Source organism: Oncorhynchus gorbuscha, linkage group LG14 (assembly GCF_021184085.1).
Source record: "Oncorhynchus gorbuscha isolate QuinsamMale2020 ecotype Even-year linkage group LG14, OgorEven_v1.0, whole genome shotgun sequence".
Lineage (NCBI taxonomy): Eukaryota > Metazoa > Chordata > Actinopteri > Salmoniformes > Salmonidae > Oncorhynchus > Oncorhynchus gorbuscha.
This window is the reverse complement of record NC_060186.1, coordinates 42,358,773-42,488,212: the sequence shown is the minus strand read 5'-3', so window position 1 is coordinate 42,488,212 and position 129,440 is coordinate 42,358,773. Positions and strand designations below refer to the sequence as shown.

General features: G+C 43.7%; 1 non-coding gene and 1 pseudogene across 1 annotated transcript; one reads left to right on the top strand and one right to left on the bottom strand.

Annotated features, from left to right (window-relative positions):
• Positions 1–61,875: 61,875 nt before the first annotated feature.
• On the bottom strand, positions 61,876–104,993 carry LOC123995524 (annotated as a pseudogene).
• trnaa-ugc lies at positions 88,316–88,391 on the top strand. Its single transcript has one exon. It is a non-coding gene; the product is annotated as a tRNA-Ala (tRNA).
• Positions 104,994–129,440: the final 24,447 nt, after the last annotated feature.

The following is a 129,440-nucleotide window of genomic DNA, read 5'->3' as shown; positions in this document are numbered from 1 at the left end:
AGTCACTCAGTCAAAACCGGAAAATGGAAAGGTGATGCCTAATAAGTTACAGACCAAAAAAGTGCTTAAGGCTGATGCTGCTAAATGTGTGAAATTAACAAATGACAGATCATCTTCTGTGGTGCAGTCGGGGTAGGAAGAAAACCACAGAGAAAGACACATTCATGCACAATGACACAGATCATGTAGCCTACTACTACTAGTTCAAATCAAATGTATTTGTCACATACACATGGTTAGAAGATGTTAATGCGAGTGTTGCGAAATGCTTGTGCTTCTAGTTACGACAATGCAGTAATAACCAACGAGTAATCTAATCTAACGATTCCAAAACTACTACCTTATACACAAAAATGTAAAGGGATAAAGAATATGTACATAAAGATATATGAATGAGTGATGGTACAGAACGGCATAGGGAAGATGCAGTAGATGGTATCGAGTACAGTATATACAGTGGGGCAAAAAAAGTTTCTGGTGTCCTTTGACAGCTCTTTGGGCTTGGCCATAGTGGAGTTTGCAGTGTGACTGTTTGAGGTTCTGGACAGGTGTCTTTTATACTAATAACAAGTTCAAACAGGTGCCATTAATACAGGTAACATTTACATTACATTTACATTTAAGTCATTTAGCAAACGCTCTTATCCAGAGCGACTTACAAATTGGTGCATTCACCTTATGACATCCAGTGGAACAGCCACTTTACAATAGTGCATCTAAATATTTTAAGGGGGGAGGGGGTGAGAAGGATTACTTTATCCTATCCTAAGTATTCCTTAAAGAGGTGGGGTTTCAGGTGTCTCCGGAAGGTGGTGATTGACTCCGCTGTCCTGGCGTCGTGAGGGAGTTTGTTCCACCATTGGGGAGCCAGAGCAGCGAACAGTTTTGACTGGGCTGAGCGGGAACTGTACTTCCTCAGTGGTAGGGAGACGAGCAGGCCAGAGGTGGATGAACGCAGTGCCCTTATTTGGGTGTAGGGCCTGATCAGAGCCTGGAGGTACTGAGGTGCCGTTCCCCTCACAGCTCCGTAGGCAAGCACCATGGTCTTGTAGCGGATGCGAGCTTCAACTGGAAGCCAGTGGAGAGAGCGGAGGAGCGGGGTGACGTGAGAGAACTTGGGAAGGTTGAACACTAGACGGGCTGCGGCGTTCTGGATGAGTTGTAGGGGTTTAATGGCACAGGCAGGGAGCCCAGCCAACAGCGAGTTGCAGTAATCCAGACGGGAGATGACAAGTGCCTGGATTAGGACCTGCGCCGCTTCCTGTGTGAGGCAGGGTCGTACTCTGCGGATGTTGTAGAGCATGAACCTACAGGAACGTGCCACCGTCTTGATGTTAGTTGAGAACGACAGGGTGTTGTCCAGGATCACACCAAGGTTCTTAGCGCTCTGGGAGGAGGACACAATGGAGTTGTCAACCGTGATGGCGAGATCATGGAATGGGCAGTCCTTCCCCGGGAGGAAGAGCAGCTCCGTCTTGCCGAAGTTCAGCTTGAGGTGGTGATCCGTCATCCACACTGATATGTCTGCCAGACATGCAGAGATGCGATTCGCCACCTGGTCATCAGAAGGGGGAAAGGAGAAGATTAATTGTGTGTCGTCTGCATAGCAATGATAGGAGAGACCATGTGAGGTTATGACAGAGCCAAGTGACTTGGTGTATAGCGAGAATAGGAGAGGGCCTAGAACAGAGCCCTGGGGGACACCAGTGGTGAGAGCGCGTGGTGAGGAGACAGATTCTCGCCACGCCACCTGGTAGGAGCGACCTGTCAGGTAGGACGCAATCCAAGCGTGGGCCGCGCCAGAGATGCCCAACTCGGAGAGGGTGGAGAGGAGGATCTGATGGTTCACAGTATCGAAGGCAGCCGATAGGTCTAGAAGGATGAGAGCAGAGGAGAGAGAGTTAGCTTTAGCGGTGCGGAGCGCCTCCGTGATACAGAGAAGAGCAGTCTCAGTTGAATGACTAGTCTTGAAACCTGACTGATTTGGATCAAGCAGGTCATTCTGAGAGAGATAGCGGGAGAGCTGACCAAGGACGGCACGTTCAAGAGTTTTGGAGAGAAAAGAAAGAAGGGATACTGGTCTGTAGTTGTTAACATCGGAGGGATCGAGTGTAGGTTTTTTCAGAAGGGGTGCAACTCTCGCTCTCTTGAAGACGGAAGGGACGTAGCCAGCGGTCAGGGATAAGTTGATGAGCGAGGTGAGGTAAGGGAGAAGGTCTCCGGAAATGGTCTGGAGAAGAGAGGAGGGGATAGGGTCGAGCGGGCAGGTTGTTGGGCGGCCGGCCGTCACAAGACGCGAGATTTCATCTGGAGAGAGAGGGGAGAAAGAGGTCAGAGCACAGGGTAGGGCAGTGTGAGCAGAACCAGCAGTGTCGTTTGACTTAGCAAACGAGGATCGGATGTCGTCGACCTTCTTTTCAAAATGGTTGACGAAGTCATCTGCAGAGAGGGAGGAGGAGGGGGAGGGGGAGGAGGATTCAGGAGGGAGGAGAAGGTGGCAAAGAGCTTCCTAGGGTTAGAGGCAGATGCTTGAAATTTAGAGTGGTAGAAAGTGGTTTTAGCAGCAGAGACAGAGGAGGAAAATGTAGAGAGGAGGGAGCGAAAGGATGCCAGGTCCGCAGGGAGGCGAGTTTTCCTCCATTTCCGCTCGGCTGCCCGGAGCCCTGTTCTGTGAGCTCGCAATGAGTCGTCAAGCCATGGAGCGGGAGGGGAGGACCGAGCCGGCCTGGAAGATAGGGGACATAGAGAGTCAAAGGATGCAGAAAGGGAGGAGAGGAGCGTTGAGGAGGCAGAATCAGGAGATAGGTTGGAGAAGGTTTGAGCAGAGGGAAGAGATGATAGGATGGAAGAGGAGAGAGTAGCGGGGGAGAGAGAGCGAAGGTTGGGACGGCGCGATACCATCCGAGTAGGGGCAGTGTGGGAAGTGTTGGATGAGAGCGAGAGGGAAAAGGATACAAGGTAGTGGTCGGAGACTTGGAGGGGAGTTGCAATGAGGTTAGTGGAAGAACAGCATCTAGTAAAGATGAGGTCGAGCGTATTGCCTGCCTTGTGAGTAGGGGGGGAAGGTGAGAGGGTGAGGTCAAAAGAGGAGAGGAGTGGAAAGAAGGAGGCAGAGAGGAATGAGTCAAAGGTAGACGTGGGGAGGTTAAAGTCGCCCAGAACTGTGAGAGGTGAGCCGTCCTCAGGAAAGGAGCTTATCAATGCATCAAGCTCATTGATGAACTCTCCGAGGGGAATGAAAATGAACGAGTGGAGGACAGAGGAGCCTCTTAAAAAAGAAGTTATAGGTCTGTGTGAGCCAGAAATCTTGCTTGTTTGTAGGTGACCAAATACTTATTTTCCACCATAATTTGCAAATAAATTCATTAAAAATCCTACAATGTGATTTTCTGGATTTTTTTCCTCATTTTGTCTGTCATAGTTGAAGTGTACCTATGATGAAATTACAGGCCTCTCTCATCTTTTGAAGTGGGAGAACTTGCAGAATTGGTGGCTGACTAAATACTTTTTTGCCCCACTGTACATATGAGATGAGTAATGTAGGGTATGTAAACAAAGTGGCATAGTTTAAAGTGGCTAGTGATACATGTATTACATAAACATGCAGTAGATGATATAGAGTACAGTATATACATATGAGATGAGTAATGTAGGGTAGTAAGTAGCATTGTTTAAAGTGGCTAGTGATATATTTTACATCCATTTTCATCAATTCCCATTATTAAAGTGGCTGGAGTTGAGTCAGTGTGTTGGCAGCAGCCAACTGGTGGCTGTTTAACAGTCTGATGGCCTTGAGATAGAAGCTGTTTTTCAGCCTCTCGGTCCCTGCTTTGATGCACCTGTACTGACCTCGCCTTCTGGATGATAGTGGGGTGAACAGGCAGTGGCTCGGGTGGTGGTTGTTCTTGATGATCTTTATGGCTTCCTGTGACATCGGGTGGTGTAGGTGTCCTGGAGGGCAGGTAGTTTGCCCCCGGTGATGCGTTGTGCAGACCTCATTACCCTCTGGAGAGCCTTACGGTTGTGGGCGGAGCAGTTGCCGTACCAGACGGTGAGACAGCCCAACAGGATGCTCTCGATTGTGCATCTGTAGAAGTTTGTGAGTGCTTTTGGTGACAAGCTGAATTTCTTCAGCCTCCTGAGGTTGAAGAGGCGCTGCTGAGCCTTCTTCACGACGCTGTCTGTGTGGGTGGACCAATTCAGTTTGTCCGTGATGTGTACGCTGAGGAACTTAAAACTTACTACCCTCTCCACTACTGTCCCATCGATGTCCCATCCATGTGGTTAGGGGGGTGCTCCCTCTGCTGTTTCCTGAAGCCCAATATTTTGGCTGTATATTGTATGAAATATACACAGTGTAAAAAACATTAAGAACACCTGCTCTTCCATGACATAGACTGACCAGTTGAATACAGGTGAAAGCTATGATCCCTTATTGCTGTCACTTGTTAAATCCACTTCAATTAGTGTAGATGAAAGGGAAGAGCAGTGTCGTTTTAGTTTATAAATCTTGGTGAGGCAAAAAAAGCCACAACACTAAACAATACATTAATTTCACTATAACGGTGACAAACGGTGCCCACAAAATGTTAGGGCCTACATAAAGCTGTCCCAACAGCAGAGTCCCACAGCCGTCCCAACACCTTACCACTTCTACACAGTTCATTCAGCCACATTTACTGTCTTTTAGAAAAACATGACTTGCTTAAACAAATGTGATTTCTACTGACAATTGAGGTGTACAAATTATGGCATAAGGGAACGACAAGCGGATAAGAGGCAATCCATCATTTAGATTAAGACGTTAATGAGCGAGAGATGACGGACGTAGTCAATATAACTATTTGTTCAGCAGTTTTGAAATGTACAGCGACAGAATTCAGAACATGGGCCGTTCTTACATATAAACAGACAATGAAAGCTCTTACAATATTCAATGATTGCATTTCTCTAAAACTAGTTATTTGCAAACACACACTGGCCAGGAACAATGTGTTTACCATACCACGTTGGTGAAAATAGACCCAAATTATTAGGGTGAGGCACATGGGCTACTAACTGCTTACTACACAACATACACTTAGTATTACTTTAGCTACAGTATACATACAGTGGGAAGAAAAACTATGTGAACCCTTTGGAATTACCTGGATTTATGTAGAAATTGGTCATAACATTTGATCTGATCTTCATCTAAGTCACAACAATAGACAAACTACAGTCTGCTTTAACTAATAACACACGCAAAATGATATGTTGTCATGTCTTTGTTGAACACACCATGTAAACATTCACAGTGGAGGGTGGGAAAAGTATGTGAACCCTTGGATTTAATAACTGGTTGACCTTTCTTTGGCAGCAATAACCTCAACCAAATGTTTTCTGTAGTTGCGGATCAGACCTGCACAACAGCCAAGATGAATTTTGGACCATTCCTCTTTACAAAACTGTTTCAGTTAAGAAATATTCTTGGGATGTCTGGTGTGAACCGCTCTCTTGAGGTCATGCCACAGCATCTCAATCGGATTGAGGTCAGGACTGACTGGGCCACTCCAGAAGGCATATTTTCTTATGTTGATGCCATTCTGTTGTTGATTTACTTTCGTGTTTTGGGTCGTTGTCCTGTTGAATCACCCAACTTCTGTTGAGCTTCAATTGGCGGACAGATAGCCTTACATTCTCCTACGAAATGTCTTCATAAACTTGGGAATTCATTTTTGGTGTGATGTGCCTTTTTTCTCCACACTTAGTTCCATCTGTCCACAGAATATTTAGCCTGTAGCGCTGTGGAACATCAAGGTGCACTTTTGCAAACTTTTTTGGACAGCAGTGGCTTCTTCTGTGGTGTCCTCCCATGAACACCATTCTTGTTTAGTGTTTTACATATCGTAGACTTGTCAACAGAGATGTTAGCATGTTCCAGAGAGTTCTGTAAGTCTTTAGCTGACACTCTAGGATTATTCTTAACCTCATTGAGCATTCTGCGCCGTGCTCTTGCAGTCATCTTTGCAGGACAGACACTCCAAGGTAGAGTAGCAACATTGCCGAACTTTCTCCATTTATAGACAATTTGTCTTACCGTGGACTGATGAACATCAAGGCTTTTAGAAATACTTTTGCAACCCTTTCCAGCTTTATATAAGTCAACAATTCCTAATCTTAGGTCTTCTGAGATGTATTTTGTTCAAGGCATGGTGGTTCACATCAGGCAATGCTTCTAGTGAATAGAAAACTTCAATTTTGTGATTGTTTTTTATAGGGCAAGTCAGCTCTAACCAACATCTCCAATCTCATCTCATTGATTGGGCTCCAGGTCAGCTGACTCCTAACTCCAATTAGCTTTTGGAGAAGTCATTAGCCTAGGGGTTCACATCATTTTTCCAACCTACACTGTGAATGTTTAAATTATGTTTTCAATATAGACAAGAAAAACACAATACTTTGTGTGCTATTAGTTGAAGCACACTATGTTTGGCAATGATTGTGACTTAGATGAAGATGAGATAAAATTTGATGACCAATTTATGCAGAAATCCAGGTAATTTCAATTCTTGCCACTGTATGTTGCAATTGTGGTGGCAAACATGCACCCGAAATCCCGGATTGCCCTGTTGGTGAAGGATACAGAGGTGCCAAGAGTAATGGCTGGCCATCAAGTCTCCTATCCGAAGGCGGTGGGAAGCGTCAAAGGACTGAGCTGTGTTGAAGATGCAAGGGTAGTAGAGCCTGCACCAGTGAATGTTTCTCGGCAACCAATGGATCCTGATATAATGCATGTTAAAAAGGTGGACTATGTATCGTTTATTGCAATTGTGGGAGTTCAGTTATCAGCCGGAGGATGACGACACAACAGCACCCTCCTCGAGGGAAAGGTACTCAGTGTAAAACCAATTAGTACACAGCTGGGACCACTAATTGCTTTGTCTCTTCCTCTATACAGGTGTGTCAGGAGAGGAGCTGGGGGAGGATTGGGAGTAGAGACGGGACCTGTGAGGACGTCGGTTTTTTCCTACCTCTGAGAAAGCGTCTGTGACTGGGCACCTTGTATCTCTGTTAACCTAGGCAGGCTTTAGGCAGAGATAAGTGTTCCTCCTGTTACTCTTATGGGTAGATGACTGTCTAAGACAGGAGTAGCCTTTGTTGTTTTGCTTTCCATTTCTGGCCATGGCCTTTAGGTCAATGACTTAGTTTAGGTTTATTAGTTTTGTTACGCTGGTGTTTCAGCATTGGCTGTTCCCTGTACTGGAGTTATTTGTCGGGTGAAAGAAGACCCATTTAGTAAACAATACAAAAGAAAAGGAACCACAACCAACATCTGCAATCTCGTCTTATTGATTGGACTTCACGTTAGCGGATTCCTGACTCCAATTGGCTTTTGGAGAAGTCATTAGCCTAGGGGTTCACATACATTTTCCAACCTACACTGTGAATGTTTAAATGATATATTCAATATATAGTTTAAGCACACTGTGTGTCTGTCTATTGTTATGACTTCGATGAAGATCAGATCAAATTTTATGACCAATTTATGCAGAAATCCCAATAATTCCAAAGGGTTCACATACTTTTTTCTTGCCACTGTATCTCTCTGGCATCCTATATAATTTATGAAGCAGCATAAAACATTTTTGGACTCACGGTCCATTTTTGAACAGTCCTTTGTGGGCAAATTTTGTCATCAAAGAGAATTTACAATTCCGAGTTGAATGACCGTTCAAAAACAAAATTTCCCAGTCGTAGCTCGTTTTATCCCCTGAGTTCCCAGTTGTCTTGAACTCACAGTTAGCCACTGATTCCTTCCCAAATCATTCATTGTTGAATTTGAGATTTACAACTTGTTGTGTAATTTTTATGTCCAATGGCCGATGAGCACCGAGACGTTTTATCTATAATTTTCTCTTCATATGACAAGGATTGAAAAGTATTTGATTCTCGACTTGATTCATGGTGATGACTGCTAGCTTGCTAGCTAAGATTTTGAAAGTCAAATCAAAGCTGCTGTCGATATATAGCGAGATTTGATGTCATTCTATCTGTGGCCAATGACCTTGAGCCTTCTTGGATGGGGACTTCTAATATAAGTCAATGGAGGAACCCAAGGTGGCTAAACTTTTCGAGCTCTTACCTCAGAATTGGGGATGATGTACTGTTCCATGAGTGACAGAAAACTGAGCCAATCATGCTCAATGCTCTGTATTTTCTGCTCGATAGCCCCACCCCCACAGAAAGCACAGAGCTAAGATGAAACACTTGCATTTTGGAGCTGCCTTACTCAAGAAAGCAAAAAAGAGACCATGTTTGTATGGGTCTTTAACTCAATTACATTGTTTGCAAACTGATGTGACACATATTAATGCCAAAATAACAAGCAAGCCCCCACCCCCCCCCTTGTAGAGTCCATACCCTGACGAATTGAGGCTCTTCTGAGGGAAACCAGAAACCCAATATTAGGAAGGTGTTCTTAATGTTTTTATTTCATAACTACAATAGTAGGCCAATTACGGAAGGGGGATTTTGGGAAACATTTAGACACTAGTCTACTTGCAATATAGCCCAACACGTTGTTAAATTAGCTTATATAACACATAGGTCCTTGTTCCTGTCTGTGTTAGTTTTCACTAGTATAGGCTGTTTCGGTTTTCGTTACGTTCTTTGTTTTGTAGTTTTGTATTTTAGATTTGTGTTACGTTTTTGTTCATTAAACATGGATCGCAACCTACACGCTGCAGTTTGGTCCGACTCTCCTTCACCACACCTAGAAAACCGTTACAGAATCACCCACCCTAAAACGGACCAAGCAGCGTGTCAACAGGCCAAAGAGGAGATGCGCAATAAGGATTTCTGGACATGGGAGGAAATCCTCGACGGGAGAGGACCCTGGGCTAAACCAGGGGAGTGTAGCCGCCCAAAGGTGCAGCAGGAGAAGAGGCAACAGGAGCAGCCCAAAGAGGAGGAAGAACTGGACGGTAAAGGACCCTGGGCTCTGCCTGGAGAATATCGCCGCCCCAAGGAAGAACTGGAGGTGGCGAGAGCGGAGAAGCGCCAGTATGAGGAGGCAGCACGGCGACGCGGATGGAAGCCTGAGAGTCAGCCCCAAAATTGTCTTGGGGGGAGGCTCAGGGAGAGTGTGGCAGAGTCAGGAGTCAGACCTGAGCCAACTCTCCCTGTTTATCGTGAGGAGCCAAGGAGGAGACCAGAACCGGTGTTGGAGGTGAGCGAAGCAGAGACTGTGAAGGAGTTAATGGGGAAATTGGAGGAGAGAGAAATCAGGGAGTTGCTGTGTTGGTGCTTTTTGCATGGAATTCGCCCGACGGAACGTGTCAGGGATTTGATGGCACCTGGGTCAGCGCTCCATACTCGTCCTGAGGTGCGTGTTAGTCGGCTGGTGAAGTTGGTGCCAGCCTCACGCACCAGGCCTCTTGTGCACATCCCTAGCCTTGCACGTCCTGTGCCAACACTCCTCTCAAGATCTCCAGTACGCCTTCACGGTCTAATCCATCCTGTGCCACCTCCACACACCAGCCCTCCGGTAGCAGTTCCCCGCACCAGGCTTCCTGTGCGTGTCCTCGGTCCAGTACCACCAGTACCAGCACCACGCATCAGGCCTACAGTGCGCCTCGCCTCTCCAGCGCTGTCAGAGCCTTCCTCCTCTACAGCGCTGCTGGAGTCTCCCACCTGTTCAGCACAGCCAGAGCCTTTCTCCTCTCCTGCTCTACCGGAGTCTCCCACCTGTTCAGCGCAGCTAGAGCCTTCTTACTCTACAGCGCTGCTGGAATCTCCTGCCTGTTTAGCGCGGCCAGAGCTGCCAGCCTGCATGGAGCAGCCAGAGCTGCCAGTCTGCATGGAGCAGCCAGATCTGCCAGTCTGCATGGAGCAGCCAGAGATGTCAGTCTGCATGGAGCAGCCAGAGATGTCAGTCTGCATGAAGCAGCCGGAACTGTCAGTCTGCATGAAGCAGCCAGAGCTGTCAGTCTGCAAGGAGCTGTCAGTTTGCAAGGAGCTGCCAGTCTGCAAGGAGCTGCCAGTCTGCAAGGAGCTGTCAGTCTGTAAGGAGCTGTCAGTCTGCAAGGAGCTGCCAGTCTGTAAGAGGCCGCCAGAGCTGTCAGCCCACATGGAGCAGCCAGAGCCGCCAGTCACCGTGGAGCAGCCAGAGCGGCCAGTCAGCGTGGAGCAGCCAGAGCCGACAGCCAGCATGGAGCAGCCAGATCTTTCAGTCTGCCCAGCGCCACCAGTGCCGCCAGTCTGCCCAGCGCCACCAGTGCCGCCAGTCTGCCCAGTGCCGTCCAGTCTGCCCAGCGCCGCCAGTCTGCCCAGCGCCGCCAGTCTGCCCAGCGTCGCCAGTCTGCCCAGCGCCGCCAGTGCCCCCAGTCTGCCCAGCGCCGCCAGAACTGCCAGTCGGCCAGGATCTGCCAGTCGGCCAGGATCTGCCAGTCGGCCAGGATCCGCCAGTCGGCCAGGATCTGCCAGTCGGCCAGGATTCGCCAGTCAGCCAGGATCCGCCAGTCAGCCAGGATCCGCCAGTCAGCCAGGATCTGCCAGTCAGCCAGGATCTACCAGTCAGCCAGGATCCGCCAGTCAGCCAGGATCTGCCAGATCCGCCAGTCAGCCAGGATCTGCCAGTCAGCCAGGATCTGCCGGAACTACCAGCCAGCCAGTATCTGGTAGATCCATCAACCTGCCTGAGCTTCCTCTCACTCCTGAGCTTTCTCTCACTCCCGAGCTTTCTCTCACTCCCAAGCTTTCTCTCACTCCCGAGCTGCCTCAGTCCCGAGCTGCCCTTCAGTCCCGATCTGCTCCTCAGTCCAGTGGGGTTCTGGGTGAGGACTACTAGGCCATGGTCGGCGGCGAGGGTGGACCATCCAGGGACACGAGGAGAGGGGACTAAGACATTAACTGAGTGGGGTCCAAGTCCCGCGCCGGAGCCGCCACCATGGACAGACACCCACCCGGACCCTCCCTGTTGTTTTTAGGTGCGTTCGGGAGTCCGCACCTTAGGGGGGGGGGTTACTGTCACGCCCTGGTCGAAGTATGTTGTGTTTATCTTCATGTTTGGTTCAGGCCAGGGTGTGGCATGGGGTTTTTGTATTGTGGTGTGTTTTGTCTTGGGGTTTTGGTATGTATTGGGATTGTAGCTAGTGGGGTGATCTAGCAAAGTCTATGGCTGTCTGGAGTGGTTCTCAATCAGAGGCAGGTGTTTATCGTTGTCTCTGATTGGGAACCATATTTAGGCAGCCATATTCTTTGGTTGTTTTGTGGGTGATTGTCCTTAATGTCCTTGTTCCTGTCTGTGTTAGTTTTCACTAGTATAGGCTGTTTCGGTTTTCGTTACGTTCTTTGTTTTGTAGTTTTGTATTTTAGATTCGTGTTACGTTTTTGTTCATTAAACATGGATCGCAATCTTCACGCTGCAGTTTGGTCCGACTCTCCTTCACCACACCTAGAAAACCGTTACAATAGGCATGTACCCTACCTGGCTTAAGCTCTCTCCTGGCCCCTTACACTAAGTCTGAATGTGTCCTGCTAGGTGTCCTAAACTGGGACGTGCTTAAGCACCAACTGTCAGAGCAGAGCAGATTACTGCACCTGTACATAGCCCACCTATAATTTAGCCCAAACAACTACCTCTTTCCCTACTGTATTTATTTATTTATTTAGCTCCTTTGCACCCCATTATTTTTTATTTCTATTTTGCACATTCTTCCACTGCAAATCTACTATTCCTGTGTTTTACTTGCTATATTGTATTTACTTTGCCACCCTGGCCTTTTTTTGCCTTTACTTCCCTTAACTCACCTCATTTGCTCACATCGTATATAGACTTGTTTATACTGTATTATTGACTGTATGTTTGTTTTACTCCATGTGTAACTCTGTGTCGTTGTATGCGTCGAACTGCTTTGCTTTATCTTGGCCAGGTCGCAGTTGTCAATGAGAACTTGTTCTCAACTTGCCTACCTGGTTAAATAAAGGTGAAATAAAAAATAGTCCTAATGCAATGAGACTCCCTAAATCCTTCTCAGATTATTACCAAACCCACAAGGCTTGACTCCAAAAACGCAGAAAAGGCTACTCTCCTTGATGTTATCCTCACAAATGATCATGATAGTTATAACTCTGGTGTTTTCTGTATGACCTTAGTGATCACTCTTTTACAGACTGTGTTCGTAATGGCTGCTCAGTGAAACGACCTGTCCTGATTTGTCACAGACGCTTGCTAAAAAACTTTAATGAGCAAGCCTTCCTTCATGACCTGGTCTCTGTAAATTGGTATAGAATCAGCCTGATCCCCTCCGTCGAAGATGCTTGGACCTTCTTTTATTATATTTTCAGTGGTATTGTTAACAAACACGCCCCCATAAAGAAAATTAGAATTAAAAACAGGTTCAGCCCCTGGTTTAACTGTGATCTTGCAGAGTTACTCAATCTCAAGAAATGAATATGGCAAAAGACTCATGGACACCCATACTCAGGCTGACTGGCTCTCATTCAGACAAATGAGAAATACGTGCACTCAGGCTATCCAGAAGGCCAGAATTAGTTATTTAAGGAGCATTTCTCTCTCTGTGGGTCTAACCCCAAGAAGTTCTGGGAAATGGTTAAAGACCTGGAGAATAAACCTTCCTCCTCACAGCTGCTGTTGATGATGTGGTTGTTACTGTAAGGTAGCACATGGCTGAGCTCTTTAATCACCACTTAATTAAGTCAGGATTTATATTTGACTCAGCCATGCCTCCTTGCCCATCCAACATTTCCTCATCTCCCACCCCTTCTAATGCGACTAGCCCCTATGCTCCTCCCTCCCTGCAGGCGGTCACTGAGTCCGAGTTGCTAAATGAGCCCCTTAAACTTGACTCCAAAAACAATCTGGGTTTAGACCCTTTCGTCTGTAAGGTTGCTGCCCCTAGCATCGCCAAGCCTATCTTTGAACTTTTTAACATGTGTCTCCACCTTGGGGAGGTTCCCATTGCTTGGAAGGCAGCCACAATGCGTCCTTTTTTTAAAGGGGGAGATCAAGCTGAATCTAACAGTTATAGGTCAATTTCTATTTCACTATGTTTATCAAAAGTGTTGGAAAAACTTGTCAATAATCAACTGACTGGCTTTCTTGATGTTTATAGTATTCTCTCTGGTATGCAATCTGGTTTCCGCTCAGGTTATGGATGTTTCACTGCAACCTTAAAGGTCCTCAATGATGTCACCATTGACCTCGAGTCTAAACAATGTTGAGCTGCTATTTTTATTGGCTTCGCCAAAGCTTTTGATATGGTGGACCATTCCATTCTTGTGGACAGGCTAAGGAGTATTGCTGTCTTTGAGGGGGTCTTTGGCCTGGTTTCCTAAGTACCTCTCTCAAAGAGTGCAGTGTATAAAGTCAGAATATCTTCTGTCTCAGTCACTGCCTGTCAACAAGGGAGTACCCCAAGGCTCGATCCTAGGTCCCTTGCTCTTCTCAATTTACATCAACATCATAGCTCAGGCAGTAGGAAGCTCTCATCCATTTATATGTAAATTATACAGTCTTATACTCAACTGGCCCCTCCCCGGATTTTGTATTAAACACTCGACGTGGAACGCCGAGCACCGCCCGAACAAGGAGAGGCAACGACTTCGGCAGAAGTCGTGACAGTACCCCCCCCTGACGCGCGGCTCCAGCTGCGCGTCGACACCGGCCTCGGGGACGACCCGGAGGGCGAGGTGCAGGGCGATCCGGATGGAGACGGTGGAATTCAGATAACATGGAAGGATCTAACCCGTCCTCCACCGGAACCCAGCATCTCTCCTCCGGCCCGTACCCCTCTCAGTCCACGAGGTACTGAAGGCCCCTCGCCCGAGGTCTCAAATCCAAAATGGATCGAACAGAGTACGTCGGAACCCCCTCGATGTCTAGAGGAGGCGGAGGAACATTACGCACTTCAGCCTCCTGGAGTGGGCCAGCCACCATCGGCCTGAGGAGAGACACATGGAACGAGGAGTTAATACGGTAATGAGTGGGTAGTTGTAACCTATAACATATCTCGTTCACTCTCCTCAGGACTTTAAACGGCCCCACAAACCGCGGACCCAGCTTCCGGCAGAGCAGGCGAAGGGGCAGGTTTCGGGTCGAGAGCCAGACCCTGTCCCCTGGTGCGAACACTGGGGCCTCACTGCGGCGACGGTCTGCTCCAATTTTCTGGCGCCTTATGGCACACTGAAGATGGACGTGGGATGCCTCCCAGGTCTCCTCAGCGTGCCGAAACCAATTGTCCACCGCAGGGGCCTCGGTCTGGCTCTGATGCCAAGGAGCCAGAACCGGCTGATACCCTAATACACATTGAAAGGGAGTAAGGTTAGTGGAGGAGTGACGTAGCGAGTTCTGAGCCATCTCTGCCCAGGGCACGAACTTCGCCCACTCCCCCGGCCGATCCTGGTAATAAGACCGCAGAAACCTACCCACATCCTGGTTAACTCTCTCCACCTGCCCATTACTCTCGGGGTGAAAACCTGAGGTAAGACTAACCGAGATCCCCAGACGCTCCATGAACGCCTTCCAGACCCTTGATGTGAACTGGGGACCCCGATCAGACACTATATCCTCAAGCACCCCATAGTGCCGGAAAACGTGTGTAAACAGGGCCTCTGCAGTTTGTAAGGCCGTAGGGAGACCGGGCAAAGGGAGGAGACGACAGGACTTAGAAAACCAGGATCGTGGTGTAACCCTGTGAAGGTGGAAGATCAGTCAAAAAATCCACTGACAGGTGCAACCACGGCCGTTGAGGAATGGGTAGAGGTTGTAGCATACCTCTGGGCAGGTGTCTAGGAGCCTTGCACTGGGCGCACACCGAGCAGGAAGAAACATAAATCCTCATGTCCTTAGCTAAAGTGGGCCACCAGTATCTCCCGTCAAGACAGCGCATCGTCCGACCTATCCCAGGATGACCAGAGGAGGGTGACGTGTGAGCCCAATAGATCAATCGGTCGCGGACAGCAGATGGAACGTACAGACGACCAGCTGGACACTCAGGGGGAGAAGGCTCTGCACGTGACGCCCGCTCAATGTCCGCGTCCAGCTCCCACACTACAGGCGCCACCAGACACGAAGCTGGGAGTATGGGAGTGGGATCCATGGACCGCTCCTCTGTGTCATACAGCCGAGACAATGCGTCTGCCTTAACGTTCTGGGAGCCTGGTCTGTAAGAAAGAGTAAACACAAAGCGAGTGAAAAACATGGCCCACCTTGCCTGGCGAGGATTCAATCTCTTCGCCTGCCGGATATACTCCAGATTGCGGTGGTCAGTCCAGATGAGAAAAGGGTGTTTAGCCCCCTCAAGCCAATGCCTCCACACCTTCAAAGCTTCTACGACGGCTAACAGCTCTCAGTTCCCCACATCATAGTTTTGCTCCGCCGGGCTGAGCTTCTTTGAAAAGAAAGCACAGGGGCGAAGCTTCAGTGGCGTACCCGAACGCTGAGAGAGCACTGCTCCTATCCCAGCTTCGGATGCGTCCACCTCCACTATGAATGGCAAAGAGGGATCCGGATGAGCCAGCACAGGCACCGAGGTAAACAGAGTCTTCAGGTGCTCAAATGCCCTGTTCGCCTCAGCCGACCACTGCAGGCTCACCGGGCCCCCCTTTAGCATTGAGGTAATGGGAGCTGCCACCTGACCAAAACCCCGGATAAACCTCTTGTAGTAATTGGAAAACCCAAAAAAACGCTGCAACTCCTTTACCGTGGTTGGATTCTGCCAATTACGCACGGCTGTAATGCGGTCGCTCTCCATCTCCACTCCTGAAGTGGAAATCCGATGCCCTAGGAAGGAGATGGATTGTTGGAAAAACAAGCATTTCTCAGACTTGAAATAAAGATCATGCTCCAACAGGCGACCAAGCACCCTGCGCACCAGGGACACATGCTCGGCGCGTGTAGCAGAGTATATCAGAATATCATCGATATACACCACTACACCCTGCCCATGCAGGTCCCTGAAGATCTCATCTACAAATGATTGGAAAACTGATGGAGCATTCATCAACCCATATGGCATGACCAGGTACTCATAATGACCTGAGGTGGTGCTAAATGCCGTCTTCCACTCATCACCCTTCTTAATACGCACCAGATTGTACGCACTCCTGAGATCCAATTTTGTGAAAAACGTGCCCCGTGCATTAACTCAATAATCGTATTGATCAGAGGTAGCGGGTAACTATATTTCACTGTGATTTTATTAAGACCTCGATAATCAACGCACGGGCGTAAACCGCCATCCTTTTTTTTTCACAAAAAAGAAACTTGAAGAGACGGGTGAAATGGATGGCTGAATGAACCCCTGATGCAGGGATTCAGAGACATATGTCTCCATAGCCTCAGTCTCCGATTGCGACAGGGGATACACGTGACTCTTGGGATATGCAGCGTCTACCAGGAGATCTATCGCACAATCCCCCCGTCGATGGGGTGGTAATTGAGTCGCCTTCTTTTTACAGAAGGCGAGAGCCAAATCGGCATATTCGGGGGGAATGCGCACGGTGGAGGCCTGGTCTGGACTTTCCACCGTAGTAGCACCAACGGAAACCCCTAAACACCTACCTGAGCATTCTCGTGACCACCCCGTGAGAGCCCTCTGTGGCCAAGAAACAGTGGGGTTATGACAAACTAACCAGGGTAGGCCTAGCACCACAGAATACGCAGGAGAATCAATAAGGAAAAGACTAATCTTCTCCTTGTGACCCTCCTGCGTTATCATACACAACGGTGTGGTTACCTCCCTGATAAACCCTGACCCTAATGGTCGACTATCTAAGGCATGAATAGGGAAAGGCATATCCACAGGAACAATAGGGATCCCTAAACTATGAGCTAGACTTTTATTAATGAAATTCCCAGCCGCACCTGAATCTACTAGTGCCTTATACTGGGAATGCAGTGAAAAATCAGGAAAAGAGACAGAGACAAACATTAGTGCAGCAGAGGGCTCTGGATGAGAATGGTGCCTACTCACCTGAGGTGATGCCAGAATGCCCTGCCTGCCCTCTCTATTCCCAGAGGAACCAACCCGGCACCGACCAGCAGTGTGCTCTCTGCGACCTTGAATGGTGCTCAAGCGGGAACCCCCTCCGGTCTCCCTGCGCACCATCCCTCCCAATTCCATAGGTTCGGGAGAGAGGGTGCGAGAGGATGGAACAACCAGACCCCGATCTAGACGTCCACGAGTAGCCAGCATGTTATCCAGCTTGATGGACATGTCTACCAGCTGGTCGAAGGTGAGGGTGGTGTCTCTACAGGCCAGCTCCCGACGGACGTCCTCGCGTAGACTACAACGGTAATGGTCGATCAGGGCCCTGTCGCTCCATCCAGCGCCGGCAGCCAAGGTCGTAAACTCCAAAGCAAAATCCTGTGCACTCCTCGTCTCCTGCCTCAGATGATAGAGAAGCTCACCCGCTGCTTTACCTTCAGGTGGGTGATCGAATACTATCCGGAATTGGAGGGTGAACTCCTCAAAATGGTCCAGCGCCGCATCCTCCCTACTACACACAGCGCTGGCCCATTCCAGTGCTCTCCCGGTGAGGCATGAGACGAGGGCGTAACTCTTCTCACGGTCAGATGGTACTGGGGAGGCCGTGGCTAGATATAAGTTCAGTTTAAGGAGGAAACCCTGGCAGCCGGCAGTACCTCCGCTGTATCCCGTAGGTAGGGATAAATGGATCCTCGATTCCGGAGAGGAAAAAACGTTCACGGGAGATTCTGGTTGTGGTGGTGGTGGCGCTGGAGAAACTCCCCGTCTCTCCCAGCGATCCATTTTCATTATAATTTGATCCATGACGGAGCTGATAACGTCAAGCACCCTCGCTTGTTCCTGAACGCGTTCCTCCAGCTCCATGGGCATAGTGTCCTCTCCTGCTGACTTCATATATTTGGTCAGAGATTCTGTCATGCATAGGTGTAATAGTTGGCAGGGAAGTCAGGCGCAGGAGAGTCAAATGGAGTGTAAAATGGAGTCTTTTAATAAAGTCCACGGAGTATGCTCCACAACACTAAACGTACATAAACAAACAAACATGGGTACGAGGACCCGATGCTCACCTAATACAACAAACACACTACACTGACAATAAAACAATCTCTGACAAAGACATGAGGGGAAACAGAGGGTTAAATAAACAACATGTAATGAATGGGATAGAAAACAGGTGTGTGGGAAGACAAGACAAAACCAATGGAAAATGAAAAAAGGATCAATGATGGCTAGAAGACCGGTGACGTCGAACGCCGAGCACCGCCCGAACAAGGAGAGGCAACGACTTCGGCAGAAGTCGTGACACTATGCTAGATTATGGAGACATCATTTATAGATCATCAGGTAAGGGTTGTAACACTTGTCGTCTGGGGAAGGAGATGAGGACCAAGGTGCAGCGTGGTAAGTGTTCATATTTTAAATATCTTAATCAACACTGAAAACAAAACAATAAAAAACCAACAAACAGTCCTGTAAGGTACAACACTAAACAGATAATAAACACCCACGAAACACAGGTGGAAAAAGGCTACCGAAGTATGATTCTCAATGAGAGATAACTAACGACACCTGCCTCTGATTGAGAACCATACTAGGCCGAACACAGAAACCAACGTAGAAAAACAAACAGACTGCCCACCCCAACCATACTAAAACAAAGACAAAACAAAGGAACTAAGGTCAGAACGTGACAAGGGTGCTTTCGAGCGGCTAGATGTTCTTTACCATTTGGCCATCAGATTTGCCACCAATGCACCTTATAGGACACATCACTGCACTCTATACTCCTCTGTAAACTGGTCATCTCTGTATACACGTCGCAAGACCCACTGGTTGCTTTTTTATAAAGCCCTCTTAGGCCAGCCCTCATCCTCCACATACAACACCCGTTCTGCCAGTCACATTCTGTTAAAGGTCCCCAAAGCACACACATCCCAAAAAGCACACACATCAACAAAAACTAAAACTGGACAGTTGTATCTCCATCTCTTCATTCAAAGACTCAATCATGGACACTCTTACTGACAGTTGTGACTGCTTCGCGTGATGTATTGTTGTCTCTACCTTCTTGACCTTAATGCTGATAATCTTGCCAAATAATGTTTGTACCATGTTTTGTGCTGCTACCATGTTGTGCTGCTACCATGTTGTTGTCATGGTGTGTTTGTTTTCATGCTGTGTTGTCATGTGTGGCTGCCATGCTATATTGCTGTCTTAGGTCTCTCTTTATGTCATGTTGTAGAGTCTCTCTTGTCGTGATGTGTGTTTGCCCTATATTTGTATTTTATTTTTAATCCCAGCCCCCGTCCCCTCAGGAGGCCTTTTGACTTTTCGTAGACCGTCATTGTAACTAAGAATTTGTTCTTAATTAACTGACTTGCCTAGTTAAATAAAGGTGAAATAAAAAATAAAAATAAATGTGTATTGTAGGGTTGAGGGAGGAAGATTCAGTAGGAAATGGATTGAGGAGATGTTATATTTGGGAAAGCGGAGTAGGGTCAGTTTCAGGAGTTGAGTGAACAGGAGCTATCTTAATTCAGTGATGGAATAAGAGGAGCACAAGGCAGGTGATTCCTGTGGGTACAGGGGGGAGAAAGAGTAACACAGTCCCCTGGTGGAGTGAATAGTGTAGAGAAGCCGTGAAGAGTAGCAACAGGGCTTACAGAATGTTGAAAAGGTCCCATAAATACCAACACCTGATTTAGTATAAACAAGCACAAACAGTAGTAGTAAGGAGGATCATAAGGACAACTAAGAGGAAGTATTGGCGCTGGTTCTATGGAAACATAGGCAGAACCACTCCTTTGGGAGAGGTACGGGGGATGATGAGTGTGGACAGAAGAGACTGGGATCTCCTTGTGCTGAATATTGGGGAGATTGTTGCGTTGAGAGAGATGGAGAAGGCAGAGATGTTAGCCCATGCATTTGTGAAGGTGCACAGCTCAAATAATCTGACAGAAGAGGGGCAGCGTGGGAAGGAGAGGGTCAGAGGAGAACATCCGGGGGTCCTGGATCAGAGAGAGATGGTGGGGGATACATTGAATATGCCCTTTTATGTGTGCTGAGATGAAGAGAGCTTTAGCTAAAGCTGGGGTAACATCTCCTGGGAAGGATGAGATGTGTTACATCATGATGGCTCATCTCAGTGACACTGCAATGGGGAAAGTATTGGGCCTTTAGAATAAGGTGTGGCAGGAAGGGAAACTGCCTGGAGGGTGGAAGCAGGCGGTAGTGGTGCCGCTATGGAAACCAGGGAAAGACTCTACTAGTCCTTCAAGCTGTAAGCCAATAGCGTTGACATCACACGTATGTACATTTATGGAAAGGATGATAGTGGAAAGACTGACATAAATCCTGGAGAGTAGAGGACTAACGTCACCAGATCAAAGTGGGTTCAGGAAAGGCAGGGGAATGATGGATCCTGTACTGTGCCTTGAGTCAGTCATACGGAAGGAACAGGCAAATAAGGGGGTTGTGGTAGACATTTTATTTGATGTAGAGATGGCTTATGATATGATGTGGAATGAAGGCCTGCTTATCAAGATGGATAACATGGGGGTTGGAGGAAGCGTTTTTAACTGGATAAGGGATTTTCTTTTTTGCGTGATCAATACAAGTGAGGGTGGGAAGCTCTACGTCAGAAAGCATTGAGATATATAATTATACCCCCCCAGGGAAGTGTCATTAGTCTTTTTTTTCCCTCCATTATGATTGTCACGTTCTTTCAAAATCGAACCCAGAAGCAGACCAGGACAAGGAGAGTAGGAAGAAGGTGAGTATTTATTTACAAGTGAATGTGAATGGGTAGATATATCCAGGTGGCGTAGCGGGCAGCGGTGGTGAGTTGATGGGAGTAAATAGGTGGATCCAATGGGGTAGCGGAATCCTCCTCCGACCAGGCGGGAATGGGGTAAATGATCCGGGTGAGTAACCGAAGACAGAACAAACGGAGGTAAGTTTAAGGCAAGCAATATGTAAAAAAACAATAAAACAAATTCTATCCAACTTGAGGCTGATACTATGGCACAACATACTGTTCATGGCTAACGATCCGGCAGGGAATGGATGTCAGGTCAGAGCTTTTGAAGGGGAGAGGTGATGATCAGGACAGGTGTGCAGATTACTGATGGGATACAGGTGTGGGTGAACATCGATCTCCCAACAAGCTAATTCGCCCGGCAACCAGACTGGGTGCGTTCCAGGACACCGGAAACACACTCCAGGACAGAAACACAGGCAAACACAGACTCAGGAAGCGGGATTCGTGACAGTACCCCCCCTCCGACGAACGCCACCGGGCGGACTACCTGGAGCGCCAGGGTGGAGGCGGTAGAAGTCACGAAGCAGGTCGTCATCAAGGATCTGACGCCGAGGAATCCAACTCCTCTCCTCTGGACCATATCCTTCCCAATCCACGAGATATTGGAAACCTCGACCCCGCCGTCTGGAATCCATTATGCAGCGCACCGTGGAGGCAGGACCACCTCCAATCATCCGAGGAGGAGGAGGACGAGGAGGAGGGGGCAACAGAGGACTGAGGAGAACCGGCTTGAGGCAGGAGACATGAAAGGTGGGGTATACTCGAAGCGTTGCCGGCAATTTCAGTCGGACCACAACAGGGTTAATGATTCTCTCCACCACAAATGGACCAATGAACTTTGGTGACAGTTTCCTCGACTCAGTCCGTAGAGGAAGATGCCATGTAGCCAACCAAACCTTATCTCCGATGGTATAAGCGGGAGCAGGAATACGGCGACGATTCGCCTGGATCTGATACCGGTCAGAAACTCTAAGGAGGACCTTCCTGGCCCGATGCCAGGTCTGGTGGCAACGACGAATGTGGGCCTGGACAGAAGGAACCGAAAGATCCCTCTCCTGAGAAGGAAACATGGGAGGTTGGTATCCGTACAGGCATTGGAAGGGGGACATCCCAGTGGCAGATGAAGGAAGGGTATTATGGGCATACTCGACCCAGGGTAATTGAGATGACCAAGAGGTGGGATCAGAGGAGACAAGACAATGCAGCGTGGACTCCATCTTCTGGTTGGCTCTCTCCACCTGACCATTAGATTGTGGGTGAAATCCAGAAGTGAGACTGACTGTAGCTCCAATGGCCAAACAGAAGGATCTACAGACAGCAGAGGTAAACTGAGGACCACGGTCAGAAACAATGTCACTGGGCAATCCGTGGACCCTGAAAACCTCCCTAACCAGGATCTCTGACGTCTCCATGGCAGATGGAAGCTTGGAGAGAGGGACAAAATGAGCAAACTTGCTGAATCTGTCCACAATGGTCAGAATGACCGTGTTCCCAACAGAAGGGGGCAATCCCGTGACAGAATCCAGGGCCAGATGCGACCAAGGTCGCCGAGGAATAGGTAGGGGGTGAAGAAGCCCAGAGCTGGGCCGATTGGTACTTTTGTTCTGAACATGCGGCAACAAACCTCCGGGTATCTTCTCCCATGGCAGGCCACCAAAATCGTCTGCGCAGTAGCGCCATAGTCCGAGCAACGCCAGGGTGACAAGCTATCTTGCTGGCGTGGGACCACTGAAGAACAGCAGAACGGACCGACTCAGGCACGAACAATCGACCGGGTGGACCGTTACCGGGGCCGGGCTGCGTCCGAAGGTCCGCCATCACATCCTCCTCAATCCTCCATGTAACGGCACCCACGACAAGGTTCTGGGGAAGAATCGTCTCAGTCTTGGCCCCACTCTCATCCGTCTTGGAGAACATCCAGGACAAGGCGTCCACTTTGCCGTTCTTCGACCCAGGTCGGAACGTCAGGGAAAAATTGAAGCGTTGAATATCATTCAACCCCCGATAATCAATACACGGTCAAAGAGAGCCATCCTTCTTACTCACAAAAAAAATCCAGCTCCCAGGGGTGATGACGAGGGACGAATGAGACCTGCAGCAAGAGACTCCTTTATGTAGGTCTCCAGGGCTTCCTGCTCAGGTCGAGAAATACTGTATAACCGTCTCTTGGGAAAGGCAGCTCCAGGGAACAGCTTAATTGTACAATCATAAGGTCGGTGGGGAGGAAGTGACTGAGCTTTCTGCTTACTGAACACCTCACCCAACTCGTGATATGTTTCAGGAACCAGGGACAAATCAGGAGGAGCAGACTCACTGATCCGACTGGGGACAGCATGAGAACAGGCAGTCCTAGCATGGCACTCAATGCTCCAACTAGTTACCTTACCAGTCACCCAATCGAACGAAGGATTGTGTTCTCTTAGCCAGGGGTATCCAAGAACCAGAGGAACATGGGGGGAAGGCAAAATGAAAAAAGAAATAACCTCTGAATGATTCCCCGACAACAACATCTTAACCGGTTCAGTCCTCATAGTGATCCGTGCCAGACTACTGCCGTTCAGAGTGGTTGCTTCAATGGCTTCCGGTAATTGCTCCTTGGAAAGCCCCAGCTGTTCCACTAAGTCGGCATCAATGAAGCTGTCATCGGCACCTGAATCGATGAAAGCGTTAATCGCTAAACTCTGATTCTTATTTATGAGGGTAGCAGGAAAACGAGGTCTGGCAGGGCTCTTGAGAGGTTGAAACTGTCTCGCTAACAAACCTCCCAAACTTAACGAGCCGAGCAGTTTAACGGGCGCTCAGGACAAACTGAGATGTAATGTAATGTAATGTAATGTCCCGAGCTACCACAGTAGAGGCAGCTGTTGGTCTCACGTCTACGTTGGCGCTCGTCCTTAGTTAACCCGTGCCGCCCCACTTGCATAGGTTCAGGATCTGGCGGCTCCTCCACTAATCGCGTGTGAGGGAAAATTATCAACCCGTTCTGGTCCACTTCCTGACCAGAATGGTAACAGAGTCTCAGATTGATTAGATGGACCCCACTGCTTCTCCCTCCTTCTCTCTCGGACTCTATTATCTACCCGAATAGCTAAGGTGACCAAACTATCTAGGTCACTAGGCTCTGGATAAGAGATCAGCTCGTCCTTGAGTTGCTCCGACAACCCCTGGTAAAAAAACGCTTGTAGCGATTCCTCATTCCAACCACTCTCCACAGCCAATGTCCCAAATTCTATCACAAAGTTTTCCACACTGCGAGCTCCTTGGCGAAGAGAGAACAAATGTTTAGCTGCGTCCTTACCTCGGACTGGATGGTCAAAAAGCTCTCATATCTGCCGTGAAACCCTGGTATGACGTCATGCATGTGTCCCGTCGTTCCCAAACAGCTGAAGCCCATACCAGAGCTCTACCACGCAGCAGCTCAATAACAAAAGCTATCCTAGCCTTATCTGTGGCGTAAGAGTAGGGCTGCAGATCAAAAACTAACCCACACTGTAAAAGAAATGAACGACATCCTTCCAGATCTCCCTCATACTTCTCCGGTGTCTGAACCTTGGGCTCACGGAAGGAACCCGCTCCCGAATCGGCAGGTGATATGGGTGAAACAGGTGGTGGATGATCCGCAGGCAACATGAGCTGATCCTGGATACTCGTTAATCTATCCGATAAGTTCCGGAGTGAACCCCCTATCTTGTGTAGCGCCGTGTTGTGTTGTCCCAACATCTCCTGCTGGGTAATTGTATGGCAAACGGAGTCCAGGTCCGCTGGGTTCATCACTGGCTGGATCGTTCTGTCACGTTCTTTCAAAATCGAACCCAGAAGCAGACCAGGACAAGGAGAGTAGGAAGTAGGTGAGTATTTATTTATTTAAGTGAATGTGAATGGGTAGATATATCCAGGTGGCGTAGCGGGCAGCGGTGGTGAGTTGATGGGAGTAAATAGGTGGATCCAATGGGGTAGCGGAATCCTCCTCCGACCAGGCGGGAATGGGGTAAATGATCCGGGTGAGTAACTGAAGACAGAACAAACGGAGGTAAGTTTAAGGCAAGCAATACGTAAAAAACAACAAAACAAATTCTATCCAACTTGAGGCTGATACTATGGCACAACATACTGTTCAGGGCTAACGATCCGGCAGGGAATGGATGTCAGGTCAGAGCTTTTGAAGGGGAGAGGTGATGATCAGGACAGGTGTGCAGATTACTGATGGGATACAGGTGCGGGTGAACATCGATCTCCCAACAAGCTAATTCACCCGGCAACCAGACAGGGTGCGTTCCAGGACACTGGAAACACACTCCAGGACAGAAACACAGGCAAACACAGACTCAGGAAGCGGGATTCGTGACAATGATTGACAATGTATTCTCTCAGGTGAGACCTGATATTGGGAGGTCAATGTTTGCGGATGATGGAGCGATGTGGAAGAGAGGGAGAAATATTACCCATACATCCAGAAGAGTTCAAGAAGCGATTAGTGAAGTAGAGCAGTGGTCCCTTAGATTTTTTTCTAGAAGGAAGGTTGGGGAGGAATTATACTTGAAGTTGTTATGGAAGGAATCTGGAGAAGGTGGGAGGGTTTGACACTCGAATGACATGGGCGGAGTATATTAACAGAGTATTTATCAAAGGAAAGAAAATATTGAATGTGATGCTTTGCTTGTCCGGAATGGAGTGGGGGGGGGGCAGATATAATGGTGTTGAAAATGATATATATAGCACTGTTAAGGGAATCAAAGGATTATGGAAGTATAGCATATGGATCAGCAGGTCAGACATCTTTAAAAAAGCTAGATGTTATCCAGGCCCAAGCCCTAAGAATATGTTGTGGAGCACTCAGGACCTCCCGGTGGCAGCGATGCAGGTAGAGCTGGGGGAGATGCCATTAAAGTTAAGAAGACAACAGCTAGCCATGACATATTGGGTAAATCTACAAGAACATAACCTACCAGATTTAATCCTACCTTTGAACCACCCGATCCTCCTGGGGTGGTTGTAAAGGTGGTTGTACTTGGCTGGCAAAACTCAAAAAGTGGTCTCTTGTGTTTTCAAGGTTCGACATGACTTAATCGTTTGCTGGTGATGATGAATGAGAAGTTGTTCATATAGTAATTGGTCAACATTTGCATATAGTTTACATATTGTTATTTGACACGTCAAATAGTGTTAATTGACGTGTATGTTTTTGACACGCAAAGACCCAAACGGCGTTCCATAGAATACAAGCTTTGGGTGGATAGGCAATTGCATGGCGAGAGAGATGGGGTTGTTTGGGAGGGAGTTTAAGCCCCTCTGTGGTTTTCCTGCTATCCCACCTAGGTTTCTGCCTCAGCCAGTGATAAATCTAAGGTTGCTTAAGAGGGTAAGATATGTTGAGGAAGGAGTAGATTCAGTAAGAGAACAGTTAAGAACACAATACAATTTCTTGAATATATTCACAGATGGATCCAAGGACCCTAAAACAGAGTGGACAGGAACAGCTTTTAAGGTCTAAATCTTACCCAATAATCTTGTCTCCCTAAGGAAACAAAATACATATTTAAATTCTACATCCCCTGAAGATTTCCCCAGTCGTTCACTTAATCCTCGCTCTTCAACCCCATTATTAATCTAATAACAATCACTCCCTTTCTCTCACATATTTCTGGCACTGAAATAGAACATCCACTGTCTCCATCTCCTCCTGACAATGATCACACCTCCCAGTCGGATGTGTCCCCATCAATTTCAATGTACTATTTAGCCTTGTGTGTCCCAGTCTCAACCTTGTGTGTCCCAGTCTCAACCTTGTGACTACTCCTTCCTCCCTTCTCTCTCGGCCTGAGGAGCTCCCTGCCCCCAGCTTTTCCTGGATCTTATACAGGGGTCTTCCCTTTCTCTCCCTATTCCACAAATATTGCAACTTATTTTTAACCACTGTTATTATTCATTCCTTGGCGTCTGCTTTACTGATTGACAATTCTATCTCAACATTAAGATATGAAAGAGCCTGCTTGGTAATAATATCCACTTCCTCATACCCCTCTACTCCCACATGAGCTGGTACCCAGAGGAACATAACAAATACTGCATCAGTTTCACCCTATACAAGCACTGCAAAACCTCACACAATACATCCTGTCTGCTCTTAGACACACGTGAATTTAAGCTCATCGGTGCTTCACAGGAGTCAGAGCAGATGACTACCCTGTCTGGCCTCACCTCCTCCACCCACTCGGCAGCCATTAGTATGGCCAACAACTCTTTTCGTCACTGCCACCTTAAATTCTGAGACCTTCTCTGGTCCAGTCCAGTTGGTGGCGGTAATGCATCTTAAAAGGTTGCTTGCCAACTGCCATATAAAATCCACAGAAGAGGAATTGGTTGATGGTGTTGTTTACTTCGAACAATCAACACACAGTAATCTTAGAACTTCTCTAGGCACACATATTTTTCAAACATGTATTTTTCACTAACGTTTATCATCATGCATGTGTGGTGCTCTGTGTCAGGCTGTGCTAATTACAACCAATCGCAAAAACGTGCTCTCTTTCACCGTTCTACCAACCAGAGATTTGCCCCAAGGCTTGCTAGTGACTTGCGGCTATCAAGAATGATGTTTACTGTGACCAAAGATCAGAGGGATTTTCAGGCTGAATGGATGGGGAATCCATTTCGACGACAGCTGAGAAGTTATGTTATACCATCGTTTTTTTTATTTCTCAACAAAACGGAAGATTCTCGATTAGAGGTAACGTAATGTTAGCTAGCTTGCTATCCTAGCTGAACTAGGTAAATTAGCTAACTAACATTACAGTCCTGTATTGAACTCTAAAATACATCAGCTAAATCATACATCTAGTTAGCCATCTTTTGGCTACAAACTGACAATCAATTTCACCTATGCCATGGTAGCCACTGCTAGCTAACGTTACCAAATAGGAGTAACTCAATATGGTAGCCAACTATTCAAACTTTGACTAGAAAACACAGGTTACTAAAAATAGAATTTTCAATATAATATAGCTACCTCATTCTCTGTGATTTGGGAACAATGATGAATGTGTATAAATCGTCTATTTGTTTAATTGATTCTCAGCTGGCTAGCAGTCTTAACCGTACGATAAAACATAGCAATAGAGCAATTTCACATCGGTTTGGTATAGATGGAAAAAAATAAAAGATGCTAGCTTGTAACATATCACTTTTGCGGCACTATTTCATCTCTGCTATCAAAACTCTCCCATATTCCAAATCATGAATGAATTACAAACTATCTACCTATATATTTTGAATCAAGCTGCAATAAAACAGCTGAGTTGTGCTAAATTGTGCCTTTCAACACATATTAAAGGCATGTTTTAAATAAATGTTATTGTTTCCGAATTTTTACAGATACTATAAGTTGACTGCAGTTATACAAGGTACATGGTATGGCTCCAAGGAAGAAGAGGTGTGGTCGTTGTCTTGCCAGCAAATGGATACTCTCCTCTGAGGACATTTAGCGAATCGTCCACTATGTCAACAAATTCGCCGATGTCCACGCGATGCTGCTTCCTGGACAGATCCCTGGATTTAGGAGGGCTGGCATCTGGGTGCTACCGATATTTGAGACCAAGTCCTCATGGTGTTTTCCTAAATCTTGATACTTACATTTGTATCCAATGTTGGTCAGCTCAAGTCAGTGGACTAGTGGCAAAGATTCTAACCAAAGCCCACACTTATTAGATCCAAAGAGACTGTTAGTCCTTACTGGTGAAGTTTGTGTGTGGGGTCATATTTTCTTGAATGTTTCCCATTGCTTAGAGATACTTTTTAGCTCTCACCCCCTCCATCCCCTTTCCTGTTTTCACTCTTTTCAGATGTCGTTTACTCTGTGTCTAGTGTCCTTTCAGACAGAAAAGATGTTTGAGTATAGCCTTTGTACATTCTCTGTGTATTTATAAGAGATGTTATTTAAAATAAATCTTCTTAAGGCTAGGCATCCCACTAGTGGGACAACTTCCGGTGAAACTGGAGGGCGGGCAATTCAAATGAATAATCACACAATTTTTGGATATTAAACATTTATGTACATACAAGTGTCTTATATTGGTTAAAAGCTTAGATTCTTGTTAATGTTACTGCACTGTCGGATTTACAGTAGGCTTTACAGCAAAAGCATGCCATGTGATTGTTTGAGGATGGTGCCCAACATCAAAATATTTTTCCACTGGCACAGGTTTCATAAATTCACAAATAGTGATTAGATATTCACTTACTTTTTGAAAATCTTCCTCTGATTTGCAATCCAAAGAGTCGCAGCGACAACATGTAGTTCCATTTTGTTAGATAAAATCCTTCTTTATATCCCAGAAGGTCAGTGTAGTTGGCTCCATCAATTTGAGTAATCCACTCGTTTAACCTGCAGAGAAAGGAATCCAAAAAGCTACAGCTAAACTTTGTTAAAACAAGTCAAAATACATTTCTATCAAATCCTCAGATACCCTAAAATGTAATTAAACTATAATATTTCATAAGGAAAGAAATATGTTCAATTGGAGAATGATATTAGAAAGTGTGTGTCCTCTTTGACGCGCCTACATACATGAATTTCCAAGTCTGTGTCCCTGTACTAAAACTCATTATTATTCCTCGTTTTGGAAGAAACAAGCCTGAAACCTTGAACAAAGACTATTGACACCCAGTGGAAGCCATTGGAATTGCATACTGGGAGCTAGATTTCATTTTTTTACCGATACGTTCCATTGGAAGAGCACAGGTTCTCAAAGAAACAAAACATTACGGTTGGTTTGTCTTTGGATTTTCTCCTACCATATCTATTGTGTTAGGGTATCCTATATTATTTTAACATTTCTACAAACATCAGAGTGTATTCATTCCAATGATACCAATTATATGCATATCCTGGCTTCAGGGTCTGAGCAACAGGCAGTTTACTTTGGGCATGTCAGTCAGGCAGAAATTGAGAGATTTTCAGGCCAATATACAGTGCCTTGCGAAAGTATTCGGCCCCCTTGAACTTTGCGACCTTTTGCCACATTTCAGGCTTCAAACATAAAGATATAAAACTGTATTTTTTTGTGAAGAATCAACAACAAGTGGGACACAATCATGAAGTGGAACAACATTTATTGGATATTTCAAACTTTTTTAACAAATCAAAAACTGAAAAATTGGGCGTGCAAAATTATTCAGCCCCTTTACTTTCAGTGCAGCAAACTCTCTCCAGAAGTTCAGTGAGGATCTCTGAATGATCCAGTGTTGACCTAAATGACTAATGGTGATAGATACAATCCACCTGTGTGTAATCAAGTCTCCGTATAAATGCACCTGCACTGTGTTAAAAGCGCAGAGAGCATCATGAAGAACAAGGAACACACCAGGCAGGTCCGAGATACTGTTGTGAAGAAGTTTAAAGCCGGATTTGGATACAAAAAGATTTCCCAAGCTTTAAACATCCCAAGGAGCACTGTGCAAGTGATAATATTGAAATGGAAGGAGTATCAGACCACTGCAAATCTACTAAGACCTGGCCGTCCCTCTAAACTTTCAGCTTATACAAGGAAAAGACTGATCAGAGATGCAGCCAAGAGGCCCATGATCACTCTGGATGAACTGCAGAGATCTACAGCTGAGGTGGGACACTCTGTCCATAGGACAACAATCAGTCATATATTGCACAAATCTGGCCTTTATGGAAGAGTGGCAAGAAGAAAGCCATTTCTTAAAGATATCCATAAAAAGTGTTGTTTAAAGTTTGCCACAAGCCACCTGGGAGACACACCAAACATGTGTAAGAAGGTGCTCTGGTCAGATGAAACCAAAATTGAACTTTTTGGCAACAATGCAAAACGTTATGTTTGGCGTAAAAGGAATACAGCTCATCACCCTGAACACACCATCCCCACTGTCAAACATGGTGGTGGCAGCATCATGGTTTGGGCCTGCTTTCCTTCAGCAGGGACAGGGAAGATGGTTCAAATTGATGGGAAGATGGATGGAGCCAAATACAGGACCATTCTGGAAGAAAACCTGATGGAGTCTGCAAAAGACCTGAGACTGGGACGGAGATTTGTCTTCCAACAAGACAATGATCCAAAACATAAAGCAAAATCTACAATGGAATGGTTCAAAAATAAACATATCCAGGTGTTAGAATGGCCAAGTCAAAGTCCAGACCTGAATCCAATCGAGATTCTGTGGAAAGAACTGAAAACTGCTGTTCACAAATGCTCTCCATCCAACCTCACTGAGCTCGAGCTGTTTTGCAAGAAGGAATGGGAAAAAATGTCAGTCTCTCGATGTGCAAAACTGATAGAGACATACCCCAAGCGACTTACAGCTGTAATCGCAGCAAAAGGTGGCGCTACAAAGTATTAATTTAAGGGGCAATGTATGTGCGAGGACTACATGTTGTGTGCATGTGCTTGTGGCGCATGTGTACGTGCACAGAAAGCCTGTGCCCATCCAATGTAGTCCTCTCACATATCATGGTTGTCAGATTACATTCGGAAATAAGGTTTGGGAGAATACATTACCACACTTTTATATAGAGCATTCGGAATGTATTCTGACCCCTTGACTTTTTCCACATTTTGTCACATTACAGCCTTATTCTAAAATGGATTAAATAAAACAAATCCTCATCAATCTACACACAGTACCCCATAATGACAAAGCAAAAACAGGGTTTAAGAAATGTTTGCAAATTTATAAAAAATAAAATAAAAAACACAAATGCATTATTTACATAAGTATTCAGAACCTTTGCTTATGGGACTCAATCAAATTGTTTTGGTCACATATGTAACCGGTGTGAAATGGCTATCTAGTTAGCGGGGTGTGCGCTAATAGCATTTTAATCGGTGACGTCACTCGCTTTGAGACCTTGAAGTAGTTGTGGAGCGACGGGTAACAATTCTTCAAGGGTGCCTGTTGTCTATGTGTGCAGAGGGTCCCTGGTTCAAGCCCAGGTAGGGGCGAGGAGAGGGACAAAAGCAAAACTGTTACACATACACGTGTTTAGCAGGTGCTTGTGTTTCTAGATCTGACAGTGTCTAACAAGTAATATCTAACAATTTCACAATATATACCCAAAACACACAAATCTAAGTAAAATAATTAAGAATATATAAATATATGGACGAGCAATGTCAGAGCGGCATAGACTAAGATACAATATATACAAATGAGATGAGTCATGTAAACATTATTCATGTGATTAGTGTTACATTTATTAAAGTGGCCAGTGATTTCAAGTCTATGTATATAGGCCTCTAATGTGCTAGTGATGGCTATTTAACAGTCTGATGGCCTTGAGATAGAAGCTGTTTTTCAGTCTCTTGGTCACAGCTTTGATGCACCTGTCTTGACCTCGCCTTCTGGATGACAGAGGGGTGAACAGGCAGTGGCTCGGGTGGTTGTTGTCCTTGATTAACTTTTTGGCCTTCCTGTGACATTGGGTGCTGTAGGTGTCCTGGAGGGCAGATAGTTTGCCCTGGGTTTGTGGGCGATGCAGAGCCCTGCATTTGCGGGCGGTGCAGTTGCCATACCAGGTATTCTCTCAATTGTGCATTTGTAAAGGTTTGGGAGGGTTTTAGGTGCCAATACATATTTCTTTAGCCTCCTGAGGTTGAAGAGGCGCTGTTGCACCTTCTTCACCACACTGTCTGTGTGGGCGAACCATTTCAATCTGTCAGTGATGTGTATGCCGAGGAACCTGAAGCTTTCCACGTTCTCCACTGCTGTCCTGTCGATGTGGATATGGGGGTGCTCCAACTGCCACGACCATCTCCTTTGTTTTGTTGATGTTGAGTGAGAGGTTAATTTCCTGACACCGCACTCCCAGAGCCCTCACTCCTCCTTGTTGGTAATCAAGCCTACTACTGTTGTGTAATAGTTCTGTAAACTTGATGATGGAGTTGGAGGCGAGCGTGAACACGCAGACATGGGTGAACAGGGAGTACAGGAGGGGGCTGAGCATGCAACCTTGTGGGGCCCCAGTGTTGAGGATCAGCGAAGTGGAGGTGTTGTTTCCTACCTTCACCACCTGGGGCGGCCAGTCAAGTCCAGGACCCAGTTGCACAGGGCAGGGTTCAGACCCAGGGCCCCGAGCTTGATGATGAGCTTGGAGGGTACTATGGTGTTGAATGCTGAACTATAGTCAAAGAACAGCATTCTTACATAGGTATTCCTGTTGTCCAGATGGGAAAGGGCAGTGTGCAGTGCGATGGTCTGTGGATCTATTGGAGCGGTAAGCAGATTGAAATGGCTCGTGGGTGACCGGTAATGTAGAGGTGATATGATCCTTGACTTGTCTATCAATGCACTTCATGATGACAGAAGTGAGTGTTACGTGATGATAGTCATTTAGTTCAATTACCTTTGCTTTCTTAGATACAGGAACAATGGTGGCTATCTTGAAGCATGTGGGTAAAGTAGACTGGGATAGGGAGAGATTGAATATGCCCGTAAACACACCAGCCAGCTGGTCTGGCATGATCTGAGGACTCGGCTAGGGATGCCGTCTGGGCCGGCAGCCTTGCGAGGGTTAACACACTTAACCCTCGCAAGGCTGCCGGCCCAGACGGCATCCCTAGCCGAGTCCTTAGATCATGCCAGACCACACTTAAAAAGCTTACTCACGTCGGCCACGGAGAAGGAGAGCCCACAGTCCTTGGTAGCGGGCCACGCCGGTGGCACTGTGTTATCCTCAAAGCATGCAAAGGTGTTTAGCTTGTCCGGAAGCAAGACTTCGGTGTCTGCGACGTGGCTGGTTTTCCTTTTGTAGTCTGTGATTGTCTGTAGACCCTGCCACATACGCCACGTGTTTGAGCCGTTGAATTGCGACTCCACTCTGTCTCAATACTGATGCGCTTTGCCTGTTTGATTGCCATGTGGAGGGAATAACTACACTCTTTGTATTCTGCCATATTCCCAGTCACCTTGCATTGGTTAAATGCGGTGATTAGCGATTTTAGTTTTGTGCAAATACCGACATCTATCCTCGGTTTCTGGTTAGGGTAGGTTTTAATAGTCACAGTGGGTACAACATCTCCTGTACACTTCCTGATACACTTAGTCACCGTATCAGTATATTTGTTATTATCAGAACATATGTGTTTTAGCAGTACTACAATGTGTTGATAGAACTTCGGCAGCCTTTTTCTCAAAATTGGCTTGTTAAAAACCCCAGCTACAATAAATGCAGTTTACAGTTTGCATAAAGTCCAGTGATGTTCTTTGGGGGCCGTCGTGGTATCGGCTTGAGGGGGGATATACACGGCTGTGACTATACATGTGTAATGGGATTCTTCTTTTGAAGGAGAGGCGGACCAAACGCAGCGTGGTTATTGTGATACATCTTTAATAAAGATTAAAATAGAACAATATACAAAAAACAAGAAACTGTGAAAAAAACGAAAACAGCCCTATCTGGTGTAACAAACACAAAGACAGGAACAATCACCCACAAAACAGGCTACCTAAATATGGCTCCCAATCAGAGACAATGACTAACACCTGCCTCTGATTGAGAACCATATCAGGCCCAAACACAGAAACAGACAAACAAGACATCCAACATAGAATGCCCACTCAGATCACACCCTGACCAAACAAAACAAACAGAACATACAAAGCAAACTATGGTCAGGGTATGACAACATGGCTGTGACTATAACTGAAGAGAATTCTCTTGGGAGATATTAAGGTTGGCATTTGATTGTAGGTTGTATTTTGATTGTGAGGTATTCTAGTTTGGGTGAACAAAAGGATTTGAGTTCCTGTATGTTATCACATCATGAGTCGATAATCGGAGAGATATTTATTCCTGTCTGCGCAATGAACTGAGAACCCAACTGGCTGGACGGACTCAGACAGTTTATCCCGAGAGAGCCATGTTTCCATGAAACAGAGTATGTTACAATCCCTGATGTCTCTCTGGAAAGAAATCCTCGCCCTGAGTTCGTCAACTGTATTATTCAGAGACTGTACATTAGCAAGTAATATACTCAGAAGCTGTGGGTGGTGTGCGTGCCTCCTAAGTCGGACTAGAAGACCACTCAGAGTACCTCTACTCTGCCAGCTGTGTTTTGGGTCGGCCTCTGAAATCAGTTCAATTGCCTTTGGGGGTGTGAGAGGAAAGTCGTATTCCTGGTCATAATGCTGGTAGTGCTTGTGAGTTACCGCCGCTCTGATATCCAATAATTCTTCCCATATGTAAAAGCACAAAACAATTCTGCACTACTAATGTAAGAAATAATACATTAAAAAACAAAATACCGCAAAGTTTCCTAAGAGCTAGAAGCACAGCAGCCCTCCCTGTCGGCGCCATTTTACTACTGTGACTCAAAATTGAGCTGAGGTGCATCCTGTTTCCATTGATCATCCTTGAGATGAATGGAAAATAGCTGTGCAGCGACGCTTCCCATGCAACCTGACAGAGCTTGAGAGGATCTGCAGAGAAGCATACGAGAAACTCCGCCAAATACAGGTGTGCCAAGCTTGTAGCGTCATACCCAAGAAGACTCGATGCTGTAATCGCTGCCAAAAGTGATTCAACAAAGTACTGAGTACAGGGTCTGAATACTTATGTAAATGTGATATTTCCGTTTTTTATTTGTAATACATTTGCACATTTAAAAAACATCTGTTTTTGTTTTGTTATTATTGTGTGTGGAGTATTTATTAATAAAAATACAATTTAATCCATTTTAGAATATGGCTCCAACGTAACAATCTGGAAAAAGTTAAGAGGTCTGAATACTTCACCATAGGAATGGTGCAGAACAGAGAGGCAAATGTAACTGAGTTAACAATGTACCGTATCGGCAGTTGCGCAAAGCTCAACGGCCTGGGTAGCTCGCTATGTAGCATGTGCACACATGTGGTCTGGTGTGGATAAAATGCCAGGGCCAAATTATTGTCGGAGTCTGCCCCTGTCAGCAGCATACCACCCTGCATCCCACTGCTGGCTTGCTTCTGAAGCTAAGCAGTGTTGGTTCTGGTTGGTCCCTGAATGGGAGACCAGATGCTGCTGGAACTGGTGTTGGAGGGCCAGTAGGAGGCACTCTTTCCTCTGGTCTGAAACATATCCCAATGCCCCAGTGATTGGGGTTTGCTGTCTTTTGGATGGGACGCTAAACGGGTGTCCTGACTCTATGTGGTCACTAAAGATCCCATGGCACTTATCATAAGAGTAGGGGTGTTAACCCCGGTGTCCTGGCTAAATTCCCAATCTGGCCCTCATACCATCATGGACACCTAAACATCCCCAGCCTACAATTGGCTTATTCATCCCCCCTTCTGTCCTCTGTAACTATTCCCCAGGTCATTGCTGTAAATGAGAATGTGTTCTCAGTCAATTTACCTGGTGAAATAATTTTTTACATTGTTTTTTTTGCTGAGAACAGGAAAATGGTCATTGTATGGACACAATTCATGACTGACATAATGACAACTCAACAACCTACCTACAGCATGTGTTTAATTTGTCTTACAGGACTGATGACTCCGGGGCTAAGTGATGCTGACCAAGACAAAGACTGAGCAAGCAGCAATATTGTAATATTGACATAAAGTGAGGATATGGATAAAATTGTAAAACAATTATAATCACAGAATAGGTTCTGTTGATCTGTTTATCAGCTTTGTTCTGTTTATCATTCCATGCCTGTTCTAAAAAGGTTTACTTAACCAACTACAATTACAAGCTGAGCAATCAATGGAATGGTAAATACATTATTACAATGTACAGAAAGCCCACATTTTCATTATAGTCTACTCCTGCGCTCAGGGTCCTATCACACATGTCCTACTGAGGGTTCCCGGGGTTACAATATGTTTGACTAGGGCCACATTTACATTTCAATTGTTATGGAGGTCCTCATGAGCACCACTGAATTAAGAACCATGCCTGTGCTCTAGCAAGCCTTCACTTCTTCCACTCTTGGCTATATCCTATATTACAGTATACACATTCTGGTACAGGAACACTGGTGTTGTTGTTCGGAGAACAAAGCTAACTAGTAATGTATCTCATACAAATCAAAGGTGTGATAGCTGGATGAAGTTTGATAATATTAAGTTAATAATAAGGAACATAAAGTAAAATGACATGATATGTATACATTGTAAAATGTTTATTGATAGAAAATGCATTTGGTACAAATTATGATTCACGATTTGACCAAGTAAGAGCCTTATTCTAACCGGCTTATCAAAACAATGTGCAAGAGGTTGGGCCATTGTATTCGTCCAAATGTACTGGTCTGCATTCTAGCTCGTGTCTCGCTACAGATTGTACGCCAGATTTTTGATGTCCATTACTGGGCATAACAGGAAAGCCCCAATGAAACCTCCACCATAGATTTTTCAACTAACCTGTTCTTGGCGATACTTTCTTAGTTTTTGATTCGGTGAAAAAATAACTTAGAAATGTCATTCCAGTTGCAGGGGGTTCTACAAAAAACATGGATTTAATATCTTTAAGAATCATCTATGTTTTGTCTTTCACTGATACAGGCAAGAGTTGATTTCATTGGCTTGTTACAAAAAGCCTTGGGGTCAACTGTTATATTGGTCATCTAGTGAGGATACTTGTAAAATTTATAGCTAGGTCATTCCATCTGTTGTTTAGTGAGCTTACCAGGTAGCTAGAAAGCTAGCTAGCTACATTTCGAGTACAGTAGCTAGCTACCTAGCAACTAATTACCTAACCTTTACTCTTCAAATAATGAGGTTTTCAAAGAAACAGCTGAATGGTAGCTAGCATAGTTACAAGTACTTTTATGCTTAAAAGAACTTTGGAACCAATTATCCACAGTTGCTAATAGTTACCGGTAGCTTCCTGGCTAGATATCTAGCTAGCTTTATTGGTCCAAGGAGTAGGTTAGCTAGCCTCTAGCTTCACCGGTAAAACTCCAGTATTTACCACTAAATTCATCCTTGATCATTCAATTCTATTGCAGAAGAGGGAGGAGAGTGGATGGTCCTCCACCTTGTCATAGCGTTTGAAGGAGCCATACATTGGTGTTTGGAGGGTGGAACTAAACTAGCATTTCCGCACTGGACAGGAATTACGTTGAAATAGTGGTGGCAACGTCCTCTGGAGGAACATTTAAGTGAAAATACACTGTGGCTTGTAGGCCTCTCCAGGTCTCACACCCACTGTGAAATTTGGCGGAGGATCGGTGATGATCTGGGGGTGCTTCAGCAAATCTGGAATCGGGCAGATTTGTCTTTGTGAAGGACGCATGAATCGAGCCATGTACAAAGGTTGTCCTGGAAGAAAACTTGCTTCGTTCTGCTCTGACAATGTTCCCCAACTCTGAGGATTGTTTTTTCCAGCGGGACAATGCTCCATGCCACACAGCCAGGTCAATCAAGGTGTGGATGGAGGACCACCAGATCAAGACCTTGTCATGGGCAGCCCAATCTTCAGACCTGAACAAGACACAGGTTCAGATAGGTCAAGCCATGTCATTTTCACTTTGTTCCCCATCTCCTCCATTGCCACCTGATAGGCACGTCACCTGATAGGCAAGTGTGTATCCCTATTCAACACTACATCCTCTTGAGGTAACTCAGCACTGTATAGACTTTCACATCAATGCCTCCCCAATGTTGTTTTGCATACCATTACCCCAACATCGATCCTTTCATATGATGCATTAACCAACTATGATGTTTACCATTATGCAGCTGGACCTCACTTCAGGTGAGAACTATGCACCCACTGCAGGTGCTGTAAGGAGTAATGTGTGTGGACCAGACCAATGCTGTCCCCACACCCCCCGCCCGGTGTATCTTGATGTACACTCAATCTCCAGAATTCAGCCCATGCCCTCGTTTATCTTCTGCTCCTCATGTGCCGCTTCCACTATGACTATAGCCTCAGAATAACTACTGCATGTAATCTGTCAAATGTTCACCGGTTGTTAGAAATTGGGACAGAGATTAAGGAAGTTGGAACAATATCCACCTAACAAAACTCAGAGTCACAGGTTTCTTGAATGTTGACAATAGTGTCTTAATTGCCAACACTATCTCTGCTACTTTCACCATGATCTGGGTATGTGTAATAGTCCCTATATTGTGCACAGTTATCTGTCCTTGCACTCTGGGAATGATACCCCTCTATCACCACAACCTTATTTTAAGAGCCCCCACAGATCTCCACCGCAGTCACATTCCATGCCACTTAACAGCCCTACAGTATGTAAACATTCTGTCTCAAACACAGGCCTCATGTGTACCTCGCCTCTTGCTACAGAAAAATGTGCATATATATCATTCCATCTAACCCGTAACACAAGTCACTACTCCTAATGCACTTCTACAGTTATCAACATACTAAACATTTTCAAATCAATTAGTCAATATACATCAGTCCCTCATCTGGAACAATGATCACTCTTATGTTCCACGACACCTAAAAACATATTGACTTAAAAAGGAAGGAGAATAAGTATGTTTAATAATTTCACACCACTCTTGATGTGACTAAGACTGGGGACAGAACCGTCCATCCGTTACGTTCTATGCCCATGTGATACTGGTCTCCATGCCGTCTCCTTCATTTTCATCCTTGAGTGTTATCGTAAGACACAGACTATGAGCCTTGTATGCAACTAATTGTACTGTATCATCCAGCCATCTCTATGTATTGATGCAATTTAACATTAACATTCTGATGATATCTGTTTTTTCAAACAGAAATTTGCATCCTGTAGCACAAACTCCAAAAAGTTCTGGGACAATGTAAAGTCCATGGAGAATAAGAGCACCTCCTCCCAGCTACCCACTGCACCGAGGCAAGGAAACACTGTCACCACCGATCGGCAGACTCAATAGCCTTGGTTTCTCAAATGACTGCCTCGCCTGGTTCACCAACTACTTCTCAGACAGAGTTCAGTGTGTCAAATCAGAGGGCCTGTTGTCCAGACCTCTGGCAGCCTCTGTGGGGGTGCCATAGGGTTCAATTCTCGGGCCGAGTCTTTTCTCTTTATACATCAATGATGTCGCTCTTGCTGCTGGTGATTCTCTGATCCACCTCTACGCAGACGACACCATTTTGTATACCTCTGGCCCTTCTTTGGACACTGTGCTAACTGACCTCTAGATGAGCTTCAATGCCATATGACATTCCTTCCGTGGCCTCCAACTGCTCTTAAATGCAAGTAAAACTAAATGCATGCTCTTCAACCGATCACTGCCCGCACCTGCCCGGCCGTCTATCATCACTACTCTGAAAGGTTCTGACTAAGAATGTGTGGACATCTACAAACACCTAGGTGTCTGGTTAGACTGTAAACTCTCCTTCCAGACTCACATTAAGTATCTCCAATCCTAAATTAAATCTAGAATCGGCTTCCTATTTCGCAACAAAGCATCCTTCACTCGTGCTGCCAAACATACCCTCGTAAAACTGACTATCACACCGATCTTTGACCTTGGCGATGTCCTTTACAAAATAGCCTCAACACTCTACTCAGCAAATTGGAAGCAGTCTATCACAGTGACATCCGTTTTCTCACCCAAGCCCCATATACTACCCACCACTGCGACCTGTATGCTCTCGTTGGTTGGCCCTCACTTCATATTCGTCGCCGTACCCACTGGCTCCAGGTCATCCATAAGTCTTTGCTAGGTAAAGCCCCGCCTTATCTCAGCTCACTGGTCACCATAGCAGCACCCACCCGTGGCACGCACTCCAGCAGGTATATTTCACTAGTCATCCCCAAAGCCAATTCCTACTTTGGCCGCCTTTCCTTCCAGTTCTCTGCTGCCAATGACTGGAACGAATTGAAAAAAATCACTGAAGCTGGAGACTTATATCTCCCTCACTAACTTTAAGCATCAGCTGTCAGAGCAGCTCACAGATCATTGCAACTGTACATAGCCCATCTGTAAATACCCCATCCAACTACCTCATCCCCGTATTGTATATATTTTTTTGCTCCTTTGCACTCCAGTATCTCTACTTGCACATTCATCTTCTGCACATCTATCACTCCAGTGTTTAATTGCTATATTGTAATTACGTCACCACCATGGCCTATTTATTGCCTTACCTCCCTTTTCCTACCTCATTTGCACACACTGTATATACTGTCACTCCAGTGTTTAATTGCTAAAATTGTATTATTTCGCCGCTATGGTCTATTTATTGCCTTACCTCCCAAATCTTACTACATTTGCACACACTGTATATAGAATTTTCTATTGTGTTATTAACTCTACGTTTGTTTATTCCATGTGTAACTCTGTGTTGTTGTTTGTGTCGCACTGGTTTGCTCTATCTTGGCCAGGTTGCAGTTGTAAATGATACTTGTTCTCAACTGGCCTACCTGGTTAAATAAAGGTGAAATAAAATAAATATTCATCCCATGCATTAATAAGACACATTCTGATGTCACCTTCCATGGTAACCTTAAAAGAGGACAGATCAGAAGAACAGTTTCGTTCAATACATTTCTGTTTCAGGAAATCCAGACAAGCATTGACTATATGCCAAATTATTTAATTCCCCATTTTCTTAATAACATTATCTCTACAAAAAATGTCAAAGAGCATAACAACATTCTGTTACTGTTGAAACAATTTTCAAAATGAGTTCATAATCTCTTATTTTACTGGCGACCTTTCGGAAGAGTTACCAGATCAGGGAGTTAACCCATTGGAGAATCACACCAGCAGTCTGAATCCGGTGAAATTTGTATCAAAACAAAAAATTGAATAAGAAATTCACATATCACACTCCATTTGGAGTAACTGTCATTCCTGTGTCAAATTTTAGCCAATTTATCATAATTAGGAATCTGCAATATTTGATCACAGGCATCTATTAAAAAGTTGTCTCTGAACCACTATTGATCGAACGGAGGCCATACACTGCTGTGTAAAATGTTCCTGTCCTGCTGTCATGATGTTGCCCTGTTGGTGAGGTTTATGACCCCCATAAATACCTTTCCCCCTTTTCTCTCTCTACTCTACAGATTGGACTCTTAGAAAGCCCTTTGTTATTAACATAGAGAGAGTCTGGTAACATCAAAAGGTTGGGAAAGGGAACCATATTTCGGTAATCCAACCAGTTGAAATTATCTGTTGGAACTTAAAGAATATGAAGTCACGTCAGTTGTCGTCTGAGACATTATTACTGATGATAGGATGACAAACTGTATCTTGGAAAGTCTACACATCCTAGTTATCAGATTCACATGGAATTGTTGTGCAATTTAAATGTTTAAATATTAAACTATTTGTGAAAAGATTAAATGTAATTTTAGCTTCTAAATTAGAGAATTGTTTTCATAAGTGAACTATGCTCACTCAGTGGTCCCGCCAAAGTGAACAGACATTGGTTGTGAACTATGAAACACGCCCTTCTCTCCACCACTACAAAAGCCCATTGATGAAAGTCAACCTTGTGTTCCCGATGACATGAGGACTGCTGTTCATACGTTTAGAAGGGATAATATCAACTACAGAACTAAGCCAACCTCAGCGTGAGCTCTGGTTGCGAATGGTTGAATGACTACAACCTAACGAAATTAACATTGTGTTCCCGGTGACGTGAGGACTGATGTCCATTCATTTAGAAGGGCGAATTTCAACGTGGAGGTGACGATCGACACACTGGAAGGATGAATTTCGACTATACCAGCCAGAGCATAGCATGAGTTTAATGTATGGCAACCTGGTATGAACTTTGAACTCTTATTCACTAAAGAAGTGATACATCCTAGACGTCGAGTTAGCAGCAGGAGCTGTAAACGTGGGCTAGGAAAGGACGGACAATCTCTTCAGAAAGACAGGGTACTACAACGTATTCGTTCTACCACACGACGACGGTACTACAATGTACCTGTTCTACCACAAGACATATTATTCTAAGGACAAGGGAGATCTCTGCTGGGCAACCCAGCCTTCCATCTACGACAAATCTATCGAAATGCAGCTCAGAGTAAATATTTTTAGCATTTTCCATTTCCAAATGGGTGGTTATTTAGAATGCATAAGATTCTGTATTTACGATAGCATGGCTTCATAAGGTCCGATAGAGACCCAATCCTTTTGTTCCTCAGTCTTCCCGCGCTTTCATTAAAACCCAACCCCCTTTCTTTGTGTAACCAGACATCATATTGGTTCTTGTATGACATACTGTAATTAGTAGTCAATGTATGATGGCAGGCAGGGATATCCTTGTCTCATCGTGCACTAGTGACTCATGTGGTGGGCTGGGCACAGTGCACGCTGACCAGGTCGCCAGGTGTATGGTGTTTCCTCCGACACATTGGTGCAGATGGCTTCCGGGCTGGATGTGCAGTGCGGCTTGGTTGGGTTGTGTTTCGGAGGACGCATGGATCTTGACCTTTGCCTCTCCTGAGTCCGTGTGGGAGTTGCAGTGATGAGACAAGACTGTAACTACTACCAATTGGATACCATGAAATTGGGGAGAAAAAAGGGGTAAAAAAAGTAATAAAGTAATAAAAGTAATAAATAAAGTAAAACATTTGCCAACATCCTTTTCATTATGTCTGAAACACAGGCTTCACCATGTTTTATCGAAATGTACAGCAGTGTGTTGTCCGCATAGCAGTGAAAGTTGACATTATGTTTCCGAAAGACATCACCAAGAGGTAGAATATATAGTGAAAACAATAGTGGTTCTAAAACAGAACCTTGAGGAACACCGAAACTTACAATTGATTTGTCAGTGGACAAACCATCCACAGAGACAAACTGATAACTTTCAGACAGATAACATATAAACCAAGCAAGAACTTGTACGTGTAGACCAATTAGGGTTTCGAATCTCTCCAAAAGAATATGGGGATTGATGGTGTCAAAAGCAGTGCTAAGGTCTATGAGCAGGAGGACAGATGCAGAGCCTTCGTCTGACGCTATTCAAATATAATTTACCACCTTCACAGGTGCAGTCTCAGTGCAATGATGTGCTATAGTATTTTGTATACATTATTTGTCTTCAGGAAGGCAGTGAGTTGCTGTGCAGCAGATTCTTCTAAAATGTTTGAGAGGAATGGGAGATGCGATATAGGCAAATATTATTATTTTATTTTTCCTGGGTCAAGGTTGGACCTTTTTCAAGAGAGGCTTTATTACTGTCACTTTTAGTGAGTTTAGTACACATCCTGAGGATAGGGAGATATTTAATATGTTGAACATAGGAGGGCCAAGCACAGGAATGAGCTATTTCAGTAGTTTAGTTGGACTAGGGTCCAGTATGCAGCTTGAAGTTTTAGAGACCAGACTATTTTCATGAATGTGTCGAGAGACACGGTTAAAAAACTTGAGTGTGATCCTAGGTCCTGGCAGTTCTGTGCAGACTCAGGATAACTGAGCTTTGGAGAAATAAGCAGATACAAAGAGGAGTCCATAATTTGCTTTCTAATGATCAATCTTTTCGTCAAAGAAGAAGTTCATGAATTCTTCACTGCTGAAGTGAAAGCCATCCTCTCTTGGGGAATGCTGCTTTTTGATTATCTTTGTGACAGTATAATTTTTTTGGGGGGGATTTTTCTTATTCTCCTCAATTAGGTTGAAAAATAGGATGATTGAGCAGCAGTGTGGGCTCTTCAATACTGTACGGTACTACCTTTCCACTGCTTTTAAATCCACAGGGGGGAGTGAACAGGTGTACACTTCAGGATTAAGGGTAGGGAATCTGACTACATGTCTGGCACTAGAACAGTGTGCCTCTTCCATTGGTTCTTCGGTATTGTAGGGTCTGAATACTTAAAGCGGAGATTCACATAAGGTGAAACAGCGACACTGGTCGCCCCAGGTACATTTGTTATTGTTTTTGAAACGGGGCAGAGGAGCATCCTGTATTGTGGTAATAAAAAAATAATAATAGAACAGCATAGTATGTACCATCACGTATGCAATGATGTCAGAGGGGAAAAAAAGTGTTTGCTGCTTTAAGTTATGCTTTGTAATATATCGCAAACAGAAGTGGGAGTTTCACTGCTACGGATTTCATCTTTAAAGGGATAGTTCACCCTTTCGTAATTTATTACAGTAATGGAGGTATGACTAGCTGTCACGTTCTGACCCTAGTATTTGTGTTATTTGTTTGTTTGTATTGGTCAGGATGTGAGTTTGGTGAGCATTCTATGTTTTGTGTTTCTAGGTTGGTTTTCTGTGTTCGGCCTAGTATGGTTCTCAATCAGAGGCAGGTGTCGTTTGTTGTCTCTGATTGAGAATCATACTTAGGTAGCCTTGGGTTTCACTGTTGTTTTGGGGGTGATTGTTTCCGTGTCTGTGTTTTACACCACACGGTACTGTTTCTGGTTTCGGTTATTCACGTTACGTTTATTGTTTTTGTATGGAGTGTTCAGTTTATGTGTTTAAATAACCAACCATAGACACTTACCACACCGCATATTGGTCCTCCGATCCTTCTCGCCTCTCCTCTTCAGACGAAGAGCAGGAAAACCATTACACTAGCTAGGTTTCCATCCAATTGGTGACAGATTTTCATGCAAATATTCTAGAATCCGCATAAAGAAAATATGCACATTTTCCCAACAACAAATTGCAGATGCAAATCAGTGCATGAAGACATAGTGCACATAAAATTGACTTTTTTGTTTACATGTACCGAATGTAAATCTAAATTTCAATATGTTTCCATCGAATTTTCAACTCTACTGATAATTTTGTCACAAAGACTGTTGTGCTAAATAGTAAATGTGCCTACTCTGGTCTTGGTACGTGCTCTCTAGCCACCAGCTGGCAGATACAGTGGGGTTAGGCTGTGCTGTTTAGGCTAGTCTACATGAGGAGATTGGCAGTTATGGAAACGTGATGACTGACTGTTTGGAAGGTTCGTTTTCACACTCAAATCATGTTTCAGAGAAGATGTTCAATACAATCATGACGACAGACCTAAGGTCAGTATCTACTGCCTGCTTTGTAGAAACGTGATCTTAGTTCATAAAGATGTGCTAGACTATTAATTATACCTTTGTTCAAGCATGCTTTGGACCAAGTGCATCCTCTAACCAACTCTATGTCTTTGTCTGATCTATGCAATAGACATGGAAGATAAGTTTCAGCGGTTATAAACATTAGGAAATGAGCTCATACTGTGATCAGTTTGTAACGCTTGGTTCTTTAATTCGCTCAGTTCTTACTCGGTTTGCTGTCTTGTCATCGCTCAATGGATTTGCGCTGGCCATGATATTCCACTACAGAAGAGGTGTCAAAAAGTTGGAATGAACTTTGGAGAGGAGAGTCCGTCACCTGGGTCATGTTCTTTAGGCACCAAATGACAGAAAACGGACTGAAACTTAGGACTAACTGTACTTGTCCAATAAGAAACGCTCATCTTAATTTGGAAAATGTTTAAAAAATGTTTTTTGTTTTTTGTTGCCTGCCCTGATGAGTCCCTGACTTGTGAAACCACGAACAGAGTCTTATCCACTGGTCTTTTGTCTTAATAACACATTTTGGTCCCAGAACATGATACAGTTCTGTCTGAGAGTCACCATAGTTTACAGAAGGCTGTGAACTGTGGAGCGAGAGCTCCGGGGTGAAGTTTCTGTTAGTGACAGATCTAGGATCAGCTTTCCCTCCCTCCCATAATCCTTTATTGGGGGAAATGCATCTAGGGACAACTTTACTCTATATGATTGGGACGACTGCGAAATAATATTCCCATATTGTACATCATGGTTTACCTTATTTTGTCATTAAGACAAACACTTTAGCCTGGACCCAGATGTTTGTGCGGTCTTGCTCCTATTGTCGTTGTTGTTGGCAAGACAGCACAAACAGACCTGGGATCAGGCTACAACACACATACTGATTTGAATGAAGCAATGCACCCATCTGAATATCAATTGTGGACTGACCCCAGATTTCAATCTCGCCCATTTTTTTCTTCATACATAGCCCATCTTGTAACATTACAGGGAAATACAATTGTCACATATCTTTGTGGCAATACACTCTCACAAACATACTTAATACAACACCATCTACAATAATATAGTTTCTGAGGATCACCCAGGCATGTAAAGACCATAGAATTAGAATGAATAGAACGGATTCCCCAATTCAGGTCTATTAAGCAATAATGTTTGGCGGCCATTCATTCTTTTTCTATGTTAAAGACGGGTAGATATACACTGAATGTACAAAACATAAGGACCACCTCTTTCCATGACATAGACTGACCAGGTGAAATCTATGATCCCTTATTGATGTCACCTGTTAAATCCACTTCAATCAGTGTAGATGAAAGGTAAGAGACAGGTTAAAGAAGGATTTCTGAGAATTGAGACAATTGAGACATGTGCTATTCAGAAGGTGAATGAGAAAGACAAAAGATTTCAGTGCCTTTGGCTTTGGACAGGGTATGGTAGTAGGTGCTAGGTGCATCGGTTTGAGTGTGTCAAGAACTGAAAGAGGACAAAATAGGCATACACGAATTCAGCTTACTGCAGTGGCCTGCCCAGTCACCAGATCTCAATCCAACTGAGCATCTGTGGAATGAGATGAAACAAGCTATTCAGAGTAGAGATCCACTACCAGCCAACTTGACACAACTGTGGGAAGCATTGGAGTGAACATGGACAGCATCCCTGTGGAACGCTTGACACTTTGTAGAGAGCATGCCTCATCGAATTGAAGCTGTTCTGATGGCAAAAGGGGGCGCAACTCAATATTCGGAAGGTGTCTTTAATGTTTTGTACACTCAGTGTATGTCTATGTATTTCATCATGGCAGGAATCATTTATAAAATAAGGCAGTTGTAGAGCGACCTGCAAAGTATTTGATTCCATGAAGTCATGAAATAGACATTTGCTGTGACATGAATACTGTATAAAGCCTGGTCACAGATCTGTTTGTGCCATTGGTATAACAATGACACAGCAATGGACAGCACAAAGAGATCTGGGGCCAGAACACTGTATAAGGCAAAATGTGAAACCATTTGCTTTACTGAGACAGATGTGAGGCAGACTGCAGTGCTTACATACAGTGCTTTCGGAAAGTATTCAGACCCCTTGACTTTTTCCACATTTAGTTACGATACAACCTTATTCTAAAATGGACTAAATCGTTTTTTTCCCTCATCAACACACAATACCCCATAATGACAAAGCAAAAACAGGTATAGAAATGTTTGCTAATTTGTAAAAAAAAAAAAATCACATTTACATAAGAATTCAGACCCTTTTGTCAGTACTTTGTTGAAGCACCTTTCGCAGGGATTACAGAATTGAGTCATCTTGTGTATGACGCTACAAGCTTGGCACACCTGTATTTGGGGAGTTTCTCCCATTCTTCTCTGCAGATCCTCTCAAACTCTGTCAGGTATTTTCAAGTCTCTCCAGAGATGTTCTATCGTGTTCAAATCCAGGCTCTGGCTGGGCCACTCAAGGATATTCATAAACTTGCCTCTCCTGCGTTGTCTTGGCTGTGTGCTTAGGGTCATTGTCCTGTTGGAAGGTGAACCTTCGCCACAGTCTGAGGTCCTAAGCAATCTGGAACAGGTTTTCATCAAGGATCTCTGTACTTTGATCTGTTAATCTTTTCCACGATCCTGACTAGTCTCTAATTCCCTGTCGCTGAAAAACATCCCCACAGCATGATGCTGCCACCACCATGCTTCATCGTAGGGATCGTACCAGGTCGTACCAGACATACCAGACAGACATGACGCTTGGCATTCAGGCCAAAAAGTTCAATCTTGGTTTCATCAGACAAGAACATTTTGTTTCTCATGGTCTGAGAGTTCTTATGTGTTTTTTGGCAAACTCCTAGCAGGCTATCATGAGCTTTTTACTGAGGAGTGGCTTCCATCTGGCCACTCTACCATGAAGGACTAATTGGTGGAGTGCTGCAGAGATGGTTGTCCTTCTGGAAGTTTCTCCCATCTCCACAGAGGAACTCTGGAGCTCTGTCAGAGTGACCATCGGTTTCTTGGTCCAAGAAGATTAAGTCCATTGGTTTCACCTACCTGACCAAGGCCCTTCTCCCCCGATTGTTCAGTTTGGCTGGGCTGCTAGGTCTACGAAGAGTCTTGCTGGTTCCAAACTTCTTCCATTTAAGAAAGGAGGCCACTGTGTTCTTGGGGACCTTCAATGCTGCAGAAATGTTTTCGTACCCTTCCCCAGATCTATGCCTTGACTCAATCCTGTCTCAGAGAATCTACAGACAATTCCTTTGACCTCACGGCTTGAATTTTACTCGGACATGCACTGTCAACTGTGGGGCCTTATATAGACAGGTGTGTGCCTTACCAAATCATGTCCAATCAATTGAATTTACCACAGGTGGATTCCAATCAAGTTGTAGAAACATCAAGGATGATTCATGGAAACAGGATGCACCTGAGCTCAATTTCAAATCTCATTGCAAAGGGTCTAAATATTTATGTAATTAAGGTTCCTTTTCTTTTTATCTTTTGCAGAAATGTATAAAAACCTGTTTTTGCTTCATCATTCTGGGTATTGTGTGTAAATTGCTGAGGATATTTTATTTATTTAATCCATTTTAGAATAAGGCTGTAACGTAAATGTGGAAAAAGTCAAGGGTCTGAGTACTTTCCGAAGGCACTGTAAATGCAACATTAACCTTTACCCTCTTCCCATAAAAGATTTGTAAATGCTTGGCGTTTTGCAGTCTTTGGGTGTGTCTCAAATGGCACCCTATTCCCTATAGAGTTCACACCTTTTGACCAGAGCCATAGGGTGCCATTTGTGAACAAGGCAAGTAGATGTGTGTTCCACTGTGTGTCCAGGCTCCAGTCAAAGTCCACATGATGTGAGAGTATACACCAAACCATTGTATTATAGAGGTAAGCTGTGAAGAGAGAGGAGAAAAATAAGTACAAATGAATAATGGCATTTTGCTAGATTAAGTCAATTTATTCAGATAATTGTGCGCGCGCACAAACACACACAAGAACAGCCCGGATGTGGGATGGAAATTACTAAGTTTGTGCTTTTCTAATAACCAATTTGTGTTCATGCAAGTGACTGATTGAACGAATCCTCACAATCAGTATCTGCAATTTAGCAGTATGCCCAGAACCTTATTTTGAGAAAGATATCTCAGTTTTAAGGTCTCAGCTTAGAGAGAAGAAGCCTCGTGAGGTATTGGTCGGTCACATGAATGAAGCAAAACATCAATGATCAATAAGCTAAATCATGCAATGTATATAAGAGAACTAACGGGACTGCCCTGGGCGGAGCTCCTGATCGACATGTGTACTTGGTGCATTGAGTTGGTTGGAACCTCTCCAGCGTGCTGATAATAAACAATGATTTATTTAAGATTGACTTTGAGTGACCCTGTGTAGAATTTCCACGACAAGGGACTGCCATCAGAAAGGTCAAAGCTCTAAACAACAAAACCACTAATTGGAATCAATTATGTACGCCCCTATTGAAATCACACAAAACATGCATCATATTATGAGTAGACACTTTTTCTCCAAAGTGTCTTACAATACAGTGAATGCATACATTTTGTGTCTAAGTTTTTATACATTTTTTGTATTTAACTAGGCAAGTCAGTCAAGAACAAATTCTTATTTACAATGATGGCTTACCGGGGAACAGTGGATTAACTGCCTTGTTCAGGGGCAGAACGACAGACTTTTACCATGTCAGCTTGGGGATTCGATCCCAGCAACATTTCGGTTACCGGCCCAACCACTTCCTCCGAAGCCAAATATATCATCATCATCGACACCCTCCAATAACCAACTTCAGTCCTTAAAAGTCAACAATCAATCTGAAACAGTAGGGGGAGTCGCCCAGTTGTCAACCTACAGCCCAGAAGGAACTTGAAATAGTGTTACAAGGTCTGTGCAGTCCATGCAGTGTCCAACAGGGAGCATCACTGAGGCATCCAGTTTTAGTCAAACTACAGTAACGGAAAAATGGACTCAAGAAATCCTTTATCCACTTCACACTTAGTCCTAAATGAGACGGATGAACTGACATGTAAATGTGCATGTTTTATGTCTGATTTTAGCATTTTAAACGCATGCAAGAGCGCAAAAGACAATTTTCCATTCTGTGTAAATGGACAATACATTTTACAAAGGTGCCTGTGTCCCAATTCTCTACCTTTCTGTACACCTTCATCGATTGAAAAAATAAAAGACTGGTGTAAGAAATATGGTGAATTCCCTAGTCATATTGTCTACAGCCTCATGTCCAAACTGATGCTGACATGAGGGAGGCAACAGAAAATGTAGCCAAACTTTAATGGCACTTTTCATTACATAACTATAGGCTAAACACCAGTTATGTTTCACAGATATAATGACGGATAATTACCATTAATGTCTAAAGGCTTGATTCTGTCAACATACCTTCTCAAGGCACAATTTGTTCAGATCAAATGGTCACAAGATCTGAGAGAGTGAAGGACAATGCCTGTTGCGCACCGCACCTACCTTGAATCTGAGAGGGCGCAGTCAGCATTTTGAAACTATTTAACCATGAATTTAATTGTTTAAAACCTGGACATTGTCATTTTATGAAGACTGTCTTACCTTGTTTCAAAGTAGCCTAACCTAGCCAAAATATGATGACAGAAATGCTGAGGGAATTATTTTATAAACACTTAATATGCAATTGAAATCAGAATTTCTCGCATGTCCTATTGGTTTTCAGTTATTTTATTGTCCAGCAGCCAAAGGCATAGTCCGAGTCATGACAGTACCCATGCTAGTTCATGCATATTTAGATCTCCCATCTTTCTTAAAAGCTCTACAGGATCAGTGTGTGTCCCCCGCGGGACGGTTGAGCTAATGTGCGCTAATGTGATTTGCATGAGGTTGTAAGTAACAAGGACATTTCCTAGAACATAGACACATCTGATGTTGGCAGAAAGCTTAAATTCTTCATAATCTAACTGCCAATTTACAGCAGCTATTACAGTGAAAGTGTGCCTGTGCCATTAAACCCCTACAACTCATCCAGAACGCCGCAGCCAGTCTGGTGTTCAACCTTCCCAAGTTCTCTCATGTCACCCCGCTCCTCCGCTCTCTCCACTGGCTTCCAGTTGAAGCTCGCATCCGCTACAAGACCATGGTGCTTGCCTACGGAGCTGTGAGGGGAACGGCACCTCAGTACCTCCAGGCTCTGATCAGGCCCTACACCCAAACAAGGGCACTGCGTTCATCCACCTCTGGCCTGCTTGCCTCCCTACCACTGAGGAAGTACAGTTCCCGCTCAGCCCAGTCAAAACTGTTCGCTGCTCTGACCCCCCCAATGGTGGAACAAACTCCCTCACGACGCCAGGACAGCGGAGTCAATCACCACCTTCCGGAGACGCCTGAAACCCCACCTCTTTAAGGAATACCTAGGATAGGATAAAGTAATCCTTCTCACCCTCCCCTCCTTAAAAGATTTAGATGCACTATTGTAAAGTGGCTGTTCCACTGGATGTCATAAGGTGAATGCACCAATTTGTAAGTCGCTCTGGATAAGAGCGTCTGCTAAATGACTTAAATGTAATGTAATGTAAATGAAAGAATACCATGCTATTATTTGAGGAGAGTTCAGTTATGAACTTGAAAATGTAACAATAAACCAATTAAGTACATTTGGGCAGACTTGAACAGAAATGCAATGGTTCATTGGACCAGTCTAAACCTTCACACATACACTGCTGCCATCTAGGGGCCAACATCTAAATTGCGCCTAAACTGGAATAATACATTAGGCATTACAATCTTGCATTACAAATATGAAGGGGAAAAAATGTTTTTTATATTTTTTATTATCTTTTACAGATTAATGTGTCATTCTCCTACATTAATTTCACATTTCCACAAACTTCAGTGTTTCCTTTCAAATGGTATCAAAAATATGCATATCCTTGCTACAGGCAGTTAGATTGGGTATGTCATTTTAGGCGAAAATTGAAAAAAGGGTCAGATCCTTAAGAGGTTTCTAAAGGATATTTTCATCTGTCTCATGAAACTTCTCCTGCAAACCGTGTGCTTTTGAAAATGGTGTTTTCCGCAAATTGTATTTTGGAACATTCATGCGTAGCCTACAGCCATGTACACTTTGTTGAGCTTATAATATAAATACAACTTTATCAACAATTTATGCCAATCGGTCTAATTTGTTCCATTTAAAAAAAATTATAATGATTTTTGTATGTGCAGTGATTGTATGAATTGTGGATATGTCAACCCAGAACTGTCCCAGAGTCTGTTTTGAACAGTAAACCTATTTTTCTATCATCCCTTTGGATGACGGGATGCCCTTTATGTCGAGCCCTGGAGGGAATTATTTTATTAAAGACATGAAAAGTATTTTGTTGTAATTCTAATATTGCCATGTTTTACAGGCTACTAAGAGTGGCCAACCTTCCTCCAGGAGAGCCTTAAAGGGGCAGTGGCTAAAAAAGTTAATGTCAAGCCCTGAATAGTGTTGAGCTGAAAGCAGAACTGAGAAAATATCTGTCAACTAAGTAAACTCAATGGAGAATCTCCAATGAAAGTATGTTTAAATCCATGACTAGGCTTAACCTGTTTCCGGGAAACCACCCCATAGGGTTATGTGACCTAGTTTGGGATAATTATTGTCCATATTAAACTTAAGTAGCACCAAGAACATTATGCCAAGATTGCAGATTAGTTCCTAAAATAAGTTAGCTAAGTTACTTATTAACTCGTGAACTGATATGGAGCTGAGCGAGATAGCTCTGGTCTGAAAGAAAAGTATAATCATCATGTGATTACTGCGGAGAGTTCCCAGCATGACTATGCTGACAATTGCACTCCTACACTACACATAAAAAATAAACAAGATAAAGATGAGATAGATGAACAATGAACATGGGTGAGATTAGGGATGGGTACCAAAACTCGATATTAAACGGTTCTGCTTTCGGTACTGGAGAAATTAAGAAAATACATTTCCTATTTATTTTTGCTACATAAACGTTATCTTGCACATTTGATCTCACCAACCGTTTCCAATTTGCAATACAATGAAGACATTTGTCTATGATGCATTTCGGCTATTCCCAATCCAGAAGAGATGTCTCTGGCGCTACAGCACCCTGCTCTTAATTAGTGACCATGGCTGACAGAACTAAACGTTCAACAGTGTGGTTACACTTCACCAGAGTCAATGTTGACGGTGCTCGTTGCCGCAAGTGCAACAAGACTTTTGCTTGTAAGGGCGGAAACACGAGCAATCTGTCCAAACAGATATCGAAAGTGCATCATATACAGGCAGAGAAATGCAGTTTTCGACTGCCTAGCTCGTAGTTAATCTCTCATTGTCCGATCTACGTTAGTTTTTTAAAAGTTTTTTTTTTACCTTTATTTAACCAGGCAAGTCAGTTAAGAACATATTCTTATTTTCAATGACGGCCTGGGAACAGTGGGTTAACTGCCTGTTCAGGGGCAGAACGACAGATTTGTACCTTGTCAGCTCGGGGGTTTGAACTCGCAACCTTCCGGTTACTAGTCCAACACTCTAACCACTAGGCTACGCTGCCGCCCCGTATGTTTGCTAGCAGCCTGGAGCCCATACACGGAATTAACTAAATTATCCGAACATGGGTTCATGATCATTAGCCAGCTGATTGTTCATAAATTCAATAACCCATTTAAAGATTCTGCAACTTTCTTGTTAAAGTTGCAGCTACAATGAACCAACCCACTCCTCCCTCTAATACCGCTGGTCCAAGCAAAAGACAAGCCCAAAGCCCCTTCACGCTGGCAGCTAGTGGGAGGATGACTGAGGAGAGGGTGAATGAGTGCCACCTAGTCGTGACCAAGTTCATAGTGAAAGGCCTACACCCCTTTGCAACAGTGGAGTCCAAGGGCTTTCGGGAACAGTCTGTCAGTCTATATTGAGTTGTATTCATTTTTAGGATATAGTAGTATAAAAGGGTTGTACGTTAGTCCCATCACTCCACAATACACAACACAATATTTCTATAATGATAATTCAACACATGAAAACTCTATTTTTTTACTGTAGGGAGATGAGCAAGGCACTCAACCCCAAATATACCCCTCCCTCCAGGAGATACCTCAGTGAAACATTAATTCCGACCTGGTATGGTGTAGAAAAGGCCAATGTGATCACTGAGCAGAAGAACGTGCGAAAGCTGGCCATCACATCAGACGGCTGGACCAGCCTCTGTCCGGACCACTATCTCTCTGTTACTGTGTAATACACAAGGGCAGTGTAAAACAGGTGGTCCTCCACACCAGGGCAGTGTAAAACAGGTGGTCCTCCACACCAGGGCAGTGTAAAACAGGTGGTCCTTCACACCAGGGCAGTCTAAAACAGGTGGTCCTCCACACCAGGGCAGTGTAAAACAGGTGGTCCTCCACACCAGGACAGTGTAAAACAGGTGGTCCTCCACACCAGGACAGTGTAAAACAGGTGGTCCTCAACACCAGGGCAGTGTAAAACAGAAGGTCCTGCACACCAGGATCGTGTAAAACAGAAGGTCCTCCACACCAGGACAGTGTAAAACAGGTGGTCCTCCACACCAGGGCAGTGTAAAACAGGTGGTCCTCCACACCAGGACAGTGTAAAACAGGTGGTCCTCAACACCAGGGCAGTGTGAAACAGGTGGTCCTCCACACCAGGGCAGTGTAAAACAGAAGGTCCACACCAGGGCAGTGTAAAACAGAAGGTCCACACCAGGGCAGTGTAAAACAGAAGGTCCTCCACACCAGGACTGTGTAAAACAGAAGGTCCACACCAGGACAGTGTAAAACAGAAGGTCCTCCACACCAGGATCGTGTAAAACAGAAGGTCCTCCACACCAGGGAAGTGTAGAACAGACGATGCTCCACACCAGGACAGTGTAAAACAGAAGGTCCTCCACACCAGGACAGTGTGAAACAGAAGGTCCTCCACACCAGGACAGTGTAAAACAGAAAATCCTCCACACCAGGACAGTGTAAAACAGAAGGTCCTCCACACCAGGACAGTGTGAAACAGAAGGTCCTCCACACCAGGGCAGTGTGAACTAGAAGGTCCTCCACACCAGGGCAGTGTGAACTAGAAGGTCCTCCACACCAGGGCAGTGTGAAACAGAAGGTCCTCCAACACCAGGACAGTGTAAAACAGATGGTCCTCCACACCAGGACAGTGTGAAACAGAAGGTCCTCTACACCAGGACAGTGTGAAACAGAAAGTCCTCCACACCAGGACAGTGTAAAACAGAAGGTCCTCCACACCAGGACAGTGTAAAACAGAAGGTCCTCCACACCAGGACAGTGTAAAACAGAAGGTCCTCCACACCAGGACAGTGTAAAACAGGTGGTCCTCCACACCAGGACAGTGTAAAACAGGTGGCCCTCAACACCAGGGCAGTGTAAAACAGAAGGTCCTGCACACCAGGATCGTGTAAAACAGAAGGTCCTCCACACCAGGGCAGTGTAAAACAGGTGGTCCTCCACACCAGGGCAGTGTAAAACAGGTGGTCCTCCACACCAGGACAGTGTAAAACAGGTGGTCCTCAACACCAGGGCAGTGTGAAACAGGTGGTCCTCCACACCAGGGCAGTGTAAAACAGAAGGTCCACACCAGGGCAGTGTAAAACAGAAGGTCCACACCAGGACAGTGTAAAACAGAAGGTCCTCCACACCAGGATCGTGTAAAACAGAAGGTCCTCCACACCAGGGAAGGTCCAGAACAGTGTGAACTAGAAGGTCCTCCACACCAGGTGACAGAAGGTCCTCCACACCAGGACAGTGTAAAACAGAAGGTCCTCCACACCAGGACAGTGTAAAACAGAAGGTCCTCCACACCAGGACAGTGTAAAACAGAAGGTCCTCCACACCAGGACAGTGTGAATCAGAAGGTCCTCCACACCAGGACAGTGTGAAACAGAAGGCCCTCCACACCAGGACAGTGTAAAACAGATGGTTCTTCCACACCAGGACAATGTAAAACAGATGGTTCTTCCACACCAGGACAGTGTAAAACAGATGGTTCTTCCACACCAGGACAGTGTAAAACAGGTGGTCCTCAACACCAGGGCAGTGTAAAACAGGTGGTCCTCCACACCAGGGCAGTGTAAAACAGAAGGTCCACACCAGGGCAGTGCAAAACAGAAGGTCCTCCACACCAGGACAGTGTGAAACAGAAGGTCCTCCACACCAGGACAGTGTGAAACAGAAGGCCCTCCACACCAGGACAGTGTAAAACAGATGGTCCTTCCACACCAGGACAGTGTGAAACAGAAGGCCCTCCACACCAGGACAGCGTAAAACAAAAATGTAGATTTTTCACCAGAAGAACTGTTAGTCCTTTGCAGCCTACCTGCAGGCCCCATCCGTGTTGTTCTATACCACTGTATTATATTTTGCAGGAAAATATTGTTTATTTAATTTGTTTTACATTTCTATCATCACAACATTAGTCTTTAATAGTGATTTGTTCAAAACAATGCTGTTTATTTTGCTGTAAATAATTGTTTATTTTACATTTCAGAAAATAAAGCAATGTTAATTCAGTTCTTAATTTGATTAGGTTTTTTTTCGTAAAAAATTACAAAAAGAACCAATAAGAATATCGTTAAAGTACCAGATCGATAAGCAGTATCGATAAGAGTAGCAATACCGTTCAAATCTTAACGATACCCATCCCTAGGTGAGATAAAGAGAGACTTTGGGTCAAACAGACAGGCCCTGGATGAGATCTTTATGGTCAGGGCCCTCCGTAAGGCTCACAAAATCATTTTAGACCCAACTCACCCCCTGTACATGGACTTTGAACTACTCCCCTCTGGGCGCAAGTATAGGGCACCCCTCAGCAGGAAAAACAGAACGAGACAATAATTTGTGCCAGGTGTGATATCCCTCCTAAATAGCTCGGGCGAATGTCCCCATTGAGTCCGTAAGGCCAGCAGGCTAGTCTTTTCCTCTTTTTAATTTAATGTTTTATTTCTTACTATTATTATTTTTTTATTGCTATGTAACTGTTATGAAAGTTGTATTGTCAATTTTGTTTTGTATTTAAACGCCAATTTAAATGTGTACATGACACTGCAACAAAATTTCCCCAAGGGACAATAAAGTCAGTAAGTAAGTAAATAAGAGTATGCTGTGTTGACCAAACGGACAGATATTATATTTGCAATGAAAAGCAAATCCAATATCAGTAACACACATCTGATTTATGAATACATTAGCTGTATATCCATCTTGTTTTTTTAACCAGGGCCATGTTCAGTAGGAAGAAAACATTTTAAAATGGGAAGGTACAACCTGACCATATCCAAAAAGAACACTGGTTTTTGCTTCGCGCTGCAAAACGTTTTGTGGATTATTGAACACAAACCTAGCAAATCAAGGGTTCAAATAGTAATGAAAATGTATCAAATACTCTTGACACTCTAGGCACACCATATATACAGGTATATATATATATATCTGACAAAAAAACACACATCTACGACGAGAGATACTACATAAAGAGAGACCTAAGACAACAACATAGCATGGCAGCAACACAACATGACAGCAACATTGTTGCAACACAACATGGTAGAAGCACAAAACATGGTACAAACATTAATAGGCACAGACAACAGCACAAAAGGCAAGAAGGTAGAGACAACAATATATAATGCGAAGCAGCCACAACTGTCAGTAAGATTGTCCATGATTGAGTCTTTGAATGAAGAGATGGAGATACCACTGTCCAGGTTGAGTGTTTTTTGCAGCTTGTTCTAGTCGCTAGCTGCAGCGAACTGAAAAGAGGAGCAACCCAGGGATGTGTGTGCTTTGGGGTCCATTAACAGAATGTGACTGGCAGAATGGGTGTTGTATGTGGAGGAGGAGGGCTGCAGTAGTTATGTCAGATAATGGGGAGTGAGGCCTTGAATGTTTTACAAATAAGCATTGCGACGGGTATATAGAGATGACCAGTTTCCAGAGGAGTATAGAGTGCAGTGATGTGTCCTATAAAGGAGCATTTGTGGCAAATCTGATGGCCTAATGGTAAAGAACTTCTAGCCGCTGGAGAGCACCCTTGCCTGCCAATCTATAAATTTGTCTCCGTAATCTCGCATGGGTAGGATGGTCATCTGAATCAGGGTTAGTTTGGCAGCAGGGGTGAAAGAGGAGTGATTACAATAGAGGAAACCAAGTCTAGATTTCACTTTGGCCTGCAGCTTTGATATGTGCTGACAGAAGGAAGGTCCATACTCCCAAGTACTTGTATGGGGTGACTACCTCAAGCTCTAAACCCTCAGAGGTAGTAATCACAGCAGTCGGGAGAGGGGCATTCTTCTTACCAAACCACATGATCTTTGTTTTGGAGGTGTCCAGAACACGGTTAAGGGCAGAGATAGCTTGCTGGTTAATAAGAAATATTTGTTGGAGAGCGTTTAACACAAAATCTGAGGAGGGGCCAACTGAGTATAAGACTGTATCATATGCATATAAATGGATGAGAGAGAGCTTCCTACTGCTTGAGCTATGCTGTTGAGGTAAATTGAGAGGAGCGTGGGTACTCCCTTGGTGACAGGCAGTGGCTGAGACAGAAGATGTTCTGACTTTATACACTGCACTCTTTGAGAGAGGTAGTTAGCAAACCAGGCCAACGCCCCTCAGAGACAACAATACTCCTTAGACAGCCCATAAGAATGGAATGGTCTACCGTATCAAAGCATTGGCCAAGTCAATACATTTCTGCCCTTTTAGAGTGGCCCCGGTCAACTGTAAGTGCTGTTATTGTGAAGTGGAAACGTCTGGAAGCAACAGCGGCTCAGCCATGAAGTAGTAGGCCACACAAGCTCACAGCATGGGACCGCTGAGTGCTCAAGCGCGTAGCCTGTGAAAATAATCTGTCCACAGATGCAACACTCACTACGCGTTCCAAACTGTCTCTGGAAGCAATGTCAGCATAAGAACTGTTCGTCAGGAGCTTCATGAAATGGGTTTCCATGGCCGAGCAGCCGCACACAAGACTAAGATCACCATGAGCAATGCCAAGCATCAGCTGGAGTGGTGTAAAGCTTGCCACCAATGGACTCTGGAGCAGTAGAAATGCGTTCTCTGGAGTGATGAATCACACTTCACCATCTGGCAGTCCGAAGGACGAATCTGGATTTGGCGGATGCCAGGAGAACGCTACCTGCCCCAATGCATAGTGCCAACTGTAAAGTTTGGTAGAGGAGGAATAATGGTCTGGGGCTGTGTTTCATGGTTCGGGCTAGGCCACTTAGTTCTAGAGATGGGAAACCTTAACTTCTTAAGGCTATTGGAGGTATTTGGAAGTTTGGATTACTGACGTGCCCAAAGTAAACTGCCTGTTACTCAGGCCCAGAAGCTAGGATATGCATTGGATAGAAAACACTCTGAAGTTTCTACAACTGTTAAAATAATGTATGTGAGTATAACAGAACTGAAATGGCAGGCAAACACCTGAGGAAAATCCATCCCGGAAAATGTGTTTGAGCTCCCAGGCCATTCCTATGTTGGCATATTGGATTTCCAACCAAAAAGCGCCCAGATTGCAGTACCTATGCATTCCACTGGATGTCAACAGTCTTTAGAAAAGGTTCCAGACTTGTTTTTTGAAGTTGTTGTAGTTGTAGTTTTTCAAGGTGTCCCTCATTAGGACTCTAGTCTTGTGGAGCGCATGAATGAGGGCGCGCACTTTGTTATTTATCTCTGGTATTGAACATATTACATTCAGTCTTCAATTTTATCGTTTATTACATATTAGGGTACCTGAGGATTGATTAGAAACGTTGGTTGACTTGTTTGGACGAAGTTTACCGATAACTTTTGCGATTCCTTTGTCTGCATGTTGAACGAGTGGAATGGGTGGATTACTGAATCAAACGCACCAACAAAACTCACTTTTTTGGGAATATAAAGAAGGACTTCATCGAACAAAACAACCATTTGTTGTGTAGATGGGACCCTTGGGATTGCAAACAGAGGAAGATCTTTAAAGGTAAGTGATTTATTTTAGCGCTATTTCTGATTTTTGTGACGCCTCTGCTGGTTTGAAAAATGTTTTTAATGGTGGTGTATGCGGGGCACTGTCCTCAGACAATCAAATGCTATGCTTTCGCTGTAAAGCCTATTGTGAATCAAACAAAGCGGTTCGATCACCAAGGTTCTAAGCTAAAGAATGATGTAAGACACTTGTATGTTCATAGCCCCAAAAGCGCAAACACCGCCGATCTGGCATTCCAGGCAGGCTCAAGCAAATGCTGAAAGTATTTGAAAGATTTCCAAAACAATTTGAACCCAGGTCTGAAAGCCATCCTCTTTACCCATCAATAGTCTTACCTGGGCTTCCCTGCAGGCTGAGTCTGTTGGCGACTGGGCTGGACCTTGATGGCTCCGCGGTGGGGGGACAGGCTTGGAGAGTTGCGGGGGGAGGCGCCAGGGGAGAGTCGGGGGGAGGAGTGGGAGGGTGGCTCGGGGGCTTGGGCCACAGAGGCGGGTCCAGGGTGTTTCCTCGGGATGCGTCTGATTAGCCGGCTGACCCATCGCTGCTGCTCCTCCTGAGAGCCGGCCAATAGGAGTAGCTCTTTGGCCGTGGATATGTCGTAGTTCACTAAGGGAGGAGGTTTGAAGTTAGTGAATACACTAATACAGGAAAACAATTAATTTAAAGAAAACTGACTAATATGTATGCCTACCAAAATGTGCTTTAACTTCACTGTCCTAATAATACAGTCGCTAAAGTAACAATGTTCAAGGGGATAATAACATTCTAAACAGTAATTCCCATTGTTCGAAAACTATTTAACCCTCGCTTGCCCACATGCCCATAAAACCCTATGAACCCAGTGGCATTCACCCACAGAAATATAAAACCTAGACGGGAAAGTGGCACATTTTGTGGCAAGTGAGCCCTCTGGGTTTTAGAACTCTACTGGGTTTATAGAGTTTTATGGAATGTGGGAGGCAAGGGAGGGTTAAATATTGTGACCATTCCCCTCTTACTGACCCCTGCAGGGGGCAATGGCCTCCTCATTCAGGTCTAAGTGGTCCTTGTGGCACTTGGTGTGGCAGCGGCGGCACTCCAGCGCGGGCGGCGGCTTGAACACGTTCCACAGGGGCCGCGTGCATGCCTCACAGCTCGACGGCAGGTGGTAGAGAGTGGGGATAAACTCGTGACCCTTGTGCTTAACGTAGGATGAGCGCTCGCCCGCCAGCGCCGGCGGCTCCACCGCAAACTCCTGCTCCCGCTTGCTCTCGCCCTCATTGGTAAAGGATCTGTGAGGTCGAGAGATGGAAGAGGAATAAGGAGCAGATGATATGTTACGTTTCTGTAAATGAGGATTCGGTTGAAAGTCGTGAAGACAAGAGATTGATGTCAATGTGAGTTGTCACCTGGAATATCCTGGGGATTTCTTTGGTGTCCGCACGGTACACGTCTGTTTGAGTGACTGGTCGGACGTGGAACAGCTTACTGCATGGAGGAAAGAATGGAACAATGATAGGCATCTCAATAGAAGCAGTGAGGAAAAAAAAGTCAAATGAGGACAAACAAGCTTTGTGACTCACTCAATGTCTAGGATCATGTAGGGGTTGGACTGCTCTCGTTCCATATCACTATTGTAGAACAAGATCTTCTTACTGCTTACCACCACGTACTGAGAGAGAGAGAAAGAGAGAGAGCAGGGAAAAAGACAAAATCACACAGTTGGAATCACGTGTCAGTGGAATAATCAATAAAGACCAATAATCAGGTACGGAATAGTCAGAGAGGCAGAAGGGGCACCATACCCTTCTATCCCATCCAAATCTCTTGGTGTTCTTCACAGGAAGTGATAGCCAGCCCTCCAGCAGCCTGGTATCTGTTTTGCATACAGGAAACAGGAAGTACATTAATATTGCTTCATAGGAGCTTCATGACAGCTCTGTTAAATACTACAGAGAGCTGAGGTCAGGAGCCAATCCACACAGCCCACTTCATTGTTTCAACCAGTTAAACCATTGTTGTCGAAACGTGTTGCGTGCATCATGTAATGCTCTGTAGCTAATTATTGTCTCTATACGTTATTTACATGCCTTCCCAACAAAGGTTTTTATTTCGCTAAATTAATCTACTAATGGTGCTTGAAAGAAAAATGGCACCCTATTTCTTATCCAAAATGGTACCATTTCTGGTTAAAGTAGTGCACTATATAAGGAATAGGGGGCCATTTTAGATGCAGCTCAGGATCCCTACACTGGAGCTATTCCAAATCGGGAAAACTTTTTGAAAGTCCACATAGTTTGAGTTGACTCAACTCAAGGTTAACCGGGGCCACACAAAGTTAGGCTGCGACTTTCCGCACTCAGCTGTGAAACACCAACCACTATTACTGTAGTTGCACTGCAGAGTCACTGCCGGGAGTGTTACAGACTGACAAACTGCTGAGGCGGGATAGAGAGGGAACGTATTTTGTAGACCATGAGGGGTCGCCTGCACCGCTGCGGTCAGGCTCTGGGGACGGCTGCTCATAGGTGACGGTCTGCGGCCATGTTCTAACCGCCCGTCATTTACGTCATCCTCTTTCTCTTCCTCCTACTCCTCATTCTCAGAGTCGGAGCCAAAGAGAAGGTGAGCCACTCTAAAGGAGGGCTGGGTGGCAATGCTGACAGATTTCTGCCTGCGCTGGTAGTGGAAGGCATATATTCAGAGGTCTGGGAGTGACCGATGAACACTACACCATCACAACAGACAGAGAGAGGGAGCGTGGGAGTTGATATCGAAGGGAAAGAAAGGAATAAGGAATTAAAGGTGTATTCAAGGCAGATGTTTAGGCATAGTGAAAGAAGGGGTTGGAAAGTCAATAAGGGAGTGACAGGTGGGAAAATAAAGGAAAACTGTGTTGCGACAGAGAGATAGGGAAGGATAGAGAGGAGTGTTCAGTGCTTTGACTTGAATGTTAAATATGAATGATTTAAAGCTCAAGTTAAAACACTGAACATTTGAGTACATGAAGGTAACACCTGCCTATTAAGGGTTTCCATTTGAAGAGTTAAGTGGCCAGTGGTAAAGTAAGGGGTGAGAGGCCGGTCTTACCTGGGTAACCGCTGTCGTCCATGTCGTTACTGCTGCTGATGCTGGTGGAGTCCATAGAGTGGATGCTAAGAGAGGGCAGCTGACAGCGCAGCTGCTCAATGTCACTGTCCTTACTGTCCAAGGCCATCTGTAGCTCCATGCGCACCTGGCTCTCGTCTGATAACACCTACAGTACAGATGGAAATCAGAGGAGGTTGCTGGCACCTTAAATGGGGAGGACAGGCTCACGGTAACGGCTGGAGCGGAATAAGTGGATAAGTGGTTTCCATGTGTTTGATGCCATTCCATTACCACGAGTCGGCCCTCCCCTCAGCAGCCTCCACTGATGGAAACACACATGCACACACTTTTAGCTGAAGCATCAAGTAGGTAGTATTTACTGGTGTCTTTATATCGATGTGACTTTGGGAGGCCATTCCAGCCAACTGGCCTCACTTTGTTCCCACAGCACTGCCTAGTAATAAGAAAATGAAATGCTCTCATAGTAACGAGTGGTTCACAGCAACGAGTGGTTGTGTGATGGTTAGTATTTTATTTATTTAACCTTTATTTAACTAGGCAAGTCAGTTAAGAACAATTTTTATCTACAATGATGGCCTACCCCGGCCAAACCCTTACGACGCTGGGCCGATTGTGCGCCGCCCTATGGGACTCTCAATCACGGCCGGTTGTGATACAGCCTGGAATCTAACCATCTAATCTAACCACTGCGCCACTCGGGAGCCCAACCTAGTACAAGGTTGTGGTTGTGTGATGGTTAGTTTAAGGTTGTGGTTTTGCTTTGGTTGGACTGACTACTTGTTTAAGTGGTTGCGTGATGGTTAGTGTAAGGTTGTGGTTATGTTATAGACTGACCGCCTGCATATCGTTTATCTCTCTTTGGTACTTTATGATGGTGCTGTTGAGTTTCTCCTTTTCTGATCTCAGCTCCAGCTGTAGCTTCCTGTTCTCCTTCTCCTTCCTGCGCATGTCCAGGGTGTCATCGTGGCGGTGACCCGCACGCATCGTCTCCCTCCGGTTCATGATTTCAGACAGCTTGTTGACCGCCTGGTGGATACAGCCATACATATACACGATATGTTATGGGGATGGAATGGACAGCACACCGCAATATACACAGAGTGTACAAAACATTAGGAACACCTTCCTAATATTTGCACTTAGAACAGCCTCAATTTGTTGGGACACGGACTCCACAAGGTGTCAAAATTGTTCCACAGGGATGCGTCCCACACAATACGTCCCACAGTTGTGTCAAGTTGTCTGGAAGTTATTTGGGTGGTGGACAGTTCTTGATACACGGGAAAACATTAGAGCGTGATACACCCAGCAGCGTTGCAGTTCCTGACACACTCAAACCGGTACACCTGGCACCTTCTACCATAATCCGTTCAAAGGCACTTAAGTCTTTTGTCTTGCCCATCACCGTCTGAATGGCACACACACAATCCATGTCTCAATTGTCTTAAAAATCCTTCTTAAACCTGCCTCCTCCCGTTCATCTACATCAATTAGGGATCATAGCTTTCACCTGGATTCATGGAAAGAGCAGTGTTTTGTACACTCAGTGTATATTCTCAATGAAAAATACTTTCTGGGCTGGTTTCCCGGACACACGATTCAGGCAAGTCCTGGAACAAAAGGCGCTTTTGACGGAGATTCTAGGAAACTGACTCTATATATTGCATAATGTGTAACATTTGAGTTTTGTATCTGTTCTGCTGAACTCAGGAACATGAACCCCCGATACTTTGTACTCCAGGAGCTAACGTGTTATGCTAACCATTACCCATACCAATAACGTGGTCTTGGTTGGCAAAGGGCGACACAACTTTTACAGCGACACTATTTGTAGCTAACCAGTGCTTTCTAGCCAGATAGCTCATATGTGATACACATCCAAACAGTCCCTCACCTGTATCTTAAGTGTTCTCTCCGTCTGCAGATTCTTCTCGAAGGACATCTTCACACTGTTCATTTGTCTCTCCTCCTCCCTGGCCTTCTGGAGCTCTGTGAACAAAACCAATACCAAACCTTCTGATAACATCCCTGGAACATTCTGGACAAACTTTCCCATCACCATATCCGGTAACATTCTGGATACTGTGAGGACCTTGAGAGCACATGGACTCCTCCATCACCAAACCAAGAACAAGCATTCCCACAACATTTCTGGAACATTCTGGACACTGTGGACCTGGGCTCAAAGTAGGAAGGACGAGTGGGGGGGGGGGGGGATACTCACGTTGCTGCATCTCCTTCAGTTGGTTATTGAGCTCCTCTTTCTCATTGGCCAGGTTGGCCACGTCCACGGTCAGGGTGCGGTTGGACTCCTCCAACTGTAGGGGGCCACAGATGATAGGTGAGCATTACAGACACCAAGTACAGGTCTCAAAAGTATTCAGTGACACCCTCTCTTTGACAACATTCTTATTTGACTGACTAAACTCAAGCCTCAGTCTCTCTCCCTCTCTCTTCCTCCCCTCTCTGTCTCTCGCTCCAACCCATCCCCCCTCACCGAGCCGATGGTGGCCTCCTTGTCCCCTAGCTCCTGCCTGTGTCGGACCATCATGTCCTTGATCTCCAGCTCCTTCATGATCTTCTCCTTCTCCAGATCGGAGTACTGGTCCTCGGCGATGGAGCGCGCCAGCTGTTCAGAGTCCACCTTGGTTAGGCTCGCCCCCAGCTGTGCTGCCAGGGAATCCCTGTGGGAAGGAAGACCCGGAATACCAGAGAATGTGGGGATTTAGAAAAATACTGACACTACTGTATGGGAAAATGACTGAATCTAGTCCAGTCGTTTATGTCAGAGCAGTCGCTGGAAGGCCAAAAAGGAAATCCCGGAATACCAGGAAAATCCTGCTTTGGTGCAATCTGTGCAGTATATATGGGAAAATTAAGCTAATGACATCAGTGTCCTGTACTGTATGTCGCGACGGTCACTTGACCTAGGAATACATTAATCTTGCATTGCCAAACGTTGTAATAGGAGAAGGCTGGCCTAGGAGAAGGTTAGGCCTTAGTACACTACAGGTCAAAAGTTTGCTGTCACTTAGAAATGTCCTTGTTTTTGAAAAGAAAGCCATTTTTTTGTCCATTAAAATAACATAAAATTGATCAGAAATACAGTGTAGACACTGTAAATGTTGTAAATGACTATTGTAGCTGGAAATGGCTGATTTTTTAATATATATTTTTAAATTCTTTATTTAATTTTCTTCTCCTCTTTCTATTCTGGTTAGGGCCAGTTTGTGCTGTTCTGTGAAGAACAGTTCCTTGGCAATTTCTTGCATGGAATAGCCTTAATTTCTCAGAACAAGAATAGACTGACGAGTTTCAGAAGAAAGTGTCTTTGTTTCTGGCCATTTTGAGCCTGTAACCAAACCCACAAATGCTGATGCTCCAGACACTCAACTAGTCGAAAGAAGTCCAGTTTAATTGCATATTTTATTTCAGTACAACAGTTTTCAGCTGTGCTAACATAATTGCAAACACAACATGCCATTGGAAGACAGGAGTGATGGTTGCTGATAATGGGCCTATGTAGATATTCCATAAATAAAAAAAATCTGCTGTTTCCAGCTACAATAGTAATTTACAACAATAACAATGTCTACACTATAGTCTACACTATATTTCTAAACAGTGTCTACACTATATTTAATTAATTAATTAGTTAATAGACGAATAAGAGAGTTCTCTGCCAATAACAGCTAGTTTTCAGTCCCCCCCCACCCACCATTTTAATTGAAAACAATGACAGTAAGGTACGTAAAAAAAAATATATATATATATATATACACACACACCTTTATTTAACTAGGCATATCAGTTTTAAGAACAACTTCTTATTTTCAATGACAGCCTAGGAACAGTGGGTTAACTGCCTTGTTCAGGGGCAGAATGACAGAGTGGGGCTTTGATCTTGCACCCTTTCGGTTACTAGTCCAACGCTCTAACCACTAGGCTACGCTGCTGCCCCTTAATTATTACCCAGAAATTATTTGATATTGAGATTAAATGAGATCTCTGGGCTGGCTGTAACAGGAGTTCAGAGCTTAAAGTCTGTCTGTGTGACTTTACAGTGTGTGCTAATAATCAAACATCTTGTGTAATTTGGTCAGATTCTCGAAGATCATTGTGTTTGTGATATGGTGATTGATGGCACATCACCTGTAGACTAGGCATCACAAGAGGTTAGGTTACGCTCTGATCACATTACCTGCATTATTGTCAGGCTATCATTTCGCCATGATAAGGATGAAACACATTATTACATGAGGCTACAGCTAATCACCTGTGGACAGACTACTTAAACACAAGTGGTACCATGTATGTTTACGTAGTCTGTCCATGAGAGATTAACTTTGTGCTAATGCCACTAATCTCCAAGAGCTTGTTAGAAGTGCTTCTTTCCAGAATGGGTTCAGCAACTACAATGGATGTGTAACCATGCCAGTGCAGTACAGCTGGGCTCAGTGGTGTGAACAAAGATATAATTGAGTTTCAGGTACCTTTCCTCCTGGTACTCCTCCAGTCTCTGCAGAATGTCCTTATACAGCTTGTTCCTCTCATCACACTCCTCCTTCAGCTCCCGGATCTGGGTCTTGTACAGGGTCTGGCACAGAGGACATCCACGTCAACACACACCGACTATCATACAGTGGGGCAAAAAAGTTTTAGTCAGCCACCAATTGTGCAAGTCCTCCCACTTAAAAAGATGAGAGAGGCCTGTAATTTTCATCATAGGTACACTTCAACTATGACAGACAAAATGAGAAAAAAATCCAGAAAATCAAATTGTAGGATTTTTAATGAATTTATTTGCAAATTATGGTGGAAAATAAGTATTTGGTCACCTACAAACAAGCAAGATTTCTGGCTCTCACAGGCCTGTAACTTCCTCTTTAAGAGGCTCCTCTGTCCTCCACTCGTTACCTGTATTAATGGCACCTGTTTGAAATTGTTATCAGTATAAAATACACCTGTCCATAACCTCAAACAGTCACACTCCAAACTCCACTATGGCCAAGACCAAAGAGCTGTCAAAGTACACTAGAAACAAAATTGTAGACCTGCACCAGGCTGGGAAGACTGAATCTGCAATAGGTAAGCAGCTTGGTTTAACAAATCAACTGTGGGAGCAATTGTTAGGAAATGGAAGACATACAAGACCACTGATAATCTCCCTCGGTCTGGGGCTCCACGCAAGATCTCACCCCATGGGGTCAAAATGATCACAAGAACGGTGAGCAAAAATCCCAGAACCACACGTGGGGCCTAGTGAATGACCTGCAGAGAGCTGGGACCAAAGTAACAAAGCCTACCATAAGTAACACACTACGCCGCCAGGGACTCAAATCCTGCAGTACCAGACGTGTCCCCCTGCTTAAGCCAGTACATGTCCAGGCCCGTCTGAAGTTTGCTAGAGAGCATTTGGATGATCCAGAAGAAGATTGGGAGAATGTCCTATGATTAGATGAAACCAAAATATAACTTGTTGGTAAAAACTCAACTCGTCTTGTTTGGAGGACAAAGAATGCTGAGTTGCATCCAAAGAACACCATACCTACTGTGAAGCATGGGGGTGGAAACATCATGCTTTGGTGCTGTTTTTCTGCAAAGGGACCAGGACGACTGATCCGTGTAAAGGAAAGAATGAATGGGGCCATGTATCATGAGATTTTGAGTGAAAACCTCCTTCCATCAGCAAGGGCGTTGAAAATGAAACGTGGCTGGGTCTTTCAGCATAACAATGATCCCAAACACAACGCTCGGGCAACGAAAGAGTGGCTTCGTAACATTTCAAGGTCCTGGAGTGGCCTAGCCAGTCTCCAGATCTCAACCCCATAAAAAATCTTTGGAGGGAGTTTGTGTTTGTGTTACCCAGCAACAGCCACAAAAGATCACTGCTCTAGAGGAGATCTGCATGGAGGAATGGGCCAAAATACCAGCAACAGTGTGTGAAAACCTTGTGAAAACTTACAGAAAACGTTTGACCTCTGTCATTGCCAACAAAGGCTATATAACAAAGTATTGAGATACTTATTTTCCACCATAATTTGCAAATACATTTATAAATAAATCCTACAATGTGATTTTCTGGATTTATTTTCTCATTTTGTCTGTCAGAGTTGAAGTGTATCTATGATGAAAATTACAGGCCTCTCTCATCTTTTTAAGTGGTAGAACTTGCACAATTGGTGGCTGACGAAATACTTTTTTGCCACATATATGTCCCAAATGGCACGCTATTCCCTATGTAGTGCATTACTTTTGACCAGGGTCAATAGGGATAGGGTGCCATTTGGGACATAGCAAACACTCTAAATATAGTCTTTCTTAGGGTTGCAAAAACTCTGGTAACTTTACAAAAATTCCCAGCAGTATTCTAACCAGGATTTCTGGTAAACCTGGGATTTTGGGGAAAATCTTTCCACACATTGGGAGAGTGACTAGAAGTCAACAGTACCGTGAAATACTGTTCAGCTTCCAGCTGGTCCTTCATCTCCTTCAGCTGTCCGTCAGTCTCCTGTCTCTCCCTGTGATTGGGGAAAAGGACTGTCAATCACTGCCATGTCAAATCAATCTAAAACAAACAACACACAACTCCCAACATGTAGTGCCTGGGGAAGGCAGAAATGATACCTAATGATGAGTAACATCGATTGGCCATCACAACCTCTCTCTCACACACACATACAGTGCCTTTGGAAAGTATTCAGACTCCTGGACTTTTCCCACATTTAGTTACGTTACAGCCTTATTCTAAAATGGATTAAATATATACAACTCCTCAGCAACCTACACACAATAGCCCATAATGACAAAGCAAAAACCATTTTTTGTAATTGTTTGCAAATTTATTTGAAAAAAAAGGAGATATGACATTTACATAATTATTCAAACACTTTACTCAATACTTTGTTGAAGCACCTTTTGCAGAAATTACAGCCTCAAGTTTTATTGGGTATGACACTACAAGCTTGGCACACCTGTATTTGGGGAGTTTCTCCTATTCTTCTCTGCAGATCCTCTCAAGCTCTGTCAGGTTGGATGGGGAGTGTTGCTGCACAGCTATTTTCAGTTTTCTCCAGAGATGTTCGATCAAGTTCAAGTCCGGGCTCTGGCTGGGCCACTCAAAGACATTCAGAGACTTGTCCTGAAGCCACTCCTGCTTTGTCTTGCATGTGTGCTTAGGGTTGTTGTCCTGATGGAAGGTGAACCTTCGCCCCAGTTTGAGGTCCTGAGCACTCTGGAGCAGGTTTTCATTAAGGATCTCTCCGTACTTTGCTCCGTTCATCTTTGCCTAAATCCTGACTAGTCTCCCAGTCCCTGCCGCTAAAAAACACCCCACAGCATGATGCTGCCACCATCATGCTTCACCGTTGGGAGGCCACCAGGTTTCCTCCAGACGTGATGCTTGGCATTCAGGCCGAAGAGTTCAATCTTGGTTACATCAGACCAGAGAATCTTGTTTCTCATGGTCAGAGTCTTTAGGTGCCTTTTGGCAAACTCCAAGCGGGCTGTCATGTGCCTTTTACTGAGGAGTGGCTTCTGTCTAGCAACTCTACCATAAAGGCCTGATTGGTAGGGTGCTGCAGAGTATGGTTGTCCTTCTGGAAGGTTCTCCCATCTCCACAGTGGAACTCTAGAGCTCTGTCAGAGTGACCATCGAGTTCTTTGTCACCTCCCTGTCTTGGTGGTTCCAAACTTCTTCTATTTAAGAATTATGGAGGCCACTGTGTTGTTTTTGGGACGTTCAATGCTGCAGAAATGTTTGGTAACCTTCCACAGATCTGTGCCTCCTGTCAATCCTGTCTTGGAGCTCTACGGAAAATTCCTTCAACTTAATGGCTTGGTTTTTCCTCTGACATGCACTATCAACTGTGGGATCTTATATAGACCGGTGGGTGCCTTTCCAAATCATGTCCAATCCATTGAATTTACCACAGGTGGACTCCACTCAAGTTGTAGAAACATCTCAAGGATGATCACCTATGCTCAATGTCAAGTCTCATAGCAAAGGGTCTGAACATTATGTAAATAAGTTATTGTGTGTAGATTGATGAAGAACAAAACAATTTAATAAACGTTTGACTAAGGCTGTAACCTAACAAAAGGTGGAAAAAGTCAAGGGATCTGAATCCTTTCCAAAGCCAGCTCGACTGTGCATATGTGTTTATAAAGTATGTGTGTGTGCTCGCGTTATCCCCTCTACCTGCGTAGCTCCTGGTTCTGTTTCTCCAGGCTGTGCTTCATATCTAGCAGATGGTTAAGTTCCTGCTTCAGCTGCTTCTCCGAGGAGCACAGAGCAGTCACCTGCTGGGTCTGGACATTCAGGTCGTTCTGGCTCATCATGCGCTTTTTCTCCTCCTGCTCCATACACAGGCTCAGGTTCTTCACCTTGAGTGAGGAGAAATGAGACAGTGTGAGAGTGAATGAGTGTGAGAGAGTGAGAGATGATGAGGTTAGTTTTGGGTAAAGACAGCACCAAGACCTGTTCTTGCAGCTAATAGAACAGACAGAGAGAAATCTTCCCGAAACACACAAATAAAGACACACTCTCTCACACAAATAATGAATGTAGAGACAATCAGAGACTTGTCCCCCTCCCCACACACACACACACACACACACACACACACACATACATACAACCCTGAACCCCCCCACACACACACCTCCTCAGCGAGTTTGTCCTTGTGCGTGCGCAGCTCGTCCAGCTTGTGCTCAGCCTGCTTGTAGTCACCGTCCAGCATGGAGTGCTCCTTCTCCAGGTGCAGCAGCCTGGACTCCAACTGCAGCTTGTGGCTCCGCTCCTCCTGCAGCGTCCGCTCCATCCCTCACAAACGTAAGAAGTAGACAATGTTATGATAATAATAGACAATTGTATAATATGGACGCCAGATGTTTCCCAATTCTGTTGCAGACCTGAACTAGCTGATCTTATTCACCTATTCAAGGACTTGGTGATTAGTTGACAAGTTGATTCAGAAGTGCTAGGATAGATGGAACAGCTGGGGGTCCCAGAGGAGAGGTTTGAAAAGTCCTGTTTGAGCCAACACGTTTATCCAGATTGTCATTATTGGCAGTGACACATACTCACTAGGTGAGGCACATTTTCCCCCTGCTTCTTGTTGTAACATATATGTTTCTCTTATGCTCCATTTCACTAATCTATCAATTCCCAAACAACTCTACCCTTTCTCCCCCCTCACCTTTCAGGGCCTCAGACTTGGCTTCTTCGATGGACTCGTAGATCTGGTTCTTGTCAGCCAGGCGTGTCTTGGTGACCTTGTGCTCTGCCCGCTCCGCGTCAAAGCTCTGCTGCAGTGACTTGAGCTTGAACGCCAGGTCAATCTCCTGGTTGCTCTTCTCCTAATGGACCCAACCAGAGGTCAAAGGTCAGCTGTGTATGTGTGTCTCAGGATAAAGAGGGGACAGCTGCCCAATACCAAATTGATTGCCACTGTGAGAGATCTAAGAGGACTTGAGATAATTAGATCTAATATATCAATAGAAGATCTACAGTGCCTTCAGAAAGTATTCACATCCCTTGACTTTTCCACATTTTGTTGTGTTACAGCTTGAATTTTTTAAATATTAAATTGTGTCACTGATCTACACCCAATACCCCAGGGATCATCAACTAGATTCAGCCGTGGGTCAATATTTTTCTGGAGCAGATGGTAGGGGGGCCGGAACATAATTACAAATCATTTGTTGACTGCAAATTGACCGCAAGAAGCCCAAACAGATAGAATGTTTGACTAAAACATAATCATTTCAAACCTTGCGCACATTTGTATACAATCACGTGTCTCTCTATTATGCGTGGTAATGCCTGGGAACAGATTTCTTTAAATCACTTGGAGCTGATTTCCTGGAGTTTTTTACAGTCTTTTATGTCCAGCAATCAAAATCCCCCCCAAAAACACTTACATATTTTTTAAATTTGGCTCAGAAAACTTGGGGTGCCAAAAAAAACAACCCGCGGACCAAATTCGTCCCACGGGCTACCAGTTGGGGGACCCTGCAATACCCCCACAATGTGAAAGTGTAATTATGTTTTAAGAATTTTAAAAACTGAAATGTCTTGAGTCTCTAATTATTCAACCCCTTTGTTATACAAGCCTAAATAAGTTCGGGAGTAAAATTTGGCTTAACAAGTCACATTATAAGATGTATTGACACTCTATGAAATAATAGTGTTTAACATGATTTTCATCTCTGCACCCCACCCACACATACAATTATCTGTAAGGTCCCTCAGTCAAACAGTGAATTTCAAGCACAGATTCAACCACAAAGACCAGGGAGGTTTTCCAATACCTTGCAAAGAAGGGCACCAATTGGTAGATGGGTAAAAAAAAACAGACATTTAATATCCCTTTGAGCATGGTGAAGTTATTAATTACACTTTGGATGGTGTATCAATGCACCCAGTGAGATTAGACTAGATGACTTTATTAGTCACATGCACAGGGTCGAAGATGTAATTGCAGGGTACAGTGAAATGCTTAAGCTCCAAACTCCAACAGTGCAGGTCAAAAATAGAAGTGACAATAATACCAATAATAATAAATACATATTTACAACTGTAACAATCATAAATGAGGGGGGGGGGTAGAATGTCCCCGAGGGAATGTCCATAGGTACAGGCGTCCTTCCTAACAGTTGCCGGAGGGGAAGGAAACCACTCAGGCCAATGGTGATTTAAAAAAAAGTAAGTTTAATGGCTTTGATATGAGAAAAATGAGGATGGATCCACAACATTGCAGTTACTCCACAATACTAACCTAATTGACAGAGTGACAATAAGCAAGCCTGTACAGAATTTAAAAAAATCCAAAGTATGCATTCTGTTTGTAATAAGGCACTAAAGTAATACTGCAAAGAAATAAACTTTTTGTCCTGAATACAAAGGGTTGTTTGGGGAAAATCCAACACAACATCACTGAGTACCACTCTTCATGTTTTCAAGCATGGTGGTGGCTGCATCATGTTATGTGTATGCTTGTCATCGACAAGGACTAGGGAGGTTTTTTTTAAGGATAAAAAGAAACGGAATAGAGCTAAGCACAGGAAAAATCATAGAGGAAAACCTAGATCAGTCTGGTTTCCGACAGACACTGGGAGACAAATTCACCTTTCAGCAGGACAATAAACTAAAACCCAAGGCCAAATATACACGGGAGTTGCTTACCAATACGACATTGGATGTTCCTGAGATAATTTCCGCACCAAAAATGAATTAAAAACATTTTAACCCCACTTTGTAACAAAACTAAATGTGGAAAAAGTAACTTTCTGAATGCACTGTATCTTGCCCTTTGATAGGAACATATTGAGTGTTATGTAGAGTAAGTCTTCCCAGTGAAGTGCAGAGATGTGTCCATCTTGGCATATTTTGCAACAGAAAACAATAAAAGTTTACGATTGGACAGGTCCAGGTAGGCCTTCGCTGTTTCAGTCAATTGTCTTCCGTTTGGTGCCTAATGTTTCACGACCCAGCCCTCTTACCTTTTCCATGTCAGTGAGCCTATGCTGTAGCTGCCTCTTCTCCATCTGTGAATTGGAGAGAGAACCCTTCACATGCTTCACCTCCGCCTCCAGACCCTGGATATGCCCTGAGAGAGAGGGAAGATAAAGAACAACGAGAGAGAGAGAGTGAGGGAAGTAGGGACAAGAGTAAAGGTGGAGAAAGCGAGAGAGAAAATGACATGGAGAAACACAGGTACAGAAATAGGGAGAAAGGGAGTGAGAGAGACAGAGATTGGTATCGTTTTGAGGTATCTGTGAGGCAGAGGTGGCACCACAGGTCCCAGAATGGTGTGGCGGAAAAACAATTCTGGGGCACATAGTTTTTTTCTGATCTTGTAATCTAATCGCAGATGAGGAAGGCCGACATAGGCCTGTTTCAAATGGTCCTTTCGGAAATCATGTAGCGGCCTCCCCTGAATGAACGCAAAGATGTTACCAAATTTTCCAAAACAGAGTCCATCTATAAGGGTGACTTGCTCCCAGGCAGACCTGGGTCCTATTTATGCTTGGTTAAACATGCTTAATGTAATATAACCAATGGAATGGTTCCAAAAGTGCAAAACTCTGCCCCTCATGTCACAATGGAACCAACGGAATGGTTCCAAAGTGCCCACAGTTAAACCCACAGTTCAACCTGTCCAAATCTGAAACGACAACCGTATCACTTGTCTCCAGGGGTGTTTTGACTGTCCTATGTGGGAGGTATTTGAGTTGTAAACTTCTGTGTCGAGTCAGTTGTGCCGACTAAAACCTGTAAAATCCTCCCTAACAATAAGCCTTGGGTATCAAAAAAATATATAAAATCACTACTTAATAGGAAGAAGGCGGTTTATGCTGAGGGTGATAGACATGCTTTAAGAGATGTGCAACGTGAGATCAAAAGAAAGATACCAGTGGACAAGGAGGCATGTAAGCAAAGGGTGCAGAGGACCTTCTACTAAGCAAACTCAAGGGTGGCCTGGCAAGGGATTAAATCCATGGCTAACACCCCCCACAAAGACAGGAGAAAAACCCTGTGCTGACCTTGGGAGACATGAGGGTTGTCAAACAGGCTGACGTTTTGATGTTGTTCAGGGGATGTAACGCACACAAAAGCCCAGGCCCAGACAAAATAAGTGGACATGTGTTAAAGCACTGTGCTGAACAATTGGTGTTTTTACAGACATGTTCCAATCTTCGCTCGACCAGCAACACGTACCAGTATTGTGGAAAAACTCAATAATTATACCCATTCCTAAAGCATCAAATCCCTCTGTACTGAATGACTACCGCCCTGCCGCCTTGACATCCTTAGTAATGAAATGCCTTGAGAAACTTGTGAGAAGTCATGTTCTCAGCGCCACCCAGAAGCTCCTTGACCCGTTTCAGTTAGTCTTACAGCGAAGCAGAGGAGTGGATGATGCCATTCTTACTCTTCTCAACATGGTCCTAGGTTTTGGCCTTTCTAGGGAGTTGTTCCTAGCCACCGTGCTTCTACACCTGCATTGCCTGCTGTTTGGGGTTTTAGGCTGGGTTTCTGTACAGTACTTTGATATATCAGCTGATGTAAGAAGGGCTATTTAAATCAATTTGATTTGAAATAAATTTGATTCTATAGACATCTAGAGTGAGCTAAATCCCATGTCAGGATTTTGTTTGTTGACTTTTCTTCTGCCTTCAACACAATCCAGCCTTACATTCTGCCACAGAGACTCATTCGGGACTTCTCCTGAGATGGGGTTATGGTTTTGCGGCTGTCGGACTTCCTGAGCCAGAGGTCACAGTGAGTCAAAATAGGCCCCCACGTGTCAGACATACACACCACCAACACAGGCTCTCACCAGGGATGTGCTTCATCCCCACTCCTGTATATCGTGTACACTAATAGTTGTAATAGTTCCCATCCTGACAGGCACCTCATTAAGTTCGCTGATGACACTGCCTTGATCATCCTCTTGTATGATGACAAGGAACACCATGGCCGGGTCCTAAATGACTTTGTAGAGTGGTGTGACAAATCACACTTGGTCTTCAATACCAACAAGACTAAAGAGCAGGTGCATATACTTCAGGAAGTATACAACACCCACAGTTGAAGTCGGAAGTTTACATACACCTTAGCCAAATACATTTAAACTCAGTTTTTCACAATTTCTGACATTTAATCCTAATAAAAATTCCCTATCTTTGGTCAGGTAGATCACCACTTTATTTTAAGAATATAAAATGTCAGAAAAATAGAGAGAATGATTTATTTAAGCTTTTATTTCTTTCATCACATTCCCAGTGGGTCAGACGTTTACATACACTCAATTAGTATTTGGTAACGTTGCCTTTAAATTGTTTAACTTGGGTCAATTGTTTAGGGGTAGCTTTCCACAAGCTTCCCACAATAAGTTTGTACATTTTGGCCCATTCCTCCTGACAGAGCTGGTGTAACTGAGTCACACACAATTTTCTATAGGATTGAGGTCGGGGCTTTGTGATGGCCATTTCAATACCGTGACTTTGTTGTCCTTAAGCCATTTTGCCCCAACTTTGGAAGTATGTTTGGGTTCAATGTCCATTTGGAAGACCCATTTGCGACCAAGCTTTAACTTCCTGACTGATGTCTTGAGATGTTGCTTCAATATATCCACATAATTCCCCTTCCTCATTATGCCATCCATTTTGTGAAGTGCATCAGTCCCTCCTGCAGCAAAGCACCTCCACAACATGATGCTGCCACCCCCGTGCTTCACGGTTGGGATGGGGTTCTTCGGCTTGCAAGCATCCCCCTTTTCCTCCAAACATAATGATGGTCATTATTACCAAACAGTTCTATTTTTTTCTCCATCAGACCAGAGGACACCATGTGCAGTTGCAAACCATAGTCTGGCATTTTTATGGCGGTTTTGGAGCAGTGTCTTCTTTCTTGCTGAGCGGCCTTTCAGGTTATGTCGATATAGGACTCGTTTTACTGTGGATATAGATACTTTTGTACCTGTTTCCTCCAGCATCTTCACAAGGTCCTTTGCTGTTGTTCTTAGATAGATTTGCACCTTTCGCACCAAAGTACTTTCATCTCTAGGAGACAGAGCGTGTCTCCTTCCTGAGCGGAATGGCGGCTACATGGTCCCATGGTGTTTATACTTGCGTATTATTGTTTGTACAGATGAACGTGGTACCTTCAGGCATTTGAAAATTGCTCCCAAGGATGAAGCAGACAATTTATTTTCTGAGATCTTAGCTGATTTCTTTTGATTTTCCCATGATGCCAAGCAAAGAGGCACCGAGTTAGAAAGTAGGCCTTGAAATACATCCACAGGTACACCTCGAATTGACTCAAAGGATATCAATTCGCCTATCAGACGCTTCTAAAGCCATGACATCATTTTCTGGAATTTTCCAAGCTGTTTAAAGGCACAGTCAACTTAGTGTATGTAAAGTTCTGACCCATTGGAATTTTGATACAGTGAATTATAAATGAAATAATCTATGTGTAAACAATTGTTGGAAAAATGACTTGTGTCATGCACAAAGTAGATGTCCTAACCAACTTGCCAAAACTACAGTTTGTTTAACAAGAAATTTGTGGAGTTGTTGAAAAACGAGATTTAATGACTACAACCTAAGTGTATGTAAACTTCCGACTTCAACTGTACCTCTGCAACATCTATCAGAGGTCAGAACATATAAATTGTAGAGGAATACATATATCTGGGTGTCCTCTTGGACAATACGCTTCAGTGGAGTAAATGTACAGACCTGATCTACAAAAAGAGCCAATCTTTTACATACCTTTCATTGAGAGCATTTTAACATGTTGTATTGTTTGTTGGTTTGGTAATGCCACTGTCAGCCAGAGAAATATGCTGAGAAGGAGCATCACCACAGCAAGCAAGGTACATGGAGTCAAACAGACAGGCCTGGATGAGATCTTTAAGGTCAGGGCCCACCGCAAGGCTCACAAAATAATTTTAGACCCAAGTCACCCCCTGTACCCGGACTTGAACTACTCCCCTCTGCGCGCAGGTATAGGGCACCCCTCAGCAGGAAAAACAGAACGAGACAATCATTTGTGCCAGGTGTGATATCCTACCTAAATAGCTCAGGCTAATGTTCCTATCGACCCAGTAAGGCCAGCAGGCTAGTCTCTTTTTATTGGTATGTAACTGTTATGAAAGTTGTATTGTCAATTTGTTTTCTATTTAAACGTGTACATGACACTGAAACAAAATTCCCCATGGGGACAATAGAGTCAGTAAAGAGTTTGCACTTTTACTTTACTTTACTTTAAAGTGATGTAACCTCATCCCCAGTCTCACCCTGCAGGTCCAGTATAATCTCTGTCCCTAGGCTGCGGTCCTGCCTCTCGGCCTCCAGGTCGGCCTGCAGACCCATAAGCTGCTGCTCCAGGCCCATCTTGGCATTCTCCAGCTGGGTGCAGTTGTCCACCAGCTCCCTGAGGTTGAACTCCAGGGCCTGGGCCTGCTTCTGGGCCTCTGACTGGCTCCTCCGCAGCCGCCCCGCCGCCTCCTGCTCGTCAACCAGCACCGCTGTCGCCTCCTCCAGCTGAGAGATATAGAGGGAGAGAAGGAACCGCCTGAGAAATGCCACTCTACCGCTGCTGTCCGACTGTACAATAACTGTTGTTCTTAAATGTTTTTAAAGTATCATTTATAACGATACATTTTTATCAATAGTTTCCCAATCGAGAAATAAATAAGAAAAAGCTGAAGTGTTTTCTTATGCTATTTTCAATGCAATTTGTATGATGTTAATTTCTTCATTTTTTTATTCAATAAAGTGAAAGTAGTCAGTCCATTCCTGGTCGGCTATCATATATTCTTGGTATTTTAGAAGCCATCTCTTGTCAGTTGTTCCCTTGAGCAAGGCACCCAAGCTTACATCCCCTCGTGGAGTTTGTGTGTGTGTGTGTTTCTCAAGAGGTTGGGTTAAGAAAGCAAAAAAAACATTTCTGTGATCTGAAAAATCACAAGATAGTGAAGCATACTTATTCAAAGGAACACATGCATACAAGCTTGCTCTCCCTCACCTGTCTCTGCAGCTGGATGTTCTTCTCGTTGGAGAGCTGAGAGTTCTGGTTCCTCCTCTTCAGCTCTTCAAGCTGGTCGTTTACTAGACATGGTGATGGAATGGATTAAAATACTCAAAGCTTGGTGATGAGTTGGTTATTTGAATCAGCTGTGTAGTGCTAGGGCAAAAAACTAAATGTGCACCGGGGGGAATTCACTTTTTAATGCTAGTTAAGGTTACTTTAAGCATAGTTACATTTCAGGCACATCTTGCGCCATAGGCTCCACTCGTCTGTCCGGTCACACATGTAAACAACTAGCTTGCCTGCTCTATCTGCACTGATTGGTGAAGTAATTTCATTAGCTAAATGTAAAAAAAGAGAGGTTGATTTTACAGTTTAAAAACCTAACAGAAAAGAACAATATGAACCGGTACTTTTTTAGGGTTCGAATCGGTTCAGAACTTTATTTTGCTGGTCAGAAGCGGAACGAAACAAAACGTAGAATGTATGCACACATGACTGTAAGTCGCTTTGGATAAAAGCGTCTGCTAAATGGCATATATATATATATATAAAACAAAAAATATCTTTAATGGCTAGGCACCACAGGCTAAAATTTTAGTTTTGCATCTAATGTTACTAATTAATTTTGAGATGTTTTTGGTATTTTGGTCCTTTAATGAGTACCTTCAAAAAGTAAACAAACATAATATAAATGCATATTATTTTATCAAACCACCGTAATCAACATTTCATGAATTGTAACAACTTTTACCTGGACATACATCTATAATTTAAAAGCTCACTACATTTAATCACACACTATTGTCAAGCCCATTTTATAGAGAATGTTAGAAACTGGACTATGAAGTAACTTACTTTGAAGAGATTGTGAATAGGCATTTGGCGATTGATAGGCTAAATTCACAAATTCACATTTTTCTCAGTTTCAGAATAATCTACAGTCACCACACTTTGTCTAGTTATCCTTAGATATATTCTCCAGATTTACTCAGAGGGAATTGTTGATATGTTGCCACATTTTTATTCTTGATAACATTTCCTTGGAACAATTTGCCAAAAATGGCTTTAGAATTTTACAGATGGAAAGATGGAAAAAAGTATTTATCCATAATCTCTTCTGAATTAATCTAGTCCTGGAGTGTCTAAACAAAATGAAACCAACATATTTAGGCTGACTTCATCCAGTGTCCAGAAAAATGTATGTGTGATATGTAAATATGTGCATATTTAATAAGATATCACATAATTTGCATATTGTACATAAAAAGTATTATATTTGTGTCATTTAACTGGTAAAAATGTATTGTGATATGATTTTAAAAAGAAAAACAATATTAGGTTGTGGTGCCTGGCATTAAAGCCAACAGATAAAATGTCTTGATTTGTTATAAGCATGCACAAGCCCTTGTTATGGTATCTGTGAAGGAATGTTAAAATTACACAAATGCAAGTAACAGTCAGGATCACTGTAAAGTGATAATAAAACAAGAGCCAATGCTTATGACAAGTATTTTAATGCATTATAAGCTAATTACAAACTCATTATAATCAGTATACTGGGCTTAGCTTACGCTCATTCTCGAGGCTGCGTTTCCTGCCTGCCTCCATCTCCACCTTGCGGAGGTTCTCAGCACTCTGGTGCTGCAGCAGGGTCCCTCTCTCTCTCCAGCTGCCTCAGCGATGACTCCACTCTCTGCCTGCTGTTCATCTACAGGGACAGGGAAGGGTTCATGCATGATGTGCATAGTCAAAACATTACTGACCATTAATAAATCTATTGAACATCGCTAGACTCACCTCCTCGTCGATCTCTTTGACCAGCTTCTCTAGACGGCTAGTGGTAGTCCTGGGGAGAGAAGAGCATGTGTGAGTGTGTGTGTGTGTGGTGTGTGTGCTTGTGTGTGTGTGTGTTCTGAGGTGAGCCATACTTGCACTTGTGCTCGAGGTCGTCTTTGGCCTGCATCTCATGGTTGAGCTGCTCCTCCAGACAATGGAGTTTATTTTGTAGCTGATCGGGAATAAAAGAGTAGTGGAGGAGAGTTAACAAGTACACACTAACATGGAGCTCACCAGATGCACACTCAAGTGTCAATATGTCTGTCAGATATAATTATATTTAGTCTGTATTAGAGTTCTGGTCTGTCTGTCAGATAGTTCTATTGTGTCTGTCTTTCTGAAGAAAAAAAACGGACCATTTCAGAACAATGAAAAAAGGTCTTGGCGGTAACGAGGTTGGTAACGGCATGGATTTTGTGAGACGAAGCGCAGCCTATCCTGTGATGCACAATGCCCTAATGCCCATGGAACAAGAGAGGAGATGTGATTTTTGTGCTGGTAACACTCGTATTAATAAACATTTAAAAAAACTCATGTTTTTTTTCCCCATTTGGTTTAATTTGGTTTCAAAACCAAGCAAATAGCCTCCCTTTTGTCCTGCCCAATGCGTTCACCAAGAAGCCAAGTCTATCAATAAAGGATTTGACCTGTGAGACTGCTTTGAAATACATCTTAAATCACCAAAGCTTTATTAAAAGATCAAGTTTGGGAGCAGCAAAACAGTGAGCCAGAAATCCCCTTTTTTTCTTTGCATTGTGAAGGCCTACATTATTTTAGCCAGCTCCTGTTGTGGACGTGTGTAAAAACCCTTCCACGTAGGCTACCCATGTCCATATGTCCATCGTGAAACGAGAGATGGGATGATGCTGGTGACCCTTGCATTTAGAACTTATTTTCCTGTAACAATTGCTTTTCTGTTTCATACGACTAAAAACCAAACCCTCCATAGTCTCCCCATACTCTAGGACTATAGGTTATAACTAAGGCTGGTTTAAAAACTAAGGCTGGTTTGTGGCCCCCACCCACATCAATGTTGCCCGTTACTGCTGTAGACTATTTAACAAACTAGGCTATAACGGACTAACATTCAAATTGGAGTTGATGACAACATAATACATAAAAGACCGCAAGTACACAACTTGGAGAAACCAAATATTTAGCCACGGAACACGTTCTGATGGGCCTGTGAGGGGTCAAGCCTCCAATTGATTTATTCATCAAAGCCCAGCCCTTTCGCGCCACCACCAGCCCTTTCGCGCCCATAATTCCCACAGTGAAAATATTTCTGACACACCCCTGGACCTATAGTGCCACCATACTATTATTTACCATTGCGTTAGGGTTGTGGGTGAGCCCTGAGGGTACCCTGAGAGTTCTAGTTTGTCTGTCTGCCTGAGCGTTCTATTTTGTCTATCTGTAGGAGTTTAACTTTGTCTGAGAGTTCCATTTGTTACTTCTGATAGTTGTATTTTGTATGACAGTTCTATATCTTCTGTCTGAAAGTTCTATTTTGTTTATCTGAGAGTTATATTTATTATTTTAATTTAAAAAAGGTATAATGTTTTTATTTGGCAGGGACAATGCACACCAAAAAAATAAGTACTGAGAAAACATGTCGCACCAGATTGAGCTAATAGCTCATTTCTATCTGTAGTCCCTAAAACATCTAGACATAGGTGAATTCTACATCATACAGTAAACAAAACCCACAGAAATCAGGACATAGAGGAGTTTCAACAAAGAAGTCAAAATATTGCACAGAGAAACACATTGCTATTGGATAGAAATGGTAATATACCAATATACCTTAATAAAAAGGAAGTATTGTACATTGCCCAGTTATTGCACATAATTAAATTAAACCTGCATATTTACTACTTCACTAATATTTACTTCTGTTGCAATAAATGTCAGTATGGTGTTCAAATCAGTTCAAATCAATAAGTTCCTGACTGATTGGACTTTATAAACAAACAAAAAACTATCTCAGTCAAGAACGCTTGGATGCTGCTACATGTTTTCAAAGCAGAGGGGAGACCATTCCATTTCTTAGCTGCTTTGAATGAGAAGGTTGATTGTGGAAAGGTGGTGGACCGTTTGGGGAGGCTACAGTCCCCCCTGGTGGAAGTTATTGTTACCCTGCTATTTTGATCGGAGCAGAGGTTTACAAAGACCCTCGGGGGTGGAAGTGTTAGATTGTGAGTTATCTTGTAAACCAAGCTGATATCTGAGAACAGAATTACGTTGTAAAAACAAAACAAGTTGAACTTTGTGATTATATTGCAGCGGTAGTAGTGACGTGTTTTTTGTCCAATATTTTCAGTACTCCTTTGTAGAGTGATTTGAGAGGTTTCACGCAGTGGTGTAAAAAGTAGCCAATTATCATACTTGAGTGAAAGTAAAGATACCTTAACAGAAAACTCAAGACTCAAGTATGTGAAGTCACCCAGTAAAATATTGCTTGAGTAAAAGTAAAAAATGATTTAGTTTGAAATGCACTTATGTATCAAAAGTACATGTAATTGTCAAAATACACTTCTGTATCAAAAGTAAAAGTATAAATCATTTCAAATGTCTTATATTAAGCAAACCAGATGGACCATTTTCTTGTTTTTTAGATGTATGGATAGGCAGGGGCTATCTCCAACACTCAGACATAATTTACAAATGAAACATTTGTGTTTAGGGAGTCCGCCAGATCAGAGGCAGTAGGGAATTATCTTGATAAGTGTGTGTATTGGACCATTTTCCCATCCTGTTAAGGATTCAAAATGTAATAAGTACTTTTGGGTGTCCGGCAAAATGTATGGAGTAAAAAGTACAATGTTTTTTTCAAATGAACGTAATGAAGTAAAAGTTCAAAAATACTTTTAAAAGTTCAAAAATGTAAACATACTTTTACTTAAGTACTTTACACCACTGGTTTCAGGGATGTGTCACATGCTTGTAACCAGCTGGTGATGCAGTAGGAGAGATGGGGAGAAAACCAAAGCATACAAGAATTTTCTGGAAGCCTCGATGGGAGAAAGCATTTCTGATGAACAGGAAATTGGCTTGGCTATATTGGATTGTGTTGGTAATTTCTTTTATGTGTTTTATTTAATGTGAGGGAGGGCTCTAGGATTATACCAAGGTATTGAATTCTGAAACAGTTTAGATTTTTTGGACATGTATGAGGATGTCGGGAAAGACCTGCTGCTTTTGATTGACATAAATACATGGACACTGTTTTCCCCACATTTAGGGTGAGACAGGAGTCATTGAACCATTGTGAAACATTCTCCATAACTGATGCTAACTTGGCAGCCACTTGTTCAGCACACTTTCCATGGATGTAGATGACCGTGTTGTCAATGTACATTTGGATCTCCACTCCCTGGCATACAGAAGGAAGATCATTGATATGTAGGCTGAACCACAGTCAATAGCATTTTGGGAGAGGTTGAAACTGGAGAGTTTTGGTTGACGTTAACAACATGCTGAGTGGTTCACCTTAAACCAAAACTGCAAGAGGGACCGGCCCTTTATTCAGTGGTGCTGTGAGCTGTTCCTACAACTTTTTAAGCCACCTTAGATATGACGGGATTATACTGATAGGCCGGTTGTTGCGCACTTCCTGCTGGTCTCCAGATTTACAGTCGGAAGTCGGAAGTTTACATACACTTCGGTTGGAGTCATTAAAACTCATTTTTCAACCACTCCACACATTTATTTTTAACAAACTATAGTTTTGGCAAGTCGGTTAAGACATCTACTGTGTGCACAGTATAGACTTTACGTCCATCCCCTCACCCCGACCTGGGCACGAAACAGTCACCCTCAAAGCATCGTTACCCATCGCTCCACAAAAGCCGCATCCCTTGCAGAGCAAGGGGAACCACTACTTCAAGGTCTCAGAGCAAGTGACGTCACCGATTGAAACGCCACTAGCGTGCACCACCGCTAACTAGCTAGCAATTTCACATCGGCTACACTCACCCCCCTTTTGACCGCCTCCTCTTTCCTCAGCAAATAGTGATCCGGGTCAACAGCATCAATATATCAGTATAACTTTAATCCGTCCCCTCGCCCCTACCCAGGCGCGAACCAGGGACCCTCTGCACACAGACAATGGTCACCCACGAAGCATCATCACCCATCGCTCCACAAAAGCCACGGACCTTGCTGAGCAAGGGGAACCACTACTTCAAGGTCTCAGAGTAAGTGACATCACCGATTGAAATGCCACTAGCGCGCACCACCGCTAACAAGCTAGTCATTTCACATCGGCTACACATGCCAAAGGATTTTTTTTCCCCAAAATTGTTTACGGACAGCTTATTTCACTTATAATTCACTGTGTCACAATTCCAGTGGGTCAGAAGATTACATACACAAAGTTGACTGTGCCTTTAAACAGCTTGGAGAATTCCAGAAAATTATGTCATGGCTTTAGAAGCTTCTGATAGGCTAATTGACAACATTTGAGTCAATTGGAGGTGTACCTGTGGATGTATTTCAAGGCCTACATTGAAACTCAGTGCCTCTTTGCTTGACATCATGGAAAAATCAAGAGAAATCAGCCAAGACCTCATAAAAAATTTGTAGACCTCCACAAGTCTGGTTCATCCTTGGGAGCAATTTCCAAATGCCTGAAGGTACCACGTTCATCTCTACAAACAATAGTATGCAAGTATAAACAACATGACGCAGCCATCATACCGTTCAGGAAAGAGACGCATTCTGTCTCCTAGAGATGAACGTACTTTGATGCAAAAGGTCCAAATCAATTCCAGAACAACAGCAAAGGACCTTGTGTAGATGCTGAAATAAATAGAACTGTTTGAACATGATGACCATCGTTATGTTTGGAGGAAAAAAGGGGATGCTCGCGAGCTGAAGAACACCACCACAACCGTGAAGCACAGGGGTGGCAGCATCATGTTGTGGGGGTGCTTTGATACAGGAGGGACTGGTGCACTTAACAAAATAGATGGCATCATGAGGTATGGAAAATTATGTGGATGCATTGAAGCAACATCTCAAGACATCAGTCAGGAAGTTAAAGCTTGGTCGCAAATGGGTCTTCCAAATGTACAATGACCCCAAGTATACTTCCAAAGTTGTTGCAAAATGGCTTAAGGACAACAAAGTCAAGGTATTGGAGTGGCCATCACAAAGCCCTGACCTCAATCCTATAGAAAATTTGTGGGCAGAACTGAAAAAGTGTGTGCAAGCAAGGATGCCTACAAATCTGACTCAGTTACACCAGCTCTGTCAGGAGGAATGGGCAAAAATTCACCCGAATTATTGTGGGAAGCTTGTGGAAGGCTACCCAAAACGTTTGACCCAAGTTAACCAATTTAAAGGCAATGCTAAAAATACTAATGGAGTGTGTAAACCTCTGACCCACTGGGAATCTGATGAAAGAAATAAAAGCTGAAATAAATAATTATCTCAACTATTATTTTGATATTTCACATTCTTAAAATAAAGTGGTGATCCTGACTGACCTAAGACAGGAAATTTTACTATAATTAAATGTCAGGAATTGTGAAAAACTGGGTTTAAATGTGTTTGGCTAAGGTGTATGTAAACTTCCCGACTTCCACTGTATGTACAGGGGTTCAAGATGGCTGTCTTCCATACTTTTGGGAATTAACTTTCTTGCATTGATAACTTGACTATCTGGGTATTTGGGTGGTTAGGCTGTCACTGTACTTTTTTAGAAATACAGTTCCCAGACCAAACACATCTTTTGCTTTAGAGTTTGAGGAAGGAAAGGATTTTCTTGACCTTTACCTCACTGGTGGACAACAACAAAAAAAATGGTATGGCTTTCATTGCTGGGATCATGGACAGGTCTTTTGGCCCAGCTCTAGGACTGAGTCAATGAAATAGTCATTAAAGGTGGGTGCGATGACTGAGCGGTTGTCCTGAAGCCGTTGACTTTCAATTGTAGACTCAGCGTGATCTTTCCCAGTGAGTTTGTTGCTGTTCCCTTTTGCTTCATTGATGATATTGAGAAAGAAATTGGCTTTGGCTTTCCTGAGACTCATTGTCACTTTGTTTCTCAGTCCTTTATAGATTAGTTTGTCAACATGGTCCCGTGTGGCTCAGTTGGTAGAACATGGTGCTTGCAACGCCAGGGTTGTGGGTTCGATTCCCATGGGGGACCAGAAGGAAAAAAAGAATGAAACACTTACTACTTTAAGTCGCTCTGGATAAGAGCATCTTCTAAATGACAAAACATAACATCTAGGGCACATTTTAGAGACTGTTATAGAACAGCATCTCTTCTTCATAACTTCCCATAAAGTATCATCTAATCAGGGTAGGCCTTGTATTTTTGTTGGGTTTGTGAGGCACCTGTTTAGTGAACTCAGAAACGGCTCCAGGGATAAGCGACATAAGTGGTCGCGTAGAGCTCCAGGCTGCTTGCCCCACAAGGTGGAAGTTAGTTTGCAGGCATTTTTATTTTGTTGTCAGTCACTGACAGTCACTCAATTAGCCATGTCAGCAAATTATTTTTGGATTGGTAAGTTAGTCTCGCGAGCTATTTAAGCTTATAGTAAGCATGGGCGAATACCGACAAGTCACTTAGGGCACGTGCCCAGCGGCCCTGACCTCCAGGGGTCCCCCATTGATTTGTTAGACACTTTCCCTCAGATATCATTAACATGGCATAAGTCATAGCAAAATGTGTAGAATTGCAGGTAATTAGCTTTAAAACTGCAAAAATGTCTCTCCACCTCATGGCAAAATGAGTAGAATTACAGGGAATTAGCTGTAAAAAATGTTGTTGTTTTTAAAAATCTCTGCCCCATTGCCAAATGAGTAGAATTGCATGAAATGTGTTGGAAAATTGCAACATTGTCTCTCTGCCCCATGGCAAAACGTGTAGGGAGGGGCAACCAAATCTTGCTTATGGCCCCCAAAAGGCTAGAGTGAACTTGGTTGTATTTGAGTCATCGGAGAAGTCAGTATGTCTCAGTGTTCTTTTCAATCTGTCTGTCTGAGATTTATGTCTGTCTATCTGAGTGTTGTATTCCATTTGGTCTGTCTTGAGAGCTACTACGTTGCACCGAACATTTCAATATTGAATTTGTACTCAAATGTCAGCCTTGTCCCTTCTGAGCACACATTTTCCCTTTTTGTTCTAAAAACAAAGAAACCCACAAATGCATGCATGTACGTACGCAACAATGCAACAACCTACCTCTCCTTTGATGCTGTCCTCTATTTCCTCAGAGCTATCCTTACAGTCTTTAGAGTCCTCCACAGATATCCCTGTATTCCCACCTCTCAGCAGCCTATTGGAGAAGGAGAAGCAAGAGAGAGGGAGGAGATAGGTCTTTAAACTGGCTTTGCCTGAGGTGCCCTGCCAGCCATGTCAACCCTTCCTCGCCCTCTGAGTACCCAAGCCCGTATCCCGCCCCATAACACATCCTGCCCAACCAAGAACCGACCCAGCTCAGACTCCAGCTCTACAATTCACATTCAATGATCATGATCGTGAGCATAAGAACAGACTTTTATCATGAGCCTAGTGGCCTTATTAAAAGGGCTATTGAAACAAGGAGGCAGTGTAAAGTGCAGACGCAGCGTTGTACGACTGGCTTAAAATAGTGTTACATTTCAACATACAACTCTACCGTTTGTCTTTCACTCTCCCCCTATTTAATTTCCTCTCTCTATAGCCGCAGGCACAGACATGACCTTAAGCGCATTTTCTGCACAGTACAGAGTCTTACAAAGACACCCTTAAAAACATACAGCAGACTCATTCCAATGTAAATTTAGAAAACCAAAACAGATTCCTAGATAATTGGCACGCTTGCTGAAGCTAAATATAACACTAACATTAATGTACACAGACACTGTATAGACACTAATCTTAAATCTTAGAATAGATAGAAACCAATTAGTCTTACTGGTCTTCCTTGAAGTAGGTGAAGCCCACGAATGGCAGCTGGTTGCCCACAAAGGCCCTTGGTGTGGGAAAGGTCTCCACGTCGCCTTTGTCATCCTTAATCTCGTCAAAGTTACTGGTGTCTATGTCACTGCTCAGCTCTGGTACAACTGGGGCCACGGCTGAAGAAGGGAGAGCGAGAGGGAGGCAGAGAGGAAGTGGGAGAAGCAGAGGGGGAGATGGGGGCAGAGAGGGAGAGAGGCAGAGTGAGAGAGAGAGAGAGAGAGAGAGATACAGAGTCATGAAGAAGCAGAGTGTGTGTGTGAGCGAGAGAGGACATAAAAGGGGTGGAAATAGTGTGGGTTTGGGTAGAGAAGAGAGAGGGAGATATAGCTGATTCAAATATGTCTAAAATCAACCAACTCAGCTCCATGCTAAAATTGGTGTCAATCAAGATACACTAACACAGAGCTAACTGTCAGCTCCTCCGATTCTCAATCAGTGTGTGGTTATTTTCACAGTATAGTTTGTGATTTTCTAAGTGTGTATAGAATGTGTGTGTGTGTAGCACACCAAATGAAACTGGGCATAGGAGGTAGAAGAGAGCGAGCTGGCGTGGTGCGGACGCCAGACCCGCAACTCCTCTCTCCCCCAACAGTACCGGCTTTGTGTCCCAACACACACTGTTGCCTTTCACACATGCAGCCTAAACACACTCCAGGAGAGATATAACTAACTCTCCTTCTTTTGCTGCTCCTTTAAAGGCCCCCGGCTGCAGAGCCGGACAGAAATAAATTATAAGGGCCAGGAGGCGAAAGCTGAAAAAGTTAGCCTGCTCTGCAGGAAACTAAGCCGCCTTGTTGAATCCTCTTTCTTCAACAGGATCGGTTCTTGCTCCAGGCAAAGATAGCCAAGTTTAAGACAGACCCTCAGTAGGGAGAGATGAGATGGATGGATGAAAGACAGGAGAGAAAGATATATGGATACAGAGAGTGAGTGATAAAAGACGGAACGAAAGAAAGAGAAAAAAAATAGTTGTGCGGTGAGACTGGAGAAAGAGATGCCGCTTTAGCTCTGCGGAGGCCAATTACGGCGCTGCTTACCCAGCATGCTCTCTGATAGTGGGTAGGCTAATGACAGGCAGCTGTGGCCACAGTGAGAGTGCAGAGAGGAGGGAGCGACCGTACCTCAAATCTGATCTGGGGCCTGGTGCAGCGGTTCTGGGGCATCTCCTCTCATTACCCCAATCCAACCCAGCCCGCCCCCAGAGTGGCTACCGACACCCTCTCCACCCTTTTCCTCCCTCCACCTCCCCTCAATCATACAATCATAGGACAGGGTGCATCAGCCGAAGAACATGGCTGACGTTTACATTCTCCCAACCAAATCTACCATTTTGTTAGTTTTTTTGCATAACTTTAAAAAAAACTTATTGTGTACATAATGTTGCTGCTACTGTCTCTTATGACCAAAAATAACATCTGGACATGAGAACAGGGATCACTCACTGCGGACTGGAAGAAACTTTTTCCTTTAACGAGTCTGACGAGAAGGATATCCTGCTTTCACTGGAACAGGCCCAGATCCACGTCTTTTGAGTGAAGAAGACGCAGGAAAAGGGGCCGCAGATCGGGCAGCCTTCTAGAATCCGTAGGCGAGCGATTAAACTCCCACTGCTATCCGTTCTTCTTGCTAATGTACAATCATTGGAAAATTAAAATTGATGACCTATGATTAAGATTGTCCTAGCAACGGAACATCAAAAACTGTATATCTTATATTTCTCCGAAACGTGGCTGAACGACGATACGGAGAGTATAGAGCTAGCGGGATTTTCCGTGCACCAGCAGAACAGAGATGCAACCTCTGGTAAAACGAGGGGTGGGGGTGTGTGTCTATTTGTCAGTAACAGCTGGAGCATGATGTCTAATATTAAAGAAGTCCTGAGGTATTGCTCGCCTGAGGTAGAGTACCTTATGATAAGCTGTAGACCACAATATCTACCAAGAGATTTCTCATATATATTATTTGTAGCCGTCTATTTACCACCACAGACCGATGCTGGCACTAAGACCACACTCAACCAACTCTATAAGGCCATAAGCAAAAAAGAAAATGCTCATCCAAAATCAGCGCTCCTAGTGGCCGAGGACTTTAATGCAGGCAAACTTAAATCAGTTTTACCAGATTTGTCACATGTGCAACCAGAGAAAAAAAATCCTAGACCATCATAACGCCACACACAGAAATACATACAAAGCTCTCCCTCGCCCTCCATTTGGCAAATCTGACCATAATTATATCCTCCTGATTCCTGCTTACAAGCAAAAACTAAAGCTGGAAGTACCAGTGACTTGCTCAATACGGAAGTGGTCAGGTGGATGCTACACGTGGATGCTACACTGCAGGACTGTTTTGCTAGCACAGACTGGAGTATGTTCCAGGATTAATCCGAAGGCATTGAGGAGTACACCATCTCAGTCATTGGCTTCATCAATAAGTGTATCCACGACGTCGCCCCCACAGTGACTGTACATACATATCCGCTGCTCTGGCTCCCCAATGGTGGAACAAACTCCCTCACGACGCCAGGACAGCGGAGTCAATCACCACCTTCCGGAGACACCTGAAACCCCACCTCTTTAAGGAATACTTAGGATAGGATAAAGTAATCCTTCTCACCCCCCTCCCCCCCTTAAAATATTTAGATGCACTATTGTAAAGTGGCTGTTCCACTGGATGTCATAAGGTGAATGCACCAATTTGTAAGTCGCTCTGGATAAGAGCGTCTGCTAAATGACTTAAATGTAAATGTAATGTAAATGATTACAGGCAACATCCGCATCGAGCTAAAGGCTAGAGCTGCCGCTTTTAAGGAGCATGTGACTAATCAGGACGCTTATAACAAATCCCGCTATGCTCTCTGACGAACCATCAAACAAGCAAAGCATCAATACAGGATTAAGATTGGAAATCCAGACGCGAGCTGCCCAGTGACGTGAGCCTTCCAGACGAGCTAAATGCCTTTTGTACTCGTTTTGAGGCAAGCAACACTGAAGCATGCACGACAGAACCAGCTGTTCTGGATGACTGTGATAATGCTCTCTGTAGCCGATGTGAACGAGACCTTTAAACTGTCAACATTCACAAAGCCGCTGGGCCAGACCGATTACCAGGACATGTACTCAAAGCATGCGAGGACCAACTGTCAAGTGTCTTCACTGACATTTTTACCCTCTCCCTGACCGATTCTGTAATACCTGTTTCAAGCAGACCACCATATTCCCTGTGCCCAATCAAGCGAAGGTAACATGCCGACGTGGCACTCACCATGAAGTGGCACTAGCCATGAAGTGCTTTGAAAGGCTGGTCATAGCTCACATCAACAGCATCCTCCCGGACACCCTAGACCCACTCCAATTCGCATACCCTCCCAACAGATACACAGATGACGCAATCTAAATCACACTCCTTTCTCACCTGGACAAAAGGAACACCTATGTGAGAATGCTGTTCATTGACAGCTCAACGTTCAACACAATAGTGCCCATGAAGCTCACCACTAAGCTAAGGACTCTGAGACTAAACACCTCCCTCTGCAACTGGATCCTGGACTTCCTGACGGGCCGCCCCCAGGTGGTAAGAGTAGGCAACAACACGTCTGCCATGCTGATCCTTAACACTGGGGCCCCTCAGGGGTGTGTACTTAGTTCCTTCCTGTATTCCTTGTTCACCCACAACTGTGTGGCCAAACACGATTCCAACACTATCATTAAGTTTGCTGACAACACAACAGTGGTAGGCCTGATCACAGACATCGATAAGACGGCCAATAGGGAGGAGGTCAGAGAACTGGCAATGTGGTGCCAGGACAACAACCTCTCCCTCAATGTGAGCAAGACAAAGCAGCTGATCATAGACTACAGGAAAAGACGGGCTGAACAGGCCCCCATTAACATCGATAGGGCTGTAGTGGAACGGGTCAAAAGTTTCAAGTTCCTTGGTGTACACATCACCAACAAACTATCATGGTCCAAACATAGCAAGACAGTCGTGAAGAGGGCACGACAAATGTCCCCCCCCCCCCAATGAGGATTAAAAGATTTGGCATGGGTCCCCAGATCCTCAAAAGGTTCTACAACTGCACCATCGAGAGCATCCTGACCGGTTGCATCACTGCCTGGTACGGCAACTGCTGAACATTTGACCGTCAGGTGCTACAGAGGGTAGTGCGAATGGCCCAGTACGTCACTGGGGCCAAGCGTCCTGCCATCCAGGACCTATACAATAGGCAGTGTCAGAGGAAAGCCCATAAAATTGTCAAAGACTTCAGTCACCCATGTTATAGACTCTTTTCTCTGCTACCGCAAGGCAAGCGGTACCGGAGAGCCAAGTCTAGGACCAAAAGGCTCCTCAGCAGCTTCTACCACAAAGACATAAGACTGCTGAACAATTAATAAAATCGCCACCAGACAATTTCCATTTGACCCTCCCTTTTGTACACTGCTGCTACTCGCTGTTTATGTACAAATCACATCAACTAAGCTGTACCCCCGCACACTGACTTGGTACCGGTGCCCCCTGTATAAAGCCTCGTTATTCTTATTCTTATTGTGTAACTTTTTATTACTACTTTTTATTTCGGTTAATTGCTCAGACAGCTGATGTTTAAAGTTAGTGAGGGAAATATAAGTCTCCAGCTTCAGCAATTTCTGCAATTCGTTCCAGTCATTGGTAGCAGAGAATTGGAAGGAAAGGTGGTCAAAGGAGGTGTTGGCTTTGGGGATGACCAGTCAGATATACCTGCTGGAGTGCGTGCTACGGGTGGGTGTTGTTATCGTGACCAGTGAGCTGAGATAAGGCGGAGCTTTACCTAGTATAGACTTATAGATGACCCTGCCTTTTGTACACTGCTGTGGCTCTGGCGACGAATATGTAGTGAGGGCCAGCCGACTAGAGTATACAGGTCGCAGTGGTGGGTGGAATGAGGGGCTTTGGTGACAAAACGGATGGCACTGTAATAGTCTACTTAACTCTTTTTGAACTGCACTGTTGGTTAAGGGCTTGTAAGTAAGCATTTCAAGGTAAAGTCTACCCTTGTTGTATTCGGCGCATGTGACAAATAAAGTTTGATTTGATTTGCTAGCACCCAGGCTGTGTTCCATATGGCACCCCATTCCCTTTATAGTGCACTACTTTTGACCTGGACCCATAAGACTCTGGTCAAAAGTAGTACACTATATAGGGAATAGGGTGCCATTTGGGACGGAGAACAAACTCCCACACCTGAGAGCTTTATATCATGCAATGGTCAGGAATGGGGATGCTTTAACCTGCTAGCCAATGAGCAGACTAGCCAATGAGCAGCATTCTAAATCTCTACCCTTCTCCCACTAGCCAATGCTTAAACCCATCATTTGCTTTTAAACCCATAATGGACAGTGTGCAAGTGCACACCTCTGGACAAGGGTGCAGAATGGGGATGCACAACAAACTAGAGAGTGGGGAGCTCAATAGGAGAACTGTTGCCTGTGATATGTGCTGTGGACTGTGCAACGATGGGTTGAATGAAGATCTAAGGATGAGACACGCACACATACTAGGGTTCGGAAAGGTTGAGACACACTGAGGTTCTGTAAGGAGGAAAGACGCACGCACATATGCACACAAGCACGGTTTAGTGTTACAGACCGCCTGGGCTGTGATCAGGAGTTACAGTATGTCTCGGTCTTAATCAGAGCCAGGTGAAACTTCTTCCTTCCTTTTCCCTCATTTCCTTGGTGACTTTACTGATCTGGCAGCAGTGGATAACTGCAAGCAGCATTTCCACCATTTGTGTGTGTGCCTGCGCTGTGTGTTCAAGTGATCCCACCAAAGTACTTTCAGTTGATTCCTGTCACATGATATCAAAATCAGTGAGAATGGAAGGATGGAGGAGCCCATGTTATGCGATCCCTCCTTGTATCTCAGAATAAAATGGCAAACAAGTACATACTACTGACAAAGCATTAATATCTGTACATCTTTACGCAGGGCAATGGTCTAATGACTGATTAGTAATAGTTCAGTCACACTTGAGCTATGCCTTCTGATAACTGTATGTATCAAGAGCAGGAGTGCTGATTTAGGATCAGTTTTACCTTTTAGATCACAATAAATAAGATGACATGGAGAGCAGGAAATACCTGATCCTAGATCAGCACTCCATATGACTGTTCCACTACATTTTTGCTGATAGACCAAAAAGAGCAGAGGAGGCTTATGCTTCATGGCCCCATACATGGGAATGAACTGTAGTATGTCGTGTATAATCAGGAAAATGGGAAGTTGGGTTACATAGGCAGATACAAAGACACACACAGACAGGGATACACGCAAGGGTGCGCACTGGAACGCATGCCCACACACAAAATGTATGACTGAACACACACACACACGCACTTACTCTGTCGGATGGTGTGGAAGGTCCACTGGTCATTCCTGAAGAAGGGGTGTCTCTTGATCTCCTCCACGCCGTTCCTCCCCAGACGCACCTCCCTGTACATAGCCAATGGGACGGCGCGGTCAAAGAGTTGTCAGTCACTCAAACGTGCAACTCAACTGCAACCTGAACACAATGCAAAGCACCACTTTCCTCCACACAGCTGGAGTGACTGCTAGCCTTCAAGGCACTGACCGAAGTCCACTGACTGACCAGGCTAGACTGCCTCATGACCACTGCAGCACTCAGTAGAACCAGAGTCTAACTGCAGCCAGTTGCTGGCTGATATGGAGATAGATAAAGCCACACAGGAGCACAATCAGGTAATGAGGCAATAGGGTAGTGAGGCAATTGGGCCAGACAAGTCAACTACATTACTGCCTCTCTCACTCTCCCTCCCTCTCTCCCTACCACAGGGTGCAGGGCCGGAGGGGTGCGGCAGTTTGGGCTGCCACGTGTGGGACATTCCAGCCTCAGCCATGAGGAAGGGAGGGAGCAAGGGAAGAAGGGAGGGGTGTGTTTCTGTCCCACTAGAAAACATGAGAGACCATGGAAAAAAACACAGCTTGTCCCTCAGAGAGAGAGACAAAACAGGGAGATGGGGAGGGACTGGATTAAGTCATGGATGAATGAGAGGGCGAGAGTGAGTGAGTTGGTGAGTGAGTCAGTACACAACATGCTGAGCGTGAATAAATGAGTGCATGAGACATTGTGTAGGGAGTGTGTGTGAATGACAGTGGAGTAAGTGAGAGAAGAAAATCAACAGAGGGGAAGGGGAGTAGAAAGGAGATGTTGCACGGCAGCAGAAAGGGCCAGTTGTTGACGTGGCCCCCGGGGGGGCAGGGCTGCTAATGTCAACAGGAAGTGGGCTTCACCTGGGGGCTGACTGGTGGGACTGGCCTGGGTCATTACGCTTCAATGCTCTTAGTTGTTTGCGGAAATTGACCCACTATGCTGTCTACCTTCAGCTAAGTTGTCACCAGGCAGGCGTGATGTCACCAGGCAGAGCAAAACTCCCTCTCACCAAAACGGGTGGTCTTTTCAAACAGCTCTTACACTAAAAGGCATTATCATCATCAAATGAACCTCATAGTGTGTAAATATATACACTGAACAGAAATATAAATGCAACATGAATCAATTTATTTTTATTTTACAGAGTTACAGTTCATGTAAGGAAATCAGTCAATTGAAATAAATAAATTAGGCCCTAACCTATGGATTTCAATACAGATATGCTTCTGTTGGTCACAGATACCTTAAAAGAAAGGTAGGGGCATGGATCAGAAAACTAGTCAGTATTTGGTGTGACCACCATTGGCCTCATGCAGCACAACACATCACCTCCGCATAGAGTTGATCAGGCTGTTGATTGCGGCCTGTGGAATGTTGTCTCACTCTTCAAGTTGCTGGCGGGAACTGGAACACGCTGTCGTACACATCGATTCAGAGCATCCCAAACATGTTCAATGGGTGACATGTCTGGTGAGTATGCAGGCCATGGAAGTACTGGCATATTTTCAGTTTTCAGGAATTGTGTACAGATTATTGCGACATGGGGCTGTGCATTATCATGTTGAAACATGAGGTGATGGCGGCGGATGAATGGCATGACAATGGGCCTCAGGATCTTGTCACGGTATCTCTGAGCATTCAAATTGCCATCGATAAAATATAATTGTGTTTGTTGTCCGTCGAACTGCAGTCAGGTCAAGACCCTGGTGAGGATGACGAGCACGCAGTGAGCTTCCCTATGACGGTTTCTGACAGGTTTGTGCAAAAATTATTTGGTTCTGCAAACAAACAGTTTCATTAACTGTCCAGATAGCTGGTCTCAGATATGTGAAGAAGCCGGATGTGGAGGTCCTGGGCTGTCATGGTTATCCGTGGTTGTGTGGCTGGTTAGACGTACTGGCAAATTCTCTAAAACGACGTTGGAGGTGGCTTATGGTAGAGAAAGCAACATTAAATTCTCTGGCAACAACTCTGGAGGACATTCCTACAGTCAGCATGCCAATTGCACGCTCCCTCAAACCCAGAGATATCCGTGGCATTGTGTTGTGACAAAACTGTACATTTTAGTGGCCTTTTATTGTCCCCAGCACAAGGTGCAACTGTAATGGTCATGCTGATTAATACACTTTTTGATATGCTACATCTTTCAGGTGGATGGATTAGATTTGTGCACAAAATTTGAGACAAATAAGCTTTGTGTGCGTATAGAACATTTCTGGGCACTTTTATTTTAGGTCATGAAACACGGGACCAACACTTTACATATTGCGTTTATATTTTTGTTCAGCATATAAAACATAGGAAAATCTAGCTTTTGTTTGCACTCTACCTTTAAAGGGCAGTAACATAGCCTCCACGGGAAAGTGTGAAAAGTGAGGGGTCACACTTTGAAGGAGCCGAGGGATCACAGAGGTCATTGGTTGTGTTTCGTAGGTCAGAGGTCACACATATACCTGTCAGACAGGAAGGCACAGATGAGGTCCTTGGCATCGTTGGACATCTGCACATTGTCTGGGAAGTGAAGGTTATTCTTGTGATCCATGATCTTCCCGTACGTTCCTACTAGTGACTCGGCATAAAATGGGGTGTCACCTAAAAAGAGAGGTGAAATGTAAGTAACAATGATTGGGTTTTAATTTACGCTTTACAGGGGAGGTTAAGCTGGCTTCTATACACACTAATAGCTTAGTAGTGTGACTAACTGGGTTCAAACCTGTGTCTAGCCCACTGAGCTAAAGCCAAGTCTTGAGGTCTCTGGAAAGGTTACTTATCACCCAAGCGTGGTTAACCAAATCATGTTCGATATTGTATCTTAACGTCAATCCAAATCAAATTACAAAACCAAGCTTATTACATTTTTAAAGCAAATGGTCTGCATGATTAAGACCCTCAACCCCTTTCTGATTCAGGATCAGTGAATGGGGGCAGAGAAAAACTCACTCACCGACCAGCATCTCAAAGATGAAGACCCCCACAGACCACCAGTCACACTCGCGGCCATAGTAGCTGTCGCCACCCTGAGAATTGAGCACCTCGGGGGAGATGTAGTCCGGAGTCCCCACCGCCGTGTCACAGTGGACCATACCCATCTGGAATCAGATAGACAGATGGACAAAGATGCAGGCGGGACAAAGATGCAGGCGGGGAGGCAGACAGGCAGGTGGGGAGCCAGGCAGACAGACAGAGACGGAGACCTAGTTAAAGTAGGTAACCTTAAGTGAAAGATATTGAGACAGTGTGCCTAACACAGATTAGAGTTAGAATTCTTTATACTTTAGGTAGAACTTTCAGGGATGGGCCTGGAGAAATGTAACCACTCTCAAGTTCATAGAAAGAGCTATAGATGCAAGGACTGACCATCCATGTTTTGAGGATATACAGTGTTTGTTTACATTCATACTGTCTACAAACAAGCTTATATTTGGGGTTCTGATGAGGTACAATTGTTACGCCCTGATCTCTTTCACCTGTCTTTGTGATTGTCTCCACCCACCTCCAGGTGTCACCCCTTTCCCCCAATTAGTCTCTGGGTATTTATTCCGGTGTTTCCTGTTTGTCTGTTGCCAGTTCGTCTTGAAAAAAATATCCTGCTTTTCTTATATTTCTTTTGCTAGTTCTCCTGGTTTTGACCCTTGCCTGCCTTGACTCTGAACCTGCCTGCCTGACCATACTGCCTGCCCTGACCTCGAGCCTGCCTGCCCCTCTGTACCTCCCGGAATCTGACCTTGTTTATGTTGTTTTTGCATATCCATAACCATTCTCTTGCCTGCCCCTTGGATTATAATACATATCAGAGACTCGAACCATCTGCCTCCTGTGTCTGCATCTGGGTCTCACCCTGTGCCCTCATAACAATAGTTGAACTAAGCTCATGAGGCATTTATACGTTATATTCTTCAAGAATCAATGGGTATACAGTACCAGTCAAAAGTTTGGACACACCTACTCATTCAAGGGTTTTTCTTTATTTTTACTATTCTCTACATTGTAGAATAATAGTGAAGACATCAAAACTATGAAATAACACATATGGAATCATGTAGCATGTATTGTAAATGTAAATGTATTTTTGATTCTTCATAATAGCCACCCTGCCTTGATGACAACTTTGCATATTCTTGGCATTCACTCAACCAGCTTCATGAGGAATGATTTTCCAACAGTCTTGAAGGTGTTTCCACATATGCTGAGCACTTGTTGGCTGCTTTTGAACTCATCCCAAACCATATCAAGGTCAGGTGATTGTGGATGCCAGGTCATCTGATGAAGCACTCCATCACTATCCTTGGTCAAATAGCCCTTACACAGCGTGTTTTAGGTCATTCTCTTGTTGAAAAACAAATGAGAGTCCCACTAAGTGTAAACCAGATGGGATGGCGTATCACTGCAAAATGCTGTGTTAGCCATTCCGGTGAAGTGTGCCTTGAATTCTAAATAAATCACAGACAGTGTCACCAGCAAAGCACCCCCACACCATCACACCTCCTCCATGCTTCACGGTGGGAACCACACATGCAGATCATCCTATTCTGCTTTTCACAAAGACACGGCGTTTGGAAGCAAAAATCTCAAATTTGGACTCATGGCCAAAGGACCCACGCAAGTCACTTCTTCTTATTGGTTTCCTTTAGTAGTGGTATCTTTGCAGCAATTCAACCAGGACGGCCTGATTCAGTCTCCTCTGAACAGTTGATGTTGAGATGTGCCTGTTACTTGAACTCATTTATTTGGGCTGCAATCTGAGGATGGTAACTCTCAAATGAACTTATCCTCTGCAGCAGAGGTAACTGTGCGTCTTCCTTTCCTGTGGTGATCCTCATGAGAGCCAGTTTCATCATAGCGCTTGATGGTTTGAAGAAACTTCCAAAGTTCTTGAAATGTTCCGTATTGATCTAACCTTCATGTCTTAAAGTAATGATGCACTGTCATTTCTCTTTGCTTATTTGAGCTGTTCTTGCCATAATATGGACTTGGTCTTTTACCAAATAGGGCTATTTCTGCATACCACCGCTACCTTGTCACAACACAACTGATTGGCTAGAACGCATTAAGAAGGAAAGAAATTATAAGGCACACCTGTTAATTGAAATGCATTCCATGTGTCTACCTCATGAAGCTGGTTGAGGGAATGCCAAGAGTGTGAAAAGCTGTCATCAAGGCAAAGAGTAGCTACTTTGAAGAATCTAAAATGTATTTTCCTTTGTTTAAGTACATGATTCCATATGTTATTTCATAGTGTTGATTTCTTCACTAGTATTCTACAATGTAGAAAATAGTAAAAAATTAAGAAAAACCCTTGAATGAGTAGGTGTGTCCAATCTCTTGACTGGTACTGTATATCTCTAATTTATAACTCCAAAAATGGATTTAGCAACTAAGGATTCTAGATGGTAGATAATTATGTAATCACCAATTGTTAAAGAACAGGAGTCCAAGCAGTCTTATCTGTTTTCTCTGGCCTACTTGGAGTACAAATTGAGAGCGTACATAATTTAAAAAATCTGAATGAAAATTATTCAGATGTTGGGGAAGAATTGAATCATGACATTTCTGATGATAATTCTTCTGATTCTGAGCCTCTGCCTGAAACCTACCCGACCGAGGCCTAAGTACAGAAAAGCCAGAACTGTGCGCACTGAGCAGTTGCCCGAGACACCAACAAATGAAACAGTGAGGCAGGAGAGAACAAGCCAGTTACAATGCTATGGGCCGATTATCAGCACAAAATGTCATCACTGAGAGAGCAGACTACATCTCAAGTAAAAAACAACATCAGCAAAGCACTTTCGTTTTTCGCTGTTTCATTGTTAATGTGACATGTGACATGGACGGCCTGACAATTGACTATTTTTGACTGCTGTCATATCAACACAAATTCATTGTAACGGTTCTCATGTGGTGAAGGAGAGTCGGACCAAAATGCAGCGTGTAGATTGCGATCCATGTTTAATGAACAAACGTAACACGAATCTAAATACAAAACTACAAAACAATAAACGTAACGAAAACCGAAACAGCCTATACTAGTGTAAACTAAAACAGAGACAGGAACAAGGACACTAAGGACAATCACCCACAAAACCCAACGCAAAACAGGCTACCTAGATATGGTTCCCAATCAGAGACAATGACTAACACCTGCCTCTGATTGAGAACCATATCAGGCCAAACATAGAAATAGAGAAACCAGACACACAACATAGAATGCCCACCCAGCTCACGTCCTGACCAACACTAAAACAAGGAAAACGCATACGAACGATGGTCAGACCGTGACATTCATAATGACATTATTACTTTTGTGCAGATTTTCATTATTCATCAGGCACACTTTGCGCATGTTTTTTTTTCATAATTTGACTGCGCAACTTGCTGACCGTGCATTTTGGTGGTTGAGTATTATATATATATTTTATGTCATAAAAAGATGCCGTTACCAAATCAAACTTTATTAGTCACAAGCGCCGAATTCAACAGCTGTAGACCTTACAGTGAAATGCTTAATTGCAAGCCCCTAACCAACAATGCAGTTTAAATAAAAATGTAACATTTCAAAAATTAAAGCCATTAGCCATTTGATTAGATGTTCAGGAGTCTTATGGCGTGGAGGTAGAAGCTGTTTAGAAGCATCTTGGACATAGACGTGGCGCTCCAGTACTGCTTGCCGTTGTGGTAGCAGAAAAAACAGTCTATGACTACGGTGGCTGGAGTCTCTGACAATTCTTAGGGCCTTCCTCTGACACCGCCTGGTATAGAGGTCCTGGATGGCAGGAAGCTTTGCCCCAGTGATGCACTGAGCTGAATGCACCGAGCAGTTGCCATACCAGGCAGTGATGCAAGCAGTCAGGATGCTCTCGATAGTGCAGCTGTAGAACCTTTTGAGGATCTGAAGACCCATGCCAAATCTTTCCAGTCTCCTGAGGGTAAATAGTTTAGCTCGTCTGGTAGGCTCGTGTCACTGGGCAGCTCTCGGCTGTGCTTCCCTTTGTAATCTGTAATGGTTTGCAAGCCCTGCCACATCCGAGGAACGTCAGAGCCGGTATATTAGTCCTGTAGTTCGATCTTAGTAATGTATTGACGCTTTGCCTGTTTGATCAAATCAAATCAAATGTATTTATATAGCCCTTCGTACATCAGCTGATATCTCAAAGTGCTGTACAGAAACCCAGCCTAAAACCCCAAACAGCAAGCAATGCAGGTGTAGAAGCACGGTTTGATGGTTCGTCGGAGGGCATAGCGGGATTTCTTATAACCGCATTACAACATATGCTTTCTGTTTCATAGTTGTAACAAAGGCACTCCAGGAATAAAATTGATTGAACACTTGATTTTTTGTGTGTTTACATATAGCCTACAGTAACATAAACTAATGAAAATGCTATTGTGTTATTTAAAAATATATATTTTTATGTTACCTAAGAACTTCATAAATACAACCAAATATTTACTTTTGCAATAGCATACATTAAATGTATTAATTACACTGTTAGAATGTTGCAGTCAGACTGCTCATTAGTTTGAAAGGGGGGGGGGTCCCTCGAGGGCCAGCGGTTCTAGTGTTAAGCCTAGTCCTGAACTAAAACCTTTGGTGATTCTCCATTGAGCATGCTTTTTAGTCCAGGACTAGGCCTAATCAGTGTCTGAGAAACTAGCCCAAACATTTTGTCCAACGGCTTTCTGCCACACTGCACCTGTGCTTATAAGACATGATTCAGTAACTAAATCTGATGCAATTTGTCTGGGGAAATTGACATTGCATTCAAAATCTGACCACAGGGTGTTCTCTCAAAAGCAGATTTCAGCCAGACACAGTTCACTGCCAAAATATTTGCTGAATTTTAGCTCAAGAGAGAAAAGCAGAAAAAATTCTGGTCTAGGGCTTGAGTTTGCCATTTCAGAGAGAATGACCATAACAAGACAAATTTACGGGAGAGGACGGAGTCTCCCTCAGCAAACCCTTAATGCCCAGTCTAGGCCGTAGACTAGTGTTTCCCAATCCTGGTCCTGGGGACCCAAAGGGGTGGACATTTTTGTTTTTGCACTAGCACTAACACACCTGATTCAAATTAAAGTTTGATGATGACTTGATTTGTTGAGTCAAGTGTGTAAGTGCTAGGGCAAAAACAAAAGTGTGCACCCGTTTTGCTCCCCAGGACCAGGATTGGGAAGCACTTCCCTAGCACTTCCCCAGTGCTTCTCAATCCTGGTCCTGGGGAGCCAAAAGGGGTGCACATTTTTATTTATTCTCCAATCTCCACCACCAAAACTCACCGAGTCCATCTTCATGCAGGTGCCGAAGTCAGCCAGCTTGAGGTGGCCATTTTGGTCCAGCAGTATGTTGTCTGGTTTCACGTCACGGTGGATGAAACCCATAGAGTGTATGGTATCTAGAGCCAGCACCACCTCGGCAGTGTAGAATTGGGCCCACTTCTCTGGGTTCAATCCCGGGACCACCCATACGTAGAATGTATGCACACATGACTGTGTCTAAATGGCATATATTATTATTATTATTATTATAGTTCATGGTCAAGGTGATCAGGTCTCCACCGGGCATATACTCCATAACCATGTAAAGGTGGCGTTCATCTTGGAAAGCACAGCATAGCTGAAAAACATGCGGAAAGGATAGTAAACTCAGCAAAAAAGAAAAACGTCCTCTTACTGGCAATTGTGTTCATTTTTAGCAAACTTAATATGTGTAAATATTTGTATGAACATAAGATTCAACAACTGATACAAACTGAACAAGTTCCACAGACATGTGACGAACAGAAATGTAATAATGAACAAAGGAGGGGGGGTTAAAATCAAAAGTAACAGTCAGTATTTGGTGTGGCCACCAGCTGCATTAAGTACTGCAGTGCATCGCCTCCTCATGGACTGCACCAGATTTGCCAGTTCTTGTTGTCAGATGTTACCCCACTCTTCCACCAAGGCACCTGCAAGTTCCCGGACATCTCTGGGGGGAATGGCCCTAGCCCTCACCCTCCGATAAACGCGAATCCGACCATCATCCCTGGTGAGACAAAAGTGAAGAGCACTTTTCTTTTGCCAGTCCTGTCTGGACCAGCGACGGTGGTTTGTGCCCATAGGCGACGTTGTTGAGGACGTGCCTAACAACAGGCCTACAAGCCCTCAGTCCAGCCTCTTGCGGACAGTCTGAGCACCGATGGAGGGATTGTGCATTCCTGGTGTAACTCGGGTAGTTGCTGTTGCCATCCTGTACCTGTCCCACAGGTGTGATGTTCGGATGTACCGATCCTGTGCAGGTGTTGTTACATGTGGTCTGCCACTGTGAGGACAATCGGCTGTCTGTCCTGTCTCCCTGTAGCGCGGTCTTAGGCGTCTCACAGTATGGACATTGCAATTTATTGCCCTGGCCACATCTGCAGTCCTCATGCCTCCTTGCAGCATCCCTAACGCACCTTCACGCAGATGAGCAGGGACCCTGGGCATTTTTCTTTTGGTGTTTTCAGAGTCAGTAGAAAGGCCTCTTTAGTGTCCTAAGTTTTCATAACAGGTGCATGTTCATTAATTGTTTATGGTTCATTGAACAAGCATGGGAAACAATGTTTAAACCCTTTACAATGAAGATCTGTGAAGTTATTTGGATTTTTATGAATTATCTTTGGGTCCTGAGTTTATATCACAACAATGATTGATTCACATTAAGAGAAAGTGAGAGGAGTGTGTGTGTGTATCCTGTATAAAATGAATAGAAATACTGAGCAACATTTATTGGGAAATTATATTACTTTATACTAATACCATTGTTCAGAGAGAAAAAAAAATAACTAAAAAATCACTTTAAATATTTTGTGCACCTCTCCTTATGAGGATAACATCACTTAGCCGTTTTCTATAATGTTTTATTAGATTGAAGAAGACATGGGGAGGGATCTTAGACCATTACTCCATACAACATTTGTACATATCCCTGGTATCCTTCGAATTGCACTTACGGACTGCCCTCTTAAAAAAAACAAAAATTGTATTGGTTTTCAATGTGGATCTGTCCGGAGACCAGTGCAAAATGTTGATTATAATCGAAGTAAGCATACGCTGTCACGCCTTGGTCATTGTATCTTGTGTTTTTGTTATATGTTTGGGTAGGCCAGGGTGTGACATGGGTTTATATGTTGTATTTCGTATTGGGGTTTGTATTAATTAGGAGTGTTTATTAGTAGGGGTGTGTCTAGTTAGGCTTGGCTGCCTGAGGCGATTCCTAATTGGAGTCAGCTGATTCTCGTTGTCTCGGATTGGGAACCGTATTTAGGCAGCCTGAGTGCGTGTTGTATTTCGTGGGTGATTGTACCTGTCTTAGTGTTAGTCACCTGATAGGCTGTATTAGTTTCATTCGTTTGTTGTTTTCTTCTTCCGTTATTTCATGTACCGTATTAGCTTCATTAAAAGTCATGAGTAACCTACACGCTGCATTTCGGTTTGCTTCTCTTCTAACAGCAGACGAAGTTCATTACATACGCCGAATAAAACACCTGAATTTCTGAGTAATCTTTCAAATGATTAGGACATGTAAACAGCTTAAATCAGCATTCCAGCTGTGTATTTTACCTGCACACGTGCCAGCACCGGTTATCGCAAGCCTCCTCCTATTATGTGCAAGTAAAGTACGCATCTTTTATAAATAGTTTTCACATACAAACCTTCTATGTCCAATCTCAGAATCAAATAAGTCTTAGCAAAAACAACATGGTTATTGTGGTGGAACATTTATTTTGACGATTTTCAGTATTTATCCAAGTTGTGTGTGTCCATGTCAACAGGATGATTAGGGAAATCGTTCTTCTTGCAAAGCATTATTGTGTTCATGTAGCCGTGCTCACTGTGTAGCAGTGCTCACCTGGGTCCTCTACCAGGCAAGTTTACCACTGTTGCAGTGGTTTTAAACCTCTTAATTGTTGCCGTAATATTGGTAAATGGTTGTTAAGGGAATTTTTATCTATGACTAATTATGTATACATTTCAATCAGGATGTACTAATCAGAATACAATTATGTTACTGTACATGTATGAATTTTGGGCCCAGTACAATATAATGTAGTGAATGTAGTCGGGAGTTTAGTACAATGACGGAAAAAATTGTGCATGTTATTAAAGACCTGGCCCCGGAATGGAGGTTAAAAACAGGCCTGTATACACTACAGACGGCAGATACGGTGACTAGATCCATGGGTAGATTTTTCTACCCATTGCCTGATTTATGAAAGTCAACAAACATTTGTCGCTTTTCATTTGTGATTTCTATGCCTGGTGATGGATAACAAAAGGACTTTACATGCTTGTTAAGTCATTCTTATACCCCAGTACAACAGGAAGCCATGGAAGTAGGGCTGCACAAGTAATTGAATTCACATCGAAATCGCAATATTGACGTGTGTAATACCCATATCGCATGCAATATTTTGAAACGACATTCAGCTACGTGTAATGCCCGTTATTGAAGTTTACTCTGTTTATATTGTTTGCTGTTTGGGGTTTTAGGCTGGGTTTCTGTACAGCACTTTGAGATATCAGCTGATGTACGAAGGGCTATATAAATAAATTTGATTTGATTTGATTTGATTTGTCGTCTCTCTTATACCCCAGTACAACAGGAAGCCATGGAAGTAGGGCTGCACAAGTAATTGAATTCACATCGAAATCGCAATATTGACGTGTGTAATACCCATATCGCATGCAATATTTTGAAACGACATTCAGCTACGTGTAATGCCCGTTATTGAAGTTTACTCTGTTTATAGTCTCTCTTCTTCTCTCCTCTTGTGGCTGCTTCCAACACACACCAAGCCCCACCCCTGTCAACTAAGCAGTGCAGTTCCTCCTCCTCCTCAGCTAGATTCACTGGAAGTTTTCATGCTGTAATGTTAGGTCAAATGCAGTAAACAGATTGTTACAAACAAGAACGATGCCGATTTACACTTAGCTTCTTAATATACAGAATTGTATTTCTATGATTCCAACAGTTCACCCAAGCGTGTGGATCTATATCTCAAGTCAAATCACAATCGCGATATTTGGTATGAAAATCACAATTCTATTTTTGGCTCATATCATGCAGCCCTACATGGAAGGCCACAATAGTTCCTTAACACTTTATACTTGTGGAAAAAGGCCTATATGGATCCAGACAAATTGAAATGTTTATAACAGAATAAATATAAAAACACATATGCATGACTATGGTAGCAATTGAAAGAGAACACTTTGGAGATTATGGGGATAGCTCTGTATTTGTATTATGTATCAAGGGTGCCAATCATTTTGGAGATGACTGTCGGTCTGTGTGTGAACTGTAGATGCGTGAAGGTGTGCACATGTTTGCCTATGTGTGCGTGCATGTGTGACTCTGTCTCCCTTTCACCTGTATGACCCAGGGGCTGTTGGAGAAAGCCATGATGTCTCTCACCTCCCAGAAGAAGGCAGAGTCCGAGCGCTTCATCATCTCAAACTTGCTCAGCTTTTTCATGGCGTACACCTTCTGAGACGCCTTGTGACGGACCTGGAGGGGCGAGTTACATGATGAGTTATGACACACACAAACACGTCACTCCATCAACCCTGTGTCAGCTATAGGACGATTTTAACCCAAATTTCACCATCACTGTAAAGCCCTAGCTATTTTGTTGCTTTCTGAAGATCATCATTTATTTCATGTGATTAGGGATTTATTTATGTCTGACATATTGTCAACAAAACAGCATGACAGAATTATTAGTTTCTTTGGGAATATAGATAAAGTGATCTGTGCATTTTGAAGAACAGCATAAACACCTATTTCACCTGCTGCCACTGTTTTGATTTTCCAAAAGTTATATTTTTAGAACGAGCAGTGGCCAGCTCACGAGTGCATCAGTGACACAAGAACAGGGAAAATGCAACAGGCACAGATGTGACAAGTGAACAAAATAACATTTAACTGTGAAGATCATGTGATGATTTTCATTCATTACTGCAGTCCCCCCCCCCAACAGCAAGCACTGTAATAGCCTTGCACTGCAATCCAAGCGCTGGGCGGCAGGTCAAATGCCCGGAGCTGCTGATGGCATCAGGTAACTGAACAGCTCGTTTTGAACAATATATTTTTGAAAACAGTGAAATGTACACGAATTAACCCCACTTATGAACATTTTAAACATAAACCTTGAATAATGTAATATATACACTACCGTTGAAAAGTTGGGAGTCACTTAGAAATGTCCTTGTTTTTTTAAAGATTTTTTTTTTTTGTCTTTTAAAATATCATCAAATTGAGCAGAAATACAGTGTAGACATTGTTAATGTTGTAAATGGCTATTGTAGCTGGAAACGGCTGATTTGTTTAATGTAATATCTACATAGGCAACCATATCAGCAACCATCACACCTGTGTTCCAATTGCACATTGCGTTAGCTAATCCAAGTTTATCATTTTAAAGGCTAATTGATCATTAGAAAACCCTTTTGCAATTATGTTAGCACAGCTGAAAAGTGCTGTAGGATTTGTAGACATATCCATTCAATAGTTTCCTTTGATATACTGTCTGTTAACTTTCCATTATTGTGTAGATTATATATGATATTCATATCATACAGTGTTTTCAGAAAGTATTCATACCCCTTGACTTTTTACACATTTTGTTGTTACAGCATGAATTCAAACCGAACATTCTCACCCATCTACACACAAAACCCCATAATGACAAAGTGAAAACATGTTTTAAATGTATTGAAAATTAATACAGAAATATCTCATTTATATAGGTATTCACAACCCTGAGTAAGTACTTTGTAGAACTCTTTTGGCAGCAATTAAAGCTGTGAGTCTTTCCAGGTATGTCTAAGAGATTTACACACCTGGATTGGACAACTTTCACTCATTATTATTTTCAAAATATTTCAAGCTCTGTCAAATTGGTTGTTGATCAAAGCTAGACAACCATTTTTCAGGTCTTGCCATACATTTATTCTAACTCAGCCACTCAGGAACATTCACTGTCTTCTTGGTAAGCAACTCCAGTGTATATTTGACCTTGTGCTTTAGGTTATTGTCCTGCTGAAAGGTGAATTAATCTCCCAGTGTCTGGTGGAAAGCTTTCATTTTATTTCTTATCCTGAACAACTCCCCAGTCTTTGACCGTTACAAGCATACCCATAACATGATGCACCCACCACTATGCTTGAAAATATGGAGTGGTACTCGGTAATGTGTTGTATTGGATTTGCCCCAAATATAACTTTTTGTATTCAGAACAAAAGGTTAATTGCTTTGCCACATTTTTTGCAGAATTACTTTCGTGCCTTCTTGCAAACAGGATGCATGTTTGGGAATATATTTTTATTCTGTACAGGCATACTTCTTTTCACTCTGTCAATTAGGTTAGTAATTGTGGAGTAACTACAATGTTGTTGATCCATCCTCAATTTTTTTCCATCCTCAAGCTCTTTTAAAGTCCCCATTTGCCTCATGGTGAAATCCCTGAGCGGTTTCCTTCCTCTCCGGCAACTGAGTTAGGAAAGACATCTGTATCTTTGTAGTGAATGAGTGTATTGATGCACCATCCAAAGTGTAATTAACAACTTTACCATGCTCAAAGAGATATTCAATGTCTGCTTTTTTCCCCTATCTACCAAAGTGCCCTTCTTTGTGAGGCGTTGGATAACCTGGTCTTTGTGGTTGAATGTGTGTTTGAAATTCACTACTCAACTGAGGGACCTTAGAAATAAATGTATGTGTGGGGTAGAGAGATGTAGTAGTCATTCAAAAATCATGTTAAACACTATTATTGCAGACAGAGTGAGTTCCTACAACTTATTATGTGACTTGTTCAGCTAACAAAGGGGTTGAATACTTATTGACTCAAGACATTTCAACTTTTCATTTTTTATTTTAAAACATTATTCCGCTTTGACATTATGGGGTATTATGTGTAGACCAATGACAAAAAACTTACATGCAATTAATTTTACATTCAGGTAAAACAAAATGTGGAAAAAGTCAAGGAGTGTGAATACATTCTGAAGGCACTGTATGTGCTGGGTGTACCACAAACTGGCAATGCCTCTAGTCGCAGTAAACTCATGTTGTGGGTAAAATATGGATTTTTTTATCAATGTCTATGGATTTAGATAAGATGGCAATGCCGAGGAGGGCGCACGTCTTGCCAGTTCCAGCTCGACTTATGGCTATTTTTGCGTAAATTATTCATTTGTTTGCTCAGAATGTTTGTGCAATAATTTCCTACGACCGACAAACACTTCTGGATCATAACCCTAACAAGCAAACACCAAGGTGGCATGCTGCGAACTGTACAAGATCATTAGCCAGCTAGAATCCTCTCACCTGGAAGCAGTCTTTTAGTGAATTTAAACAAGCACATTTAAAACACATTTTTCCAAAATATCACCAACATGTATCCTGCCCCACAAGAGGAAGCAACATGATGGATCATGTATATACAAACATCTGTGACACATACAAAGCCATCCTCCGGCCCCACTTCGACCAATCAGATTATGTCTCTCTGTTCCTAGTCCCCAACTTCAAGCAGCAATTTAAGACGGAGCTACCAATACTGAGAATAGTGAGGCGCTGGACATAGGAGGCTGACTCAATGGCACAATATTGTTTCGTGAATACTGATTGGAATATGTTCAAAGATTCATCCACCCAGGACTCATCCAGGAATATAGGAATATACATTGTCAGTTACAGACTTCATTAGGAAATGTGTTGATGAACAATCTGGACATACCCCAACCAAAAACCCTGGATGAACAGAGATATCCGTACCATGCTGAGAGCCCATACTGCAGCATTCAATGTCAGCAGAACAAAGCCTGATGACTCGGTGGCACGCGCTGCATACAAGGCAAGCAGGTACGAGCTCTGCAAATCCATCAGGGACACAAAAAGACAATACAGACTCAAACTTGAATTGATGTTTGACAACCCAGACTCGTGTCGCATGTGGCAAGGACTACAGACTATCACAGACTACAAAGGCAAATCTAGCTGTGCGGTGCCCACCAGACAAATTCTATGTTTGCTTTGAGGCAGACAATACCGAGCCATCCAGGAAGATTGTCTTTGCTCCGGATGGCCAGGTGATTTCAACTCTCCGAGTTGACTTGAGGAAAACTCTCAAAAGAGTGATTACTCACAAAGCCCAGGCCCAAATGGCATCCCTGGCCACGTTCTCAGTGTGTTCTGACCAGCTGAGACACACGTCTTCTCTGACATCTTCAACCTGTCCCTGTCCCAGGCTGTAGTCCCCACTTGCTTCAAGTAGACTACCATTGTCCCGGCACCCAAGAAAAACAAATTGACATGCCCAAATGCCTATAGTCCCATCGCACTTAGCCGTCATCATGAAGTGCTTCGAGAGAATGGTCATGGCCCACATCAAGGCCAGGCTGCCAGACACACTGGACCTACTCTAATTTGCCTACTGCTCCAACAGATCCACAGAAGATGCCATTTCCATCTCAATTCACATGGTTGTAACACATCTGGACAAGAGGAACACTTATGTGAAAATGCTGTTCATTGACTACAGTTCAGCATTCCACACTATTGTTCCCTCCAAGCTCGACAACAAGCTCAGAGGCCTGGGTCTGGACATCACCCTCTGCAACTGATGGGCAAACAGCAGGCTGTGAGGACTAGCAACAACAACTCCTACACATTGACTCTTAACACAAAAGGCCCCCAGGGCTGTGTCCTCAGCCCTCTGCTATACTCCCTGTTCACTCATGACTGCATGGCTTCGCACAACACCACCACTATAATGTGCTGAATACACCACTGTTGTAGGCCTGATAACCAACAACGATGACCATGCCTATAGGGACGAGGTAAGTGAAATGACAGTGTGGTGCCAGGACAACAACCTCTTCCTCAACATCATAAAAACAAAGGAGCTGATTGTTGAGCTGATTGTTCACTTTGGGAAACAGAGGAAGGAACATGCCCTGATCCACATCAATGGGACTGCAGTAGAGGGAGTCAGCAGTTTTAAGTTTCTCAAGGTCCACATCACCAATTGACCCAAGAAGGCGTAGCAGTCAGATGTCTTTGTTCTTCGTCTTGTATATGTCCCATATATAAATCTTTTCTTTGCATATCTTTTATATTTTTCTTAAGCTCAACTTCAAAATACTCTCTTGCAACCCGCCTCACCCAATGTGGTGTGGATCTGTCTCTTCTAATGTATTCTTATCCACCTTAGTACTGGTATTCCACAACAGAAGCTAGCTAATAGTCAGCCAACCACTGCTAGCGGTCATCAGCTAACCTTTAGCTCGGAAAGCACACGCCAGTCTGTACAACGCAATTCAAAACAAAGCATACCGGATCTATTTTCTCTCCATATCCCCAGGTTCCTACCGCAAGTTCTGAACCTTTTCACCTGGATCACCACAGCTAGCTAGCTGCAATGCGAGTGACTATTCCTGGTTTAACGTCCCTGTCCCGAAGCTAGCACCAATTAGCCTGGAGTTAGCCCATGCTAGGCACATTTCCCGGCTAGCAGAAGAAGACCAATAGCAACTCCTGGGCTATAATACCCTTTTTCTCCAACTGGCCCGGACTCCCTTCTACTGCCGGTACGGGGCACGGAACACCGCTGATCCTTCACGACTGGACTACCAACAAAATCTGCTCGAGGGGGTACTCAAACTGGCCCGCTAACATTAGTTGTCTAGAGCACACCGGACTGTTAGCTTAAGAGGCCCATAGGACAAATTCTTTGGCCACTTTACCTATTCTGCCAATTTGCTTGGTTTACCACACGGAGCCCTGCTGATCCGTCTGCCGACTTTTTTCCATCGTAACGTCCTTCTAAAGCCCTCCTTCTAGCTGCTATCCGAGGCCTCTAGCTGACTGAAGCCACTCACTTGACTCCCATGATTACTCGGCTATGCATGCCTATCTCTAACGTCAATATGCCTTGTCCATTGCTGTTTTGGTTAGTATGTATTGCCTTACTTCACTGTAGAGCCTCTAGCCCTGCTCAATACACCTTAATAAACACTTTAATTCCACCTCCAACACATTCGGTGACATCACTTTGTTTAAATTATATTCCTAGATACAATATCTCTTTCATCTTCACTCTATGCACAGGTTTACCCTGACTGAAGTCACATCCTATCATACATTTGTCTGTACATTATGCCTTGAATCTATTCTACTGCTCCCAGAAATCTGTTCCTTTTACTCTCTGTTCTGAACGTACTAGGCGACCAGTTCTTTTACCATTTAGCCGTACCCTTATCCTACTCCTCCTCTGTTCCTCTGGTGATGTGGAGGTTAACCCAGGCCCTGCAGTGCCTAGCTCCACTCCTATTTCCCAGGCACTTTCATTTGTTGACTTCTGTAACCGTAAAAGCCTTGGTTTCATGCATGTTAACATTAGAAGCCTCCTCCCTAAGTTTGTTTTATTCACTGCCCTAGTACACTCTGCAAACCCGGATGTCCTAACCATGTCTGAATCCTGGCTCAGGAAGACTACTAAAAACCCTGAAATTTCCATCCCTAACTATAATATTTTCCAACAAGATAGAACTGCCAATGAGAGCGGAGTTGCAATCTACTGCAGAGATAGCCTGCAGAGTTTTGTCCTACTATCCAGGTCTATACCCAAACAATTTGAGCTCCTACTTTTAAAAATCCACCTTTCCAGAAACAAGTCTCTCACTGTTGCCGCTTGCTATAGGCCACACTCTGCCCCCAGCTGTGCCCTAGACACCATATGTGAACTGATCGTCCCACATCTATCTTCAGAGCTACTGCTGCTAGGTGACCTAAACTGGGACATGCTTAACACCCCGGACATCCTACAATCTAAACTAGATGCCCTCAATCTCACACAAATGATCAATGAACCCACCAGGTACAGGCCCAAATCTGTAAACACGGGCACCCTCATAGATATCATCCTAACCAACTTGCCCTCCAAATATACCTCTGCTGTTTTCAACCAAGATCTCAGCGACCACTGCCTCATTGCCTGCATCCGTAATGGGTCCGCGGTCAAATGACCACCCCTCATCACTGTCAAACGCTCCCTAAAACACTTCAGCGAGTAGGCCTTTCTAATCGACCTGGCCTGGGTATCCTGGAAGGATATTGACCTCATCCCGTCAGTAGAGGATCCCTGGTTATTCTTTAAATAACTATGCCCCTTTCAAAAAAATTACAACCAGGAACAGATATAGCCCTTGGTTCTCTCCAGACCTGACTGCCCTTGACCAGCACAAAAGTATCCTGTGGCGTTCTGAATTAGCATCGAATAGCCCCCGTGATATGCACATTTTCAAGGAAGTTAGGAACCAATATACACAGGCAGATAGGAAAGCTAAGGCTAGCTTTTTCAAGCAGAGAATTGCATCCTGTAGCGCAAACTCAAAAAAGTTCTGGGACACTGTAAATTCCATGGAGAATAAGAGCACCTCCTCCCAGCTGCCCACTGCACTGAGGCTAGGAAACTCTGACACCACTGATAAATCCACTGTAATTGAGAATTTCAATAAGCATTTTTCTACGGCTGGCTATGCTGTCCATCTGGCTACCCCTACCCCGGTAAACAGCCTTGCACTCCAACACAGCAACTTGCCCAAGCCTCCCGTTTTCTCCTTCACCCAAATCCAGATAGCTGATGTTCTGAAAGAGCTGCAAAATCTGGACCCCTACAAATCAACAATCTCTTTCTAAAATTATCTACCAAAATTTTTGCAACCCCTATCACTAGCCTGTTCAACCTCTCTTTCGTATCGTCTGAGATTCCCAAAGATTGGAAATGTGCAGCAGTCATCCCCCTCTTCAAAGGGGGAGACACTCTAGACCCAAACTGCTACAGACCTAAATCTATCCTACCCTGCCTTTCTAAGGTCTTTGAAAGCCAAGTAAACAGATTACCGACCATTTAGAATCTCACCTTATCTTCTCCGCTATGCAATCTGGTTTCAGAGCTGGTCATGGGTGCACCTCAGCCACGCTCAAGGTCCTAAATGATATTATAACCAGTGTTTAATAACTTATTTGGGATAGGGGGCAGCATTTTCACTTTTGGATGACTAGCGTGCCCAGAGTAAACTGCCTCCTACTCAGTCCCAGATGCTATTATATGCATGTTATTAGTTGTATTGGATAGACAACAGTCGGGAGTTTCTCAAACTGTTTGAATGATGTCTGTGAGTATAATAGAACTCATATGGCAGGCAAAAACCCGAGAAAATATCCAAACAGGGAGTAGGAAATCTGAGGTTTGTAGTTTTTAACTCAGCCCGTATCGAATTCACAGTGGGAAATGGGTAATGTTGCACTTCCTAAGGCTTCCACTAGATGTCAACCATCTTTAGAACGTTGTTTCAGGCTTCTCCTGTGAAGGGGGACCGGATGGGAGCTGTTTGACTAAGGGGTCTGCCAGCAGCCTCGTTCTCAGTCATGCGCATTTCACATGAGAGGTATCTCTCGTTCCATTCTACAGACAATGGAATTCTCTGGTTGGAACATTAATGATAGAAACATCCTAAACATTGATTCTATACTTAGTTTGACAAGTTTCTTCGACCTGTAATATAACTTTTTGAACTTTTCGTCCGACTGGACCTGAATGCGATTTTGGATTTGTTTACCAAACACCCTAACAAAAGAAGCTATTTGGACAAAAATGGACATAAATGATGGACATTATCGAACAAAACAAACATTTATTGTGGAACTGCGATTCCTGGGAGTGCATTCTGATGAAGATCATCAAAGGTAAGTGAATATTTGCAATGCTATTTGTGACTAATGTTGACTGCGCAACATGGCGGATATTTATTTTGGCTGGATTGGGCTCTGAGCGCCGTACTCAGATTATGCATTTTCCATAAGTTTTAAAAAAATCTGGCACAGCGGTTGCATTAAGGAGAAGTGTATTTAAAGTTCCAAAACACTTGAATTTTCATCAACATTTATAATGAGTATTTCTGTGAATTCATGTGGCTCTCTGCAATATCACTGCAAGTTTTGGAACTACTGAACATAACACGCCAATGTAAAATACGATTTTTGGATATAAATATGAACTTTACCGAACAAAACATACATGTATTGTGTAACATGAAGTCCTATGAGTGTCATCTGATGAAGATCATCAAAGGTTAGTAATTAATTTTATCTCTATTTGTTATTTTTGTGACTCCTCTCTATGGCTGGAAAAATGGCTTGGTTTTTCTGTGAGTTGGTGTTGACCTAACATAATTGTTTGTGGAGCTTTCGCTGTAAAGCATTTTTGAAATCAGACACTGTGACTGGATTAAGGAGAATGTTATCTTTAAAATGATGCCTAATACTTGTATGTTTGAGAAATTTGATTTATGAGATTTCTGTTGATTTGTATTTGGCGCCCTGCAATTTCATTGGCTGTTGGAGAGGAGTTCCGCTAGCGGAACGGGGTTCCCCAGTCCTGGACAGGTTAATTGCTATATTGTAATTACTTCGCCACCATGGCCTATTTATTGCCTTAACTCCCGTATCCTACCTCATTTGCACTCACTGTATATAGATGTTTTGTTTTCCTTTTTTTTACTGTATTATTGACTGGATGTTTGTTTATTCCATTTGTAACTGTGTTGTTGTATGGGTCGAACTGTTATGCTTTATCTTGGCCAGGTCGCAGTTACAAATGAGAACTTGTAAAATAAAAAATTTCAACACCACCACTCTTGTCAAGAGGGCGCAACAGCATCTCTACTTCTTAAGGTGGATGAAGAAATTTGACAAGCCACCCCGGGTCTTCTCCAAATAGTACCACTGCACGATCGAGAGTGTGCTGATCAGTCGCATCACGATCTGGTACAGGAATTGCTCTGTCCATGACCACAGACCAGTACATCACTGGGACTGTGCATCCCACCCAAATCGGAGCATGAGGTCTGATACCAACAGGCTCAGAGATAGTTGAACTGGACTGACCACCTGCTCTGATTCTCTGCACCTTAGCACACATGCACTCACTCACGTACACACTCAAAGACATACACACCTACAAACATACACATATACATTCATGCTACACATACCTAAACTGCTGCTACCAGACTCTTATTATGATTGCTCAATACTGCACAATTTATTAAACACTTGCACAAATCCCCCCCTTCCCCAAAACACATGTAAATATTTTAGTATGCAAAAATGTTTATTCTATTCTACTGAGCCATTTACTTTATGTTTTTATTCTTATCGTTTATAATTTCTTATTGTTGTTGCATTGTCGAGAAGGAACCTGCAATTAAGCATTTCGTTGAACGGTGTATACTATGTGTATCCTGTACATATGACTAATGAAACTTGAAACTTTTTTCAACCAACGTCAACCAACCACTCCAAGAGTAGACCCTCTGTAAGGTCAGGGGCCTTATATATCAAGCGTATCAGAGTAAGAGTGCTGATCTAGGATCAGGTCCCCCATCCAGATATTATTGATCATTTTGATCTAAAAGGCAAAACTGATCCTAAATCAGCCATCCTACTTTGAGCTGCTGATAAATACATGCCCATAATATATGACTCAGAATCTGTCTATGGAGTTTGCTAGCTAATTTTTCTTTTATAATCCCATAATGATCTAATCTGCCTAACAACAATCTAACTGCATAGATCATCGGTTTATTCTAAACCAGTTAAATACGCTCATGGGCGTTATGGGGGAGGGATTGAAAGAGATTAAATGAGCAGAGTGGGTACATACAGTAAGTACAACCTCATCTAGAAAAGATTGTCAATCCAACCTAGACATTTGTATGTGTATTCTTTAAAGGGCTTCATTTAGCACATTAGGTGTGCCCCAAATCCTGAGAACGTCATAGAGATTCAGGCATACGACCACTGCCTGAGGTTAAGGCAGGTTTCCCCAACTGGTGGTCCGCTTGCCAAGTGTTTTTTTGGCCCCCCCAAGTTCTCTGAGAAAAATAAAACAGTGCCTTCAGAAAGTATTCACACCTCACATCTCGGGAATAGGAATGGGTCACATCTACCGAGAAGGGGGACGGAGAGGGGAGCTGGGACAGACATAAAAACAATTAGCATTATTTGTCTTATTATTGCCTGTCTGTGACCTGAACCCCTCACAGAATTGTTTAAAGAAAATAATAATACACATTCTGTTACTAAAAAGAATATACAGGCGTCCTTCCTAACTCTGTTGCCAGAGAGGAAGGAAACCGCTCGTGGATTTCACAATGAGGCCAATGGTGACTTTAAAACACTTACACAGTTTAATGGCTGTGGTATGAGAAAACTGAGGATGGATCAAAATTGTACTTACTCCACAATAGTAACCTAATTGATTGAATAGAGTGAATAGAAGGAAGCCTTTACACAATAAAAAACATATTACAAAACATGCATCCTATTTGCAACAAGGCACTAGAGTAATACTGCCAACATTGCAGAACAATTAACTTTTCAATTAACACATTAATGAGTACCACTCTCCATATTTTCAAGAATAGTGGTGGCTGCATCATGGTTTGGGTATGCCTGCTATCGTTAAGGACTGGAGGGAAATGGAATGGATGTAAGAACAGGCAAAATCCTAGAGGAAAACTTGGTTCAGTCTGCTTTCCACCAGACACAGGGAGATTAATTAATTTTTCGGCAAAACAATAACCTAAAACACAAGGCCAAATATACACAAATATACAGTTGCTTACCAAGTAAAAGTTCCTGGGTGGCCGAGTTATAGTTTTGACTTAAATCTTCTTGAAAATCTATGGCAAGACCTGAAAATGTTTGTCTAGCAATGATCAACAACCAACTTAACAAAGCTTGAAGAATTTTGAAAAGAATAATGGGCAAGTGTTGCACAATCCAGATGTGAAAAGCACTTAGAGACCTACCCAGAAAGACTCTCGGCTGTAATCACTGCTTCTACAAAGTATTCTCACGGGTGTGAATACTTATGAGATACACTATATATACAAACGTATGTGGACACCACTTCAAATGAGTGCATTTGGCTATTTCAGCCACACTCATTGCTGACAGGTGTATAGAATCGAGCACACAACCATGCAATCTCCAGAGACAAATATTGGCAGTAGAATGGCCTTTTGAAGACCTCAGTGACTTTCAAAGTGGCACCGTCATAGGATGCCACCTTTCCAACAATCAGTTTGTTAAATTTCTTCCCTGCTAGAGCTGCCCCGGGCACGAGAATACAAATAGGTCAGATCAGATTTGCAATTAATAACTTCAATCAGACCCGCTCTCATCTTAGAGGGGGAATGAAAGAACTAGGGGGGTTTAACAACTCATGCCCTGTTGTAAATCAAGGGAAAAGTTTCAGGTCTGCACTCAAGATTCACCCAAAGGAATGTGCTTTGTTTCAACAGACTTTTTCTTGCTGAAACTAACACATTCAAAATCGAATTCTGGAACAATATTTCTAACTTAGAATGTGAGGTATGGTCATTGTGATGTCATTAAAAATGTTATGAAGGAAATACTATAACTTGGAAAGTATACCCACAACATATATGAAGTTTCCATACTCTGCATTGTGCATATAATATGAAAAATGATTGAAGTGTTTTTGTTAAGAGAGCGATGTGATTTGAGAAGCATTAAGAGATAAGTAGTTTACCTAACATTGCACAGTGAGTAGTTACTGCCTGGAGTGAAGTCAGGAAGCATGCCAGCCTACCGGAACTGCCCCTTTCGAGCAAACGGTATAAATGATGGGTTTTAAAAAAACACATTAGACCAGAAACGCATGAAGCTGCAGGTGGTTTGAACCTCAAAATGAGGTGGAGACGGTAAACTCACCCCCTGGACAATCACTGGTACGGCTGAAAGTAAAGTATCTTCGAAAGCGTTTTTAAGTTTGACCATCCTGTTACTCTGCTCAAACTATCGATACGACTGTCTGGCCTATCTTCAAAGAAGCCTCTTCAAGAGCGAATGGAAGAGAAGTCAACTCTGTAGTTCTGTTCAGGACAACAAGTCACTGGATACCGGACAACTGCAAAGAAGGACAACAATAGAAGACTTGTTGGAACCATTTTGAACAATCAGAGTCTTACAAGCTTGCTGCGAAAAGGCCCAACCCCCTTTCCAAGGCTGCCCTGTTCACCAAGAGACCCCCGGCGAACCAAGGTATTTCACGTAAATACATTAATGATTTCTTACTCAAAGCAGGCGGTGGTTTGTGTGCAAAGTATACGGTTACTGTAGGTGAGAGTAGTTTTTGAATGTGCCAATGTTAAGTGTCTCTGTCCCTCTCTCTCCATCTCTTCTTTCACAAGCATCAATGTTGTTGTCATTCCGCTAGGGACCTGTTTTCAGCAAATTACGTCTCCAGTCAATAACCGGTGCAGCACTCTTTATGTTTATCCTATGTTGCCATTTAATTAACTAGTAAATAATTAAACCAATGTGTGTAGTACTAAATCATAAGTAAGACGTGGGTGTTTGCAGATACAAGGAGGTTACGACTGTTCAGAATGATGATATGATACCAGGTTATGATTAATATGTTGACTGTTTATATACAGTTGAAGTCGGAAGTTTACATACACTTAGGTTGAAGTCATTAAAAATCGTTTTTCAACCACTCCACAAATATATTGTAAAACAAACTATAGTTTTGGCAAGTCGGTTAGGACATTTATGTCAATTAGCCTATCAGAAACTTCTAAAGCCATGACATAATTTTCTGGAATTTTCCAAGCTGTTTAAAGGCACAATCAACTTAGTGTATGTAAACTTCTGACCCATTGGAATTGTGATACAGTGAATTATAAGTGAAATAATATGTCTGTAAACAATTGTTGGAAAGTAGACGTACTAACTGACCTGCCAAAACTATAGTTTGTTAACAAGAAATTTGTGGAGTGGTTGAAAAACAAGTTTTAATGACTCCAGGCTAAGTGTATGTAAAGTTCCGACTTAAACTGTAAGTATTCTGACCCTTTGCTATGAGACTCGATATTGAGCTGTCCAATGGAAACATTGATCATCCTTGAGATGTTTCTTCGACTTGATTAGACTCCACCTGTGGTAAATCATGATTTGGAAAGGCACACGCCTGTCTATATAAGGTCCCACAGTTGACAGTGCATATCAGACCACAAAACAAGCCATGAGGTCGAAGGAATCGTCCGTAGACCTAAGAGACAAGACAGTGTCAAGGTACAGATCTGAGGAAGGGTACCAAAAAATGTCTGCATCAGTGATGATCTCCAAAAAAACATTGGCTCCCATCATTCTTAAATGGAAGACGTTTGGAACCACCAAGAGTCTTCCTCGAGCTGGCCGCCCGGCCAAACTGAGCAATCGAAAGAGTGGAGAATGGTCACTGACAGAGCTCCAGAGTTCCTCTGTGGAGATGAGAGAACTTTTCAGAAGGACAACCATCTCGGCATCCCTCCACCAATCAGGCCTTTATGGTAGTGAACAGATGGAAGCCACTCCTCTGTAACAGGCACACGATAGCATGCTTGAAGATTGCCAAAAGGCACCTAAAGACTCAAAAACCATGAGAAAAAAGATTTTCTGGTCTGATGAAACAAAAATGTGACTTTTTGAGACTGAATGCCAAGAGTCACATCTGGAGGAAACCTGGCACCATCCCTACTAATCAGGATCAAGCGTAAGATGACTGGAGCAAAGTATAGAAATCAGGTTCAAGTCCAGGCTCTGGCCGGACCACTCAAGGAAATTCAGAGACTTGTCCCGAAGCCTCTCTTCTGTCGGCTTAGGGTTGTTGTCTTGTTGGAAAGTGAGCCTTTGCCCCAAACTGAGGTCCTGAGTGCTCAGGAGCAGGTTTTCATCAAGGATCTCTCTGTACATTGCTCCATCTTTCCCTCGGTACTGACTAGTCTCCTGGTCCCCGCCACTGAAAAACATCCCCACAGCATGATGCTGCCATCACCATGTTTCACCGTAGGGATGGTGCCAGTATTCCTCCAGATGTGACACTTGGCATTCAGGCCAAAGAGTTCAATCTTGGTGGACTTGGAGTTTTACCAAATAGGGCTATTTTCTTTATACCACCCCTACCTTGTCACAACACAACTGAAGGAAAGAAATTCCACAAATGAACTTTTAACAAGGCACACCTGTTAATTGAAATATATTCCAGTTGACTACCTCATGAAGCTGGTTGAGAGAATGCCAAGAGTGCGCAAAGCCGTCAAAGGTGGCTACTTTGAAGAATCTCAAATATTTGTTCAACACTTTTTTGGTTACTACAGGATTCCATGTGTTATTCCATAGTTTTGATGTATTCACTATTAATCCACAATGTAAACTCAGCAAAAAAAGAAACTTCCTCTCACTGTCAACTGCATTTATTTTCTGCAAACTTAACATGTGTAAATATTTGTATGAACATAACGTGAGTCAACAACTGTGACATAAACTGAACAAGGTTCACAGACATGTGACTAACAGAAATGGAATAATGTGTCCCTGAACAAGGGGGGGGGCAAAAACAAAAGTACACTAGATGTATTAAGTACTGCAGTGCATCTCCTCCTCATGGACTGCACCATATTTGCCTGTTCTTGCTGTGAGATGTTGCCCCACTCTTCAACCAAGGCACCTGCAAGTTCCTGGACATTTCTGGGGGGGATGGCCCTAGCCATCATCCTCCGATCCAACAGGTCCCAGACTGTTCTCAATGGGATTAAGATGCGGGCACTCCGCTGGCCATGGCAGAACACTGACATTTCTGTCTTGCGGGAAATCATGCACACAACGAGCAGTATGGCTGGTGGCATTGTCATGTCAGGATGAGCCCGCAGGAAGGGCACCACATGAGGGAGGAGGATGTCTTCCCTGTAACGCACAGTGTTGAGATTGCCTGCAATGACAACAAGCTCAGTCCGATGATGCTGTGACACACCGCCCCAGACCATGATGGACCCTCCACCTCCAAATCGATCCCGCTCCAGAGTACAGGCCTCGGTGTAACGCTCATTCCTACGACGATAAATGTGAATCCGACCATCGCCCCTGGTGAGACAAAACTGCGACTTGTCAGTGAAGAGCACTTTTTGCCAGCCCTGTCTCGTCCAGCGACGGTGGGTTTGTGCCCATAGGCGACGTTGTTGTCAGTGATGTCTGGTGAGGACCTGCTTTACAACAGGCCTACAAGCTCTCAGTCCAGCCTCTCTCAGCCTATTGCGGACAGTCTGAGCACTGATGGAGGGATTGTGCATTCCTGGTGCAACTCGGTAGTTGTTGCCAACCTGTACCTGTCCCACAGGTGTGATGTTCGGATATACCGATCCTGTGCAGGTGTTGTTACACGTGGTCTACCACTGCGAGGACGATCAGCTGTCCATCCAGTCTCCTTGTAGCGCTGTCTTAGGCATCTCACAGTATGGACATTGCAATTTATTGCCCTGGCCACATCCTTGCAGCATCCCTAAGGCACCTTCACGCAGATGAGCAGGGCCCTGGGCATCTTTCTTTTGGTGTATTTCAGAGTCAGTAGAAAGGCCTCTTTAGTGACCTAAGTTTTCATAACTGTGACCTTAATTGTCTACCGTCTGTAAGCTGTTAGTGTATTAATGACCGTTCCACAGGTTCATGTTCATTAATTGTTTATGGTTCATTGAACAAGCATGGGAAACAGTGTTTAAACCCTTTACAATGAAGAAAAGGGTTTAAAAAGGGATGGCTCATTTTTTGCTGAGTTTAGAAAATAGTAAAAATAAAGAAAACCCTTGAATGAGTAGGTCTGTCCAAATGTTTTACTGGTAATGTATGTGTGTATGTAACAGGGTTATATTGGTGATTTCCCTTGCCACTTTATTGTTAAGCCAATGGGTTTTTGGTTTGAGTTTGTCTTGCCTTCACCTACTCAACATGGCATCTTATTGGCTGGTTTGCGTAGCTTGCTTACGAGGGGGGATGTTCCAGTTAGAATCGTCCCAGTGAACAAGCACCAAACCAGCTGTAACGACTAGTCAAGGTGGGTGGAATCAGGCGCAGAGAGCAAATAATGAATAAAGGTTTATTCTCCGGTGAACAACAAATAAACACGGACAACCCAAAAATACAAACAGGGTGAAAATATCAAAAACAGGAAATAACAAGACAAACCGGAGAAATAAAACACAAAACACAGACAGCCGAAACTAAATGTAAAAAACAAACAATCCCGCACAAAACAAGGGCGGGACAACCTACATTATATACAGATACTAATTAACTAACACACAGGTGAAAACAATCAGACAAAACCAACAGATAACCGAAAAGGGATCGGTAGTGGCTAATAGGACGGTGACGACGACCGCCGAGCACAGCCCGAACGGGCAGGAGAGCCAACCTCGGCGGAAGTCGTGACACCAGCGGTAAGTTGTTGGTTGCAAAGCACCGTACGTCAAAAGTGATTTTATGCTCTCAAGTGATGATTTAAATGTACAATTTATATCAAATAGGTCGTAAATGTTATTCAAACATCACACATAAGATGCAGGGGTTTTTGGAGAATATTTGTTGTGCATTTTGTTGTAGAGAATTCTCGCCAGTATTAGCTAGCAACTTACTGTGTCTGGTGGGGGGGGGTTCATATATTTTGTACAGTGCGTGAGTGCAGAGTTGGATGGTGAGACGGGCATTGCATGACGTGCAATTTTGTGTCGTTCTTATCAGAATAAAGCTACATGATTGGTGCTACATATTCCAGTTCCGTGTCGATGACTGATGTACACAACGCCAGAAGAGTACTGTTACATGTATATAAATGATATATAAATAATTTGCATTTATGTTCCGACCCTCGAAATCGTCCCGGCTAAATCTAGGTGCTGATCCCTGGGCTAAGGGGTGTGTGCTGAGATTTAGTCAAAGAAATGCACTAATAACAGGCTAGAACAAAAACCAAGTGACTCCCCTATCACCTGACTTATCAGCTAGCAACGTGCTGCCATGTTTGTTGTTAGTAACATACTGTAGTTTCAATGAGCTCCACCCACAAGGTGCCTTTCAGATAATACCACAGTGCATTCCTGGATGGCTGCCAGCCAGGTCACACAGGGCTTGTCCAAGCAGAGGAGAGGTAGCTGGTCATGGCTACACAGATCCAGTTTTGGTCAAATTAAAGTCTGATTTTACATTTTGTAGCAGGTTAGGAGAATTTACGCAGCAGGTTATGAGAATTAATGTAGCAGGTTAGGATAATTCGGTTATGCTTAGGCAAAGGGTTAAGGCTAGGATTAGCTCAAATGCGACAACAAACAAAAACACTTTTGACTTCATTTGACAAAAGCTGGATATCTTCTAGCCATGACCAAGGTAGCTAACTGTCAGGGAGACTAATATGGGTGTTTACTCAGCTCTTGCTCTTATCTAACACCTGAGCCTACTACATGGTGATTTAGCAAATACTCTTTGTTGTCTTTACCTGTGTCTCAGATGTGGCCCATAGAGGTAGCCTACACATGATGCAATTCAGCGCTTCCCTTTCTTTGGATGTTTTCACACATAGTTTTTAGCTATAGTTTGAATCTGAGTTCGACTATTTTTTGCAATGTATTTTTTTCATTTGGTTCGGTTGGTTTAACAATGCGAAATGTCAAAATAACAAAAAAAATCTGAAACAAAACCACGTGTCCATGCAAGTAATTTGGTCATTGAACAAAAATGCTCACGTTAAATCAATTTATGATTATCATGAAGCGTCACCTCTGTGTCCCAATATTCATTTTACATTCGCATTGGTCTCCCAACAAGCCGGAGCAAACAGCGCAATAGTCACTCTAACTGCGACGTGAATAGGCTATATTGAGTAGCCTATATCTCCGGTATAGCCCGAGTCTCCCCTAATCTCTAAATTCCCTGAATATCCTAAATAAAATTGACAAGTGAATATCACCATCTCATAGGTTATCTGATCAAACGTCCATTCTATAGCTAGTTAGCAATTTATTACTCTGATCAGGGTCCCGTGTGGCTAAATTTGTAGATCAATGAGCTTGCAACATCAGGGTTGGGGGCTCGATTCCCATGGCGGACCAATACTCAAATGTATGATACTGTGAATTGCTCAGGATAAGATCGTCTGCTAAATGTACACACAAAAAAAGCCAAGCTACTCTCTTTGACATACGTATTGTTACAACCTTACCAGTAAACTCTCCAAGTTTAACGCTTACTTCAGGTCTCTGATCATGAATTCCAACTTTTTCCTTCGGCTGTCTAGCCTTTTCTCCGCTCCCGACGACATGATAACTGTTTAGTGAATCCAGGTTCGTCAATGGTATGTGATGGCAAACTGAAATGTTCGGACAACAAACTTGTCAATACTTGCCGTGGCCCTTTAAAACACGGGCGGGCAGCGCTCGAGACAATTCAATATTTTGCTGCCGGTTGGTTGAATGAGCAATAAAAACTGACAGCTCCACTGAACACGCGCTGTTTTGACGGTATAAACGGGTTAATAATTTATGTCATGCAATAAAATGCAAATGAATTACTTAAAAATCATACAATGTGATTTTCTGGATTTTTGTTTTAGATTCCGCCTCTCACAGTTGAAGTGTACCTATGATAAAATTACAGACCTCTACATGCTTTGTAAGTAGGAAAACCTGCAGAATCGGCAGTGTATCAAATACTTGTTCTCCCCAGTGTATTTTCAACCTCTGTAAAAAAAAACTTTAATTCAGAACTGGAAAATTACTTATTTGAACATCGGGAAATACATATTTTCAACGTCCAGAAATTCATATTTTCAAAGTCTGAAAAATACATAATTTCAACTTTCATTCAGAATAGGAAATTACGTTGATTTCAGTAGCCGGAAAATACCTATTTTCAACGTCCGGAAAAAAAACTATTTTTAACAGACAGAAAATACATATTTTAAACATCCGGAAAAGTCGTATTTTCCCCTTTCACGCAGAACCTAACATGAACCTAACTTCAACATCTGGAAAATATGTATTTTCAATGTAATTTTGCTTACTTGGTTGCCTGTGAGTCTTCTTTAGCCTGTAAAAGGCTATAAAAAGCTGATGGCATACAGTATTTGCGGCTCAAAATAACGTTTTTATTTGGCTATCTTGTTGGTGAATGATGACTATAATAATTGTTAAGCTTTAGGCTACTCAATCATGCATCCTTTGTCTTGTTGTCCACTTTCTGTTTGTGCCCACATTTTTAGACATGTGTAGACGAAAAAAAAAACATTGTGATCACCACCAGAGGTAGTCAGGGGCCATATAGAGGCTACAGTTGAAGAGTATCATTTCTGTCAGTAGTTTTGAAAAAAGTTCTCACAAGCCAAAATGGGTACCCGGAAATTGTGCACTATTGTGTACAACGTCATCCATCATTCTGCAATGCGAATTGTAGAATGGCGCTGGAGGGGATGGCTGACGTATTACGTGCTCCCAACCAACTGTGTTATTTTGTTCGCTTTATTGTGTTTGAATCTTATTTTTTTAAACTTATTTTGTACATAATGTTGCTGCTTCCGTCTCTTATGATCGTAAATAACTTCTGGACATCAGAACAGCGATTACTCACCATGAACTGGTAGAAGCTTTTTCCTTTAACGAGTCCGACGTGAAGGATATACTGCTTTCCCGGGAACAGTCCCAAATCACTGTCATTTGCGTGAAGAGAAGTCTGAGAAAAAGGGGCGGAGGTCGGTCTGCCTTCTGAGAATTCGTAGGCGAGCGAGTAAACCCCACTGCCATCTGTTCTATTGGCAAACATGAAATCTTTTGAAATGGCCATAAGCAAACAGGAAAATGCTCATCCAGATGGGCGCACCTAGTAACTTTAATGCAGGGAAACTTAAA